General features: G+C 37.1%; 1 protein-coding gene across 1 annotated transcript; it reads left to right on the top strand.

Moving 5' to 3' along the window:
* The first annotated feature begins 77,919 nt into the window (after nt 1-77,919).
* AHR (aryl hydrocarbon receptor) lies at nt 77,920-128,815 on the top strand. The gene is made up of 12 exons (XM_082846538.1): nt 77,920-78,099; nt 88,972-89,159; nt 105,245-105,348; nt 112,409-112,498; nt 115,057-115,180; nt 115,879-116,009; nt 117,443-117,645; nt 118,364-118,473; nt 119,093-119,234; nt 120,623-121,871; nt 124,471-127,192; nt 127,223-128,815. Exons 1-11 carry the CDS (start codon nt 78,035-78,037, stop codon nt 124,603-124,605), a joined length of 2,541 nt encoding a protein of 846 aa, XP_082702664.1. The 5' UTR covers nt 77,920-78,034; the 3' UTR covers nt 124,606-127,192; nt 127,223-128,815.
* Nucleotides 128,816-144,179: the final 15,364 nt, after the last annotated feature.

The raw sequence follows: 144,179 nt of genomic DNA, 5'->3' as shown, positions 1-144,179 counted from the left end.
ACTCCCGTTTACCACTGCAACAAAAAGAATAAAATACCTAGGAATAAACCTACCTACCTAGGGAGACAAAAGACCTGTATGTAGAAAGCTATGACACTGATGAAAGAAATTAAAGATGATACCAACAGATGGAGAGATATACCATGTTCTTGGATTGGAAGAATCAATATTGTGAAAATGACTATACTACCCAAAGCAATCTATAGATTCAATGCAATCCCTATCAAATGACCAATGGCATTTTTTATGGAACTAGAACAAAAAATCTTAAAATTTGTATGGAGACACAAAAGACCCTGAATAGCCAAAGCAGTCTTGAGGGAAAAAAACGGAGAAGGAGGAATCAGACTCTCTGACTTCAGACTATACTACACAGGTACAGTAATCAAGACAATATGGTGCTGGCACAAAAACAGAAACATAGATCAATGGAACAAGATAGAAAGGCCAGAGATAAACCCAGGCACCTATGGTCAACTAATCTATGACAAAGGAGGCAAGGATATACAATGGAGAAAAGACAGTCTCTTCAGTAAGTGCTGCTGCAAAAACTGGACAGCTACATGTAAAACAATGAAATTAGAACATTCCCTAACAGCATACACAAAAATAAACTCAAAATGGATTAGAGACCTAAATGTAAGACAGGACACTATAAAACTCTTAGAGAAAAACATAGGAAGAACACTCTTTGACATAAATCACAGCAAGATCTTTTTGGATCCACCTCCTAGAGTAATGGAAATAAAAACAAAAATAAACAAAGGGACCTAATGAAACTTAAAAGCTTTTGCACAGCAAAGGAAACCATGAGCAAGACGAAAACACTACCCTCAGAATTGGAGAAAATATTTGCGAACGAATCAATGGACAAAGGATTAATCTCCAAAATATATAAACAGCTCATGCAGCTCAATATTAAAAAAACAAACAACCCAATCCAAAAATGGGCAGAATACCTAAACAGACATTTCTCCGAAGAAGACATACAGATGGCCAAGGAGCACATGAAAAGCTGTTCAACATCACTAATTATTAGAGAAATGCAAATCAAAACTACAATGAGGTATCACCTCACACCAGTTAGAATGGGCATCATCAGAAAATCTACAAGAAACAAATGCTGGAGAGGGTGTGGAGAAAAGGGAACCCTCTTGCACTGTTGGTGGGAATGTAAATTGATATAGCCACTATGGAGAACAGTGTGGAGGTTCCTTAAAGTACTAAAAGTAGAATTACCATATGACCCAGCAATCCCACTACTGGGCATATACCCAGAGAAAACCATAATTCAAAAAGACACATGCACCCCAATGTTCATTGTGGCACTATTTACAATAGCCAGGTCATGGAAGCAACCTTAATGCCCATCGACAGAGGAATAGATAAAGAAGATGTGGTACATATATACAATGGAATATTACTCAGCCATAAAAAGGAACGAAATTGAGTCATTTGTTGAGACGTGGTTGGATCTAGAGACTATCATACAGAGTGAAGTAAGTCAGAAAGAGAAAAGCAAATATTGTATATTAATGCGTATATGTGGAACCTAGAAAAATGGTACAGATGAACTGGTTTGCAGGGCAGAATTTGAGACACAGATGTAGAGAACAAATGTATGGACACCAAGGGGGGGAAGCAGCAGGGCGTGGGGCTGGTGGTGTGATGAATTGGGAGATTGGGATTGACATGTATACACTGATGTGTATAAAACAGATGACTAATAAGAACCTGCTGTGTAAAAAAATAAATAAAATAAAATTCAAAAAAAAAGAAAAATAGGAAAGTGAGGAATGCAATTGAAAATAACTTAATGCCTTCAGAAGTTTTAAAATTTTTAGTGGTTTTAATCATTATGTTAACAGAGATCTGTAACATATTTATTAATACAAAAGAAAAATCCTGTCCTATAACATCATTATCTTATTATTAATAAACTTTTGTTTGTTGGAAAAAAAATAAAAATTAAAAAAATAAGGGCAGTGCATTTAAATGGTATGATAGTCAAAACTATATTAAAAAAATGTACACTTAGATGCCTCTCCTGACCTTTCTCCCTCACTTCCCCCTTCCTGGTCTCTATAATTAACCATTTTTGTTAGCTTTTTGTTCATCCTTCCTATGTTGTCCTTTTTGCAATCTCTGTATTCCTCCATTTCTTATACAAAAGTATAATATATATATATATATATATATATATACTCTTCTGTACCCTGCTTTTTTCATTGAAGAATTTATCCCCCAATTCTCTCCATAACAGTACCTAAAGACATTTCTCTTTCTCTTTTATTACTGCATATTAGTCTATTGTATGGATGTACCATATTTAATTCAGGCAACTCCATGGTGTTAATATTTGATATATTTCTAATTTTTGCTATGCATATAATACCAAAACGAAAACCTTTCTTCATCTGTCATTTTGGACCTGTGTGGGTGGGGATTGCTGGTCCAAAGTATAAATGCATCTGTACTTTGGTTAGATTTGCCAAATTCTCCTCCATGGGGTTTGTACCATATTCTAATCCTGCCAACAATGTATGAGAGTACCTATTTCCCTAGTCTCACCAACAGAATTTGTTGTTGTAGTTGGGGTTTTGCCAGTCTGATAGTTGAGAAAGAATATCTCATTGCATTTCTTTTGTTATATTTGAAATTGAACATCTTTTCCTGTGCATAAGGACCATTTGTATAATTTTCTATGATCTATCTTGGAAACATTAGAGAAAAAAAAAGTGGCCTAGAAGTTGGGCACGTAGACACTATCATGACTTTCAGTTAACTAGTCTTGGTTCTCAAGCAAAGCATAAAACTGCTGAGCCTCAGTTTCTGTCTTCTACCCAAAGAATTTCCGAGGATGAAGTAAATATAGTATATGAACATCATTCTGGGGTCTGTAGCACATTGTGTATTCTTCCTCATCATTCAATAATCTATATCTCACATTAGATTCAATGTTCTTTTCTCTCCTCTCTCATCATTTAGAGTCTATGACCTACAGGTTATAGTCATTATAAAATCTGGAATGAAAACTTTCATTGATTTTTACATGTCCACCTTCTCAGACAACTAGTTTCTATTCATGATCACTTAAGTTCGAAGAGAGTCTTCTGCTTCAAAAAAAAAAAAAAAAAAAAGCAACCAGATGTTCCTTTTCCTTTCTAATGTGATGCCTTTTTAGTTATTTAGAGAAAAACTAAAGTTTGCCTTTCAAAGATTGGAGGATATTTATTAGTTTTCTAAAATCTGACTATTAGTATAACATTGCTAGAGGAAGATGATAAAGGAGAACCCTAATCTTGATTAGATGCTTAAATACACAAAGATCAGATAAAAGTATTGAACTGGCTCTTTCCAAAGTTTTCATGCGTTTGGGCAGTGGTTAGAGTGCATTGCAATTGCAGGACACTTCCTCAGAGTGCAAGTACCTTTTGATTGTTCTTTTAAAAGTCCTTCCTGGAAAGAAATAAGAGAAATAGCAAAAACTCAGTTCTCTCTTAGAAGATTAACCTTTTTGATACTGGTAAATGGCAAAATTTCTTGTTGAAGAAGAAATGACAGCTGTGTATATGAGCATATTCCTGCCTTTGGCAGGGTACAAAGAGTTTAATCTTTCCTAAACCCCACTGTAATGTCTGCTGTTTAAAATCTTCAGTTACCCTGGACAAGCTCTTCATCAGCAGCTTGCCATGCGCTCATAGCAATGTTACTTGATATAGTTAAGCTAGTTGGAAGTAAAATTCAATTAATAGCCAAAGAAATATGATATACTTGGAAATCCAAGTCTTTTTTTTTATTGAAGTGTAGTTGATTTACAATGTGTCAATCTCTGCTGTACAGCAAAGTGACTCAGTTATACACATATGTACATTCTTTTCTAAATATTCTTTTCCACTGCGGTTTGTCCCAGGAGATTGGATATAGTTCCCTGTGCTATACAATAGGACCTTGTTGTTTATCCATTCTAAGTGTAATAGTTTGCATCTACCAACTCCAAATTCCCAGTCCATTCCTCTCCCTCTTCCTCCCGCTCCCCCTTGGCAACCACAAGTCTGATCTCCATGCCTGTGAGTCTGTTTTGTTTTGTAGATAGGTTTATTTGTGCCATATTTTAGATTCCACATATAAGTGATATCATATGGTATTTGTCTTTCTCTTTCTGACTCACTTCACTTAGGATGATCATCTCTAGCTGCATCCATGTTGCTGCAAATGGCATTATTTTGTTCTTTTTTATGGCTGAGTATTATTACATTGTATATATGTACCACATCTTCTTTATCCATTCATCTGTCAATGGACATTTAGGTTGTCTCCATGTCTTGGCTATTGTGAATAGTGCTGCTATGAACATAGTGAATATAGAGGTTCATGTATCTTTTTTAATTATAGTTTTGTCCGGGTATATGCCCAGGAGTGGGATTGCTGGATCATGTGGTAATTCTATTTTTAATTTTCTGAGGAACCTCCCTACTGTTTTCCATAATGGGTGCACCAACTTACATTCCCACCAACAGTGTAGGAGGGTTCCCTTTCCTCCACACCCTCTCCAGAATTTACTGTTTGTAGACTTTTTAATGATGGCCATTCTTACTGGCCTGAGGTGGTACCTCATTGTAGTTTTGATTTGCATTTTTCTAATAATTAGTGATGTTGATCATCTTTTCATATGCCTACTGGCCATCTGTATGTCTTCTTTGGAGAAATGTCTATTAAGGTCTTCTGCCCATTTTTGGATTGGGTTGTTTGCTTTTTGTTGTTGAGTTGTGTGTGTATATATATATATATATATATATATATATATATACACACACACACACACAACTAAGCTGTTTGTATATATATAAAGTGTATATATATTTGTACATATATACAACTGTATATATATAAAATTGTACATATATATAGCTGTTTGCGTATATATACAACTGAGCTGTTTGTATATTTTGGAGATTAAGCCCTTGTTGGTTATATCATTTGCAAATATTTTCTCCCATTCCGTAGGTGTCTTTTCTCCAAGTCTTAAACAGAGTTTGCTAGCAAATATTTAAATCATTGACCTTATTTTTATATCCTGATGTAGGTCACATGTTTCATCATAATTTCCTCATTTGACCTCGGCAGATCTAGATTTTTTCAAAGCAAAATATAACTAACAAAAAGGAATTGACTAAATAAGTAGACTGATTGGGAATTTGGGTATTCATTCTAAACACGTGTGTTATTTTCCCGAACTATTTTTTTTTCACATACAGAATTTTACAGAACTGTCCTTTTATATACTTTCAGATTTTAAGAAATACTACAAAAAAAATGAAAGCCAGTGTTTCAAATTTGAGGTCATCTGGTTCAAGCAACAACAGAGAAGGCTTAATGTCTCAAACCTCTTTCCAAATTTTTTCATAATAATTTTGTTAAACATTTATGCAGAACTTTGTTTTCTTTATTCAGGAACATCTCCAGTAAAATTCAATGTTCTGAAAGATGCATATGATGTTTCTTGCAAGATTAATGAGATGTAGAAAAAGGACAGGAAAAAATCCAAGTATCTATTATACAATTTGCATTTTTAGAGACTTGCTTGCAAACCTTAACTAAAAAGATGAGTCTTAGATTAGATTAACTTATTATTCATTTAATGGAGGAAAACCAGAACTTTTTTTTTTTTTGAATGTTTCGTGTTTATAGGTCAGGAGGAAGTCTGCTTTCTCTTTTCTACTTCTCAAATTCTCTGATTCTGGCAACATGAATACAGTGTCTAGAAGAGATATGTTTTGGCAATGATCAAAGAGACACAGTGTTTTACAATTAGTTCCTTTTAACTTGGACTGTTGTCTGTAGATGGTTGTTTGTCTTAATATATTGAATAATTAGTAAAAGCACCCCATTGGCTATGTAATTAGTGGGCACACAAGAGAGGATAGAATAGGAAAGATGTAATAAATTGTGTACACTATCTAAAACAAGAATGTATATGAAAGCAGTTAACTCCATATCTTGAAAAGACCTTGGAGATTAAATTCTTTATAAAGGAATTCCCCACAATAACAAATGTTACCAACATAGTAATATATGTGAATATAATGGTTTAGAAATGACTCTTAATAGAATATTAATTTAAGTTGTTTTCCAAGCATTAGTTAATTGTTTTGCTATTTTCAAAACTATTAGTTGAGATAGATCAATGTGAGATGAAATTTATAACTTGTTTCTCTCTAATAACTCCTGGCTTATTTCCTTTACCCCTTTGATACCTTTAATTCTATTGATCAACCAAACAATGAAAGACGTATTTATTAAGTACCTACTACAGACTCAGTACTTTGCCAGATATTGAGGGTAAGGCATATATATATATATATATATAACATATGGTCCCTAAACTCAAGGAATTTACAATTAGATTATAAGTGTTAAAGGAAACAAAGTGAATAAAATGAACTTGAAAAGTTAGAGATGAAAAACAAGGTAGATAACAAGGATGCCAAGATAATTCAATGAGGAAAGAATAGTCTTTTCAAGAAATAGTGTTAGCACAGTTATGCACACGCAAAAGAATGTAGTTGGACCTCTACCTAATGCCCTATGCAAAAATTAATTCAAAATGGACCAAAGACCTAAATGGAAGATCTAAAACTTTAAAACTCTTAAAAGAAGGTAAAGGGGGAAAACTTTATGATCTTGGGTTAGGTAGTGATTACTATGATATGACAACAAAAGCATGAAAAATAAAAGAAAAATAGGCAAATTGGACATTATAAAGATTAAAAGATTTTGTCTTTCAAAGAACACTACCAAGTAAGTTAAAAGATAACCGACAGAACGGAGAAAATTTTTTGCAAATCATATCTGAGACCTGTCTCTGGGATATATACAAAAAGTGCTTGCAGTTCAATAATAAAAAGACAACTCAAAAAAATAGTCAAAGTATTTGAATAGACATTTCTCCAAAGAAGATATACAAATGGTAAATAAGCACATGAAAAGATGCTCAACATTAGCTATCAGGGAAATGTAAATCAAAACTACAATGAGGGGGCTTCCCTGGTGGCACAGTGGTTGAGAGTCCACCTGCCGATGCAAGGGACACGGGTTCGTGCCCCGGTCCGGGAAGATCCCACATGCTGCAGAGCGGCTGGGCCCGTGAGCCATGGCCGCTGAGCCTGCGCGTCCGGAGCCTGTGCTCCGCAACGGGAGAGGCCACAACAGTGAGAGGCCCGCGTACAGCAAAAAAAGAAAAAAAAAACTACAATGAGATGCCACTTTATACCGACTAAGATAGTTATAATCCAAAAGACATAATAACATGTGTTGGTGAGGATGTGGAAAAACTGGAACTCTCATGAACTGTTGGTGAGAATGTAAAATGGTGAAGCTGCTTTAGAAAACAGTCGATCAGTTCCTCAACATGTTGAACACATAGTCAATATATGACCCAGCATTTCTCCTACATATATACCTAAGGGAAATGAAAGGATATTTTCACATAAAAATAAACATGAATGCTCTTAGCAGCAGTACTTATAAAAGACAAAAAGTGTAATCAACCCAAGTATCCATCAACTAATTAATGGATAAACAAAATGTGGTGTATTCATACAATGAAATACTATTCAGCCATGAAAAGAAAAGAGTGTTATTATGGGCTACAACATGGATGAACCTTGAAAATATTATGAACTTGAAAAAATATATATAGTCAAAGAAGGCAGTCACAAAAGGCCATATATCATATGATTCCATTTATATGAAGTTTCCAAAATAGGTGAATACTTAGAGACAGTTAGTAGATAGTAGTTGCCTAGGGCTGGGTTTCAAATACGGGCTTGAAGGGAAATGGGGAATTACTGCTAATGGGTTTCTTGAAGTGATAAATATGTTCTAAATTGATTGTGGTGGTGGTTGCACAGCTCTGTGAATATATTAAAAGCCAGTGAATTGAATACTTTGTATGAATTTGATCTCAATAATGCCATTAATTTTTAAAAGTGGTATGCCTATAACTGGGAGGTTTAGATGACACTCTCAGCCCTTATGGATTCTGTGATCATAGGAATAATGCCTCTTTATTAAAAAGAAAAAGATAGGAATTACAGAGAATTTTAGACTTAAAGGGGAATTTGGGAAACATCTAGTCTAATTCTCTAAATATTCCCATTTTCCAGATGAGCAACTTAAACAATAGAGTGGCAGTTAAGCCCATGGATTCTGGAGGGAAACAGTGGGTCTCTGTCACTCAAGGGCTAAGTCATGCTAGGCAAGGCCTGTAGACTGTCAGCCGCAGTGTTACAACTACAAAAAGAGGGGGATACAGAATATGATCCACAGTGGAGTTACTATAGGATTACACACACACACACACACACACACATGAGCACTCTTTAGATTTCAGCATAAGGCCTGAAATATAAATAGTGCTCCATGAAAGTTAGCTCTCGTTCGGAAAGTGTCCCCGTTCTCCCAAGTCATATTGTATGTATAGTGGAGCTGGGGTATAAAGTATCAGGTTTTCTGCCTTCTCTTCCTGTGCTTTTTCCATGATATCAAAGATTGAAAAATACTGTATTATTCTACCAGGAAAAATCTGAGTATCTGTGAAGCCACACCGCTTGAGAACAATTGATTTCCTATGATTTTGAAAGTCTCTAGCCAGAATGAACCTGCGCTTAAGCTTTTAAAAAGGTCTTGTAATACATCCTTCACTTGTAGACCTATAGTTTTGCAAGACTGTACTTATATCTTGGCCTTGGGGATCATTTTTCTTTCCTCTGAATTCTCACTCTTGTTTCACTTTCAATCTATTGCATATGTTAATCTGATATGATGACTCATTACATCTGCATTTCTTATGTAATCAAACAGCTTTACAGAACAGCTAGCTTTCAATCTTGATCCAGAGTTTATCCTCAAAGAGAAATAGAGAATAATGGCTGCAGACCTTTCTTTGAGTTTTGGTAGCATTCTGTAAGGTTAATATGAATTGCTCCTCGCATACATGAGGTTACATGCTGAATTTGATTATTGACTTCGGCAGATATCAGATATCAAAATGCTATCGGAGTAGTATTTTGACCAGCAGCCAAAGACGTTCTTTCTACAAAGGTACTATAGGAAATTATCTAGATAATATTACAAGGCATAGGGCTTCCCTGGTGGCGCAGTGGTTAAGAATTCGCCTGCCAATGCAAGGGACATAGGTTCGAGCCCTGGTCCGGGAAGATCCCACGTGCCGCGGAGCAACTAAGCCAGTGCACCACGACTACTGAGCCTGTGCTCTAGAGCTCATGAGCCACAGTTACTGAAGCCCGCGTGCCTAGAGCCGGTCCTCCGCAATATGCAAAGCCCCCGCAATGAGAAGCCCGCGCACCAACAAAGAGTAGCCACCCCTCGCTGCAACTAGAGAAAGCCCGTGCACAGCAACGAAGACCCAACACTGCCAAAAATAAATAAATGAATGAAGCTTTAAAAGAGAGAAAATAATCAAAATCAAATAAAATTTAAAAAATAATACAAAGCATAGGTATTTATAAGGAACATTTTATAAGTGCACTCTTATGCACTGCTGATGATAGTATTTGTTGATATAAGCATTCTGGAGGATATTTTAGCAAAATATTTCAAAAGCCTTCAACCTTTGAGTGAACATTTACACTGCCAGGAATTTTACCAATAGGAATCATGAGACATATGCCCAAATATTTGTTTATTTTAAATTGACCAAAAAAGTATATATAACCATAAACTTTTAAAAACAACTTAAAAGTCTAATGATGATGGCTTGGATAAATAAAACTAAGCACATCCATGGTTTGTATTTTTTTAATTCATGATTTAAAAAATGACTATTCATAATACCTTATGTTAAAGTAATGAGTTTCAAAATAGTATGCATGATAGGATTACAATATTATTAAAATGATTCTTTATCTATGTATGTGTATGCATTAAGCCTTATCATTTTGACTTGATTTGCAAAGCATCATTTGTATATAATTAACCCCAATAATTTCTTCAGACTCATGAGCTTTGCAAATCTGCGGACGTCTCAGCTAAATGTCTTTTTTCGAAAACCCCTGTTCTCAGAATATAGACTGTGAAGGCAAATAAATGGGAATACTTTAGTGCAGTTATTTTATGGTCTATTAGCATTACTACTGAATAGTATTAAAATCCCTCTCAGTCTTTGGACTCTGAAAATGTAGGTCCCATGACAGTGTTCATGTAAAAGTCTTTATGAGAATTTTCAATGTGACCTATTATTATGTTCATTATTTTTCATTATATTTATTTTAATCCTTGTAAAATATAATGACTTTAAAACAAAGTAGACAAAGTGGTAAGCTGTGTCTGCCTGATGTGCTCCCAATGTGCTGTAGTGTATTTGAAAGAGATCGAGATATCATCAAGGCTCTTTTCCTAGTAGCTCTGCTTTTCTTTGGTACTACTCTAGACTTTGCGGTTTTGTGGCTTTGCCTTCTTTTTATGTCGTATAGAATTATAGGACATGTATCTGACAAAATATCTACTGGACATGACAGAAGAATGGTCGTATTCTAACTCTTGTATCTCTTTGGTGTTTCCGTTTCGGGTAAAGTCTTTTATACTACTGGGAATGCCTATTTCATACCAGTAAAGATAAGCAGAACAGTTCCCTCTTTAGCTCTAACCATTTTAGTCGGCTCTGTTGTTTCTCAAAGAGAATGTCTGAACTCATGTGTGAACATGTAATGCAGGAAATGTGGAAAGTGATTATATGTAGAAAAAGAGATGAAGTGATTAAAGCACAGTGTTTTTTTTTTTATCCTACTGGTGGGTCCCTTTAGTATGAGGGTGAGGTACTTTATGTTACCATGTTCTTGTACCATCCAAACAGTGGATGTGGTCAGAGATGCACATCCACTGAGTTGAAGGAAAGCCTTCCACCGTCAAGTAGCTATTCCTCTGAGTATTACCCTAACCCTGCCTGCTGTTTCTGCCACCTTGCTTGTTCACAGAAAGTGTTTCAACATGTGCTTAAAAAAGATAATGAGATTATATAGATTATACACATATATGGCACAGACACTGTGCCAACAAATTATCAAAATGAATGTTTCTTAATTTTTTAAAATCTTTCCCCTCTCCAAGAAGACAGTTGTATCCAGCAATAGAATGCGTATTTTCTTTTCCAAGAATTTTGAGTGATTATTGGAAATCTCTTTAAAATTCACATTGAATATCCTGAGAGTCAATAGGTATTTTATTTTAATAGAAAGATAAATGATCCTCTGATGTCAGACGTGGGGTATCATTCAAAACATTTCACAGCAATTTTCACGTAGAACTCTTTCATGGATTAGCACAGGCCCCTGGGATAAAATTACCCCAATGTGGATTTTGAGACTTCCCATTCCTGACAAGACAGCTAAACGACAGAGAATGTTAGCTTCCTCCCCCAACTCGATGCTGTAGATGCTGCCTGAGAGCGGAAGAGGAGTGGGTCTTATGAACTAACATGGAAACTATGAGAAACCCTGGATGGATAAAGGGCAGAAGTGGCATTGTGTGAAGGTGACAGGCAAAGTACAAAGTACTTTGGAGTACAAAGCGGTCAGGTACTACTGTGGGAAATAGGCTGGCAGAGGAGTCTTGAATTTTCTTTTCTGTGACAAAAATTAGCAGCATCCTCCAAAGCTACTTAATATCTAAGGGATAACTTCTGTAGAGTGCCCAGAGAGAGTACAGAGCTGATGGAAACAAGAAAGGCAGACAAAGGAACCCTAAACTAGTCCCACTTCTCCTCCTTTCCTCCCAGAGATTTCTCCAGAAACTACTAAGTTATAATCAAAAGAGGTTACCACCTCACAATATTATTTTTTAACTTTCAAAGAATTTGATGCCAATTCCTGAGGGATACATTTTCCTTAGAGCATGAAGTAGCATGAATGAGACATTAATAAAAATAAGCTACAAAGAAAGCTTTAATATGTTCCAGAAATTGCAAAATTACATTGTCTATATTTTCTGACTATAGTGCAGTAAAATTAGAAATGAATATCAAAAAGAAAGAGAAAAAACTTTGGTTTAAGAACTAATAATCTCTCCTCTGTCTGCATATTTATTTTAATTCAGTATGAGTTATTCACATCTATCCACACATTTTCATGTCTCTGTGGTATCTGGATAATATTATAAGAGAACATGAAAATAGTGGTTCAAGAAACCTTCTTTCAAATAACTTTCCATAAGTGGCTTTAACAATTTGGTAACAATAATGGCTACCATTTATTAAACAGTTATGATGTTCAGTGTGTTCTTTATGTATTTTGTGTCAAATTCCTTAGGGGAAAAAACCACAAACACCCAGATTCAGAGAGGCTAAGTAACTTGCTCAATGTAGCACAGCCAGTAGAGGCAGAACCAGGGTCTAAACAGAGTTCTGCAAGATCACAAGGCTCACTCTGTTTCCACTAAAGATAGTACTGATCACCCAAGAGGAAGACAATGTTGTCTTGAATCAGATTTGTAAAGAATTATGCAAGTATGATTAAAAATAATTTTAAGAACTTTAGTATTCTTGCATATTTAGGACTACACAACTTATTCATTTATTACTAAACCATTTTTAATTGAATGTTTACCATTTGTAAGACATTTACCAGGGGACTATTTACTGATAAAAATTAAAATTTGTAATATTTCAGATTTCAAATTTCACAAACAGCTGACTTCCAATATCAGAAATGAACCTCCTCAAATGTCATTTTGAAATTATGCTAAAATGTCGGTTTCCTTTGAAACTGGAAAATCCGCTAAATAAAATAACATTTGGTGATTGGTATTATTCAGCTACCAGTAGGCTGCATACTGGGGTAATGAAGATAGTAAAAGCATGAAAGACTAAAGGAGGGAAAAGGCTTATAAACAAAACCATGAAAGTAAATGGCTCTTCTACCCTTTACTGATGCCATGTGATGTACTAGGTAGAGTACAATTTGCACTCTTTCAAAGTCATCTCCAGATGAAAACCTCAAAGCCTTTATCTTTCCCAGTAAACACTTATGATCATAGACCAGGATAAGAGACAAAATTGTTCATTGAAGTCTCGCCCTTTTACGGAAAAGAACAAATAAGAGGTTTCCTCACGTTGAACTTAAAGTAGCTTAAATGTAAGGAATTCCAACTGAAATAAAAGCTTAAAGATCTTGATTAGGATCAAGAATTCAAATACAGTCTCTGGACGTTTTAAGCATATACTGTTTCATAGAAAAATAAGTGTCTTACTCAAAAATATTATGTGGAAAATAAAGCAAGTATTTTCTTATTCGTTTCAAATAGTAAGTCTTTGGGCTAAATAATATCATGAAACTGTACATTAACTCATCTAACTATTGTAGACATTAAATATTTTTAAACTAGTTGCTCTTGGAATAATGAAAAACAGTGTTTATAGCTGGAAATTTTATTTGCCTCATAATATGTGGGAAAAGAATTATTTGTATAGCTATTTGCCATATTATCTTTACTAAATTGGGAGATTTATTCATTTATCTTTAAATTTATGTTGCCATTTCAAAATTGTTAGAGCATAATCTAGTTTATTTATCCTTGGTTATATGGTCAATCATATTTCTCCCCGATTAAGGATTACTTAATTAGTTAATTATAATTATTACTTAATTACTATTACTATTAAGGATTACTTAATTACTTCATTATAATTATTACTTAATTATTATCTTTGGTCATATATCAAAATATTTCTGATAAGCGATGGAAAATGGAAATATAAGATTGTAATGAAGGGACATTTTATGACTGGACATAGAGATCCATGAATCAGAAAGTCATTCACATGAGAACTACTTTGATCTTTGAGAACTGTGCATCCCTTTTAATTCAAAGTTGAAACTTATACCAATAAATTAGTCTGATGGAAAATAGAAAGTTAGAGCACTTCACACTGAACTTCGTACAAAGAATTTACTCAAAAACATTGAACAACTGACTGAGATATAATTACATTTGACGTATTAACCTCTCTAGGAATTTTCATTATGATCTTTCCTTTGGACAAATTGGACCAGTCTGACCTTTGGCACATTCTAGTACGAATCTTATGTCATAACACATTATTTCAGAACAAACTGAAAATACAATAGAAACATCTCTTCCAGTGCCATGAAATGGCATACAATAGTTTTTCACAGATAAGCATTTCAGCTTTCCACCACCAAAGCTATGATTCAAAATCTTGCTTTGCGGGGCTTCCCCAGTGGCGCAGTGGTTGGGAGTCTGCCTGCCAAAAAGGGACGTGGGTTCGAGCTCTGGTCGGGGAAGATCCCACATGCCGCGGAGCAACTGTGCGCTCTGGAGCCCACGAGCCACAGCTGCTGAAGCCAGCTCGCCTGGAGCCCGTGCTCCGCAGCAAGGGGGACCGCCACGGTGAGAGGCCCCACGCACCGTGGCCGGGGGTGGCCCCCCACTTGCTGCAGCTAGAGAGGGCCTGCGCACAGCTGCGAAGACCCAACACCGCCAAAACTAAATTAATTTAAAAAAAAATCTTGTTTTGCATCATTTGTTGTGTCACCCTTTCGCTTGCCTTGCTGCTTTGACCCTTTAAGCCACACCATAAATCAACTTCAGGTAGAAGCCACGTTTAAGGCCATAGTTTGGGACCCTCACCCACCACTCCACTGGATCTCAAGCTGACTTAGCCTGCCCCCTAGTTGAGCTTTCTTGCCTTGACATTCCAGCATGCAGGTAGCAGTAGCTTCCTATTTTGCCTTGGGCGGTCACAACTACATCTGGCTGAAAATTTTTTATCCCAACGATCTTTCTGGGCAAGATGCCTTTGCCAGTGCTTGGAGAGCTTGCTAACATTCTTGAGTGTCTGCCTGTCACTTTTGACTGTTGGCTGTGTAGCAGATGTGAATTTTAAATGTTGTTAGAATAAAATTCACTTCACCTAATGCCAGCTGAATTAGGGGCTGAAGGCAGGTCCACTCAAGGTAGTGTTTCTGAACCAGATAGGCAATTTGTTTTTTCTTTCTTTTTTTTTTGTGTGGTACGCGGGCCTCTCACTGTTGTGGCCTCTCCCGTTGCGGAGCACAGGCTCCGGACGCGCAGGCTCAGCGGCCATGGCTCACGGGCCCAGCCGCTCCGCGGCATGTGGGATCTTCCCGGACCGGGACACAAACCTGTGTCCCCAGCATCGGCAGGCGGACTCTCAACCACTGCGCCACCAGGGAAGCCCCAGATAGGCAATTTTGTTCATCAGCTGTGCCTTCAGTTTCCATTCAGGGTAGGTAACCTAAGACCATCTATCTAGAAACTAGATGTAGGCTTTAAAGATAGTCAAAGCAGGACATTTTTACAAAAGGGTGGCCTGTTCCCTAGTATGGAACTAGGGAATTTTGACAATTTCAAATCAGATTAGCTTGGGTAGCCCCAGAACAGGGCATGAATAAATGTTATTTTTATTTCTTAGACTACTATAATCTGATCTTCCCTGAAGACTTTAACTTACTCAGGCAAATTGGGAAAATAGAGAGGGGTGAAATACTGATCATAGCTAAGGAAACGTAATAAACACTACATATCCTTGTTTGTCCCAGGGGCTATTCCAATCCAGAACTCTTAACACCATGTGTGATAATTATGATGGGTTGAAACACAACCAGAGTCATGGAAGTTGGCCTGGAAATGGTGCGATGCAAGCTTGCTCAGGTCTTTTCCATAACTTCCTTTTTTTATTTTTTTTTGACATTTATATCTTTTGACCACCTTCATCCAATTTCCCCTCCCACCCCTAACTGGTAACCACAAATCTGGTCTCTTTTTCTATGAGTTTGTTTCTTCTTTTTCCTATTTTTTAAAATTCCACGTATAAGTGAGATCATATGGTATTTGTCTTTCTCTGCCTGACTTATTTCACTTAGCATTAGCATAATGCTCTCAAAGTCCATTCATGTTGTGGCAGATGGTAGGATTTCTTTCCTTTTATGGCTGAATAATATTTCATTATATATACACACCACATCTTGTTTATCCATTCATCTTCCCCTAGACACTTAGATTATTTCCATGTCTTAGCTATTGTAAATGATGCTGCTATGAACATGGGAGTGCAGATAGCTCTTCCACATGTTGTTTTCCTTTTCTTGGGATAGATTTCCAGAAGTGGGATTGCTGGAACATACAGTAGTTGTGTTTTAATTTTTTGAAGAATCTCCATACTGTTTTCTACAGTGCCTATACCAACTTACAGTTCCACCAGCAGTGCACAAGGATTCCCTTTTCTCTACATCCTCACCAGCATTTGTTATCTTTTATCTTTTTGATAATAACCATTCTAACAGTTGTGAGGTGCAATCTGGTAGATTTGCATTTCCTTATGGTTACTGATGTTGAGCACCTTTTCATGTACGTGTTGGCCATTCATATATCTTCTTGGGAAAAATGTCTATTCAGGTCCTTTGCCCATATTTTACTTGGATTATTTGAGTTTTTCCTATTGAGTTTAGGAGTTCTTTATATATTTTGGATATTAATGCTTTATTGGATATATATTTTGCAAACATTTCTCCCATTCCACAGGTTGTCATAACTTCTATTTCTTTGCTAAAATTTTCTAGTTTTTGATTTGTTTCATGAGGATTTATAATTGATTTTTAAAGCACTTTATAACAGCTGTTTTAAAATCAGACATTCCAACATCAAATATATCTTGTTATTGGCATCAGCTGGTTCTTTTCTCATTCAGATTAGGGTTTTCCTGGTTCTTGGTCTGTTAAGTGTGTCCAGATATTTTGGTTATTATGTTAGGAGACCACTGATCCTATTCATATTTTCTGTGTTAGCAGGCCATTGCCCTGTGGAGGTTGAGCCTATAGGTAACTTTTGTTCATTCTGTTCCAATGACAGTTTGGGTTTCTGAGCCCTCGCAGTGTTATTCCGGTTGGCTTCATTCTTCTGATGCTTTTAGCGTTCTTGCTTGGGCCCTTCTGGTGTCATCTGTCAGCGTGGAAGGCACTTCCTTGGGCTATGTACAATTTCTGGGTGATCTTCTGGGGGAAGACGCTGGTGAGGAGCAGGGAAAAGTGAGTGTATACAATCTTGTTCCAGAATTGGAAGCCAGCCCAAGTCCTTAACCATCCTCCTACGAGTTCTTGAGAGTCTTGACTGCAAATGCACAAAGATGTTGTCCAGAAAATATCCAGGTAGAGTAATATCTAGATGACAACATCCAATTGAGAAATATACCCTGGTGGAAAACAAAAGTCCATTTATCAATGTTTGGGAGATGAGAAGCACTGCACAGGTCATTGGACATTTTCATGTCCTGAAATTTCCTGATGCGTTGCTTGAAATTTACCTTCTTTTTTCTCACACTCACCTTGGGATCTCTGTGAGACTCCAGCTTTGTGAAAACCCAGGCTCCATGGAGCTGGTCCAGGAGTCCTGCTACTAGGGAAGTGGGCAGTAATTTCTAATAGTAACGCCACTGAGGGTATAGAAACCCTGGCACAGATAAGTTCTCTGCTCTTTCTTCTTTGTGAAGAACATTTTGACCCCTGTAGGGGAAGTGGAAAGTATTTTCCCATTATTTACAAAGCACTTTACACCAAGATTACCTGTCCACACACAAGTAAAAGGCTATTGATGGCCCAGGTGCTTGTTCAAAGAGCCCTCTACTCCTCAGTTATATCTCAGTCTGGTTTCTCTTCATTTCCTAACCCTACTCTAGCATTTGGCTCAGTTATGCGGTTTCTCTCATAGCTTTCTCAGCATGTCAGGGCATCTCTCGTTTTAGTGGATGTGACTCCTGCTTTAGCTCCAGTAACCTCGACATGGTGCTATAACGGCTTTTGCCAGGCAAGGTCCAAGTGGCTGGTGAAAAGTCCCAGTACCCAGCATAGTTCTCATTTCCATCACAACAAGCCATGTGGTACCGATACATAGAATCTTACAGAAGAAGGACGGCGTGTTGAGTCAGGTTTCAAAATGAGACGCCTCTCCTACATCTACCCCTGTCAACTCAACTTCATTCCTCATTCCTAGAGAAGGGGGCTTCTGAAACACTTGATATCATGGCCTGTGAGTACGCTGACCACAAAATACAGTGGATTTGGTGGAATGAGCTATTCTCACACTTCTTGGTTGACAGGTCTGTTGCAAATCTTCCGTAGCTTTGATTCAGTTACTAAAGCAGATGTTTATGTTGGTCTCATTGAGAGCTCTTGGGACAATCAGAAAAATCACACTTTGATTTTTCTACCAGCTAGTCCCAACGTCAGAGATCAGGAAGACCTCGTTGTTGTGGTTCTTCTTTGTTGAATAAATTCCCCTTTCGTTTACATCCATCTGATTTATGATATATTGACCCTTCCCTTGTTTATCCAACAAGAAATTTTGGACACAGGACTCTTCTATTAGGCATTCTAAGGCACAGACTTACAAAGTTTATTTAATGTATCACTAACATATCTAGTGGTGCATTTCTTTTAAACAAATTTTCCTCTAACAATAATCATAAGGTTTGCAAAATGGAAAAAGATTTCAACAAAAAGTTACAAACAACTGAATGTATACTGGGCACTGTGCAAAGTCCTCGAAATACAAAAATAAAAAATAACATGGATCTGGCTCCCAAGAGTTATGCAGTGGAACAGAAGAAAAATTACACGCACACGTGAGCAATAGTTAACATATACTAAAAGTGCAATATTATAAACACTGACAAAGCCAGAAGTCCTATATCAGAATTGCTTTAGACAGGCAGATGAGTCAGGAAAGACTCAGCAGAGCAGGTAATAGTTTTGAATCAAGTGTTTAGAATAAATAGGAACCAATCACGTGGGAAGAGAGCAAAGACATTCCAGGCTTAGCGAGGCCCATGGGCCAAGTCACAGAGGCGTGGAGCAATAATATAGGCGTTGGGAGCTATAAGCAGCTCTGCGTTGCTCAAGTCCAAAGGGATGTGAGATGAGGCCGTAAGGGGTTTTGCAGTCCATGAAAAGCAGCTGGGATTTGGTTCTTTAAGAAATAGGAGGGGCTTCCCTGGTGGCGCAGTGGTTGAGAGTCCGCCTGCCATTGCCGGGGACACGGGTTCGTGCCCCGGTCCGGGAGGATCCCACGTGCCGCCGAGCGGCTGGGCCCGTGAGCCATGGCCGCTGAGCCTGCGCGTCCAGAGCCTGTGCTCCGCAACGGGAGAGGCCACAACAGTGAGAGGCCCGCGTACCACCAAATAAAGAAAGAAAGAAAGAAAATAAAATATAAGAAATGGAAGAAAACAGGGCTAGAATAAATGTTGAAAAAAAAAGAAAGAAATAGGAGACTTAAGATAGATTTTAAAGTGGGAAGCTTTGCATTTCAGAAAAAATCACTGTTGATTACAAGTAATACTAACACCCGTTTTAAAAATTTAAATTTATAACCTCGTGTTCGATCATGTTGCCCCTTCAAAGATCTGAAGGGTTCTTATATAAATGTAAGCATAAAGACATCTTAGGCATTGCATACGTCTTAGGTAGGACTCATGTAAGAATAGCTGGTAGCTTCTTTCTGGCCTTATGGAACCATAAAGAGAAAATGTGCCGTCTTTGAAGAGGAAACTTCCTGTCTTTACGAATTTTCTAGTAAGCATCAAAGCCAAATGGAAAAAAAAAAATTATTCCCGTAATGCTCTCAACAGTCTTGTCCTCCCAGGCCTTCCTAGTGGATGGGAGATCTTGCCCTTTGTACGCATAGAGTGTGCTCGTCTGTGCTGTTGACTAATGCTTTATATCTGTCTTCCAGACACCTATCCATAGAGGCAGCCTTCATTCCCTATTTCCAGATGAGAATTTAAGTCAAGGAACATATCAAGGAAAAAAATTTAGGTTATATACGCCACGGAAATTATCCATCCATGACTGGTTTTCTCTTATGAATATTTGTACTGATACTCTCATGTTGCTTAAGAAAGGTGATTGCCAGAGAAAGATCAACAGATCACACCTTCAACAGGTGCGCCCAGATCCTGTGCCCCTTCACACGGGCAGTAAAAGTGAAGGTGCCCAGGACCATTTGTGATCATCAACCTGTCTTCCTCTCTCTGTCTCATGTCCTCCTCTTGCCGTGATGACGCAGACAAGCAGGCAGGGCAGCAGCATAACTCTGGGTTTGAACCCTGGCTAACATTGACACAGATTTCACAAGCCGTGGCTATTAATGCAAAAGCACATCAGTTTGGATCTTATGGAAGAAAGGATGATTTTTGTTGGCATCTTAGGTTCTTTATAGGAAATGCCCTGCATGAGGAAAGCCGCGGAATGAAAGCAATTGATAGGTAAATAGAATAACATCGTGGCATCTCAGTGTCTCATGGATATCACTTTCACAGATAAAACTTAAGTCTCTCTGTGTAACTGACAGGTAGGCCATTAGCCATTTTTAATAAAAGAGTAGACAAGTTTCTCTCCTGTGGCTTTTGCTGGTACTTTTTATAGCCGAAGTGTGGTAGGAAGTAGGCCCCAAGTTCCCTTGGCAACAAGTAGAGTAGAAGCGATACACAGAAATCTGAATCATCGGTGAATCATCTGAGGATTTCTGTTTCCATTCCTTGGAAATAATTTACTGATTGTTTTTTTTTTAATCTGTGTGATGTTTGCTGACTCCAAGGGAAGAGCACAGAGACTGACTCTGGTCAGTCATTTAAGAATCATTCTGAATGCTCCAAGTGGACTTTAATATTGATATCCAGAAACCCACTGTTCTTTATTAAGACAACACTCACTGTTTAAAGGGAACAGATCCGCACATCAAGGCATCAGCAGTGGGGAAGTTCCCCTTCACCAAATAAACCTGATGTTCCCAGGAAGATGTTTCAGGACATTGCTGCAGTTAAATTCAATTTTTCTTAGCGTCAAGGAAAGGTGATCTCTATACAGCTCATTGTTAATCACAGAGAACACTTTCAGACACTGAAAGAGAGAACTGATATGGTCGCCCCTGAAACGTGTGTGCACACGTGCGTGCGCACGCACACACACACGCACACCCCCCATGTGAAACTTCTGGACATCAGTTACTCAGTTTTTTCCCACTAGTTTTTTGCACGAATACCTGTCTTGTATAATCCCTTTACCTCCATTCTTGTTGCTTCTCCCTTATTTCAAGGTTTATCACTTTGTCTTCCTGAGTCGGTGTCTTTATTCTATTCTTTGTGCATAGAGAAAAAGAACTTCCCCTAAAAATGCTTTTTCTCATGTCAGCATCCCAATAAAAACTCATGAATTGTTCAGTGACTTCTTGTGGACCATGACTTAATTATCATTGTATTCACAGCATGCATCATGGTGTGACCCACAGAATATGTTCATCAATAGATATTTATTGAATGATGCATTATAATTGTGGAATTTTTGATTATATACTTCCCATAAGAGATCTAAATCTATGTGTGAGCATAAATCTAATCTCATAAGTCTTTGCATCCCTAGGTGCTGGCATGGTCTCTGGTATAGTATCATGCTCAACCAACAGTTATTGAAACAGTGAATGGCATTCAAATTCTGGGCGCTTGTATGCATATTGTAATCTCCCCTATCTAGGTGGCCTCATTTCCTACCAGGCCCCTCCTTCCTGTGAAGTGACCCTTTGTACCAGTCAAGCCCCATGTAGTCACTCATACCATTTTCGTCAGATGAATTATCACCACCTTTCCCACCACCTACTTAAGTTCTATCCTTCGAGGCCCAGCCTAAGTTTCATTCTAGTCACAAATGGAGAGATTTTTTGATTCCTCCAGTCCTCACAGATCTTCATGTTCTTCTAACTCCTCGTGTGTATGGCCTTTATTCAAATTTTGTCCCTAATGCAATCTTCCACCGTTTGCTTCCTTTTTGATTCCTGGGTGATGTCACTTATTTCCTAATCCTCGGCGTCTCCCATATATTGATGACACTAAGCTCCGTCATCTCTAGCCCTGATGTCTCCTCAGATCGTGAAAACTCAGTGTTTTATAAGTTCTTCAGGCTCAAAAATGTTCAGAAGTTAGTCATATCGTTACATTTTGTAGGTATGTTAATTGTAGTATTTTTGTTGCGAGTCTTTTTGTTCTTAGGAATACGTATTAAAATATTTATGGATGAGGGCTTCTCTGGTGGCGCAGTGGTTGGGAGTCCGCCTGCCGATGCAGGGGATGGGGGTTCGTGCCCCGGTCCGGGAGGATCCCACATGCCGCGGAGCGGCTGGGCCCGTGAGCCATGGCCGATGGGCCTGCGCGTCCGGAGCCTGTGCTCCACAGCGAGAGAGGCCCCAGCAGTGAGAGGCCCGCGTACCGCAAAAAAAAAAAAAAAAAAAAAAAAAAAATTATGGATGAAATGATACGTTGTCTCAAATTTATTTAAAAATAATATGGGAGAGGATCAAAGGAAGAGTTATGCTATTCTATGCACTACGTGTTTGGAATTTTTCATAATACAAACTGCTTAGAATTTTATTCATCATTTTTCTCTATTAGTGCCTTCAGTCACTTCAAACCTGCTCCTCCTTTGCTTAAATGCATTTTTCCCCCCAACCCCTGTCCCAACCTCTGGGACATTCTCAAGCCGGGAGCAGAGATTGACATGTGAAACTGACCTAGTTAGCTGCTCATGAGATCAGTGCCCAAGTAGAATATCCTGGTGTCAATCAAGTAATTAGAAACAATTTTTGAAAGTGAAAGGAGAGACCAACTCTCTTCTGAAAGAAAACTAAGATAATTGAGAGTTACCCCTCCACCCCCCATATCCCCAACTTTGTGATTCTCTACACATACGACAAGAGAAACAACCAAAATCCATGGTCACGTTGTGTCCTTTGCTTGAACTATCTTTCCCTTCCCCTCTTACCTACTTAGAAACTATCTACTTAAGCTTCATTTAAGACTCTGGTCAACCATCCCTTTCTCTTTGTAGCACTCCCTGGACTCTCTCTGTCTCCTACAGGCAGAATTAAATGGTTCCTCATCAATATTCATATAGGACATTATACCTACTTTCTTTTTTTTTTTTTACTACATCTCTAAGGAATATAGTGACTAGTTGATCTGTGTTCTTCTGGCATTGTGCTAATGTGGCGAGAACTAACTTAGACAATTTCCCCCACGCTGTAAGCTCTGAGTTCAGGGACTCTCTTCCTCTCCTTGATTCCCTAGATAGCACAGTGCCTTGAAAAAGGTAGATGTTCAATGAAAGTCTGAAATTGAATCAGAGAGAATCTAATTTCTTTGTATATGTTGCTCCCTTTTTCTGCTAATATCCATATATTGAAAGTCTTCTTTCCTCATCTCCCCCACTCCAAAGCGTTCCATCTTCCTCTGAATTCACAGCACATATTATGATCTGCTTTGGTTTTGGTGTCCTATTTCATTTGCTGTTTAAGACTGGTGAGAACAATGACCATACCCTTTCATCCTCCTGTTTTCTATGGAGCCTGCTCAGGGTTTGATTCCCAAGCACAATTGAAAAATTTTTGAATTGAATGTTTGAGTGTAAAAGACCCAGGAAGGGCCTGTTTCCTCCTTGAGGTCAGCAGTACCAAATATTTGAGGTCCACTATTTGCTTAAATAATTTCATGAGCTCCATTATTTATAGAAGGAATAAAGAGGTCTGTAAATAGGCAGCCACAATTCAGAGAGTGAGTACTCACAAAGTTCCTTAAGGTTTCAAGAATTATGCAGCATATGTCACCCATTTAATCAGTTACTGCTCACAAAAACACAACGATAGAGGATTTGTATCTCCATCTTAGAGTTATGGAAACTGTGGCTACATTAGTAGCAGATTCAGGAACAGAGCTCAGATTTTTATCCCAAGACTTCTGAATCCAACTCCAATGTCCTTCCCACCCACACCACAGGTGCCTGTGTGTAAATCATACCAGGCTTAGTTCAGTTAATACAGTCAGGGACTTGATCATCTGCAGATTTGGTATTCACAGGGAGTCCTGGAACTAATCCCCCATGGACGCCAAGGGATGACTGTGCTTCTCATCTGTTACAGGTCTTTTAGAGAAGCGTTATAGCATAGGGAGTTAGGAGAAAACCTCTGATGCCAGACTGTGTTCAAATTCCGGCTTTGTCTAGCCTTGTGACCCTGGGCCAGCCAACAATCATGCTGGAGAGGGAAAAAAAATTGCTTTATTAATTGAGGCAGTGCCCTTCATGAAGGAAACTCAGGTGGCTGCCGTGGAGGCTTCTTGCTATCAAATGTGTTCACTCTGTGCCTCAGTTTCCACATCAGTAAATTAAAGATGATAATACTCCCTATCTCCTAGGGTTGGGCACAGGATTAGATAAGTAAATATACATAAAGCATTTAAAACAGTGCCTGGCACATATATATAATGGTTTGCGTCTGTCACTATATTAATCATTTATTTTAAAATAGAGCATATGCAATACATTTTGTATAGTAAGAAAAGCAGAAATATTCACTTAATTTTTGGGGTCAATATTTGAACCTCGTTCTAAGATATTTATGGAATTAGCATCTAAAATTTCTTTCATATACTCCACAAGCTTTCTAAACATACTTAGTTTACAAAATCAGATTGGACATTGTACAGGAATAGCTTTTCTCATAATATGTTAGTACTTTCAGTTACATTCCAGCTGGAGTCTGAAATGTTTTTGCATGCAGAAACTTAAAAGTATGTGAAAACAACATGATTCAAACTTTTTATTCATTTTCATTAATTGTGTTGTTCGTTCACATATGGAATAAAAACAAAGTTGATAGTTTTTTGCTATCACTGGATAGGAATCAATCACCCCCAAAACAGGGCAACATATTGGGAACTATTCTGATGTCTGCTTGTGAAGGAAAAACTAACAAAATAATACATCATTTATTTAATAATGTAATCTATACATATCGATCGAGTATTCTCGTATTCCAGGAATTATTCTAGAAAAAGGACACAGATGGTGTCCTCTACATGGAATTAATCTGCAGGTGTAAGGAGACATAAAATAAAGTAAACAAATAAAATAATTAAAAATGTTATGGTGGGAGTTATGGAAGAAATGTACAGGGTGATATGACCCACTAAATAAGTGGAAAGGTAGAAGGATGAATTTAGGTAAGGTAATTTGGGAAGATTGAGCAGAAACTTAAAAGACCAGAAGAAGGCACAGAATTTGGTGACGTAGTCTGAAAAACAGAGTAAAAAAAAAAATCAGCCATAGAGACTGGTAAATACCAACAGGATTTTGTTTTTGTTTTGTTTTCTGGGCTCATTTTACTTATATTTTTTGTCCCTATCAGTAAGTTTGCTTTGGTTCAAATGCAGTTAAAATAGCTTGGATGAAGATCAAACATTATCCGAGATTCATGTTTCTTTCTCTGTTTCCTTTTAGTATAAATGTAATGCTCATTATAAAAAATTCTGGAAATTAAAAATTTTAAATAAAGTAAAATTTACCCACAATCCAAAAACGTAAATGCAAGCGTTACTAACATGTTGGTCTGTTCCTAAGGCAGATTTTTTTTTAAGTTCAGTTTGTGGTTATCTAACCTTTGTGAAATGAAGTTAAATGAAGTAGGTGGCCAACTCGGCTTAGAAAAAAGAGAGGCAAAGCAAAGGTCATGCCGATATTGGGTTTACACGGTAATAAGCATGTTTGGGTTTAAAAAGTTACAGTTGACCAGAAAAACTTGTAGTGGTCAGAACAATATGGCCAGAGAAATGTTTTGATAGCAAATGTTGCCAAGTCTTATCTCCCTAACAGTTGCCCCACTTTGGAAGTAATAGCCTTGAGGGAGAGGGACCGTAGAGAAATCAGCCTTGTTCTGATGGAAAGAAGCTGGGATGGGTGATGCTTCTGGCCCTTATATGGTCCCAGCTGAGTCTCAGTGGATGACAAGACCACAGCAGCAAATATCTTGCTTATTCACATCATTTGAGATCTAATTTTTTCGTAACTGTCAACATTATATTTTCCTTCTCCTCCTGCTCATTCTCCCTCTCCAGTTCTCACACTGAAGAGCCTCTAGGTTCCAACTTGCTTTTTGAGGCAATACTGAACTCACAGATCACAGTACCACCTTCTTTTGGATAGCGTAAGGCTCATGCTTTAAGGGGCTCAGAGCACACACAACTTCTTTGCTTCAACCCTGAGAATAAACAAAGTAATGGAAAATAAAGGCCCAGCAGCAGCCAAGTCTGAACAAGAGGAGCCCATCCATAAACACTGAAAGAAAAGTATGCTGATTTAAAAAATCTTCCACTGGGAACCAGGGATGGGAAATTAGAGGGAGAGATGATTGGGATATTGCTAATTTCTCTATTATCTTTCACCTTACATAATAAAGAGACTTGTCTTTTGCAGTGCTGATGTCAAAGAACCAAATTAGGTTGACGCATTGATGTAAGATAAGCTAGGAAAAAGTAAAATATGTTATTATGACTCAGGAGTCATTTGGCAATTATTTTTTCCCTTTCAGGTATAGGTAGGTAGGTAGGTAGAGAGATACAGATACTTATACATATGTATGTGTGTGTGTGCATTCATTATTGTAAATACAATTCTATCCCTTGTCTTTCTCACTAAACATCTTCCCATGTCATAAATTCATCTTCAAAAACATCTTATTAAATGAATAATCTATTATCATACAGCTGTATCATAGTTAATTTAACCAAAAGTACCCTATTGCTGGACTTTTAGTTTGCCACAAATGTTATAGATGATGCTATAATGAACATCATAGGATATTAATCTTTTTCCAGTTGCTATTTTTTTAAGGATAAATCCCTAGACATAGATCTACTATAATCAATCATTTGAGTGTTTGTCAAGTCGTAGACCTGTATTGTTAAGTTGCTCTCCCAATAGCAATGTTTAAAGAAGACCTTCTCACTAAACCCAGCAGTATTAACTGTCTTTCACAAAAATCTTTACTGGCATGAATTTTAGTAAAATTTAAGGTCTGAGTCAGAGTCACTTGTTATTTTCCTTTCTATTTTTTCTTACTTCTATCTTTCTGGAGGGTGGGGATATCAAAATAGGATTCATGGTAGAGCTAAAACATGCACAAAATAATAAGCCACAGTTTCAAAAAAAGAGCATGTAGTTTTAAAAATGTGCACAAGATTGGTCAATGACTTTATTTTTGGAAAGATTATTTTCTTAGGGCCATTTCAGTGACCTTGGGTTAATACTGCTTTTGAATCCTGTATGGTGAACATTGGCTATTTTTGAGCACGGAAATTTCGAGATCTTATTTATACACTAATATACTTAACTGCTCGATTATGTGGGATTTTAGCTGAATGGGTAAAACAAATTCATTCTTCTCATAGTTGTCAAATCAGACAGCTGTTTTCTTTCTAGTAACATCCTTTTCATATTTGTCATTTCCTTTGTGGAATTGTGAAATAGATTGATCAACTTTTCCCCATAATGCTAATTTACTTCACTATCTACTTATAATTTTACCTATTTTTATATAATCTTTTTTTAAATTAAGTATAATTGATTTATAATATTACATTAGTTTCAGATGTACAGCAAAGTGATTCAGTTACACACATTTTTTTTCTGATTCTTTTCCATTATCCGTTCTTACCAGAAATTGAATATAGTTCCCTGTGCTATACAGTAAATTTTTGTTGTTTATCTATTTTATGTATAGTGGTGTGTATCTGTTAATCCCATACTCCTTATTTATCCCTCCCCCCAACGCTTTTTTCCCTTTGATAACCATAAGTTTGTTTTCTATGTGAGTCTGTTTTTGTTCTGTAAATAAGTTCATGTGTGTTATTTTTTAGATTCCACATTTAAGTGATATCATATTATATTTGTCTTTCTCTGACTTACTTCACTCAATGTGATAATCTCTAGGTCCATCCATGTTACTACAAATGTCAATATTTCATTCTTTTTCATGGCTGAGTAATATTCCATTGTGTGTGTGTGTGTGTGTGTGTGTGTGTAACATCTTCTTTATCCATTTATGTATAGATGGACACTTAAATGCATTCTTATATACAAGGCCAATGTACCTTTGACTAGAATAGTACTAAATTCTAGTCCCCCTCTACACAACCAACCATTGCCATCAGGTTAATGTGGATACTTTTTAGACTGTATTCTATGCATGTGTAAACATCAATAATCACAGAGAAAATGTATAGTGCTGTTTTGGTATTTCTCTTTTTTAGAAGCTGTGTCATAATATACCTACTATACCAAAAACCTGATCTTTTTCAGTGCCTCTTTCCTGTGAACTCTGGCCTTATATTCTCTACCACAGATTATGAGTCCCTCTGTATACAGATATTGAGTTCACTTCAAGTTTCTTGGTGTAGAAATTTTTTATTTAAGAACACCTTCTTGATCCCAATATCAAAGAGAAATCATACTACAATTTAGTGTAAGACTTTTACAGTACTATATTTAATACATTTATAGTATTATATTTATGCTTTGATTATAATGATCTAAAATTTCTTTTTATGAATATGAGATATGAACTAACTATATCTTTCTAAATAAGTAAATTTTTCTCCCAGAACATTTATTTTAAAATCTACCCTTTATCCATTTATTTAAAATGCCATTCTTATTGTATCTTAAATAAGCATATATGCTTGCATTTATTTTTAGACTCCTATTCCATGCATCTAGTTAATTTCTGTCCCACTACTATACTATTTTTATTACTATAATCCTATAACATGTTTGATACATAGTAGGCAAGCCCATTCCATCTTGGTTTTCTTTGATAGATTTATCTTGGTTATTCACTCTTCTTTATGGGTTTTAGAACAGGTTTTTGATATACAGCACTGTATAAATTTATGGTGTATAGCATAATGATTTGACTTAAATACATTGTGAAATGTTTACCGCAATAAGTTTAGTGACCATCCATCACCTCATACAGATACAAAATAAAAGAAAAAAACCATTTTTCCTTGTGATGAGAACTCTTAGGGTTTCCTCCTTAACAATTTTTATAGTAACACACAGCAATTGTATTTCCCATATTGTACCTGCATCCCTAGTACTTATTTATCTTATAACTGGAAATTCGTACCTTTTGGCCACCTTTGTCCAATTACCCCTCCCAACACTTTTATTTTATTTTTTAGTGTTGTACTAAATTCATAGATTATTTTAGAGAGAATAGACATCTTTAAAATACTGAACCTTCTCATTCATGAACAAAGAATTTTTCCCCATTTATTTAGGTTTTCTTTTATGCCCTCCAGTGGAGTCTTGTTAGGATTGTTCCTAAATATTTGATGTGATTGTTTCTGTTATAAATAGACCTCTTATTCTATTTTATTTTCTAACGGGCTTACTGCTGTGAATAAAAGCTACAGGATTTTATATGCTGAGTTTGTATTTGGCCATCCTGATGGAATTTACTTACTGGTTTTAAATTTGTCCCATTGGTGTCCTCAGGGCCAATTATCTGCAAATTGTGACAGTTTTGTAACTTCCTTTCCAATACTTGAGTTGTTTTCCTTATTTCATTACATTGTCTGGGACCTTGAGTTGAAGATTGATCAGTTGCCTAATTCTTGTCAATATGGGTCTGCTTTAAATATCTCATGATTATGGGGAGGGCTTGATGCAAGACTTTGGTAGATCCTTTTATAAAGTCAGGGAAATTATGTATTTTTTTATTTTACAGAAAGCTTTTTAAAAATTGTCATAAAGATGTTGAATTCCTTTAGGATTCTTTTTCAAAATCAAGTGAGATTATCAAATAGTTTTTATGCTTTAATGTATTAATATAGTGCATTCCACTGAAAGATTTCTAATGTTGAGCCACTTTCGCTTTCCCAAGATAAATCCCTATTTGGTCATTCTGTATTATTTTTTACAGCAAATTGCTGGATTCGATTTGTTACTATTTTATTGTTTTGTATCCATAGTCAGCCAGTCAAAAATGTCTTGTTTCAAGAAGATTTGTTAGTGCTTGCTCATAAAATGATCTGGGCCCTTGATGAGGGCTGGTAGGGGCAAGATATTATTCCATTACCATTTCCGTGTTTGTTACTGTTTTTTGTCTTTTTTAGATTTTCCAGGTCTTCTTTTGTCAATTTTAGTAATTTTTTAATCTTCTGTAGATATAGTCTTACATAATCTTACTTTTTAAGCTGTGCTTTATTTTTTCTTAATCATAACTTTAAAAAAATTGACCTTTCATATAACTTTTCAATGAATTAGTTTTTGTTTTTGAATCATGTCAATTATTTCTATTTGTTTTACTCATTCATTTTTATATTTATCTTAATTCCTCTCTTAAATTTATTTTTGTAATTGTTTTAGATTGTTGGATTGATTGCTTAGTTCTTTTATCTTAAATCTTTCTAACTTTCTAATAAATACATTTAAAATGACAAATTTTTCTCTGAGTATAGCTTTGGCCACAAATCACAGGTTTAATATGTAATCCTCTTAGTTTGAGTCAGTTCTAGACATACTTTCTTCAGTCTTTGCTAATATTATAAATTTCATTTTCTGCAGTTATTTTAGTGTACTATAGATTAGCTACCTTTTTCATTCCTTGGATACTCAGGAGAGATACAATATATATTCCTTGAAAGTAAAAAGCCTGGCATACTAGAGCACACAACATGAATAGAGATTGAATAGTGCATAATATTTCATTCCTAGGAATATGGATCCATAACATGTTACCTGGAGCAAATGTTATACATTTTAATGAACTCTATTGTTTCAAAAAGATTTAACACTTCTTTGGGAAAAGGAAGAACAAGAGTCAATTGAGACTGGAATTAAGTTCAAAGGGGTGACACTAAGCAGAATCACACTATTTATTTTATTTTTAGACTTATGAAAAAGGCTGTTTCTAGTTATGCTCAAAATCCAGTACCCAGGGTCATATGGTAGTCCTTAGGTTTTTTTGTTTCTTTGTTTGTTTTTTTACCGAGAGAACATTAAAATTAGTGAAATATATCAGGCAGAGAAAGGCAAATACTGTATAATATCATTTATATGTAGAAGCACACACAAAAAAAACAATACAAATGAACATATGTGCAAAACAGAAACAGACTCACAGATATAAAAGACAAACTTGTGGTTATCAAACAGGAGAGGGGCAAAGTAGGGGTATGGTATTAACAGATACAAATTACTATGTATAAAATAGATAAGCAACAAGGATATACTGTGCAGCACAGGGAACTATCCCCACTATGCAGCTCAATATCAGAAAAACAAACAACCCAATCCAAAAATGGGCAGAAGACCTAAATAGACATTTCTCCAAAGAAGATATACAGACTGCCAACAAACACATGAAAGAACGCTCAACATCACTAATCATTAGAGAAACGCAAATCAAAACTACAGTGAGGTATCATCTCACACCAGTCAGAATGGCCATCATCAAAAAATCCACAAACAATAAACGCTGGAGAGGGTGTGGAGAAAAGGGAACCTTCTTGCACTGTTGGTGGGAATGTCAATTGATACAGCCACTATGGAGAACAGTATGGAGGTTCCTTAAAAAACTAAAAATAGAACTACCATACGACCCAGCAATCACACTACTGGGCATATACCCTGAGAAAACCATAATTCAAAAAGAGTCATGTACCACAATGTCCATTGCAGCTCTATTTACAATAGCCAGGACATGGAAGCAACCTAAGCGTCCATCGACAGATAAATGGATAAAGAAGACGTGGCACATATATAGGATGGAATATTACTCAGCCATAGAAAGAAACAAAATTGAGTTATTTGTAGTGAGGTGGATGGACCTAGAGTCTATCATACAGAGTGAAGTAAGTCAGAAAGAGAAAAATAACTACTGTATGCTAACACATATGTGTGGAATCTTAAAAAAAAAAAAAAGGTTCTGAAGAACCTAGGGACAGGACAGGAATAAAGATGAAGACATAGAGAATGGACTTGAGGACACGGGGAGGGGGAAGGGTGAGCTGGAACAAAGTGAGGGAGTGGCATGGACTTATATACACTACCAAATGTAAAATAGATAGCTAGTGGGAAGCAGCCGCAGAGCGCAGGGAGATCAGCTCGGTGCTTTGTGACCACCTAGAGGCGTGGGATAGGGAGGGGTGGGAGGGAGACGCAAGAGGGAGGAGATATGGGGTATATGTATACGTATAGCTGATTCACTTTGTCATATAGCAGAAACTAACACAGCAATATAAAGCAATTATACTCCAATAAAGATGTTATAAATAAATAAAAATTTTTAAAAAAACACCAAAAACTAGAAGAAAAAATCCAGTACCATTCACTTCATTAATTTTGGGTTTTTTTTTTTTTTAGGATTCATGGTTTTCTCCCAATTGCCCTGGTCGGATACGAAGCCCTAAATTGGTAAGAAGTCTATTGGACTGATAGGAAATATTTCTTAGTGCCTGGAAAGAAAGAATCTGTTGGACAGTATGAAATGCAATCACGGGATTCCTGTTTCTGGTGGTTTATGCTGTTTCTAACAAAAACATCTGTGCACACTCATATCCTTTCTTCCACTACCTGAATGCAGAATTCTGCTAATGGAACTGACTAAGGTAAGTGTTTCACACAAAACCCAATTTTGCAGACATTTTATTTTTTGATGTTTTATCTTCACCTTTCAGCTCACAGGGTTTTAGAGAGCCGGAAACTTGATTTTCGCAGTGCACAGACTTTCTATTTCCCCTACTTTTCATACACATTTTTGAAGATGATTGGCTATGAATCTAATCTCGTTAGCACCATGACCTTTTCACCACCGAGTTTTAAGAACTACCTGTTAGACCACTGCCTAATAAGCATTAGGAAGTAAAATGCATGGGATATATGAAGTTATCAGGCAGAACTGTATTTATTCCCTATTGATACATAACTAACAAAACGTTACGTAAAATACTTTCTTCCTACTTTAAAAGATTTGGATTAATCCTCCTTTTCATTCTAGGATAAATAATATTTACACTACAATTAAAATTTAACTAAGTTTGGCAAGCTGCACAGAGTTCAAAAGTTTCTGGAAGTCTGGAAACCTTCATATTTTATTTGAACTGGACACTCATTTTTACCTTGGCTATTATGTGGGTCTGGTTATTTCCAGACTTAGAACTCACTAATCCTTGTAAATTTTAAAAGAATTGGTAAAGTAAATGTGACACAGAAGTTGTTCATGTGACATTGTCCCTAAATGAAGAAAGAGAATAGTTTGCAAATAACTCACCATGCCTATAAAGAATTTTTTGGATCCCAAGTGGTATAGCTAGATTGTGACTATATTTACTGCTTTTAACTGCACAGTTGCTCAGCTATCTACTTAACCTTTAACTATTCGGTTGTGTACTAACTTACAAGAATTAGGCACAAGTATCAGGCTTAATTGGTAACCTTTAATGGTTGTTAAAAACAAAACAAAAAACTTTCGTTCTAAGCATAATTTCTAGATGAGAAGTAATAGCCATTAGCTGGCAAGTAATAAAACCTGACAATGAAATACTAAGAATTCTCAGGAACGCAGTCTATATGAGTTTTTATTAAAAATTGTATACTTATATCTACTTTTACTTTTTTTTTTTTTTTTTTTTTTGTGGTATGCGGGCCTCTCACTGTCGTGGCCTCTCCCGTTGCAGAGCACAGGCTCCGGACGCGCAGGCTCAGCGGCCATGGCTCACGGGCCCAGCCGCTCCGCGGCATGTGGGATCCTCCCGGACCGGGGCACGAACCCGTGTCCCCTGCATCGGCAGGCGGACTCTCAACCACTGCGCCACCAGGGAAGCCCTACTTTTCCTTTTTAATGAGAAGTACAGAAACCCTGTCTTTGATTCTTAATTAGTAAATATTGTGGAATTTTACTGTTAAAAGGGTTTTTTATTTCCACTGATATAAAATATTTTGCTCATTTAAATTATAGTCAGGACAATGACTGAGGGTCAAAATCCAAATACAGCTTGTGCCATCACTTGGTCCAAGTCAGAGAATATAATCTTTATCTTCAGGTGGATGTTCAGTGTGAAAGCAGATTACCTTAGCCGCAATTACATCCCCTTGGCATGCTTACATTAACCTTGTTTTGAGGAGAAAGGTTCCCGTGGTATCTCAGGAAACTTCTAAGTGTGGATTAAGAAGTCATAACTTCCTTTATTTAAACACTTCCTCATATTTTTCTTTTGTCAACTTACTAATAGAAGTAGGCTTTTTCAACAAAGAAACATAATTAAAATGAAATTTCAGCCCGTTTTCCCCATTTGATAGCTTTATAGTATAGCAAAAGAGCCCACCGTAGAAAAGAATATGCGAAAAAGCCTATATTGGTTTCCCTGGCGAAATGAAATTGGGTTTACAGAGTGCGAACAGTTCAATTATTTTGGTTAAAAAAAAGTTAGCTCTCTCCATGAGGGTAGTGGTGTGTTGGTTGAGAAGGTGGCAACGTGGTTATTGATGGATATCGTTTATACATGCAGGTGTCACAGGAAAACCTAATGTGGTCTTAATAGTCCTTTTCATGTTCTTTATGCCGGTAGATTGTTCTTATTGTTGTGGTTGTTACTCAGAGCCTGTAGCTACGGGTAATCCGATTCTGTAAATGCTCAGTGGTCCCAGCCTCTGCTCTTTTCCTATGGCTGCCTGTCAGCTGGTGTGTAGGCTGCAGTGGTTTCTCAGCTCTCTACATTTCTTTTACAAGCTCACCCTCGAGCATCAGAAAAGTGTATTTATTTTCCTACCTCCATACTTAAGGCTATTCCTCTTTAGCTCACTGAACAACCATCTGGATATCCGTTGACATACATTTATTGCATATAGACACTCCATCAAAAGTGGTGAAGTATTTAGCGTCCTCTCAGAGATAAATTGTCATATTCACAGCAAATAAATCAAGATATAGATCATCAGTTAATGACAAGCCATTCACTTACTCTGGTAGCCTTAAAGTCATTCAGTTAACATTTATGTTCTGTGTTCTTATTGGATTTAAGGTACTACTATCTGTGGGAAATTCTCTGAGTTACCACACTCACTCAGAATGACTAGAGCCCAGGCAAATATATGTTATATTTTTCCCCTACTTTTTTTTCTATTTTTCTTATTTTAGTTTTTGAGTATATCGTAAATAATTTGATTGTGTTTCATTTACATGGTTTCATCTATATTTTTGGAAACACCTCACCACCATCATAAAAGAAGAGTTAATACTAATTGCATGTGCTAATTGCTTCACATGAACGATTTCATGGCAACTCTATGAAGAATGAATATTACTATTATGAGTCCTGCTTTGTAAGGAGGCATGGAAGGGTTAATTGAACAGCAAGGTTAATTGAACTACCCAAGGTCATATAGGTAGTAAATAGTGTAACCAGGCTTTGAACCCAAATTGTCTCACTTCAGAGCCTAGGCACTGGCTTTTTCTCCCCACACCCCCCTTTCCGTATATAATGAGCTTACTATGTTCCAGCAACTCTTCTAATGCTCTGTATGAATTAACTCATTTGATCTGCATAATAACTGTTAAAGTAAGCACAAATATTATGTGTTCTGTGTAGATAAGAAAACTGAGGCATAGAGAGGTTAACATGCTCATATTAACACAGTAGGTATATGAACTGGGAGCCCAAGCATTTTAATTTCAGAATCTGTGCTCTTAACCACTATGCTATATTCTCTTTGATCTTTGAAAAGTACTCACAACAAAAACATGTGGTTTCTAGTAAAGAAAATCTATCTAATGAAGATACTTGCAGAAATAGAATTTTTTTTCAAAAATGTGTTTTCCACCTCTATTGCCAATACGTTTTTAATTGGCAATTTCCCAGAGGTAGCAAAATCTATGAACATTTGTGTATTATACAAATTCCACATATGTTTCAGGTTCATCACAGTTATTCGTGATTCATGTTTTTCTAGTCCTCACATTTACATCTGGCTTATTTACTCTAAACAGGAATCAAATAAAAAGAGGAGAGATATCTGGGGACTGATAATGGAATTAAGGTGTATGGCAACTTCAATTTGGGGAAGGGTAAAGAAATCTCACTTAGAAACATATAGATGAGTTTAAACACCCTGGGTTATTCACACCAAATGTCACATTCACAGTATGTGAAAACTGATGTAAACATGCCGTCAATAGCAACAGAGTAATTCCAAACATAATGCTCATAATACTGTGATTAATAATACTTCAAAATGCTAAGGTCAGTAATGAAGTTATCATTCTAATGCAGTGGACAGAAACATCATGGTTTTAACCAGTGTGACTATTTGATTAATGCTTGTTATCTCTTCCATTCTCTAAGTTCCATATTATCAGGTACTGGGCCTGTTTTAAATCACTAGAGTATACCCAGTGTCACTATGTGCTCAATGTTGAGTACAGAAAATGAGCTCGAGAAGCATTGAAGGAGTGAATAAATAAATGCAGACATAATAGTGACTGAGTTTCAGCGTACATCAACCTAAATTCAATCCTTTTGTTCCAGATACAAAGCCTATGGCACCAAGTTTAAGTCCGGCTCACTAGATAATGGGCAAAGGCCATCGCTATAACCCCTACCTTGGAGGTATGGTTGAGTCAGAATTAGGAAGACAACAGTGGCCAGAGGTGGTAGAGTCCAGGGACATTTGTCTCTGTTTACTCCCTGATTCAAAATAAACTAATCATTCCCCATCAGCAGCTTTGACCCTAGTGGATCACTCCTTCCTTCTTGACACAATTTCGTCACTTGGCTTCCAGGACCCCATACGTTCCTGGGTTTTCCCGTAGCCTCCTTTAGCTGATTCCTCTTCTTCTTCCCAACTTCTTGAATTTTCATTTTTTTTTGAATAGTCTGTCTTTAGAAGAGCAGACTTTTAAAATTTTAATAAAGTCCAGTTTAGCAATTTTTTTTTCTTTTAGAAGTATGCTTTTGATGTCTCATCTAAGAAATCTGCACCTAATGCAAGAACACACATTTTCTTCAAAGTTGTCTTCAAGACGTTTTATAGTTTCAATTTTGCTTTTAGGTCTCTGATATATTTTGACTTAACATTCTCGTATGGTGGGGGGAGATATGAATCAAAGTTCATTTTTTGGATATGGATGTCCATTTATTCCAGGATTATTTGTGGAAAAGATTATCCCTTCTTCACTACATTGCCTTTGGATCTTTGTCAAAAATCAGTTTTCTAAGAGAATGAAAAGACAGGCTAGCAACTCAGAGAAGACATGTGGAAGTTACATATTTGACAAGGAGCTTGCACCAAAATAAAAAAGGAACTCACAAAATACTACAGTAAGAAAACAACCCAATTAAAGCATGTGAAAAAACTACTAGACACCATCAAACGGGATATTCAAAAGGCAGAGGAACATAGGAAAAGATATTCAACATCATTAGCCATTCAAGAAATGCAAATTAAAACCATCATGAGTTACCACTACACACATGTTAAAATGGCTAAAGTAAAAATTACAATATTAAATGCTGGTGAGCATGTGGGACAGCCCATAAATTGCTGGTGGGAATGTACTAAAGATAAGAATGTTGAGACAGTGAGAAAATTGTCCTGCCTTGATTTCTTCTTTTTTTTTTTTAATATATCTATCTATTTATTTATTTATTTATTGGCTGCATTGGGTCTTTGTTGCTGCACGTGGGCTTTCTCTAGTTGAGGTGAGTGAGGGCTGCTCTTGGTTGTGGTGTGCAGGCTTCTCATTGCGGTGGCTTCTCTTGTTGTAGAGCACGGGCTCTAGGTGCACGGGCTTCGGTAGTTGTGACACGAGGGCTCAGTAGTTGTGGCACACGGGCTTAGTTGCTCCTCCGCATGTGGGATCTTCCCGGACCAGGGCTCAAACCCGTGCGCCCTGCATTGGCAGGTGGATTCTTAACCACTGTGCCACCAGGGAAGCCCTGCCTTTACTTCTTATGACAACAAGTATATATCATTTTTCAAAACAACTTTAACTTTATATTATGTATCTGTCTTATTTGCAGTATTAGTTTAAAGAGATCATCTGTTTTAAATAGAAAGATATAGCATATATCAAGATCTATATAAAACACAAAGGCCGGGCTTCCCTGGTGGAGCAGTGGTTGAGAGTCTGCCTGCCGATGTAGGGGACATGGGTTTGTGCCCCGGTCCGGGAAGATCCCACATGCCGCGGAGCGGCTGGGCCCGTGAGCCATGGCCGCTGAGCCTGCACGTCCGAAGCCTGTGCTCTGCAACGGGAGAGGCCACAACAGTGAGAGCCCCACGTACCGCAAAAAAAAAAAAGAAAAAGAAACCCACAAAGGCCATATTTTGGATGTGATGTAAAATATAATAATAATGTGAGAGATATTTAGAAAAAATGAGATTGATGATTTTTTCCTTGGCCTTACTGGAATTATTTGAGGATAAATAGTTCTTTAGAACTAGCAGGACAAACAAGATGCTCCTCACTGCCAAGTCAGTGAACTTCTCAAGTTCAAAAGGAGTCTTCAGCTATTGCCTAGAGCCATTTCCTCATTTTTGATGACAGCAAATGAGTGCTTCATTTTCTCTTTTATAGTGTTATGCCCTTTAGCTAATTCTGAATAAAACTGCTGCGCTTGTTTGGTGAGAATTTTTTCAACATTCCTCTCTGAACATACCCACTGTTCATGACTAGACCACATAAGTTCAGAGCCTAAAGACAGCTTTCAAAACACAGACGCAAAATAAAATGAAAGTATAATGATGGGGGATCTCCATATTAATTTGCCATTGATCTGTCTTGAGTTGTTTTCACATCTGACCGTACCCTTCCAGTGCCAGCTCAGGCTGTGTAATGAGACACTTAAGACTAAGATTCTGAACAATTCACTCATACTTCACAGGCCAAAGGTTAACTCAAGGTTTAAAACTTTTACTTGAGACCTTACAGAATCACATCGTGCTTTCCACAGGTCAAGACACCTGCTGGTGTGCTGTTTACCTCCTGGTAAACACTGCCTAATGTATGGCTAAAAAGGCGTATAGAACAGAAAATAGTCATAACAAATGTTCAACACTGTTAACATAAATAGCCAACAATCACCCTTTTTCCTGACTACATGTATTTAGTGCGATTCTTGTTAAACAAAATATTTTTCAAACCTAAAGCTTTGCTACTTAAAATTCAGGCATAAAAATCTTTTCCCAGGACTGATTTATATCTAATATTTCTACCAATGTCTGTGTGTCAGCACCCAACCATGACTTCAGTTTATTGTCAACACACGGATAGACGAAGCTCGTGCATAGACCATATTTATTGAATTATTCCTATCCTAGTCTCATTGTAATGCAAAATGCTTAAGGCTTAGAAAAACATACAAATCAATTATCCTAATCTGGAGCTTGCAGGAAGAATCTCAAATGAAATTTTAAGGTTTTATTTCATCTGAATATGAAATTGATAGCTGAAAAATAGGAGTTTATCAAGGGCATTCTTAGTTTGTTAATCATACAAACAGTGGGTACTCCAACATTTGTGGGATGGATAGAAGTCCATGAACAGAACAGAAAAGAAAGAAATGCCATAAATGCAAGGCAGAAGGCTACTTTGGAAAGGAAAAAATGGGGTAAGAGACAGCTTGTAGGTATTCACTGGAGGCCTCTTTGCCAGTGTAGAACAGCATCCAGATGTGGTGGCCTTGGGAAGTCCAAGAATAAGCAGAAATTCCATAATGTAAAATTCATGGACTATAAACAGAGCTGCTGTTTTTTTCCTTAAGTTTAACAAATTGCATTTTTATTATCTTTTTAAATTTTTATTTTATACTGGAGCATAGTTGATTACCAATGTTTTGTTAGTTCCAGGTGTACAGCAAACTGATTCAGTTATACATAAACATGTATCTATTCTTTTTCAAATTCTTTCCCATTTAGGTTATTACAGAATGTTGAGCAGAATTCTATGTGCAATCCAGCAGGTCCTTGTTGGTTATCTATTTTAAATATAGCAGTGTGTACATGTCAGTCCCAAACTCCCATTGTATCCCTCTCCCCTCACCCTTCCCCCCTGTTCTCCCTAGTGGCTGCACCAATTTACATTCCCACCAACAGTGCAAGAGGGTTCCCTTTTCTCCACACCCTCTCCAGCATTTATCTGTAGATTTTTTGATGATCACCATTCTGACCGGTGTGAGGTGATATCTCATTGTAGTTTTGATTTGTGATTCTCTAATAATCAGCGATGTTGAGCATCTTTTCATGTGCCTCTTGGCCATCTGTATGTCTTCTTTGGAGAAATGTCTATTTAGGTCTTTTGCCCATTTTTTGATTGGGTTGGGCAAGAATATACAATGGAGAAAAGACAGTCTCTTCAATAAGTGGTGCTGGGAAAACTGGACAGCTACATTTAAAAGAATGAAATTAGAACACTCCCTAACACCATACACAAAAATCAACTCAAAATGGATTAAAGACCTAAATGTAAGGCCGGATACTATAAAAACTCTTGGGGGAAAACATAGGCAGAACACTCTTTGACATAAATCTCAGCAATATCTTTTTCTAGCCATTTCCTAGAGTAATGGAAATAAAAACAAAAATAAACAGGTGGGACCTAATTAACTCAAAAGCTTTTGCACAGCAAAGGAAACCATAAACACAATGAAAAGACAACCCACAGAATGGGAGAAAATATTTGCAAACGATGCAACCAACAAGGGATTAGTCGCCAAAATTTACAAACAGCTCATGCTTTCCGAATAAAAAAGAGCTGCTCTAGATATAAGGAATTCTTTATTCCCCAATTTTCACCACCAACAAAAACCAAAAAATACTTTTATCTATTCTTATATTTCTTTTTATTTTGAGGTAGTTTTCAATGGACTTATGCTCAAGATATCGTCTTTCCAGAAAGTTCTAAAAAGGCATTTAAAATTAACTTTAAAGTAGACACCCATTAAAAAATATTCTTAATCATTCATGACTCAGATAATTTGTGTACTTGTAATATGCCATACTAAATGATAATATTTGTTATAAACAAAAATCACTAAAAAATAATTTTTCCTTGGAAGAGTTTTAATGTAAACACAATGCTTAAAAGACTATAATTTTATAGCATTTTATCTTAGTCCTCAGTTTTTGAATTACTAATAGATGTCTTCTAAATCAGTTATTTCTACAGATGCCCAACTATGTTTTTAAATGCCCGAATCTATAGTATGGCTCCCTAGCGTAACTGTAGTCCAATAACTATAATCCAACAGAAATATAAAGTCAACAAGATAATATATGGAATGTGTCTGCCACATAAATATTTGTCTTAGCTTCTGTATTTTTTTTTTTTTTTTTTTTTTTCCGGTACGCGGGCCTCTCACTGTTGTGGCCTCTCCCGTTGCGGAGCACAGGCTCCGGACGCGCGGGCTCAGCGGCCATGGCTCACGGGCCCAGCCGCTCCGCGGCATGTGGGATCTTCCCGGACCGGGGCACGAACCCGTGTCCCCTGCATCGGCAGGCGGACTCTCAACCACTGTGCCACCAGGGAAGCCCTTAGCTTCTGTTTTTAAAAGGAGAAAGAGTTTTATTTCTTTCCCCAGGAGCAGTACACATTTGGAATAATTTTCTATAGTTAGAAGGCTGTGCAAGAAATGGTTTTTTTTTTTTTTCTTAAAAGACAATCATTCAGGTGTTTCCACACTGTCAAAGATGCAGTGAGTTAGGATGTGCTGATCTCTTTGCTCACGAGGGCAGTTTTAGAACATGAAGCTCCAATAAACGGAAGGCTTAGCTCTCTTAACAGAAGCTGGCTTTCCTCATGTGAGCTGACCCCCATCACAAAGATACTGTGTTCCTATTGGTTAGATCAATTTCATGGATTTTTCTGCCCTTGGAATGACCCATAGCTGTAAATATAACCACGAAGATGATATGTCTTCATGGTATGATATGATATGATAGCACAATAAAGACATTTACTCCAGTGTTTTCTCATAGCAATGGGAATGTTTACTCAGTGTATCTTAGTGGAACAACTTATCTCTGACTATCCAGATAAGATTTTTAAAATTTCTTAATTGTGGGAAATAGACATAACATAAAATTTGCCATTTTGACCATTTTTAAGTGCGCAGTTAAGTGGCATTAAATATATTCATATTATTGTACAACCATCGCCATCACGCATCTCCAGAAATTTTCCGCCTTCCCAAACTGAAACTGTACCCGTTAATCAGTAACTTCCTTTTCCCTTTCCTCCCAGTCCCTGGAAACCACAACTCAACTTTCTGTCGCTGTAATTTGACTACTCTACTTACCTCATGTAAGTGAAATAAGGCGGTATTTGTCCTTTTGTGACTGGCTTTTAAAATTTATTATAACATCCTCCAGGTTCATCCATCTTAGGGTCATATGTCAAAATTTCCTTCTTTTTAAGGCCGAATAATAGTCCATTATATGTATATGCCACAGATAAGAACTTTTAATGTGCATATGATAACACAAGCTGTGTGGACATATTATCTAAAAGCATTGAAAACTGAAAGTTGAATTGCGTGAAACAATTTGAAGGTGTCAAATCCTAAAAATATAGACTAAATTAGTGTTTCTAACAGATAAATACTTTCTCTGGCTCTATCATGAACCAGTTAGTGTTGGGAGAGACAGGATGATAATGAGTTTAAATTGTATAAATATATGATCATTCAGATAAGTTCAGTCATTCTTTTAAAATGCTATAATAGTTTTGAAACGAGAAAGAGAGCACATGTTTGCACAACATTGTGACTGCACTAACTATCACTAAATGGTACACTTTAAAATGGTTAATTATCTACGAATTTTACTTCAATGAAGAAAAATGCTATAATGATAGAAATTTTCTTTACATTTGTACTGGAAATTGTATTTTTACTACAAATATCACATGTGTTGGTAAACAATTTTGAAACATTTGTATTTCAGTTTAAAGGATTAATTTAATACTACAGTTAATTATTATTCATAAATGCAACGGAACAGGAAATAAGCTTTGTGGAAATGCCTTTGCACATATGGTTCTCTCTGCTCAGAATAGTTCCCAAGGTCTGCCCGTCCTCACAGCCCAGCTCATTGACCATCTTCTTATAGGAGCTATTCCCATTACCTAATAATAAAAGTTTCTCTTTTTTGCCCCTGTCAGAGCACTGAGGTTCTGCCTAGTTGTAATTGTCTGTTCCCCCTGGTAAACGGAAAGTTCCTTGAGGACAAGGTCGTACTTTCTTCCTCATCAGTCATATAGTACATTCTCTGTCAGTCCTGGTTATGTTGCAATTTACTGATTTGAATTCGTTAAAATTGATTTTCCTTGCTCACTGGACTTGGCAAACCATTGTTTCATTGTAATTTTTCCTCAAATGCTCCATCCATTTGGAGTTAAGAAAGTGGACACTGAAAATTAAAATTGAACCTGGCTACTACATGAGGTCATATAAAATTGAGTGGCTGGACAAATATTTCTTTATTTGTCCATTATCTTTCTTTAATAAGCATGCATTTCTTGTTGCTTTACTTTGAAATTAGTCACTGGCCATTTGTTTCTTATTTTAAAGCAAAAATATTTTCTTAACTTCTCTTGTATGTATCTTTAGTCTACCCATCATAACCAAAGCAGCTGAATTTTCTAGTAAATATCTATGGTATATACAGCATTGAGCAATATCCTGTTGATGAGAGTCACTGTTCTTGAGTTATGGTCAATATATGCTTAATATAGCTCAACCATACACACATGAACTCATTTAAGGAAAGTGACAAAATCTGTATCCAAGGCACAATTATAGACAATAGAATAAATTGATCATAACAAAATTATTTAAAAAATAGTTTCTTCCATGTAGTATATAAAATTATTTCCTGTGAAACAAAACATCAAACAGAATGAATCAGTATGTGATGCCAAAAACTGAGCCTTGAGAAGTGGCTAAGTTTAAAGATCTGCAGATCCTGCACAGACAGGGAGAGAAAGAGGACGCCAGTGCCATGAGAGCTAAGGAAAGAGATTGTTATTTGGAAAACGGGCAAAGGTAATAAGGGTCTCCAGGAAAGGATTATAAAGCTCTGAAGAAGTAAATAATGACAAAGTGCATGTAATGGAGTTGCAAATTTACTCACATCCTCATTTAAATTTGAAAAGAAAATAGAGCCTCTTCCTATCTCTGTAACAATCAGATCTTCCTCGTGATATGCATCTACAAGGTAAGAAGAAAAATCTAAAGTTTGGTCCATCCAAAACCTAAATCCACTATAATATTAATCTCTGGTAAAATGAGCAGTATCTTAGAGGCTGTCTTCTTTGCCCTTGTCCAAAATGGTTTTTACAGTTTGGAGTGTGTGGTTTATTTGACATTGTAGAGGCAATGGAAGGAGCAGCCTCTGTAATCTCTTTGGCCTCTGTTGTGAAGCGGCTGACTGGTCTGCTGGCTGAGCCAAGTGGCAGTGGAAGGGCTCCTTGAGCATCTGATCCGTGTCTAGGCATCTGCTGGGGAACTTATGGTCTGGACACCCTGGACTTGGTCAGGGCACAGTCATCTTCCTGCTGACTCAGTCCCACCATAAGCTTCACAGGTACTTGACTACACAGGTGCTGAGCCTTGACTTCTGAGCTCCCTGGAAGAGCCCCCCCCCCCCCCCCAGCCTCTCAGCTTCCACCTATCCCCCTCAGGGCACACAGGCCCTTGTGGGTCTGATCTGGGACACACAGGAAGCAATGTAGAAGGAAACCAAACTTGGGTCTTCTCTCTGCCTAATCACTCTCCACCACCAAGTTTATCTGCTGTTTGGGGTCCAGATTGATACGGAGCCTTTGAGGGCAACTTGTCCCGTGTCACACACCTTCTCCTTTAGAACTTTAGCCTGGAAACGGGAGATCTAGCTGTAAATATCTCTCTGGCTTCTACCTGCCCCTCCCTTTCTCTTCCTATCAACCCCTCGGGACCAAAAGGGTAAGATTTTCCCTCTTCCTCTTTCTTTTTGACTAGAAACTTTTTTCTTTTTTTTAGTGATCAACCTTGCTAGGCCAGCTTCTAGACACTTTTTAAAAAGGAGAAATGAAAGAATTTAGAACATTTTCTCAAAGTCTGGCTTTCAAGACTCTTGTCTGTCTGCATATTGCCTTTGGGCAATTTCTTTTTTTTTTTTTTTCTTCCTTTCTGCTGCAACTCTCCTAATCTCCGTTAAATTCCCAAGACTGTCTAAGGAAACAGCTTTCCACAAGGAAGTGAAAAAACATAAGCACATTACATCTCTCAAAATATTATATCCATTATGTCTCATCTCATATAATGCTATTCTTTGTCTAATAAGAAAATATCTAGATTATATTTCCATGCTCTAGGAAATTCTTTTAAAGAATGCTAAATTTTGTTTGACTTCTGACATTTTAACGCCTTTTTTGTTTAAAAAGACAATTTTTAGAGCAATTTTAGGTTTACAAAAAATTGAGAGGGAGGTACAGAGATTGCCCATGTCTCCGGCCCCTACACATGCACAGTCTCCCCCATTATCAGCATCACTTACCAGAGTGGTATTGTTTTTTTTTTTTTTTACCAAGGATGAACCTACATTGACACATCATAATCACCCAGAGTTCATAGTCTATATTAGGATTCACTCTTGGTGTCGTACATTCTATGGATTTGAACAAATGTGTAAATGACATATGTCATCATGATAATATCACAGTATTTTCACTGCTCTAGAATGCCCTTTTGCTTATTTTTTCCATATTTGTATTCTTTCTGGGTAACAAATGTTACATTCTCTAGTCTTCTAATCTTCTAAAAACACAGTGTTTACTTATTAAGTTGTTCATATTAATTTCCGCGTCTTAAAGGTAAAATCTAATTGTATTTGTAGAAGTTTTGAACCGAATGTGTTAGCATTTAAACGCCCCATTTGAGTTCCATTATGTTTGTTTATTTTCTTTATGGCACTTCAGTTCACAGTGGTGATTTTAATCCAAAATATTTGCCTTTCAAGATGCACGTTCTACCATTTACAATCCACACTGAACCTCTTCATAGAACACTGTTTGATGGTACCTACAAACTTAAGATGGCTTTTATTTTCGTTGGTGTTTGATTACATTTACCTATTGAGTTTTTGAGTGTGAGAGAACATCCCTGAAGGTTTATAGTGGTTCATTTTTTCTGAACTCGTTTTGGTAGAGTTGGTGGTTCTACTCTAGATGTTTTTAAACTCTTGGATTAAATTATAGATATATTTTTGGCAAAGGAAAAAATTTAAATTTGAGGTTATCCCCTGCAAGCTTCAGAGTAAGTGAACCAAAAATTTAACTGTGTGATTTAATCATTTTAAAAGTGGTAGACCCAGTTTTGACTATAAGTACAGTCATATCAGTGGGAAAGGACGTTTGAACTAGGAGGTATAGACAAAAACTCATTTTAATTTCTGGGTATCTTCCTTAACTGTTTTATCAGATTACCATGTAGAGCAACTTGCCATTCTGTGGTTACTCACTTCTAAGATTGTAAATGTCGAGAAATGCCAGACTATCACCTTGGACTCCAAAGTGAGATTGTTTTGTGTATATGTGGTTTCGTACCCAAGTGAGTCATTCTGCCAAGAACCTTGAGAATATGTCTCGTCTAGACATTTCAATCTTAATGACTGATACACCAACCCTGGCATAAGATTAGGTATCATTAGAAAGAGGATGTAGGTGTAAAATGGTTCTATGCAAATACAAATATTATATTCTTAAACCCACAAAATCTTGAGTAGTCATTTCCTCTGCTAAACCTTTCCATTCCCACCATTTTTATTATCATTTTTGTCAACAACTGCTCCTCAGTAAACCTCATATCTTTAAAATAATCTCTGCCTGTCCTATTTATATTTCTAGCATGTACTGTGATGCCTGCCTTAGTTGCTTCAGTAAAAATCTGTTGAATAAATACTGACCTCAAGGGACTTACAGGAAAGCCATAGTATTTGCACCTCTGATATTTTTATCTAACTCTTCTTTTCTTCAGTCTTTTCCTTAAGTATTTCTGATAGCTTCGAGGAATTGGTCACTGGTTTTCACAATGTTATCCTATTTTATCAAGCAGCAGATATTAGGAGAGCTATGAATAATCATATAAATGTTACTTTTATCAGATTTTTTTGTTTTATAAGAAAATCCGTGTATGTTAATGTAAGATATTCCTTAATTCTGAGGGAGTATTTTTGGGAATAGCAGTCAATTTAGCATGAATAAACCTGTTAGTGATGGTCATAGCGATTAAAATGGAAGTTTGGAAAACTGAATGTTAATTTTACCCAGTGCTACTCCTGTGGGCCCCCATCTTTAGAAAGTTTTAAGTTTGGAATCAAGTGGTAAAATACATTATGAATCCAAAAGACTTTTCGTGAAATATTTTGATGAGCATGATATAGAAGGATGTACACTAAAGGCATAGCCTGCGTATATTTTCTCTTTAGTGAGCAAAGGGCTAATTCTTCATAGGTTGAGAACACAAAATTCTTTTAGAATCACCAAGGGTAGCATCCTTTAGAAGGGTAGATCTGATGGGAAGCTGCTATTTGCCTGGGGGAGGAGAGGACCTTTTGGGTTTTGAGAATTGAAAAGAAAAATTGCCTAGTGTTGTGGCTGGACCAAAAGTAGGGCTGCTCTTCAGCTGATATGCCCATATCAGTTGTTAACTTATAAATATTTCAATACAGTTGGTACACTGCTGCCTGCCTGCTTTATTCTCCCTGTTCCTTTTCCTGGAAACAGTAGACCTTGCAATCAAGCCACTAACTGGCACGTGCCCAGGGATCTTCTCGATGCTTCTCCAGTGCTAGGGCTTCTTTCAGTTCTGATTTATCCCATATAGCATCCCCTCCTGGAAAGGTTTCATTTAGGCCTGCCAAGCATGATGTACAATCCCCTTTTTGGTAAACCTGAATGAGTGTCCAGGCCAGCGCCCAAGATGACGGGCAGAGCAGAGGACCCAGCCGCGGCCACGAGGCCAAGGTCCACACCGGAGGTACAGCTTCACTCTTCACAGCTCTAGTGCTCCACTGGAGGGATGCCACCGCTCCCCAGATACTCAGACATAACTCCGTCATGTTTTGGAGCTACCTGCCCCTAGAAAGCAGCACCTTGTGTCCATGGCAATGGACCACCACATGCAAATCCCCACCGCTTAAGTGCTACACTTTACACCCATGAACAGCAGGGCGTAGAAAGATCTTCAACCTAAATGGTTGAGGTAACTTTGGGAAACATTTCACCATGGGTAATGTTGGGGAGGGATCTGCCCCACCCAAGAGGAAGTAGTACCCATAACTTGGCCCACTATGTGCTAAGATCTATGTTTATTCTCCCACCAGAGCATCTCTTTAGCAGACAGGATATCAAGACAGAAACAAGCTAGTCTGGACTACCCCACGAAACAGACAAAAGCACCAGAAACTGGGGACAATTAAGGCACATTGTTTCTTCCTGAACTATACATAAATAAAATACTGAAAATTAAATAAATATTCTCTCACTTGGGAAAAACTTTTTTTCTCCTCTTTTCTTTAACATTTTATCAACTTCACAATGGTCTCAAGAACCTTAGCTCTCCTTGTCTTTAGCCAACCATAGCAGACAGAACGATGGCCTCCCAAAGATGCCCATGTCCTAATTACTAGAGTCTGTGAGTACATTATTATGTTACAGGGCAGAAGGGAGTTAAGGTTGCAGATGGAATTAAGGTTTCTTGTCAGCTGACTTTAAGATAGGAGGATTATTTTGGATTATTTGAGCGGGCCTATCTAATCATATAGTCCTTAGCAGACAACCTTTCCTGCCTGTGGTCAGAAAGAGAGATATGATGATAGAAGAAAGGGCAGAAAGATGCTACTTAAAAAGGATTTGCCCTGCCATTGCTGGCTTTAATGATGGAGGAAGGTGGGTGCAGGGCATGAACCAAAGAATGTGAGCACCTCTAGAATTTGGAAAAGGCAAGGAAATAGATCCTTGCCTAGAGCCTCTGGAAAGGAATGCAGCCCTGCTGACACCTTCAGCCCAGTGAAAAACCCATGCTGGACTTATACCCTATAGCAGGGGGCCCCAACCCCCGGGTCCTGGACCGCTACCAGTCCAATCCAATAGGAACTGGGCCGCACAGCAGGAGGTGAGCAGTGGGCGGGCGAGCAAGCCAAGCTTCATCTGCCGCTCCCCATTGCCCTCATTACTGTCTGAACCATCACCCGCATCGGTCGCATGACCCCCTGAACCATTGTCCCCCACCTTCCCCCATCCATGGAAAAATTGTCTTCCATGAAACCAGTCACTGGTGCCAAAAAGTTTGGGGACCACTGCCCTATAGAGCTATAAGATAATAAATTTGTATCATATAAGCCATTAAGGTCGTGGTAATTTGATACAACAGCCATAGAAAACTAGTACTCCATCCCTTCCTCTCCCCCAAAAGAAAACTCAATTAAAAAGTTTATGATAATGACACAATTCTGAAATCACATTCTCTGGAGCCAAGAAAGCAGAAAACTCCCCCTCAATTCCCTTGCAGTTCGACAGACGTTTGCTTAGTTGTTTGTCTCAGTCTGGGCTTTCTGACAACATTTTCTGAAGTTACTGAGAAAACTGTCAGGGTGAGGCATGCCTGACACACAACAGAAACATATTAGGCCCTTTGATGCTCTACAAGTCATACATACGTTGACAGCCAAACATCTTGGAAGAGAAATTCACATCCAGTTCCTAGTCTCAGCATCTATCAGTTTGGACTTGCTTCATCACTAGTGAAGCTCATCTGAGGCCTTCCTAGAAGCCAGGGGGAGCTGTATCTGTGGGAGAGTCTGGACTTGATGGATATCTGAGTGTGGCTATGGGTAGAAGAAACAATTGTAAATTACATATTTTTCTCTCCCATCATCTCTGATCCTTGTTGTTCAACATTATAGGCTAGTCTCAGGTGTAGAGAATCAGAAAAGGGCCTGGTCTAGCCATGTTGGCAGAAAGCCAAAATCTCATCCAAGACCACAGATGGTAGCTGTGATGGTCACTGGCTGAGAGCAGACACTGTGGGAGAAGGCAGGATGGGAGAAGGTAAAGGATCTGTTGATTAGTGCATATAAATGCATCCTTAGGCATCAGAGGGATACTTGGGAGTGGAGTATCAGGGTTGGGGGGCTAAATTCCTACATTCAACCAATGGAAGTTTAAGCAATTCTAATTCAAGTACTTAAGGGAAATCAAAATATATTTTGTGGTCCACAATCTAGTAAGGTGTAAATATTGGTTACAGTGTGGGATTATGTCTAGTGCAACATACATCCTTATTACAAACCCTAGAATGGAACTGACTTATATTTGGGATGTTATACTGGGATGGATAGAGGACATCATATGGGTGTGATATCACCGAAACAGGATTTCTGCTTTGAAGGAACCAGCAAACTGTGATGAGACGGAAATTCAAGAAATTAAACCAACAAGCTGATTTCATATCCTGAGCCGGTATAGAGAGAGATTAGGAAGAATGTCAGGAAAAAAAAAAAAAGAGAAGAAGAAATGCAGTCTTACTAAAGCTTGCTGAACAAGTTGATTACTTGAAATCATCAGGTAGATTCTAGTAACAGGAAGTGATCTTTAAGTCCCCTACCTCGTACAGTACGTTTTTTGAAAGAGTGAATACTTTTCTTCAGAGAAGGGTACTATGACATATGCCATGGATCTAGGCCTGGTAACATTCCTATAAATCCAAAACTGGATTAACAGGAACCTCCTGTAAGAGAAACCGCATCCCTTTGCTTCCTTTCCAATCCCACTCCCTCTGTGCTGGCGATGGCTCTCCTTGTCCCCTTCTTGGATCAAGTAGCAAGAGCTATACCCTGGCTTCCACTGTTTTGCTCATCTCACCAGCCTATGGCCATCAGGCTCTTTTCCTAAAAATCAGATCTGACCTTGTCTTTCCCCTGTTCAAAATCCTTCAATTAGCTCCTAATCTGTAAGTACTATCACCTAACCTCTTATGGTTGAGATTTAAACTCCCTTAATAAATACTTCTTGCCTTGCTTTCTAGCATTATCTCCTGCAATAATACCCCTCTCCCCATGTCACCCCCAATATGTCTATTTTAACTGCAAGTGTCTAAACATGTCTTGCATCCTGCTGCTTCCATATGGAGGAGAAAGAGCTTGATGTTTTCAATGGGAAGATTCAGGTTTTAGTCCATCATTTACTAACTTTGACTTGGAGCAACTCACTTTCTCTCTCTTTTTCTTGATTTCATCATCTGAAAAGTAGGAAACTAAGATGCACGCTTACCCTACAGGGCAGCTATGAGGGTCAAATGAGAACGATGGTGAAAGAATATTTTACACTGTAAATTATCTGAATGAAAGCTATTATAAATGTGGTCATTCTCCTCCCCTATTAGATACCTGACTCCTGTAGGTAACTACCCCGACTTGATTTTGCTCTCTCCAAAATCTCACATAACAGGCTTCCAACAAATGTGTGACAAATTGAATGGAAACATTCCATATTGTATGAAGCATTCCAATATTTACAATATGCATCATTAAAAGTTTGTACAACATAGGGTTACGGAGGACAGTAGAATTGTCACACTCTTCCAAGTAAATCTGAAAGTTGGAAGGCTACAAATGAGAAATCTATTTCAATACTGTACATTCTGTTTTCAAAACTTAATTAAGGCAAAGAAATTAACATTGTGATGGTAAGTTTTATTATGACTGCTTTTCTGATACTACAACTGATAATACTATTTATAAGAATCCTAGAAGCTACATAATAGGTAAAATATGTAAAAAGTCAATGCATTTGTTTTTAAACCAAAGAGGGCAAAATGGAGGAAAATGGAGAGAAGGAGGAAGAGAAAAAGAAGATAGATAGAAGCTTCCTCTGTTCATTCTTTGCATTTTGAGTTATGGAGACCCTTCCTTTCCTTACAGGTGACGTCTGAGAAAATAAAGGATCAGAGAACATAGATTTTGAAAGTTAAAAGTTTTCTTACAGTTCATCAACTCCAAACTTCTTACTTTACAGAAAGAAATTGAGATGTAAAAATGATACAGGAAAGCCGTAAATATGATTTTAAACTAGTGATTTAAAATCTGGTAATGACAGATGAACTTTTTGCTAGAGGAGTTGACAGTTATCTTCAAGTATATCTTCCTTCTAGAAAAGCAGACACTGCTGCTTCTGTTTCTTATAATGGTATCTTTATTTCCTAGGGAGTCTCTCCAATGTGACGGGAAGTGGTTTTCCTAAAGCCATGAATAATAGCCTCTATCCTTTGTCAGGCGCTGCAAGTAGAATGCATGGAACAATACCCCTGTGCCCTCGCAGAGTTAATGAGTCTCCCAGGGCTACTAATTTACCAGGAGGGGGTAGCTTAGAATTCGGGGAGATTCTTCCTTATTTTATCAGTGCCCTTTTATTTTGTTAACCTAATGCCCCTAACATTTCCCTCCATTATACTTCTTTCCTTCCTTTTATACCAAAGTCCTTACATGAAAAGTGTATGCTTACCACCTCCCTTACTTTACCTCTCACCCCTTAATTTGCTTTTTGGCTGCTTTCCATAAACCAATATTCTCTGTATCAGGAACTTCTCGACAAATTCAGATGTCTCTTCTTAATCTTCTCCTTCTTGAATGCTTTGTCATATTAAACAAGTTTGACTACTGCCCTTCCTGAAACTCTTTCATCACTTGAATTCTAGAATCCTAAACAAGAAACTTCCTGACCACCCCTCCAATTACACTTCATCCTCCTGTCTGTTTTCTGTGGCTATTGCTAGGCTCACAGGTTTTCTTACTCTTATCTCTCAACAGATTTACCTATGTTGATGGCCTCAGTGATCACATCCATGTTGGTGATCCCCAAACCTTGGTCTCTAGTCCGGATCTCAAATGAGCTTTCTAATCTTGTAATCCCAGCTGCTCTTCTTTAGATCTCTTACCATATCCCAACTTAACATCTCTTAAAACTAAACTCATCATCCCACTGACTAAATTGTGCCCCTTTCCAAAACACCTTTAAAATTATTTTAAAAAAATACAAATTTCTAATTTTTTACATTTCAAACATATATTTTTGTTCCTACTTTAAAAACATACTTGAAGAATGACTTTTTTTTGATTATTTATTCTGTGTTTTCATAGTGAATGCCTTCATTTCTATGCCTGCTGTCATCACCTGAATCCATCCATCTCTTCACCTACCATCATCCCCCATTTAATCATCTTCCAGACAGATTTACTTATAAATGGTCTGTACAAGAAACTTCCATGCCAGTTTTCAGTGGATTAAGTTGATTAAGTAGTCCTGAGTACATTAAGCGGTTCCACTCAGTAGAACTAATCCTCACCTGCCTTTAACCTGGCTTCTCTAAATCAATCACCATGTGCCCGCCTGTCTTCTCTGTTACAGGAGGGTAGGATCAGTCCAACAGCAACCAATCTATCTTTTGTTTGTTCTTATTTGGGTTGGGAGTAACTCCATGAGGAATTAAGAAGGTGGAGAAAAACATCCTCCCACAATGACGGTTTATCTAACAATGTCCTACGCCAAGGTCATCCTTACTCCTAAGAGCTATTGATTCATGATCTCTAGTTGTCATTTCTAGATTTTGCCAAAAAGTTACTGCCCTTCACGCAGCTCAGCTTCCAACAACAGAGCACTTGGCTGCTTTACTTAGAAAGGCTAGCTTCTGTGCCAAACATATGTGTCACTCTGTGGTCTTTATAGCTGCAATCTGTTTTAAAAGTCAAGTATGGGTAATCATGTCAGGGAATAGGCATCTATATTGTAACCCTTGAAGAACGTTAGTAATCAATTTTTCTCTATAATTTTTAAGTCGTGTTGTTTCATGGGTTTATTTATTCTTCAAGTTGTAGATTCATTCATTTGACAAATACTGTCGAGCTACTGATACTGGACAGCAAGTACTTTGGTTCTGAGAATAAAATGTTAAATATGATAGACACAGACTCTGCCTTCATAGAGTGGAGAAAACAAATACTAAACAAGCAATTACAAGGAAGCATGAGGAGTATCATGATAAGGGAAATACCGAGTTCTGTGGAAGCATATGGTATTAATATTACCATCTCAGTTCCACCACCTGTTGGCAATGAGGTCTCAATTAAGTTGCTTAACCTCTTGAAGGCTCATTTCCTCATATGTAAAATTGTGGCCAATAATAATACCTGCTTTGCAGATTAGTTATGAGGTTAAATTTTTAAGAAAACACTTACTACAGTGTTTGGCACTTAGTAAGCACCCAATAAATGTTAACTGCAATAGTAAGAGAACATTAATTTTATGTTATAACACCATTTTACTGTGTTCATTTATATTCTTAAATTTTAAATTTTTTTAAAGTCTTTTTTTCTTAATTCTCAGCATTCAAGTTTTTAATAAATTAACATATCAGTGTATTCCTCAACATGCCTACTTTTGTTCCCTGGCAAAACCATGTACGCTGTGGATTGTACTGTTAGACTGAAAGAGAATAGTGCATTTCTAATGCTAACATGAGGAACAATGCTAAAATAAATGCCTAACTTCTGGCATTCTTGCTTTTTTTTCTTACTTTTCCCATGAAAGGTCTACATATTATCTAAACGTCCTGCTCATCTTGTAAACCTTGAGCCTCTTAATATGGTGTCTGGCAAACGTTAGGTTCTCAACAAAAATAATTGTTGAACATGTGTTAAGGCTGAAGAGATTTACTTTTCAAGTTCTTTTTTTCCCCATCCTTCAAATAAGTACCTACTGCAAATTTACAGATCTATTTAAAGAGAATTGGAAGGTTCCAGAGTTCGTTGTCACATAGATGAATTTTCAGGTTGGCATTTATCTGATCTAACATTGAGTAGCGCCCTTTACAAACCTAGCTTTGGGACATGACATTGCCAGTTTCCCGAGCTCAGGCTTCGTAGACACAGTTATTGCCAATTGTTGTAATGTTGATATGAAAAAGGCAGCTACTGGAGTTAGCAGTTGTTCCAGTAAATCATTCTACAGCTGGCTGAGAGTCGCAATCCATAGTCTTAAATAGATATATCTGTCATTAGTTTTATTAGCTTCAGTTTTATGTGTGTCATCTGTTGGTTTGGGGTCTAGAAACTGGTGTGGGCAAATGTTTTTCTCAAAATGCATTTTTAAAAAAATGCACCGATTCATTTTTGCTCCACAAACTCAGAATTCACAAGCAATTTTGTATTTTACCTATATAATCTTTCACATTACTGAATGTTCATTTTAGATCCCAGAGTCCAGCTGAGGCTATCTGAGATGGATAGAGGTCTGTTTGTCCTGTGTCATTCCCTAGTTGCCTCTAACAACTAGGGAAAGCCTCTAACTGTTGGAGAAACTGTAACTGAGAGTCTATTTTCATCAAATTGAGAGAACAAACGATTGACTGATTAATGTATATACAATCAACCTAATGAATTTGAGGTTGTTTCCACTCTAAGCCCAGATATGCTAACTTGAAATAATTACAGAAAACAAAGAGGAAGACGAGAAATGCTACATTAAGAAATCCCGGACAGGAAAATGTATAAGACAAGACACAAACCTTAGTTCTGAGCTTCCTACTTCACAAGGGAAAAAGAGAAACAGGATTACTTCATTCTCATTGTTTGGAACAATGACCCTCAAACTGGTCCTCCCTAAGGAAGGTTAAAGACCAACAGCCAGGACCAGGGCCTCTTAACCCTGAGCCAGCAAGAACAGCTCCAGTCACCTGCTCTCCATTTTGGGAAAAGGCACAGGCTTTAGATAGACCACAGTCTACATGACTTTAGTTTCTTTTGTAACTTAAGAAATGACTCATCTAATTTGAGGAATCATATAGTTCAAGAGAAGAATTTTTTTTTCCTGGTACAGAGTTCTAGGAGTAATTTTCCAGCTATGGAATATTAAAAAATCTATACCAGTTTTTCATAAAAACACAGAGGCATATACAGTAACTTATGTTTATTTCTAAAAGTGTTTCTCAATAAAAAATCCATGGCATAACATTGAAGTGTGGTCCTGTAAAACAATTCCAAATAGCCTTTATTTTTGTATTATAATAACCTCCTAACTGGTCTTGTCTTTTCCTATTCATTTCCAAAATGCTACCAGTTATTTTTCCAAATATAATTTGTACAATATCATGGAATTAATTCATTAATAACTACTTAGTGAAAATCTATGGACTTGTGAACCTAAAACTGCTCGAAAAAAAAAATAGTCTTATTTTAAAAAATGAAACCCGTGGACCTCATAGACACAAAAAAAAGCTTTGCCATAGTTTGTAAGGCCCTTTATACTCTGCTCCCAGACTATTTTTCCAGTTTCATTTGACAATGATTTCCCCAGGATAAGTACAGTTGTTTTTGGTTTTTTATTTACATCTTTATTGGAGTATAATTGCTTTACAATGGTGTGTTAGCTTCTGCTCTACAACAAAGTGAAGCAGTGATACACATACATACGTTCCCATCAGTTGTTTTTTTTTTTTTTTTTTTGAAGCCAGACTGCCCCTTCTAGACCAAGAGCTCCAAACAAACATCACAAATTAATCACAGCAGACTTTCACATGAACAAGGTTATAGCTTCAGATTTTTCATTAATCAACTATTGCTTCCAGTACCTACCTACAAACTCACGGGAATTTGTTCGTAAGATGCAGAATATTTGGCAGCCCATTTATGCCCTCTCCCACTTTTTATATACCACAACATTGAACCTCTTGTAATTTGAGGAACACACCGTGCTCATTTATGCCACCCTGACTTTGAACATGCTGTTCCCCTTACCTGGAATTCTCTTCCCCTTTCATGTCTTTCATGTAAATTCATATTTCATCTTTCAGATGTTTTCTCAGGTGTCACTTTTTCTTTGTGACTTCCATGATACCATGCCATCCCCATAACCCCAAGGAAGCTAAACTTGTTCTCCTCTGTGAATTATAATTATCTGTATGTTGACTCCTCAACTAGATTAAGAGTGAGCTTTTGAAAACAGGAGATGTGCCATATTCATCTTTGTCTTCTTGACACTTAACATATTTCCTAGGACACAGGAGTTTCTTAATAAAGACTGGACAATTATTGAAATACACAAGAAAACACATATCTGTCTCTAGTGTATCCCTTCACCCTCACCACAGCTTCCTTGACTAATTCATTTTAGTTGTGTATAAAGGGCAGAACAAAAGTCAGGTCCAGGCTTAGTCTTTACTACCAGTTAAAGTAAGATGTAAAGTGTCCACAGTGGATTAAACTGGTTAATTACTAAAGCATTCTGGCCTAAAGAAATGAGGAGAATCCAATTAATCTATAAGAATATCCTCACTGCATCAATAGGAACTAGTTAGAAATACAGCTTTAAGGACCTTCTAACCTTTCTTTTCATTTCTTTTAAAAACAGATAAGGAGATGAGGCTGTAAAACATGGAAAACAGATTTAAATTAGGCAGAAAGCAAGAAACATGCCTTTACAAAAGATTTTTCTCTCACGAAGTGTACAGAAACCACTAGGTCTAAGTAGGATTTTCTCATAAACTTGAGAAGTAGAAAACATTCTCTGCACATGCTAAGGGCTTGCCATTCTAATGATGATGAGAAACATGCATTTGAAAAACAATATAGGAACAATATACTTTGCCTGATGTCTCCTCTTTGTATTTGACTAGCAGTGTAGTCGGAGGAGGTCCATGAAATGTTGACCATGAAGCTGTCAACACTGCAAGAGGATTTCCCTTGCCCAATTTAAGGTTGCCAGGTATTTGATTTGAACTTGGTTATATCGATAAATAAGGATCTCCATCCAAATGCTGAACAACTGTTCTGATTTCCTATTTCCACATCACCAGCAAAGATTCTAGGTTCTTAAATAGTCACCCCAGGTACAATCTAAATTAATATATATCCCAGTATGGACTTTTTTCCCTTACCTACTCTTTCAAAGTCTCATCTTTTTATTCTTCATTATTTCCTTACTTCTTAAACCAGGGGTCCTTGGGACAAGTTTCTGGTGTCCCTAAATCCTTAAAACTGCATACAAGACATTCTACAAATGTTTATATTCTCCTTGGAAAAGGGTGCAGAGTTTTCACAAATTTTTCAAAGGTTGTGTGCTCCTAAACCATGAAAAACTGCTCCATGGAAAGTTGCTTTCCTCTCAGTATTCCCTCCTGAGCAACCTTCACTTTTTTTTTTCTGCTCTCTCTGTTGAAGCTTTACTACTGTCAGAGCTTCATTTCATATTTCTATTTGGATGACATCCTGCTTCGTAGCCATTAGCTACCAGGCCCTAACTCACTCTCAAGCTTTAGATCTGTATTTCCAAATGCTACTGGACTGACCCCTTAAACTCATTTTGTCATTCTAAAATATTGATTGAAGTCCCACTCACTGCCTTTGGCACTAGAAAGACAGGACAGTCTTGAAAGACATTTTTATCTATATTTTCGTAACTGTCATTTCCTGAGCATGTAATATGTTCCAGGTTTCACCTGTATTATTTTATTTAATTCTCATCACAAATCTGTGAGGCTTACAGATGAAGAGACATAGTCTCAGAGAGAGTATATGACCTATTGAAAATTACCTATCTGTGTAGTTGGAAAAACTCACTCTGAACTGGCATACATGTCTCTAGGATCCAAGTTTCGGACTACTTTGTTACACAGTCTCTATTATAGTATAATCACAGTTTAGCGTTGGAAGCAGATCACTGCAATAACATGTAAAATATGATAAGCACAGGATCATTTACTACTTAAAAACACTCTACGATTTCCAGTGGCTAGAAGATTAAGTCCATACTCTAGCCCCGTGTACGCTGCCTCTCAGCCCTCGGTTGTCACCACATTCCCAACACATTCTGGCATCTAGTCACATCAAACTACTGACCCTTTTCTCAATACATCATGCTTTTCTCTTGTACTTCTCCACCTTGTATGCCATTCAGTTGGCTGGAAAATCATTTGCCTGTCCCTCTTGTCTTCTTAGAAGAGTTTTGTTTTATTTTCAAGATCTATTGCTGCACCCATCCCCCAGATGCTCTGAGTGTTGGCTGACCAGGCTTACTGCTTTCCCTTCTCCTTATCATTTCCCTCTGCTTTATGGAAGCCTCTATGTCCTGCATCCAGGAGGTTATCCATCCTTCCTTCCTTCCTCCCTGACACGAGCCAGGTGGTGGTAGGTGGGAGCCTGTAGGTGGGAGCCTGTAGGTGGGAGCGACTCTGTGACACAGTTCACATCCCAGGCTGGCTCTAGCTGCGACCACTCTCCTGCCTGGGTCCTCCCCCTTCCAATCCTACTTCTCACATCCTCTTCTCCTGAGAGCACTCCCTCTGTAAAAACTCTTAGGAATGTGCCCTAAAACAGAAGGAAAAGAATTTTTCCCTTGAGAACATTTTAGAAATAATAATTGTCAATGAAATATTATTTTAAAATATATTATTCCCAGTATGTGCTTTTGGTTTGAGGTAATTTTGTTAGATGTTAAGATACGAGCTAGAATCAAATGAAATCTGAATCAGAACTGAATCTAACAGCAGAAAAAGTAAGTCATTAAATAATTTTGCCTCTGTCTTTAAACCTTTCACGAACGTAGCAAGACTTTCCTTTCACTGTCTTCAGAACTTGCCCCAGGTTTTTTCTGACTTCCTCAAGCCCTGTTTGCTGGGTAATGCCTGGTCTTCAGCAGTTAGCTTATCACTTCAGAACCCCCGGGGTTAGACTGGGCATCCTTTTTACGTGCTTTCAGGGTACCTTGTGTTCACCATAATCCTCAAACTCATCACACTCCATTGTGATTTCCTGTTCACTCCCCTCACCCCAATACTCAGTATATTTTCTGAAAGCGAGGCAAGGACCATGTCTTATTCTTGATGCTATCCCCATTACTCAGTGCACTCAGGTACTTAAATATTTGTTGAATGAATGCATCCTTTATGCCTATCAAATAAATATACTGTACAATTTTTTTTTTTTTTTTTTTTTTTGCGTTACGCGGGCCTCTCACTGTTGTGGCCTCTCCCGTTGCGGAGCACAGACTCCGGACGCGCAGACTCAGCGGCCATGGCTCACGGGCCCAGCCGCTCCGCGGCATGTGGTATCTTCCCGGACTGGGGCACGAACCCGTGTCCCCTGCATCGGCAGGCAGACTGTCAACCACTGCGCCACCAGGGAAGCCCTATACTGTACAGTTAATGAAATGATCTGGCTTCAGCACATAAACCAAATTACCTAGATTATCTCGAATTACAAGCAATGTATCAAACTTGTTATTGACATCTGAAAAAAAGAAACATTGTAGCTGAGAAAACTTGACAGTTACCAAACCAATAATTAAACATAGCATGAAAGCAATTTTTAGGTTGTTTAAGTTCAACAATCAAATGTTCAGGCTATGTTGTGTTAAGTATATAAATTCAACTCAAACACATGTTGATTAAGCACTTAACATTTCACCAACATGGTTTTCAATTGCATGAGAATTACGGCTTATTAATGAAAAAAATTATAAATAATATGATAAAATTTAAAAGTTAAGGAACAAACACATGGCACAAGCAAGTACTTTATGAGATTGCTAGAATATTCTTCAAATCAGTTACATATTTCCTGACTTTGCTACATCACTCTGGTTTCAGCCTGGCTCCTGACTCATCTCCATTTCTATGTGTGTCTTCTTCTGTGCCCTTGAGACAGACAGACAGACACACACTCACACCTATTTATCTATCTATATATATATCGATGAAACTAGGAATGGTTTTGATCCCTTATGACTTAAATTCATTCACTTGGACCTCAATTATGATAAACACTCCAGTTCTCCCCTAAATGTGCATCAACAGATGAATAGATAAAGAAGATGTGGCACATGTAATATGGAATGGAATAAATAAATATGGATGGAATAAATAAATAAATAATATTTATATGGAATAAATAAATAAAATGGAATATTACTCAGCCATAAAAAGAAACGAAATTGAGTTATTTATAGTAAGGTGGATGGACCTAGAGTCTGTCATACAGAGTGAAGTAAGGCAGAAAGAGAAAAACAAATACGACATGCTAACGCATATATATGGAATCTAAAGAAAAAAATGGTACTGATGAATCTAGTGGCAGGGCAGGAATAAAGATGTAGACATAGAGAATGGACTTGAGGACACGGGGGCTGGGGAGAGGGGTAAGCTGGGGCGAAGTGAGAGTAGCATCGACATATATACACTACCAAATGTAAAATAGATAGCTAGTGGCAAGCAGCCACATAGCACAGGGAAATCAGCTCGGTGCTTTGTGACCACCTAGAGGGGTGGGATAGGGAGGGTGGGAGGGAGGCTCCAGAGGGAGGGGATATGGGGATATATGTATGCGTATGGCTGATTCAAGTTGTTGTACAACAGAAACTTGACACAGTACTGTGAAGCAATTATACTCCAATAAAGATGTATTAAAAAAAAAAGAATACTCGTGCCTTAATGGTGGTTTGGCATGTGGGCTGGTTTAAAGATAAAAGGTCTCTTGACTCCACAGATGCAACAAAAACTGTTTCTGGGGGGAAAAAGATGACAAAAAGATTATTTTATTACTTTAGAAAGTATGAGGTCAGAGAGCACAGAGCAAAATTTTTCCAAATCTGCTCAAAATCTTGACAGACATAGAGTTATGTCTGTCAGTCCGTTTCCACTTACAGAATCATCATAGTGCTTCTAATTATTATGATAAAAATGTAACAATAACAGGAAAATATAAAATTGAAGTGAAGATTTTTCGTTTCACTTATAAGAAAGGTATCATTCAAACTCGTGGGCATTCTTAGGACTAGAGACTGCGAATGTCTAGATACCTATAGAATGTGCAATTGCTGCTCCTGTGTTTTTCGCCCAACAGAACCAATATTTCACAAAATTTGTTTAGAACAATATTATCTGAGTAAAATTAATGACAAGAAAATACCATGAGACATTTTTAACAGCCGCTTGTCATGTCAATACCCATATATTTTTTTTTTAAAAAAGGAAACAATATTAAATACACTTAGATAGTACTGTTTGGTTTTCTCAATGACCCTATGAGGTATGAATGAAATTTGCATACGTGTGTATCAGGACAGGAAACAGAATAAGCTCCAGGTTCTTTAAGTAGATGGAAACTAAATACAGGGCATTAAAAGCTTACAAAATAATTGGAAAGGCTAGAGATGGAGGCTCTAGGCTGGGCATCCAGAAATGTTTCCAGAACATGGCAGAACTGACCTATTAGCGGCACCACTACTTCTGCTTCAGTCAGAAAGGTGAGGAATCCCGAAGTCGCTACAGAATTTGAGTTCAAACGCGCACCGCTGTAGCTACAAGTAAGGAATCAGGAAACCACCACTGCTGCCACTGCAACAACCTCTCAAAACCCATGAAACGCAGAACTTGGATGCTGGAACCTATCACACAAAAATCATGTCTTCACAATCTTTATTAGCAGAAAACGGTGCAAGCAGCAGGAAGATGACCTCCACTTGACTTCTGCCTTCTAAATCTTAACAAGGGCATCTAATTGGCTGAACCTAATTTGCATCTGCAACTTTAATTGGACAGGAATCTGGGAAGTGCAGTTTTTAGCCTTCAAGCTTCTGCAGTACAGAGACGCACACTGCAAAGCGGACAATGGTTTCAACCGGCCACATCCACCTTACGCGATTTGAAGATTTTAGAAATTTCTTACCCAAGATCACAGAACTAGCAAGTGCTAGAGCAACAAACTTGAATTCAAAGATTTTTGGCCACTTGCCCAGTGCTCTTTCCACTACATCAGTCTACAGCACTCATTACTCTGTGAAGACATTTGCCAAAGGAGACATATTTTCAAATCTTGTGCTAATTATATTTTCAATGAAGCATTAATTCAGGCATCTGCGATTATTGTTACCTTTTAGTCTTATGTCAAATCTAGTTGTTCTTCCAAACTAAGACTTAATCTTATTTTACAGTACTTACAGTTAAACCAACACAGCAAGGGTTTAATACCTTTGAGTATTTTTCTCAGCAGGCTTGCTGCTTAATCCATTTAATGTCAGAACAGCACAAACCTTCTTATTAAAATGGGGGAAAGGACATCGTTAGAATACATTAGTGGCTGTCTTTCTGCTGGGTGAGACAGCGAATATGGCAATATTTATACCTCATCTTTATTTTAATTTGCATTTTCTGCTAACGGTGCAAGGAAAACATTTAAAAAGAAAAGATATGGGGTGCTAAATCCTCTTGAATTTTAATCATGCATAAAAGAAAAATAGAAGACTGAAACTTCTCTTTGAGAAGTCTTCCTAAGTGTATACTTCAATAGTGAAATTAAAAATATGGAATATGCAAATAAAATACTTGGACATATGGAAAAATTTTAATGTATCTGTAATATCTCATTAATAAAAATTAAATCACAACTTTCATTCCAAATGCTTTTTACAGCAACTTTGGGAACATATTTTTATATGCACATTTAATGATATAAGTACAGAAATTTCTTACCTATACATTAAAAGAAAAATATAAATTACTAGATAACATGTATATTTAGACTTGATAATACTATGTGAAAATTAAAAGAAGGGGTTAAATTCATGTTACTACATAAAAAATCATTCAGTTCTTGCCCAGGTTAGCATTTAACTCTGAGCTGTTCAAGAATAAAAAGAGTTAAAGTTTGCATTTTTTATCTTTCATATGCTTTTCATCTACTGTCAAAACACCCTAGCAGGATTTAGATTGGTATTTTGATTAACACGGGTGTATGTTTGGGTGCTGGTGGTAGTGCTGCTTTGCTTCAAAGAATCATGCAAAAAGTTGACATAAATCTTAGATCACAAAATCTTAGTTTAAATAAGTAAATATGGAAAACTATAATGTTTAATAAATTAAATAATTGAAAATCCTATTTCCTGAAGAGTTTAGATAGGATTGTTTACATTATAAAATGATCCAGTTGGTATTCCATCAAATACCAATGTACTCCAAAACAATTATTGATTTCCATGCTTTTTTTCAGAAACACATTTGCTCTATGTGATTCTTTATTTATAGACCCAGATAACCAGGATGGATTCAACCTGAAGCAGGTACAAAAAGAATGTGCAAGGTTTATCCAAAAGCTGGGAATAAATTGAATCCTTCTATGCCATTCCCAGCAGGACTCCTTGCCACTCTAAAGGCAGATGGGAAGTCGATCGATGTTCAGGCAGGAAAGCAACTCAACTGAAGTTTACAGTTTTACAAGGGAAATTCTTTCACCCTGCCTTAGAAGGAAAGGGTGGAGAACCCACTGTTACACAGGACACTCCACCCTCAGCTACATCCCCTTGATTAATTATGTAATCAGATCTCCTTTATCATGATCTACTTACCAATCAGGTAATGGCAGATTTTTCTGATGCTTGCTATAGAGGTTGCTTTAGGGGGGGTCCTGAGAGCCTTATTATACTTGTTTGGCACAGCATTAATGTGAAAAGATTTAACTTAGGGTGCAAGTTAACATTTTCCCCAGAAGTTTTTTTTTTTTTTTTTTTTTTCTTGCGGTACGTGGGCCTCTCACTGTTGTGGCCTCTCCCTTTGCGGAGCACAGGCTCCGGACGCGCAGGCTCAGCGGCCATAGCTCACGGGCTCAGCCGCTCCGCGGCATGTGGGATCCTCCCGGACCGGGGCACAAACCCGTGTCCCCCGCATCGGCAGGCGGACTCTCAACCACTGCGCCACCAGGGAAGCCCACCCCCAAAAGATTTTTAAAGAGCTATTAATTTAGCACGTAAGCCTTACAGATGTAAATCCTGATTACTGAATCACTGTAAAGTCTTACGCAAGTCAGGGAGTATCAGCAAAAAAGTGGATAACAAAGACATTTCAAATTTATAGTAGAAGAACAAGTGAAAAATATTTGTGAGGTAATGGAAACTATTAACGTTTTAGTATATGTAAGTAACTGGTGGATACAGCAAAATGAATAATTTGTTGTTAACGTAAACCAGCTGAGTTCTTCAAATGCACAACTAACTACTGTACACATACATCCTTCAGTCCATAGATGGTGCAAAATGGGAATCTTGGCTTCTAAGTTTGTTCTCAAGCCAGAGAAGTGCAGAAATTTCATTTGTGTCTTCTTTCACTTATCTTCAATATGTTTCCTGGAATATAAAGGGCTAGAGAAAGTTCCAAAGCTTTAACTCATGTAAGAGCTGGGTGGGTAATATATCAGTCCTGGCCTCACTGAAATAGTTATCAGGTCTCAAAGAATTATTTTGTCTGGGAATTCTAAACTTGAGAGTAAATGGCTATTTGTTTTGCTCTTACTTTTTTCTCTTTTTATTGTGAACACTTTTAACATATGGAAAAATTGCAAGACTAACACAACAAATGCCTATATTCCCTTCACAATTGTGTATACATATAAATATACATATATATGTGCATATACATTTTTTTCTTAAATAAGTTGCAGACATCAGGATATTTCATACTTAAATGTTGCAGCATGCATTTCCTGAGATCTCATTCACAACCACAACACAATTATCACCTCTAAAAGTCCTGATATCCAGGCCACAACCTAAATCAACTAAATCAAAATCTCTTGAAAGGGCCCGAGGCATCAATATTTTTTAAAGCTCCCTGGAGATCACAATGTACAATAAAAGTTGAGGGTCATTGTCTACAGAATGATTAAATTCAAGTTAAATATTTTCAACAAAGGATACATCGTTTTTGTTTTTTAATATGCATAAGAATGTGGTAGTCTTTTAAAGTTTAGCAGATCTAAATTATAGATTTTAGGACAGAGCGTCATAATAATTTATATTTCCTTAAGTTTTTCTTATCATGTTAATATAATTTTCTTTTGAAATATTTATCTAATATAAATATATTTGAACTTCATTTCAGTATTTTCTATATCATGATTTTAAATGCATGAAATATGTATTCTTATGTAAATCTTAAATATATTTATATCAAAAGCTAAATAACTTTAAGCACAAGATATTTATACATATACATTACTTAATAAACTGTTTGTCAGATATGAATCTTAGCACATAAAATATAAAGCTTCTTAATAACTTTTTCATAATCAAATGTCATGTTATAAGAATAAAAGGTCCAGCAAGCAAAAGTTAAAATCTAAACCTAATACACGTTAATATTTTAAAAGATAACGTTTTTTTCATTTGTTAAAAATCTTGACTTTTTTATGACAAAGCATTCTTCCTAAGGAAATAGAAGTAATTTTGACCAACAACAAATTATTCCTACATTTTATTGTACTTTTCCTATCAGTGTTAAGATTAATATTAGCTTAAAAGGTATTAACAGACACTGCAGAAATACAAAAGATCATGAGAGATTACTACAAGCAACTCCATGCCAATAAAATGGACAACCTGGAAGAAATGGACAAGTTCTTAGAAAAGCACAATCTTCTGAGACTGAACCAGGAAGAAATAGAAAATATAAACAGACGAATCACAAGCACTGAAATTGAGACTGTGATTAAAAATCTTCCAACAAACAAAAGCGCAGGACCTCATGGCTTCACAGGCGAATTCTATCAACATTTAGAGAAGAGCTAACACCTATCCTTCTCAAATTCTTCCAAAATACAGCAGAGGGAGGAACACTCCCAAACTCATTCTACAAGGCCACCATAAGCCTGATACCAAAACCAGACAAAGAGGTCACAAAGAAAGAAAACTACAGGCCAATATTACTGATGAACATAGATGCAAAAATCCTCAACAAAATGCTAGCAAACAGAATCCAACAGCACATTAAAAGGATCATACACCATGATCAAGTGTGGTTTATCCTAGGAATGCAAGGATTCTTCAAAATACGCAAATCAATCAATGTGATACACCATATTAACAAACTGAAGGATAAAAACCATGTGGTAATCTCAGTAGATGCAGAAAAAGCTTTCGACAAAGTTCAACACCCATTTATGATAAAAACCCTCCAGAAAGTAAGCACAGAGGGAACTTACATCAATATAATAAAGGCCATATATGACAAATCCACAGCCAACATTATTCTCAATGGTGAAATACTGAAATCATTTCCACTAAGATCAGGAACAAGACAAAGCTGCCCACTCTCACCGCTCTTATTCAACATAGTTTTGGAAGTGTTAGCCACAGCAATCAGAGAAGAAAAGAAATAAAAGGAATCCCAATCGGAAAAGAAGAAGTAAAACTGTCACTGTTTGCAGATGACATGATACTATACATAGAGAATCCTAATGATACTACCAGAAAACTGCTAGAGCTAATCAATGAATTTGGTAAAGTAGCAGGATACAAAATTAAAGCACAGATATCTCTTGCATTCCTATACATTAATGCTGAAAAATCTGAAGGAGAAATTAAGGAACCACTCCCATTTACCACTGCAACAAAAAGAATAAAATACTTAGGAATAAACCTACCTAAGGAGACAAAAGACCTGTATGCAGAAAACTATAAGACACTGATGAAAGAAATTAAAGATGATGTAAACAGTTGGAGATATACCATGTTCTTGGATTGGAAGAATCAACATTGTGAAAATGACTATACTACGCAAAGCAATCTACAGATTCAATGCAATCCCTATCACACTACCAATGGCATTTTTCACGGAACTAGAACAAAAAATTTCACAATTTGTATGGAAACACAAAAGACCCCAAATAGCCAAAGCAATATTGAGAAAGAAAAACGGAGCTGGAGGAATCAGGCTCCCTGCCTTCAGACTATACTACAAAGCTACAGTAATCAAGACAGTATGGTACTGGCACAGAAAAAGAAATATAGATCAATGGAACAGGGTAGAAAGCTCAGAGATAAACCCACGTATATATGGTCACCTTATTTTTGATAAAGGAGGCAAGACTACAACATGGGGAAAAGAGAGTCTCTTCCATAAGTGGTGCTGTGAAAACTGGACAGCTACATGTAAAAGAATGAAATTTGAACACTCCCTAACACCATACACAAATATAAACTCACAATGGATTAAAGACCTAAATGTAAGGCCTGACACTCTAAAACTCTTAGACGAAAACATAGGCAGAACACTCTATGACATAAATCACAGCAAGATCCTTTTTGACCCACCTCCTAGAGAAAATGGAAATAAAAACAAAAATAAACAAATGGGACCTAATGAAACTTCAAAGCTTTTGCACAGCAAAGGAAACCATAAACAAGACGAAAAGACAACCCTCAGAATGGGAGAAAATATTTGCAAATGAAGCAACTGACAAAGGATTCATCTCCAAAATTGACAAGCAGCTCATGCAACTCCATATCAAAAAAACAACGCAATCCAAAAATGGGCAGAAGACGTAAATAGACATTTCTCCAAAGAAGATATACAGATTGCCAACAAACACATGAAAGAATGCTCAACATCACTAATCATTAGAGAAATGCAAATCAAAACTACAATGAGGTATCATCTCACACCAGTCAGAATGGCCATCATCAAAAAATCCACAAACAATAAATGCTGGAGAGGGTGTGGAGAAAAGGGAACCCTCTTGCACTGTTGATGGGAATGTAAATTGATACAGCCACTATGGAGAACAGTATGGAGGTTCCTTAAAAAACTAAAAATAGAACTACTATACAACCCAGCAATCCCACTACTGGGCATATACCCTGAGAAAACCATAATTCAAAAAGAGTCATGTACCACAATGTCCATTGCAGCTCTATTTACAATAGCCAGGACATGGAAGCAACCTAAGTGTCCATCGACAGATGAATGGATAAAGAAGACGTGGCATATATATATAGGATGGAATATTACTCAGCCATAAAAAGAAATGAAATTGAGCTATTTGTAATGAGGTGGATGGACCTAGAGTCTGTCACACAGAGTGAAGTAAGTCAGAAAGAGAAAAATAAATACTGTATGGTAACACATATAATATGGAATCTAAAAAAAAAAAAAGTTTAAAAAAAAAGTTTCTGAAGAACCTAGGGGCAGGACACGAATAAAGATGAAAACATAGAGAATGGACTTGAGGACACGGGGAGGGGGAAGCGTAAGCTGGGAAAAAGTGAGAGAGTGGCATGGACATATATACACTACCAAATGTAAAATAGATAGCTAGTGGGAAGCAGCTGCATAGCACAGGGAGACCAGCTCCGTGCTTTGTGACCACCTAGAGGCGTGGGATAGGGAGGGTGGGAGGAAGATGCAAGGGGGAGGAGATATGGGGATATATGTATACGTATAGCTGATTCACTTTGTTTTAAAGCAAAAACTAACACACCATTGTAAAGCAATTACACTCCAGTAAAGATGTTAAAAAAAGAAAAAAGGTAATACTTTTTTTTGGCTTCTGACTGTGACATTGTGTAGCATATCCAAACAAGGAAAGAGGGCATTATGCATTTAGAAATAGCCCTTAGTTACTTATGTCTGTTATTTTGTGTTAGAGCAAGCAACTCGTAAACTGATTATTTTTCAAGAAATGAATCAAACCAGTTCACAGTGAGATAAATTATATATTTTTGACTGGAATAGAAGTCACAAGACCTCAATTCTAGTCTCCGATTAGCAGGGTACTTTATCTCAGGTTTCTCATCTGTTAATGAAGGGTTTAGCTATCCCAAAGATTCCCAGACTTTCCCAGTTCATGGCTCTCTTATTATCTCAGAAGTGTTTTCATGGTCTGGAGGCTAAAAGAAATACCTAACAATTCCATTAATTAAGTAGCTAGGTCCAAACGTATCATGTATGTCTGTCCTAACAACTTCGTTGCTATTAAAAAAAATAATACACATACATTTCTAAAACTTTTTGTTACGTTCTTAATGGCGTGTGCATGTTTATTGGATACTTTACAAATTCTGAAACCTTGGAATTGGATGGGAAACCAGTGTCCTCATTTCCTGTTCCACAGGCATTTTCCCATGGTTCTTGTGTTTTATAACAGCAACTTGCAAAATGCTGCCTTAAAAGATGTCATCAGAAGGTTGGAGTACAGGGCTTCCCTGGTGGCGCAGTGGTTGAGAGTTCGCCTGCCAATGCAGGGGGCACGGGTTCGTGCTCTGGTCTGCAAAGATCCCACATGCTGCAGAGCGGCTAGGCCCGTGAGCCATGCCCGCGGATCCTGCGCGTCCGGAGCCTGTGCTCCGCAATGGGAAAGGCCACAACAGTGAGAGGCCCAAGTACCGCAAAAAAAAAAAAAAAAACAAAAAAAAAACGGACTGAGTACAATTTCATGTTGAAGGTCTAATCTAATTGGAGGTAGTGTTTTGCATGGTGTCCAACCGATGTCACTGTGTTGGCCTTGAAAATTTTAAATAGCCCATGAATGTAAGGTCTAAGAGGTGCCCCTTTGAGTTTGTTGGGGCGCCCTTGGGGTGCCCCAGTACACAGTTTGTGAAGGATGGGCTATGCTCTCTAAAATATTTAATGTAAATGTAATATGTGATGTAAAATGTAGAAGCAGAGGATAAGTGAAATAGATCATTCTGAAGGCCTGGGGTAAGAAGCTGCAGGATTGAAAAGAAGGTAAACATTGTAATAAATGTCTGTCTGCTTGGGGTGCACTTTCCCTCCCCGTGTCACCTACAAAATGCCTACCCGTGTCTCACAATTCGCCTCAGGGTAGCCTCCCTTAACCAAGGCAAATTCACCTATTACACATTCTCAGAGTATTCATCTCATAGCACTTATCATAGTGGCAATTATATATTTATTTGTATAACTACTTGTATAACTTCTCTCTCTCATTAGAATGTAAGCTCTAAGAGGCTAGGAATATGTCTGGTACCAGCACCACATCCCACGGTCTGGTATATTATAGAAGCTAAAACCTTGCTGGATGAAATGAATAAATGCACATACTCTGACAGAATAAGGTTAGCATTCATTTCAGTTCTTTTTTATTGTAAAACAGCTGCTATTTATAGTAGCATTCCTAAAACTTATTTCTTTTTCTCATAACATTTAGCAGGAAAAAAGAACCCACAGATATAAAGCTGCATCGTAAACCTCAGAAAGTAATCTCACCTAAACTAAATAAAAGGATAATGTTGCTTTGGAAAAGGCAGTCAAATATTCATAAACTCTTAGAGGCAAATTAATTTTATAAGAAAAAGTCACTTTTTGGAAGGCGTGATTTTATTTTTATCTTATTTTTAAATTAATTTTTATTGGAGTATATTTGATTTACAATGTTGTGTTAGTTTCTGCTGTACAGCAAAGTGAATCAGTTATACATATATCCACTCTTTTTTAGATTCTATTCCCATATATGTCATTACAGAGTATTGAGTGGAGTTCCCTGTGCTATACAGTAGGTTCTTATTAGTTGTAGTGTGTATATGTCAATCCCAATCTCCCAATTTGTCCCTCCCCCCCTTCCCCCACGGTAACCATAAGTGTTTTTCCTACATCTGTGACTCTATTTCTGTTTTGTAAATAGGTTCATTTGTACCATTTTTTTTTAGATTCCACATATAAGCGGTATCATATGATATTTGTCTTTCTCTGACTTACTTCACTCAGTATGACCATCTCTATCCATGTTGCTGCAAATGGCATTATTTCACTTTTTTATGGCTAATATTCCATTGTATATATGTACCACATCTTTTTTATCCATTCCTATGTCAGTGGACATTTAGGTTGCTTCCATGCCCTGGCTATTGTAAATAGTGCTGCAATGAACATTGAGGTACGTGTATCTGTTCGAATTATGGTTTTCTCCAGGTATATGTCCAGGAGTGGGAATGCTGGATCATATGGTAGCTTTATTTTCAGTCTTTTAAGGAACCATACTGTTCTCCATAGAGACTGTACCAAGTTACATTCCCACGAAGAGTGCAGGAGGGTTCCCTTTTCTCCACACCCTCTCCAGAATTTATTGTTTGTAGATTTTTTGATGATGGCCATTCTGACCGGTGTGACTTAGTATCTCATTGTAGTTTTGATTTGCATTTCTCTAATAATTAGGGATGCTGAGCATATTTTCATGGGCCTTTTGGTCATCTGTATGTCGTCTTTGGAGAAATGTCTATTTAGATCTTCCACCCATTTTTTGATTGGGTTGTTTGTTTTGGGTTTTTTGTTTTTTGTTTGTTTTTTGATATTGAGCTGCATGAGCTGTTTGTATATTTTGGCAATTGCTTGTCAGTCATTTCATCTGCAAATATTTTCTCGATTCTGTGGGTTGTTTTTTCATTTTTTTTTTAACATTCCTTTTCATGATTTTTAAAAAATTTTTACTTATTTATTTATTTCATTTATTTACTTTTGGCTGCATTGGGTCTTTGTTGCGGCACGCAGACTTTCTCTAGTTGCAGGGAGCAGGGGCTACTCTTCGTTGAGGTGCGCAGGCTTCTCATTGCGGTGGCTCCTCTTGTTGTGAGCCACAACAAGGCTCTAGGTGCGTGGGCTTCAGTAGTTGAGGCTCATGTGCTCTAGAGCCACGGGTTAAGTAGTTGTGGCACACAGGTTTAGTTGCTCTGCAGCATGTGTGGGATCTTCCCAGACCAGGGATCAAACCCACGTCCCCTGCATTGGCAGGAAGATTCTTAAGCACTGCGCCACCAGGGAAGTCAAGTCTTTTCATTTTGCTTATGGTTTCCTTTGCTGTGCAAAAGCTTTTACGTTTAATTAGGTCCCATTTATTTATTTTCGTTTATATTTTCTTTTTTAAAAATACATTTATTTATTTGTTTTTATTTTTGGCTGTGTTGGGTCTTTGTTGCTGCATTCAGGCTTTCTCTAGTTGCGGAGAGTGGGGGCTACTCTGTTGCGGTGCATGGGCTTCTCATTGTCGTGGCTTCTTGTTTCAGAGCACGGGCTCTAGGCGCGCAGGCTTCAGTAGTTGTGGCACGCAGGCTTAGTTGCTCCGCGGCATGTGGGATCTTCCCGGGCCAGGGCTAGAACCCGTGTCCCCTGTGTTGGCAGGTGGATTCTTAACCACTGTGCCACCAGGGAAGAACTCGTTTATGTTTTCATTACTCTAGCAGGTGGATCAGAAAAGATCTTGCTGTGCTTTATGTCAGAGAGTGTTCTGCCGATGTTTTCCTCTAAGAGTTTTATAGTATCAGATCTTGCATTTAGGTCTTTAATCCATTTTGAGTTTATTTCTGTATATAGTATTAGAGAATGTTCTAATTTCATTCCTTTACATGTAGCTGTCCAGTTTTCTTAGCACCACTTACTGAAGAGACTGTCTTTTCTCCGTTGTATATCCTTGCCTCCTTTGTAATAGATTATGTGCCCATAGGTGCGTGGCTTTGTCTCTGGACTTTCTATCCTGTTCCATTGATCGATATTTCTGTTTTTGTGCCAGTACCATACTGTTTTGATTACTGTAGCTTTGTAGCAGAAAAAGCCATGTTATTACATAAAAATTGCTCATAGAAAATTTTAAAATCTTAGCAAAGGCCACAAACCACACTTTGAGAACCATGTTCTACAGTGGTGATATTAGAAGTAGAAGGTGATAGTTTCTAGAAAGTGGCAACTCATTCTTTTTTTTTTTTTAATGGCATTCTACTACAAAGCCTGATTTTCTTGACATAGTAAGCACAAATTTTAAGGGAAGTGCATGATGTCAGTATTAAAATGAAATGAATTCTGAAAATCTTATTGATATTCTATTTTAATCCTGGTACAAAGATCAATTAGTAAAATAAAGTCAAACAGAATACTAAAGTCAAACAGGAAATAGGGATATGGAAGTAGGACAAAATAAGATAGCAAAGGATTGTATTAAATAACTAACAACCTTAAAAAGGGTGGACTTTTTTTAAAACAGTAGATTAAGATTGATTTATGGGATTTTGTACATTTAGTATATCCCTTTTCTGAAAAAGCACTTTAAGGTACAGAATCAATAAATTATGTTTTGTTATGCATTTTTCACCCTTAAAGTTCCTATGCAAGGAGGAAATTATTTGTTTACACTTTATACATTTTAGACAGAATGGCTCTGGATAATAATACAGAGATGGGGAAATAAAAGAGAAGGTAAGATAAAGATGGTTGATTCTGTGCCCTTGGAATTGCTAATCCATAAACAGCAAACTCCCCTGTATGCACTGTCTTCTTTGGGAACTCGTTCCACCTTTTGCCTTAAACTAAAATCTAGCTCTCCCCAAGGCTATCAGCTCCCAAATGGTGCCTAATTATTTTCTTTCATCACATATACAGGATATAGTGTTGATGTCCACCTAGTTCCCCATTGCCATATCCTGGATCACTTTTACCTTACAGTCTTGTAAAATTAAAATAAAACAAAAACCATCACCCACAAAACACACCTGTCCCTTTGTAGGTCATGCTACCTCCTCATCACACCTTCTTTATCTTTCTGATCCAAAATTATCAGCCTTCTCTATCTCACCCACCACTCTTCTGTCCCCCAGCTTATAGAGTAATGTTCCTCGAACTTTATGTACCTTTGAATCACCTGGGCGATCTTATTAAATTCAGATTCTGAGTCAGTAAGGACACCCAGAGATTCTGCATTTCTCATAATTCTCATGAGAAGCTGTGGACCACTTCGAAGAGTAAAGCACTAGAGGGGTGTTATTATCAAAACTACAGTTATCCTAACTCCCCCTTTCTGCTTTGGCACTCTTTCCCTCCTGCCTTTACTATTTTTTGTATCAGTTCTTCTTCTTAATGTTTTTTGTCATTTTTACGCAGTCAATTTCAATCTCTCTTTCACCTCTCTCTCATCTGCTTAAGTACCACCCGCTTAAAAAAAAAAAGAAAAAGAAAAAAATCCCAATTTAACCCTTTACTCCCCCTAACTGCCATCCTAGGTCTCTCACTTTCACAAACTTTTTTAAAAAAACAATTGTCTGTGTTTGCCAATGTCACCTCCTCATCTCCAATTCAATTCTGTTCCCACTTCCGTGTGATTTGTAGGTCCATTCGTCCACCAACGGTGTTCACTAAAGTTACAAATTACCCCATTTTGAGAAGCCAAAAAGGACATTTCCAGTTCTCATCTTATTTGAACCTCTCAACAGCATTCAATACTGTGAACCACTCTGACATTTTTCCTCTTTGTCCTCCATGACAAAATCTCCTTATTTTCTTGTTACCATTCTAGCAACTCTTTTTCAGTTTTACAGCACCATAATCTTCTATCCAGCAATTAGATATTACATACTGAAGTTTTTTGGTGCCCAGTCCTCCTTTTCTAGCATATATTTGCACCCCACAACCTTCATAATCTCTTCTTTGTCACTTAAATGCAGATGATTTCTGAGATATTCTCCAGCTCACACATCTTTGAGTTACAAACCTATATATCCTACGGCCTACTTGACACCTTTGATGTCTCAAAGGTACCTCAAACATAAAAGATCCAAGCTAAATTAATAATTTCCCACCAGCACATGCCATTATTACATAGCCTGATACACAGTCCAAAAAGCTATTATTGTGTTTTTGACACAACCTCTTCTGTCACTGTCATATATTCATCCTTTCCATCTTTCAAGACCTCCTCAAATTCTGTGGAACCTATTCACGTTTTTTCCATCTACACTATCACCTCCACCCTTGTATCAGTAATTGTCATCCCTTGGCTGGGCTACTGCTAATGGTTTCCTAAGGAGTATCATTTCCATTCCTTTCTGCTCCTCCCTCTTTTATCTGTTCTACACTCTGCAGATATGGTGATATTTTGAAACACAAATTTGATCATTTGTGCCCTTCTCCCCTGCTCATCCTGAACTTGTTTTAGTCCATCATACTACGTACCAGGCTCCTTCCCACTAAACGGATGTTGCTTGTACTATTTCATTGGCTTGGAATGCCCTTCCCCTCTTTTCTCCTAAGACTTTATCCTTCAGACCGCAACTCAACTGTCATGATTTTGCAAAAGCTTATCTTTGTCCCAATGACTAGGTCAAATTTCTCTACTAGAAGACCATACTGAATCGTGTACTTCTCCATTACAGTATTTCCTGAGAGTATGGTACTTTTCTGTTTTTGTTCACCATTGTCTCCTCAGTACTAGAACAATCATGGCACACAGGCATTACCCCAAAATATCTCTTAATTGAATTAATGTGTGGAGGGGGTAATTATCCACAATATTTGGATAGGAATCGCAAATGATATGGCATTTGAGTTGGGCACTCTCGGTGTTATTATTGAAGAATAAGGTGGAGGAAGATGAATTAGGGATGTTGCTAAGCACAAAACTTAATAGTATTTGCTGGAATATTTAGATGTAAGTGGTAGGGGAGTTGAAGATGTTTCATAGGTTCATTGGAGAATGGTTGAGCCAGAGACAGAACAGGGTTTCAGCTAAAGAAAATGATGTTCAATTTATCAATGTTCTGAATTTGAGGTAACAAACTCACCAGGTGGAAATGGTTTGATGACATTTTGAAATGTAGGAATGGATATGGTGTGAGATTTCATCTAGACATCTTAGTCTTGTTGCCCTTCTGCTCCTGACAAGCAAAACATACTCCTCTCGTCATCTATTTCCTTATCTATTCTTTCTTTTTCTTTCTCTATCCCACTGTCACTTCCCTGGACTTTTACCTGGACTACTTCAACAACTCCCTAACTACTCTCCCTGCATCCAGTCTTGCTCTCCTGTAATCTAGTTTGCACTTTCATTCCAGAGTGACTTTTCCAAGACACCAGAATGTCATTTTCCTGCTGTGGATCCTTAAAATGTTTCCATTGACTGCAGAATAAAATCTGGACTCTTGATCAAAGCTTTATGATTTGATCCTAGAATTCCTGAATTTCACTTCCAGCTCCTCTCTCCAGCCATACCAGACTACTTATCCTCAAATGCCTCCTGCTGCCTTTCTTCCTTCCTTTCTACCTTACTGAAATCTGACTATAGATTAACAAAGTTATTCTGGCTGGGGAAAAAATACTATACTGTCTAGTGTGGAGACAAAAACCAAACCCAAACAAAAAAGACAAGTAAACGCCTAGCCTTCAAGTTCAACTCAGATGTGGCCTCCTGAAGATTTCTTCTCGAGGAAAATTTATAGTTCCACTGGTTTTCTGCCAGCTCACTGTAATTCTTAGCCCCAAATTAGCTGCATCACTGTCTCTTACATAGGTGAATTTAAGCTCACTATTTGGCATTTCTATCCTTGAGACTGTCTAATTACAAAGCGTTTGGCTACACATAATTTGTTGTCACACGTCTTTCTGGACTGGAAATGTGTCCACAGATTCCTTCCCTTGACCTCAAGAACATGGATACCGGGGGTGGGGGAGGGGGTCATTACGCCTTGCGTCATCACGTGCCGAGAGGGTGGGGCCCTCAAGGGAACTGTAAGGAAGGGCGGAGTCAAGTAGAATGGGGCGGGGCTGCTAGGGGGCGGGGCCGTGAGAGGCGGGGCCACGAGGCGGGGCGGGGCCAGAGAGGAGTCGGGGGCGCTTCTGCCATTCAGCCGGTGCAAGCGGCGGCGGGAGGCAGCGCCTGTCGAGTCCCCTCGACGCTAGGTTCCGAGAGCGTTACTGGGACCACCGGCTCAGACCAGAGGCAGACGCGTGGTCGAGCGGAAGCTGGTGGCACCGAAAGCGGCGGCCGGAGTCCGAGCTCCAAAGGCGGGAAGTACCCGGGATCGGGGAAGCCCCGGGAGCAGCGCGGCGTCGCCTCCTTTACCCAAGGGGCCGCGGCGACGGTCACGGGGCGCGGCGCCAGAGCGGGCGACCCAGGCTGGGATTCCAAACAGGCGGCCCAGGCTCCTCCTCCATTCGGGCCGCCTCACCTGCGGGCAACGCTGCGCCGCCTCCGCCCGTATAGACGGCACCTGCGTCGCCCGGCTCACCGGTCTCCGCCCCTCGACCGCCGGCGCCAGGCCCGGGCGGCGCACTTGGACTCGGGGCTGCGGGAGCCAAGGCTCTTGGGGTGCGGCGTCTTTGCCACCGCCCGGGGAGGGTGCAGGTGGAGCGGGCGCGGCTGCGTGGAACCCGGCGCCGGCCGCCGCCGCCGCCGCCGCCGTCGTCCCGGTCGCCGCCGGGTCCCGGGGACCGGGCTGTCCGCGCCCGCGCCCGGCGAGAAGCCGCCGCCGCCAGCCGGGCACCATGAACAGCAGCAGCGCCAACATCACCTACGCCAGTCGCAAGCGGCGGAAGCCGGTGCAGAAAACGTGAGTGTCTGGTGCGCGTCCTCGGCGCGGGGGTGGGCGCTCAGGCGCGCAGGTGCCGGAGGCCGCCTCACCCGTGCCCACATCCCCGCGGCCTGGTGATTAGGTCCCTTCCCCACGCAGTCCGTGGAATCGCGATTTGGAGGCCGGTCGAGAAACCCAGGCCTTGCGTTTTTCCGTGTTTAAAGATTGCATATAAAAAATTGTGCCCCCCGTTCCCCACTCTCCAGGGCACGCGCACCCTCGCACCCCCACCCCCCACCCATTTGTAGCACTGTTCACTGTGCTATGGTCCTAATTTGTTGACAGCTCTGGTCTGCCCTGTGGGGCTGGCTGGTGGATTAGTTAACCTAAGCCCGTCTTGAAATCCCCTTTCACATTTAATATCCTCCTCGGTTAGGTTAGAGGACGGTCACCATTCTCATTCCTGATGGGGGGAGATGCTTTTAGGAGCTAAACACGTGCTGTCTGCAGGAAAGGGAATGAGTGTTTCTAAAGGTATTTTTTAGTCCGGTGCAACTGGCTTTCTGTTGCACTCTTTACTTATTTGGCAGTAATTTTGTAGCGCTCAGCGTGAACGCATCGGTACAATGTATAGAGATGGTAGCAGTTTTGAGTGAGTGTAGTAGCCAGAATACAGTAACGGATTTGTATTTTCAGTCACCTTTTGGGGGAGCTTTCTTATCACTTTGGGTCTGTAAATGATTTGGAGCTGGAATTATTGAAACAGACGTTTTCATTCTTAGCATCTTTCTCTAATTCCCTTCTCCCTCTACTTCCAAGTTTAGTCAGTTCTGATAGATTACAAACTTAGATTTTTTGTTTGTTTTGGTGGGATATTTGTGTGAGATGGCAAATCCTTTTTTTTCAGAAAAAAGAAAAATCCGTGCTTGAGACAGATTTACTTTTGTGAATTGGCAGTATTCATGTGTTTATTCCTAATTATTATCCCTGAGTTATTTTACTTCACATTTTTCAAACTTTCATAAACAACCTTCAGAACACATTAAACAGTTCCTCAGAACAAATCAGAAGTGTGCATTTGGCTTAAAACTTAATTTAGGTCACTAATCCAAACCAGAAAAATAACAGTTTAAGATTAATATTTAAAACCAGTTTAAAAGTTTAATTATTCTGGAGTTTTAATTTCCTTTTAGAATTTCAGTGATTATAGGTCTTCAGATCTAGACTTGGCATTAACAGAGGATATTCATCTATAAATAGACTGATTAAAATTTGGAAGACTTATCCTGCAGTGTGGCCGACATTAGGAATACTGCCGAATCAGCAGTTTTTGTCTTGGCAGTTCTGTTGACATTGGTTTTCAATACTTGCGTTTTATAGAGTGGTTTCTTATATAAAAATGTATTTGTCTAATTTGACTTTGTCCTTAGTGGTTATTTAAAATTGAGAGGCGTCACAAAGGCTTCTATGTATTTACTAATACACTGGTATACTTGGCATTATATATAATAGAGTTTTATCATAGGTGTTATGTATATGGTCACATAACCTGAAGATGCCCCTGATGGATTTTTAAGTTACTGCATTTCAGTCAGTGTGTTACAGAAAGACCTAGATGACTTTAATAGAATGCTTTAATTTTTATTCATCATAAAGTTTAACATTTTTGGCTTCTCGCTAATGTTTTATTAAAGATTTTTCCTTTAAACATAGTACTGTACATTTTATTTACGTAAGATGTACCTTTTATTATTTTATATTAGCATTTTAATATACTTTCTAAGATGTTAGTATATTTGTATTTAATAATCTCTAATACAGTACAACTAAAGCGTTTCTACATTCACCCTTATTTTATTTAGTTAGTATAAATGTTTATCAGATCTTTATTGAGCATCATGCGTTGCTTTTAATCATATAAATGCCTTAAAAGGTCACTGCTCCATAAGAAAAGCCTAGTGCTGGCATTTACAGAATCACATGAAATTGTTTATAAATTGTTTTTACCAGAATGAAAAAATGGTTAACTTAAAATGCAGTTAATCAAAGTCCATTTTAAGAAGGGGGCCATAAACCCAATATTAAGTTTAATGTTTTTTTTAGTTAAATTACTAGTTTGTGGCTCATAGGCTCTATAATATGTTGGCACATTGTCAGAAAAATTCATCTTGTTTGAGCTGAAAATGTTATTGAGATCTATTTAACTTTGACCCCTTAAGTCAGCCATTGTATCTTAAAGAGAAAATATGTTGTAGCATAATTATAGGACTGTTAAAAAGATGGCCATTTAAATATACAATTCCATAAAATTTTGGAACCAAGTGTGTGACATACTTTTAACCTGAAGCTCTTCCAATCTTCAATGGAATTTATTAAACGGGATCAACGCCCCCTAGTGGCAAAGTCCAACGTTGAAAATTATCTTAGTACGAAATATATTTTAAACGTGTTAAATTTAATCCCGCTAAAGTATCTTGTACATAGTAGACACTCAGTAAATGTTTCTTTTCTTTTCGGAGTAATGAAAGCTAGAAGATTAAAGGATATGAAGCAACCTTGCATCTGATCCATGTTCCTAAAGAAATTTTCAAAGATACCCTTAGGAATAGGTTCTACTGTTTCCTTACGTGTTCCTTAAAATAACCCTGCTCAAAAAAAAAAAAAAAGAAAGAAAAAACAATTTGTTTTTACTTAAATCCTCTTCTTGTTTTATTTTCTTTGGAGATGAAAGCCTTTTTGTACATTTCTTTAATTACTTTGCTGCATGAAGATAGGTGAAAAGCACACTATTGAATTAAATAGAGTCTGGGTTTCTTTTCCCCTAATGATAATAACTTTGGATGTATTTTTGCAGTTTTTAAGTTCTATTAATACATAAAAAGTTTTAGTGGTACTTCAATTTACCATATTTTTAGAAAATTAGTGCTGAATATTGGCAAATAATAGGTGTTGAGTAAATGAAATCTACACTTAAAAATGATATCAGTAGTGGTGGTGATCAAGCCAGCCATCATGAAGTGTCAGAGTTAGAAATAACTTCTCAGCCTTAGTTGACCCTTTTTACTTTGTTAACACACTAATAACATTAGTATAAAGGCAGTGTCTTCCTTGCTATGTTTGCTGAATTGCTATTCATTCTATTTAAACCTAATGAACCTCACTTATACAATACCTACTTAGTTGAATAAAATTATGTTTTACTGAAACTGTTTGATATAAACGTACTATGATAAAATTTCCTAAATAGCTTCTAAAATAAAAATATAGGTATTTCTAGTTACATAATTGTTTCTCCACTGTTGTTTTTCTTTCAAATAAGCTTTGTTCAGATAGTTTATACATAGTGACTATAAAGCCTCTCACATATTGGACCTATGAAATAAGTAAGTGAAAGTGATTAGTTATTGGTAACATTTATACAAATAAATGGTGTAAAGAGGAAACAGTGAGCACTAGTTGAAAAAGCGCTAGTTCTAAACTAAAATTGAAAAAGCACTAGCTCTAAACTAAAAGATGAGGTCTACTTTTCTCACTTGTATAGGTCTTGGCAAGTGATTGACCAATAAGGCAGGCAGTCAACACCTGCATTGCCACCCTCACAACTAAAATTAGCAGAAGAAGAGTATTTTATAAGCTGTAAAGACTTCTAACAGAAATATAGATTCTATTTTTAAATAATTTCAGCTTACATTATCACAGAGCAATCAATTCTCCTGTGAAACAGTAAGAGGCAGTATATGATTGCATTCTCAATTGTGGGTAATGAAATGTGCTACTCCACTGGTGAAAAAACTTACACAGTGCATGCTTATTGGTGCATATAATTTAGACACTTACTTAGAAATTAGTACCATGCAAATCTTTAACAACAGTACCTTTCTACTTCCACTCTTCTTTTAAAATTGATATTTTTGCATACTGGTTTTATATAACAAAAAACTACTGTTTGTTAGTACTTATTGTGACATAAGCATGCAGAGTGCTTTACAGACATCATTTTATTTCATTTTTATAATAGTAGTATGAAAAGGTATTATTATTTCAGCTTTCCAGATAGGGACCTGAGGTTCAGATTCAAAATTGTTAGGTAGTAAATGAAAGGATGAGTTTTAATATCAGATTCCAGGTCTTTTGGCTCCAAAGCTTACGTTCATTCCAACTTCGCAGTGCTGCCCAGGTAAGTTCAGTGATGCATATGGTACACCCACATACTAGGGATTTCCTTAACGCTCACTGTTTCTTCTCAGATAGTGTTATGAATAAATTATTTCTCTTTGCCCATACATGATTTGTGCTTGCTTGACTCCATACTTGCATTCATGCCCTTTCTTCTTAGAGTCTTTTCCTCCTGTTTTCATTGATGTGCTAGCTACCTCGCCTCCTTTAAAACATTGTTTTCAGTGGCTGCATGGTACTCCCTTCTGTTAAAGCTCTGTAATTTATTTTGAGGCGGAAATTCTGTTATTTCCAATCTTTAAATATTTCAACTAGTACTTCAGAGAATACCCTTGAGATATGTGAATTTCTATGTAAATTTTTAGTTCATTCCTTAGGAAAAATTCCTGTAAGTGGAAATTTGGGTACAAAGATATGATATACGTTTACGGTTGAGCCAAATATTATGCTCTGAAACATGCTGTCAAATTACTCTGCAAAAAATTTCCATTCCTATTGGTAGTCTGTAGGAGTGCCTATATCCTTGCATTATTAATTGTCAACTTCATAAGCCAAAAAAAAAATGGGGTAGATAATGGAACTTCTATGTTGGGATTGTATGTGTGGAATAATAGTGAGTACATCTGCAGATTTTTCTACTTGAGATGTCCTTTACATACTGATTTTCTTTGTCTTTTGTTTTTCAGTTGTTTTTCAGTTTGCTCTTTTACCTTATTTTTAATGAAATACTATTTTGAAAAGTATTCGTTTTAAATAACACATGCACATGAAAAAGTCAATAATGTGTATAATGTTATCTTAAGTTTAGCATAGTAGGCATTATCTGTTGATGTTTTATTGTGATAGTTATGGTTATTAGTGCTATTTAATCTCTCCTCACCTCCCAGTATAATTTTATCACAATTTTGGATTAAATTCACATGCAGTGTTTCCTTAACTGTAAGTATTGTTTATTGCCGAGTTAAGTAATATACTATGATAACATTTTCTTTTCTGTTCTCCGTTGTCATTGATTTCACTTTTTACCTAATTTTCATCTTCATATTATTTATATCTGGGTTTAGCTGTGTCTTAGGTTTATCCAAGACAGATTTTGTGTTTCTATCTCTGTTTTCCTTGTTTGGCATGATCTTCCAGAGAGAAGGGTAGTTGCAGAAAGCCATGTACTCTGCCATCATGAAACTGGAAGTGATTTACCTATCTTTAAGACCTGATGTAGAAACCACATTTCCATGAAACCTTCCCCCATTACTCTACCTGTATGTGAGCTCTTACCTTCCTGAACTCTCCAGCATCACTTTTATGGCGTCTACATTATTGAGCAATACATTATGTTTGATTTTTGGCTTGTTATAGAATGTATCTCCTCCTAGTAAGAAAGACAAGCTCTGTAAAGATAGGTCTACCTTTTATTTGTCTTTATAGCAACCAGAACTTCCTAGTACCATATACATAGTAGGTATTTGAGAATATTTACTAATTTAACAATTGGCCACCAGTTAAAATTTTTCATGTTTTAGTGATGTATTCTCTGTGGGTTCCAAGGGAAATACAAAGAAAAAAAGTGTATATTTTAAAAAGAAGAGGAAAAAGGGAACATTCTTAATGATTTTTTTCCAGGATTTTGGAAGTAACAGTGATTTCTAGGGCATATTTCATGTTCCAGTTTTCATTGTTAAAGTCTTGTGCTAAAGATTATATGCCGTTTGTACCTCATCACCACTCCTTAAGCATAGCAAAAGAGGGAAAGGGAAGAACCCATCACAATTGGTAGAGCGGCTGCAGGAGAGCGACTGAAGAATTCAGACTCCTTACAAGTAACTGCCAGCCAGAATTCGCCGAAGGTTTTGTAGACATTTTTTTGCTTCGCATAGGGGAGTAAAATATCCAGCTGTATTCCGAGTAACAGTGAAATTTGACTTCATTTGTGTCACAGATCCCCTCTCCAATGTCACGTTAAGTATACAATTTATGATGATAAACATTCAGCATTTATATTCAGAGATAAATAAGCATGCACTGAAGCCATGGGGAGGAAATGAAGAATGAATGGGTTTAAGAGTTGGGCTTAATGGGGTGTACGTGGCATGGTAGAGAGATCTATCGAGAAATACTTCAATTTCCTAGCTGTTGGAATGAGAGTCATACCATAATAGATGCAGAGAAGCGGTGCCCAACTTCTGAAAAATATGAATGTGAGGACCTTCAGGTACAGGGGCTGGAAATAAACAAGTTACTGGTAAGTAGACTGAAGCAGTGAGAGTAGCTTACATCACCCACAGGAAAAAGCCGAGAGGGCAAAAACTCAGTACTGTGATAGGTAATCTTCGTTAGAAAATGCCACCTTAATCTAAGGATTACTGAAACTTTGTCTTTGCGTGTCATTTTGAGGTTTTATGGTAAATGTCATAAAAATATAAACATTTACAATTACAGTAATTTATGATTAAACTGGATTGTTATGTTTTTCAACTTCGTTTCAAACCCTGAGCACAAGTGATGAGCCTAAGAGACATTTTAGCCTGGGATATTAAAAAGGTATTAAAGAGAGCATGCAGGCTGGCACTGGACATGCTATTGGGCTTGTTACTGCCAGTACTTATGGCATGCAGGGCTTCTAAAACAGGAACATGGCATGCAGTCAGCTAAAGTCTTGCTTTCACAACAATTTTGGTTTACAGGTTGGGACAAGATTTTTTTTTTTTTTTTTTTTAGATGTTGGGGGTAGGAGTTTATTAACTAATTTATTTATTTTTGCTGTGTTGCGTCTTCGTTTCTGTGCGAGGGCTTTCTCCAGTTGCGGCAAGCGGGGGCCACTCTTCATCGCGGTGCGCGGGCCTCTCACCATCGCGGCCTCTCTTGTTGTGGAGCACAGGCTCCAGACGCGCAGGCTCAGTAGTTGTGGCTCACGGGCCTAGTTGCTCCGCGGCATGTGGGATCCTCCCAGGCCAGGGCTCGAACCCGTGTCCCCTGCATTAGCAGGCAGATTCTCAACCACTGCTCCACCAGGGAAGCCGGGACAAGATTTTTGAGGTTAAGGTTTAAAAAAATAATAAATTGTTCCTTTCCCCGATCGACGTCTACAGTCTCCCTATTTCAGAAGGTGTCTGAATTCCAGATATCCCAAATCCAGTCTTGCAGGGACACTTATTTACATTTCAGATGTAGACTTTTGTTTAAATAGATGGCTGGCAGTATGTTTTGGCATAGGTTTAAAGACAATACGAAAGTAAAAGTCCCAGCGTAACTCAGGTGTAATTGATGTAGAATTACTCTCTATTTTTAATTACTTGGTGCATCTTTAATAGGTGTGGATAAGTATGAAGTATTTTCACAAAATAGTTCTGAATCTTTCTCATAAAATCGGTGAAAAGGTGTCTCAAATCTATGACTTCAGCTCTAACAACAGTGGGTTCGAAATGCCAAGTCCAGTGGGTACTTCTCAGCCCTGACTTTCCTTAACAACTTGGCGCATTTGACTTTGTTCTGTGACCTCCAAAATATTCTGCCTGGGTTCTTTTCCTATCTGCCTTATCATTCCTCCTCCGTACTCTTTGCCCGCGGCCCTTTCCTCAACGTTATACCTAAATGTTGGCATCATTGAGGTCTGTCCTCAAGTCTCTTCTTTCTTCGTTTGGCATACTTTCCATTAGGAAATATAGTTGTGATCCTAAGCTACGAATCCCAGTCATTTGCAACCTCTCCTCACTCACCGTTTTCCTCTCCCTTACTTCCTATACCTAGGAAGTCAGCACGTCAGTTTAGTTGACTGAACACTTGAGTCTGGCTAGGTACGGAGCTTTGTGGTAGGTACAAAGTGCTGTGTTTAAAAATCTCAAGCCAGGCCTTACTTGTTATCGTCCCACTATCACTCCCTGTGGTCAGGCTGCAATCATTTCCTTTCTGGACACTTCTGATCAGCAGCCATTAATTGAGAGTCCACTCCGTGTCAAGTACTATGCTAGGCACTGGAGATACAAAATGATTAAGTTGATATTGTAATAAGAGAACAAACAAGTATATGCAATATAGGTTGCATAACACTTGACTTAGGAAATTCAATCTCAAGCTAAATATTCCATAATGTGCATAATAATACATTAGAGCTGTGGACAGTTTTGCATTGTGTATAGAAATAGTCTCATCTAGTGCAGGGTTGACTACTGCAAAAAGCCAGCGCAAGACAGGCAGCAATATCGCATGGAGGAACACCTCTAAACCTCTTTATCCTACTGTTATTGTTATTTCTTTCTGTGTCCTAGCAGCTTGTCTTGCTTCAGTGTTTGTGTTACTGTCTTCTCCCCAGTGTTTTATAATCATTACTGGAAAGCTACCAAGAGTGCACGACTAGATTTTATTTTCAATTACGGGAAATGCTGTCTGCACAGAATATTCCTTAATGGAATGGTGCTTAAGGCATTTACATAAGATGCATAAAGTACAGTAGTCACCTGGGAGGAATCCAGTGGGAGTAGGTCAGGGAAGACTACAGTAAAGTGATCTAATTGAGCAGCGCTTTGAAGCTGGTTCCCCGCTCAGTGTTCTGTGCTTGGCACGTGTGGTGTGTGGTCACTATTTACTGAGGGAAGGCGGCCCTAACCAGCTTCCCCTTCTCTCTCTTTACCCTGTGCTTCACTGATAGGCCCTCTCACAGTTCACCTTTCCTCAGTTATGCCGCCTCCTGAAATCCTGTTCACCTTTCAAGATGTAGCTCAGATACCACCTTTTCTATAAAAATCTTTTTTCAAGCAGTTGCTCACTGAACTCAGCTCCCGTCACACTTTTTGAGTATACAGGAGAAGAATGTTTTCCTGGACCACCCAGGACATAGGTGCAAATAACTATTTGCTTTAACAGGTGATTAGTCAGTAGACAGTTATTCAATGAGGTAGACATGCATTATAGGTAAAAGTTGAGATTCAGTTGATTAATTGGAGAGATGCAGTAATTAGGTGTGACTTGAATTTGATTATACACGTGACCAGGGAAAATAGCTAGAGAAATAGTCACCGATTTCTGTTAAGTATGTAGTTACATGCATAGTCTAGAGGAAGTATCTACCGACTTATTTTGTATATATGCCACTTTATCAGTTTCTTACTCTTATTTTTTGTAGAAATAACGTGAACTGTAATAGAAAAAAATAGAAATAGACAAGTTCTAAAGAAATTACTGGGTAGGAACATTGAAAAAAGCCTGTTAAGTTTTCATATTACTTTCTATTATCTTTTTGCATAAAGTATTACTTCTTCATGTTCATATAACATTGAAAACATGTTGTCGAGAAATGTTTTGATTGAATCAAATTAACAGCATTATACTCAAGCCAATTTCCACTCTTTCAGATGAAATTAATTTGAATTATCAAAAATGTCTTTGTCTTCTCAGTAAAACTGGAGGAAAAAAGTCTTCATCATAAGAATGCTCTGGCTAATTCTTTATTTTTCTGGCAAATGGTGGGGTACAGAGACATGATCTAAAAATTACTTTGTTTGTTTGGTTTTTTTAATTAATTAATTAATTTATTTATGGCTGCGTTGGGTCTCCGTTTCTGTGCGAGGGCTTTCTCTAGTTGTGGCAAGCGGGGGCCACTCTTCATCGCGGTGCGCGGGCCTCTCACTATCGCGGCCTCGCTTGTTGCGGAGCACAGGCTCCAGACGCACAGGCTCAGTAATTGTGGTTCACGGGCCCAGTTGCTTCGCGGCATGTGGGATCCTCCCAGACCAGGGCTCGAACCCGTGTCCACTGCATTGGCAGGGAGACTCTCAACCACTGCGCCACCAGGGAAGCCCCTGTTTGGTTTTTTGCTATCTTCTCTTTTTATATTTCAACATTAGGTGTCTGATGATCTGTAAATCCACTTTAATGAATTTCTGTTATGAAATCCTGGCTAAGGCTTTTGTGTGAAGTTCAGTTTCTCATTTCTGAACTCAAGTTCTACTCCTAACCATAAGTATCATTTTTCTCAGATGAAAATCATGCTAAATGTTGGGATTTCATTGGATTTTCTAATTGAGACGCAAACTATGATGGCTAATAATTAAGAAGGATTACTGGCCAGTCATAAAAGCAAAATTTGCGGGCAATTGCTGGTAAACAGTTAACCTCTGATATTTGTCACAGTCGACAAATATCAATAACTAAAGTCAAAGTTTTTCTCGCCTTAATATCGGAGGACCCCATTAGATGGCTGGAGGACCCTGTGGAGATGCCACAGTGGCTTTGAGACGTTGTCACTGACAGGAAAGGGTTAAATATAGGAAGCTGAGGACGATGAAGAACAGCTTTTTATTTAGGGTCGCTCCTGTTTATTTGCAACATAAATGATGCTAAGATGATTTTTGTGGAAGATAGCAAAGGAGGCATAATTTTCACATAACTTACTGCAGATTTCTTTCTTCCCCCTAACAATAGATGTGTTTGAAGGGGAAAAACGCCTAATAGATTTGTTAATTGGGAATCATGTACCACAAATGTATGAGGTATATAAGAGGTACTCAGCATTTTCCTGTGATGGGTTCATACGTTTTTAATAAAACATTATGAAGGAGTTTACCCATTCCCTTGTTTTTCTTAATTAAGATATGAAGGGAGCATTTTGAAAGGATTTATGTAAACTTGAAGTAGATTTTAGATGTTTGTTTTGTTAGAAAAATAGTTGAGATGTTATAATGTGATCAGAATTTTTTCTTTATAGATTTTAATGTATTCTATGGAATTTTGTTTGTTTTTTAGTGTCAAGCCAGTCCCAGCTGAAGGAATCAAGTCGAATCCTTCAAAGCGGCATAGAGACCGACTTAATACGGAATTGGACCGTTTGGCCAGCCTGCTGCCTTTTCCACAAGATGTTGTTAATAAGCTGGACAAACTTTCAGTTCTTAGGCTCAGTGTCAGTTATCTAAGAGCCAAGAGCTTCTTTGATGGTAAGACAGAAGGGTTTAATTTTTCTACAGTCGCTTACAAAATACTTACGTTGAATACGGCCGTTTCTGCTTCTGTGTTGAAAAGTGCAAAAATTAGCCTTACGTGAAAGAGTTCTGTTTATTGCTGGATAGTAAAACTTAGGTAGCAAAGCCAAATTTTTAATATTTCTGAAATCAGTTTTCCAGATTGATTCATCAAACATATGCTGCCACTTAAATAATATGTGGTGTCATTCTTTGAAAATAGTAACACTCATATTAAGAAGGACACTTTCTGGTTCTTCTCCTTTCTACTCAATTTTTTAAGGTCTTTTTTTTTTTTTTTTTTTTACTGGAAAGAATAAAACACATATTAACTACTATGATATATTTTTGCTGGATTTCCTTCAATATGTTTCACAGATACATCATTTTGTTTATCCTTTCAAAGTTATACTTCTACTGCTTTACATTAACTATATGTTTGCTCCAGGAAAATGTAATTACAAATTTCTTTTCCATTGGAAAGAGCATTTTGTCACTGGAGTCAGTAGAGTTGGATTTCAGTCTCCATTGTGCCACTGACAACTATTTGACTTTAACATGTTAGCATCAGTTTACTGCTTTAAGCTAGGGATTTGAACTAGGTGATGTTTGTTACACTTTAATTGCACAGTATATCATAGTCATAAATTATTTTAAATGGAAGTTTTTGTTTGAAAATAATGCTTCAGTGTGTCTTCTCATGTAAAATAATTCCTCGATTTCTCTTTTGGTCTGTTTATATGTCAGAAATAGATTTTTTAGGAACTGTTCCGTCTTTTAAATATACCATGTCATTTTACCCATAGTAGTAAAGAATTAATGATAAAATCTCGGTGACATGTCAGTGCTCTCAAACTTTAACGTGCTCATAAATCACATAGGGACCCTGATAAGATGAAGGTTCTTATTCAGTAGGTTTTGGTGTCGCCAGAGATTTTGCTCTTCTTACTAACTGTCAGATGATGCTGATACTGCTGCCCTTGACATATTTACAGATACTTGAATTTGCGGTTTGTGTGTAGAATATTGCAGAATAGTTACTTCCCTGTAGGTCTATGTTTAGATGGTTTGCTGTGTTTAGTCTGAGCATCTTTTTTATTTATTGGTTTGTTTGCATGCTGTATGTTCTTCATTTTGGATTAAAAATTATATAGGTTTTTTTTAGGTGAGAAATTCTTTTATCATATTTAGAGTCAAAATATCCCTTAAAATATTTGCATTTTACAATAAAAAGGATAGCAAAACACAAGATCATGTACGAGTTTAAGTATTCAAGTTTTTGAAGAGCCAAAAAGGAAAAGGAGAATAATGGACTACCACAAAGCTGTAGTACAGTAATAAACGCCTTCAGTGAGTGCAGACTAAAGCAATAAATGTACTCCTTGGGTTTCTGATTCTTGGTCAAAAACTGCTCGACTAAATGATTAATATAATCCAATTACGAAGTTGCTTGGCTTTTTGTTGCTCCTACCCTGAGAAAACCATAATTCAAGAAGAGTCACGTACCACACTGTTCATTGCAGCTCTATTTACAATAGCCGGGACATGGAAGCAGCCTAAGTGTCCATCGACAGATGAATGGATAAAGAAGATGTGGCACATATATACAATGGAATATTAGACAGCCATAAAAAGAAACGAAATTGAGTTATTTGTAGTGAGGTGGATGGACCTAGAATCTGTCATACAGAGTGAAGTAAGTCAGAAAGAGAAAAACAAATACCGTTTGCTAACATATATATATGGAATCTAAAAAAAAAAAAGGTTCTGAAGAACCTAGGGGCAGGACAGGAATAAAGACACAGATGTAGAGAATGGACTTGAGGACACAGGGAGGGGAAGAGGAAGCTGGGACAAAGTGAGAGAGTGGCATGGACATATATACACTACCAAATGTCAAACAGATAGCTAGTGGGAAGCAGCCACATAGCACAGGGAGATCAGCTTGGTGCTTTGTGACCACCTACAGGCGTGGGATAGGGAGGGTGGGAGGCAGATGCAGGAGGGAGGGGATATGGGGATATATGTATATGTATAGCTGATTCAGTTTGTTATAAAGCAGAAACTAACACACCGTTTTAAAGCAATTATACTCCAATAAAGATGTTTAAAAAAAATTGTATAGTTTAACCATTGTGATCTGGGCAGTATACACTGATTTGAGGATAATAACTTCAGGGAAGATTATATATTTAAGTGTTCATAGTAGACGCTTATGTTTTCTCTGATCTATATAAAAAGCCTTTGAATTTTCAATCTTCATGTATACCAGACCCTTCATCTTCTAGGTGAGTCACGTGATGTTCAGTGATGTGTGTGTGTGTGTGTGTGTGTGTGTGTGTGTGTGTGTGTGTGTATGTGTGTATGTATCAGCTGTATATTTATTTTGTCATCGAGCTAGAACTAGGTTTCCACGTTCCCTCTGTTGTTTTTGTTGACCATATCTCAGTTACTTCTCTTTTCTGGGGACCATATATATATAGCAAAATCCTGAGAACTTTTCCCTAGATCTGTGATTCTCAAAGTATAGACCCTAGACAGTCAGCATTAATGTCACCTGGCCATTTGTTAGAAATGCCAAATCTTGGGCCCTACCCTAGACCAATGGAATCATACACTCTGGTGGTGTGGCAAGTTTGGGAGCCCCCGTTGTAGATTGTAACCCCAAGGTCAATCCCAGCTTCTTGGGATGCAGTCCTGATCTTCAGCATTTATTCACATGCTGTGCTGTTTGACCTTATGATGGAGGGTTCCGTGACATGTAAGATGTGGTCTCTGTCCTTAGAGGGTTTATAGTCGAGAAGCCAGGGAGGCACTATTCCTTGACTCTGGTCAAGATGTATTGACATGATCATTTTGCCTTTTCGTTTCCTGCTCCTCTATAATGGGAAATCAAATTATATGTTAAAAAGAGAAAAAAAAATGTATGGGTTTTTCCCTGTTTAGAAGCAGTGGAGTAGAATTGAAGCTGCTTGGAGAATAGCCAGTGTGCCATTTCAGTATTAACATACTTACTGCTTTCTAGGCTGTCTCTATGTGTGTGAGTATGTGTATATGCTTACACACATGCATACACATACATATACATTAATATATGTATATTTAATGTAAAAAGCAGTCTCCCTCTCTCTCTCTCTCTCTCTCTCTCTCTCTCTCTCTCTATATATATATATATATATATATATATATATATATATATATATATATATATATTTCATGAATAGATGTGTATCCTGTTCAATACCTCGAGTAAAAGCGATTCCCAAATCTACCTTATAAAGAATGTCATAGTGTAGCGGGGCTCATTGTGGAATTCTCACTTGTTAAAAAGTATTTTCTTGGCTTTTCATTAATAAGTTTATTTTTTATTCTGGCTCAGTGTATTCGACAGTAAGATCTTATTACCCTATTTGTGTCATTCCTTCATCAATTATCTTTTTTTTAACATGTTTATTGGATTATAATTGCTTTACAATGTTGTGTTAGTTACTGCTGTGTAACAAAGTGAATCAGCTATATGTATACATATATCCCCATATCCCCTCCCGCTTGTGTCTCTCTCCCACCCTCTCTATCCCACCCCTCTAGGGGGACACAAAGCACCGAGCTGATCTCCCTGTGCTATGCAGCTGCTTCCCACTAGCTATCTGTTTTACATTTGGTAGTGTATATATGTCCATGCCACTCTCTCACTTCGTCCCAGCTTACCCTTCCCCCTCCGCATGTCCTCAAGTCCATTCTCTACATTTGCGTCTTTATTCCTGTCCTGCCCCTAGGTTCTTCAGAACCATTTTTTTTTTTTTTTTTAGATTCCATATATATGTGTTAGCATACGGTATTTGTTTTTCTCTTTCTGACTTACTTCACTCTCTATGACTGACTCTGGGTCCATCCACCTCACTATAAATAACTCAATTTCGTTTCTTTTTATGGCTGAGTAATATTCCATTGTATATATGTGCCGCATCTTCTTTATCCATTCATCTGTTGATGGACACTTAGGTTGCTTCTATGTCCTGGCTATTGTAAATAGTGCTGCAGTGAACATTGTGGTACATGACTCTTTTTGAATTATGGTTTTCTCAGGGTATATGCCCAGTAGTGGGATTGCTGGGTGGTATTATCTTTAATTTTAGGTCCTTTGAATTACTGGTTTTTATACTTTAGTATGCATCAGCATAACCTCGAAAGCCTGTTGAAATGCACATTCTAGGACATGCTCTTTTTATGCTGATTCTTTGTAGGTTTATGTAGAACCCAGGAATCTGTATTTTTACAAGCATTCTAGATAAGTCTGAGGCAGTGATTTAACCTGGTTTTGATTATGTCCTGAATTATTAAAAAAAAATTTTTCTTTGCCTTTAGAAGGACAAATCCAAATGTACAAAGTTTTAGAAAGACTATAAGTGTGATTTCAGGGTAGTGTGTATTCTAAGCAGTTTTGTAGGGTTGTTCAGTACAGGAACAGAGTTTGATGGAAGATGACGGAAATAATGTGTGAAAAGTCCCAAAGTCTTCCCCAGACCACCAGTTATCTAGGAAGGCAATGCAATATTTTGAAAAAACACAGAGAATAAAATTTGCACGTAATTCTTAGGACCTGAACAAGTACTAAATGCAAATGAGGAGACTTGGAGCAGGCGGACAGTGATTAGGATTTTTGTGTGCGGTTAAAACCACTCTCCCACTATTAGGGAAAGAGTAGAGCGAAGTGAAGGGAAGCTCTAAGTGAATAACAGGATGCAAACAGGGGGTGTGTGAATTCCTGCGGAAAGAACAATATAAACGAGTAATCATACAATCTTGTTAGAAAGGAAACTCAAGTTTTACTGTAACAATAGATATTTTTCCAAGAAAATACATCTATTTATTGTGAGTTTAAATAATCCAGCTTGGATGGGATCTTCTTAAACTTTGGAGCCATGACTATACTTCTAAGACTGTCTGAAAAGCAGCACTTAAGTTTCAAGTACAACATTAATCTTTATCCATTTCTAATTAATCAAAACATTCTAAAATATAACTTTGAAGTACTTGAACAAGACTCAGTCATTATGGTAAAGTTAGAAGGTGTTTCTTTGACATAATTAAACTGAAATCATTTTTTAATACATTTTGTAATTCAAGATTGTGCTGTATTCTAAATAGTGTGCACTGTGCTGAATTCATGAAGAAGAAAAAGGGGAAAAAAGGCTTCTGCCCTCTAATAGCTCAAGGTCGAGTATCTCAGAAACTGTGACAAATATTGTATGTGAAATCCTTTAAAAATGTGCACATTAAATATTTATAATGCAACATTTAGGGAGCATTTACAAGGGAGGGAGAAGGATTAGAAGTTTCACTAGTTATTAGTTTTGGTTTCAACTGAGGAACAGTGGGAACCTTTGAACGTTTAATCCTTGAAAACTCTTGAACTATATGTATTCTAGACAGTAAAGCTCAGAGAATTGTTTTTCAGTTTGTACACTCTTTATTTTACAGATGATGAAGCAATGATTATAAAATTTTCATTTTCATAATAGGCTTCTTTTTTGGTGCACTTAAATATGCCATTTATTGCCTGTTTTTCTAACTAGAATGGAAGGTCCTTGAGAATATTATCAATATGTTTACTGTTACACCTTAAACACTTAGGACAATGCCTGCCCCAGAGTGAGCCCTCAGTAATTATTTATTAACTTAATTGTATTAACATATCTGAAAAACAATGTGGAAATTCTAAATTATATACTTAGAAATATGGCTCTAGGGCTTAGTTTTTGACGTTAATATTTTGCTATTTCCAAATAAGCTTTCTGTTAATAGCCAATTATAATTATTGGTTCTATCAATTATATTCTTCTCTATTTCTAAATGTACAAATGCAAGGAATGTTTGTTTTAAGGAATCAGAGCAGTAAGGAATTTTTTACATGGCTTTTAATTAACTGATTGGCTGGATCATACAGTGAAACGTGTAGAAGTGTTTAAGGATTCAGTCTTCTTTGAACTAACTGTATCACTGTGCCCTTTCTTGGTGCTTTCAGTACTGCCCCTTACGTTCTTGTGCCATCCGCTTTGCTCCTTTGCCTTCACTTTGTGTTCATTATCTTGTTCCTGGGCCTATGGTCGTTTTCTTCTTTGCTGCATGTTCCTGTTGTATTAATACTTCCCAGTCGTCTGGCAGTCTTGGTGTGTTTTTCAGTTTTGTCAGCGTAGATAGGATGGACAAATAGGTCTCTGGATTTAAAGGAAAAAAATCACTCTTTGTAAATTTGATAGATTAAAAATTCCAGAATAAGGTGATACTTTATTTTTAATTTCTGCACAATGGACACATTTAAACATGTTTAAGGATTAATAACAATGATATGTTAATAATAGATTAATTGAAATTATAGAAGGTGTTTAAGTTCTATTCAGTTTCCTCAGTAACATTGTTCTTCTGTGTTACCTTCTATTCTTCCCTGCTTATTTTAACTGTTTAAAGACTTTTCTAAATTATGTATCTTTGAAGTACTTCTGTAGTGTCTTTTGTATTTTTAGGAAACAAATTTTAACAATTCAAAATTGCTATTTTCTCATGTTGGTAATTAAACATAGTAAAGTACAAAGTTTGCATCTTGATAGATTAAATCAAAGTTGAGGGGAGCCTGAAGACAGAAAATGACGAAGTGGAGCTATGACCTGGCAAGTCAGTGTGGACTTAGGTCTTGGAAATATAGACTGAAAGCCTAAAATCTTTAACATCACGTTCACGCTTTTTCATCAAATTTCAAATTGTTAAAATTAAACTTTCCCCTTCTAATTTAAAAAGAAAAGTAGAGAATAAAAAGAAGACCCCAGTCATAAAATGAGTTTTAGACTCACATATCGTGTTACCTTTGAGATGGAAAATATTTAATAAGTTTAAATTACTAAATGACTATGAGCAATCATAGTTTATTAAGAGAGACTTAGATTTGGGTGGTTATACATAACTCAGTCTTTGAAATTGGTCGATGTGAAAGGAAAGGGTTGTTTCCTCCTATATTGTGTCTCTTAATGCCAGAGTCAAAACAGTGGACATTGTGCTTGTTAACTACTCTGAATCAGTATGGTAATTCCTAGCAAAAGTAATTTCAACATGTAAAAATTTTGAATTAGATTTCATTATCAGTTTTAAAAATATTCATCATCATGTAAGGATTGTTTAACTTATTCTACTTTTCGACAGCAATCCCCAAAATTGATGAGAATGACTAATCCACGTTCTTTGTTGAGACACAGATACCTAATGAGGTAAAAAGGGCAGAAAAGTTTTCTTTCTTTGAGGTAATAGTAAATGTCAAGGGCATGTAGTATTTGTTAATTCTGTAAAATACTCATGGTAGTTATTATACCATTAAAATAGAGTCATTAACTGTGAAATCTTTTGCATCCTTCATTAATCTCAGTCATGAGTTACTCTTCATGACATCTCTATAACTGAGATGTGCAAATTTAATTTGTGGAAAGGAAAACTTATAAACAAAAAAAAGGTGATTTTTGTGTGGGCTGCGTTAAGCCTGACAGAGGTGAGCTTGAGGATCTGAGTTTCTAATTCCAAAGTTCTGCATTTGCAACTGTCATAGGGAATAGTTTTCTGGTTATTTTTAAAACTAGGCAGTGTAGGGGCAATGAGTCATGAATCATTATAAAATGGTGATTATTTTAAGCATGTATTAAGTGTAAATATTTTACATATTGGAGTATTTTAAATTCACCAAGTCTAAAAATGCTGTGAGAGGAGAGGATGGTGAGAGTTTATGTGATGATCTAAAATTTATTCAACCTCATTGTTTACCATGGATCTTTTTTGACTTTATTTTACATTAAAAATTATATGTGCTCTTTTCTTGGTCTTCCTTTTGTAGATACTTTAACAGTTCATTTCCAGTTCATTAGGTTTTCAAAAAAGAGCTATTGTGTTTATTCATCTTCAGCTTGTGTGTTTCTCTGGATTTCAGAGCATTATCTTGAAAAACAAATATATATGCATGTATATATATGAAGAATGAGCTTGCACAAGCAGTAAAAATGAATTAAATAAAAAGCCTTTTTAAGGGTTGATGTTTTATAAAGTTTAAGGCGTTTGTATGTGCACTTTCTTTTTACATTCACAGGGTTTGGGTACTAATTTTATCTGCTTTTTTTTTTTTAATTACTGTGTGTCAAGTAATTTACAAAACTTGCAGTATGGCAGCAGTTGTGATTTCTGAATCCTAGAAATGTCCAAAGTAGGTTTGTTTGCCTAAAAGATCAGCACATTTGAAATCATCAAATAGTGTTGAGTGTCATTAACCCATGGTGTTATCCATTTTAGATGGTAATTTAGCTATGTGTTTTTTTCCAGAATTTACATTTGAAAACATGAAACTCTCCTAACATTCATGATACCTTCCATAACTAAAACTGTTAAGATTTAGAGATTCTTTTAAATTTTAATTTATGGACTTAATATAATCAAATCCATGCAGATTGAAACATGGATGGATGAAAAGAATGGTAGGACATTCTTATTGAGTCAGGGTATTGTGGTATTCAGATCCTGGCTTTTATAGTTAATAATATGGCCTCTTTGGATCAGGAATTTAATCTCTTTTCCTCAGATATCCTAACTTACAGCAGAAGAGTCAAATTCTATGAATAAGTAAAGTGAAAAAATAATTTTATGATATTTTACATAGGATACTTTTACCTCTGAGTGTTTTCCTTTGCTTTGACAAGTATTTTTTTAAAAACAGTGACAAATATATAACAGAGTTTCAAACTGAACCTACACTCATTATATCCTTTATTATATATTTTGCTTCTCTCTTGTCTCTTTTAAATTTACTGCTTTAATAGGTTTTCTCTTTGATCATTTCCTAGTGTTATATGACTCTAGGATCCTTGATCCTTAATTGCTTGGCCATGAACAGTTCCAGTTGGTCATAAATTTATGAGCTTAGCTTTCTTTTTTAAACAGAGATTACCATTGGGGGAATATTAAAGCCAGCCAACTTTCAGCAGTTTTCTCTTTTTTTTTTTTTTCCCCAGGACAGATTTTAAATGTCTGTAGTTAAATTGTTTGACTTTTTGTGAGTCTTTGCTGATCTGGTTAATGGAAATATACATTTGCCATGTTATAGTGTTTTAGAAACTATTTTCACATGTAATATAAAATTAATCACTTGAGGGTCTGTAATAAAACACATTTATATTACCACTAATCATTTTTATTTAGTAATTTATGTGTTATTTTTTAATCCTGCTCTTACAGCTTTTTGACTTTTTAATCAATCATTTTTAATCAGTAGCTCAAATTCATTTATTTGTTTGTAGCTGGAGATTCAGATTTTGGAGTCATCATAATGTCATTGGAATAGTATTTTAAACTATGAAAGTGAATAAAATATTCCTGGGGAAAGCATATAGAATAAGAGGGAAAATACCAAAGATGAAATGCCTTAAGGATGGGCAGAGATAGAGGAAAGCACATCTCTGTGTGTGGAATACGAAACTGTGCTATGGTGATAATGAGTTTGCTCAAAGATGACTTCATTTGTCAAGTTCTTAAAGGGGCAAAGAGAAAATTGCACATGAAAGTGTAAACTAAAGTGAAATTAAAGTCTACAGAAAAATAATAATACTAGAGGTGGTAATTTCTGATTCTTGGTTGTCCATAGAAGACATAACGCCATTGAGGTGTCAGCCGTGGGAGGTTGAGAGAAGAGACAGTCAAGCTGGATCAACTTAATGAACCTAGAATTGTCTGTATCGAATTCTTCTAGCCTTAAATTTGCCCACATGATGTGGGAGTGCCTTCATGGTCAGTTTTACAGAATATTCTGTTGCCTCCTACATTTTTGATAGTGTCTAGTTTCAAGTGTCTAGTCTCTGTGTTACAGAGGCAGCTTCCCTCTCTTTGTCCTGGCCCAGGAGAGGGAGACTTTGTCATGTAAGGGGCGCACCAGCAGGCAGGGGACATGGGGGTAGTTCGGTTACTAACCCTGTGGCTTTAGATTAGACCTTTGTCATCACTGTTCCACAGAGTCTTCATCTTCTCAGCATGGACAGTAAGAATGCTTGCCTGCCTGATGTTTCAAGTGTGTAGTGGGTTTATCCTAAAAAGTAAGATCTTTGTGAACCACAGTTATAAAATTTAAATTGTATACAGTTGACCCTTGAACAACACAAGGGTTAGTCGAAAATTGGCATATAACGTTACAGTTGGCTTTCCATATCCATGGTTCCTCCATCTCCAAAGTTCTGCATCCGTGGATTCAACCAATCACGATCATGTAGTGCTGTACTATTTGCTGGAAAGAATCCACATGTAAGTGGACCTGCCCAGTTCAAACCCCATGTTTTTCACAAGTCAACTGTACATACAGAATTTTTTGTTATTGCCCTGTGTTTCAGTAGTAAATTATGTGGTTCTACTTTCATCTTTATAAAATTGGGATTAGAATTACCTCCTGAAGACATATTAATAATGAACTCTTTAAGCAGAGGAAAGATAATTTTAGAAAGTATGAAGGAATGAGATCCAGAACATTTGTGAGTTATTTCCTAAATCCTGATTTTCTAAGTCACTAGTTCTCAAAATGTGATACCTGCCCCTCAGCATCACTTGGGAACTTGTTAGTAATGCAGACTGTGGGGCCCCATCCTAGACCTACTGAGTCAGAAATTCTAGAGGGTGGAGTCCAGCAATGTGTTTCAGTAGCCTTCCAGATGATTCTAATGTCTATGAAAGTTTGAGAATCACTGCTCTGGCTGATTAAATTTTCCTACTTAGAATGCAGTTTTAATTCCACTCTTGTTTATGTGGAAAGCTAAATGCAACTCATTCCCCACTGAAAAGGTAAATTAATTGCTCTAGTTGGTTTCATTAATTCAGAGACCTAACATATCATTACAGTAGAATTGCATGTAACTAAACGTAAAACTGGAAAAATGTTGAGTAACATCTTTGGAAGTTAGTTTCCACTTAATCGAGAGTGAGAATAGATCTAACTTTTAAGGATTTTTGCAGCTTTAGAATGATGTGTTTCTTTAGATTTGCTAAAAAGACAGTAACCGCCAGTTATGCAACCTACATTCATTCATAAAGATATAAACTAACATGTGCCTTTTTAAAACCTGAATTTACTTTTTTTCTGCCTTGGTGAGTAGAAACTTCTAGGCAGAAAAAAAATCTGTGAATATCATCAGAAAGCACTGAACTGTGTACACCTAATCTTTGTCTCCTGAAAACTTAGAATATAACATAGTTTTTTAAAAAAAATTTCAGTTTCTTCCTTCTTTCCCTCAAAAGGACAATGCTTCATTTACCAAACAAACAAACTTGATGTTACTGAAGTGAAATATCTATCTATTACCTCAAAGGATCTAGAAGGAACTCACTTTAGGTACACTTATATATGATTGGAAATTATTTGTAAATACTCATCCATACTAGACTGGGGATGTTTTCCGTATATTCAAGAAATACTACATTACTTAACCCTTTCTAATTTATAGATGTAGTTGGTTGAATTTCATAATAGGTGATAGCTTTGCTCTCTTTTATGCTTATACGAATGTGGGAATGGAATTTAACTTTTCCTACCAGAAGTAATAAAGGGGGATGATAAACATTATTGTAAAATAAATTGAATTTATGTCAACAATTAGAGATTAAAAAGGCTTATGCTTTTTCCTGGCAAGACATTTACCATGTCATCTTTCTGTTTAAATGCCAACTACAGTAACAAAATACAAAGTATAGTTTACCACATGCCAATATTTGTTCCCCGTGAATTTCTCTCTTGAGAAATTCAGGGCATGTTTTTTGAAGAGGAAATATTTGGCTTGTAGGGAGAAATGGAAATCTGAGCTTAGATGTATAAGGAAGGAAAGTGCCGTATTAGGAAACATGGATATGATTAAATGCATGTGGGAAAAAGACTTGAATCAGTTGGTAATAATTATATGGGTAATATTATAATCTGATAATGCTGTGATATATTTACACTCTAAATTCCATTATCAATTAAATTCTTGTTTAATTGCATCATTGATCTCTCAAAGAACAAATAGTTGAAATATTTTGATGGTTTATTATCTTAATATTCCGCTGAATGCTGAAAGTCAGAGCCTTACACTTTGGAAGGTGTAAGCCTTACACTTTGCACATGTGGGGAGGATTTTAACAAATGTCTCTTCAGTACGGCCAGTGTTTCTCGAGTAGCAGAACTGGCTTATGACTTATTTTCAGATATTTTATTTTGTTTCTATGAACTGCCATGTATTTAATTTCCGGGGGTGTAATGATTAAAGTGTCTTCTGTATCTGATGATGCATATAATTTTTATAACAATTTACATGTTTGAAGTACCTTCAGATTTATGTTGCACAGTCATCATAGCAGTCCTGTTAGACACTCTTTAATGCTCCCTGTTTAGAGATGAGGAAACACTCAATTATCCCTAGTTTGCAACTTTTAGTGTCAGCTTCCATAATGGTTTGAGGGTGTGTAAACTCAGCATATAGCCCATTTTCTCCATCCTTGACTGTCAGTTATAGATTCAGGCATTAACCCAGGTGCTCTACATGTTATTTGAGCTCTCACAAGAATTTGTCTCCAGAGGTATCACTGTCCTAATTTAAAGATGAGGAAACTAAAGGTCAAAGGTGGTTAGCATGGGAGAGAAGTCTGGTAGGTGATTAAAATAATAGCTCGTGCAATTAGGATTAGGCTACCTGGGTTCTTATCTAGGCTCTACCACTTAAAGCTAGAACCTTGGGAAAGTTTCCTAACCTCCTTAAGTCTCAGTTTCCTGATCTACTGAAAGGACAGTAAGGCCAGTTCCATAGAACTCTTATGAAGATTAAATAAATAAGACGTAATACATGGAGACTGCCTGGCATACAGTGTGGGCTCTAAGTATCACATATTATTATGAAGGAAATTATTTAAGGCCACTCAGATGGTAGGAAGTCATATCCCCACATCATCTTCTTACTCTTTTATTGCTTTCTGACCAGGGCAAGAAATGTATATGTGAAAGTGAGTAGTATTAATTAATACATCTTCCAGTAACTTTAAGAAGGGAGAGGCGGTAGGTATGAGATCAAGAAGTAGAGGACAAACTTCATGGAAAGGCAAAAATTACATAGTTTGGGTCAGGTGGCTAGGACATAAAATAAGTTTTCTATAAAGTCATATTAGTATTTTTTAGATGAGAATGGGAAGGAAGTGCACCCTTCCTCGACTCATCTTTGCACAATAGTTACTTGAATTCTTAACTGATTAATTATTAGCCTTAAACAAGAGAGCAACAGAAATACTTGTTTGCTTGTTTTTGGAAGAACCCTCCAGTGGTCCTTCCCCCAAATGCATTTACCACTTTTCCTACCTAAGCAGTAGTTATACATACGTATTAAACATTGTCCCTCTAACATTTAGAATTGTAAGCATTGTTGTTTAGAAAGAATTTATTCTTTTTCAAGTTCCTCTGATACTTTAATTAAATTCCATCCTGGTACTTAATGTTTTTGACATTCTTTACCAATATTTTTGACATTCTTTTCTAGTTCTTCATTTCCATAGCTTATATGCCCTACTTAAAGGCAGAGTCTGTCTAATGTCTAATTACATTGGCTAATATCCCCAATACAAGACCAGAAACAAATTGTAAGTTACTGAGATGAATGGCCTCTTTCATTTCTTATTCAGCTTCTCAGTGGTCCAATAACTCTAGTGGGAACTGACATCATTCCACTGATTAAAAGTTAACTTTAAAAGATTCCTAATAAGAAAATTTAGACATTGTAAATTTGACACAATTAATATCCATTTTTAGGATGACTTTGCTTCTTTCATAATGTCGGGGTTTGGGTTTTGTTGTTTTCTTTCTAATAGCAAATCTTATTGATATTTGGTATAACTCTTAAATTGTGCCTCGTACTGGAGCTTTTGGAAAAGTAGGAGAGTGTAGTTAACCCTTACATTGTGAGGTTTTAATGCGTTCAAGCAAATGTGGCCACTGGAAAGCAAGGAACAACAAATCTGTCCTTTACCTTTCAACGAGAAAAGATTAAGCCTTTCCTTTGGTCTTGGTTAACTGTTAGATCAGTTAATTTACCTCAAACTATATTTTGGCCTAAAGAAATCTGTTCTGTGGCCTTTTGGAATTGTTATATTCAGAGGCCAGGTTTTTGGCTTCTTCTTTCAAAGAGATATGCTTCAAGTTCTGCAAAGGCAAGGACTTGGCATAAGAGTCCAGTGTGACACATGCACTGCTGGTTTACCAGAAAATATGCTTCACACATGAAAATGTTTTATATGTGATGCTTTGCTCAGACTGAGAGAAAAATCTGGTTATTAATATATCTCCAGCTTATCACTGAGCCAGATTATCCTTAACGCTTAAAAATCCAATGAAATAAGAAATCTTAAAAGGAACGTCACAGTTGGTTTGGCTTAATGGTGTCTCTTATTTTAAATATCACAGGTTAAAAAAAGATCAGAAAAATAGAAAGGTGGTGTAATAGTGTGTCTAAAAGTTTCAACTTTATAACAGGGCAATCTATGAGCTTTGGGAAACACTGCTAATAATTAAAGCTACCAACTGATATTGAGCTGCTCTACGTCAGGAACTTCACATATATTCTAATTATTCTTCACAACGGCCCTGCAGGGTGTTTTTGTTTGTTTGTTTGCTTTTTCAACTACCACTTTACATATTAGGAGCCAGGCTCAGAAAGCTCACACACTTAGGAAAAGGCAGAGCTGAGATTTGAACTCAGCTCTGTCAGATACCAATGTCCATCCACATGTTTTAACTGAGAAAACATTTGAGAGTGCTTGGAAAAATGCTATATAAGTAAATGGTAGCAATTATTATTTCTGTTCAGCTGTGCTGCCTCCCAGACTATAAATGCACACACACACGATGTGGAGAGAGATGGGAAGGTGGGGAGATGCAGCATTACTGCGTGGTACCCTCTATAATAAGCATCCCACCATCCTGTCAGACTCCCGTTCACATATGCAATCCATAAGCAACTAGAAGATGATAATGAAAGAGAAGCCACATTACAAGGTGTAATACCTAGGAATAGACATAAAAATACTTTTTTGTGGAAAACTTCAAAACATTCTAGTGGGACAAAAAAATACAGACTTGAACAAATGGGAAAACATACATGTTCTCAGATTGATTCAACATCATAAAGACATTAATTCTCCATGAATTGACCTATAAATTTAATATGAACTTAATACTACTAACAGTTTTTTTACCTTAAAACTAGACAAGAGGATCCTAACCTCAATGGACATATATTTCTTAATAAGGCATTTGGTTGATTCTTCTCACCACCCAGTAGTTCACAGATGTTAAGATAAATATGTAGAGACATATTAAAAATATTTTTATAGGTTAGGTTGTGAGGAACCTTATTCTCCTAAATAGATAAGAACTGCAGGAGTGTTTATAGAAATGTCGTGGCAATTCTTTGAAACTCCTTAAGTAATATGCCAAAAATCATATAGTGAACTCATCAAAAATTATCTTTAAGAATCTGTCAGGGACTTCCCTGGTGGAGCAGTGGTTAAGAATCTGCCTGCCAACGCAGGGGACACGGGTTCCATCTCTGGTCCAGGAAGATCCCATATGCTGCGGAGCAACTAAGCCTGTGCGCCACAACTACTGAGCCTGTGCCCTAGAGCCTGCGAGCCACAACTGCTGAAGCCCGCGCTTAGATCCCATGCTTAGCAACAAGAGAAACCACCGCAATGAGAAGCCCGCACACCAACGAAGAGTAGCCCCCGCTCGCCGCAACGAGAGAAAGCCCTCGCAGCAAGGAAGACCCAATGCAGCCAAAAAAAACCCCACCAGAATCTGTCAGCTGACTGGAAACCACCCATTGGCAAAGGATTGTTCACTTAGTTACTGTAGTACCAGTAGATACCAATTTTTCAAATTATCTCTGTGTTTGGTGTATAGAGGTTTTTTATTATAGCTCTTTGAAACTGCTGATTTTAAAAACCACCTATACTATATCATTGTTTTTCCCTTCTTTTCATAGTTGCATTAAAGTCCACCCCAGCTGACAGAAATGGAGTCCAGGACAACTGTAGAACAAAATTCAGAGAAGGCCTGAACTTGCAGGAAGGAGAATTCTTACTGCAGGTAAATTGTAGTAAATATAGTTCGTTTTCATTAGGACAGTTATAAATGGAGAATTAACTAACAGCCTTCTAATTATCCCCAGTTTATTTAGGACTCACCCAGCGTTTCATACCACTTTCATCTGAGGCACAATAGCGGTATAACGTTAGTGTTGTACATGAAAAAATGGAATTTTATGAAGCATATTTATTAGAAGTCTAGTTATCACTTTCCATGTTGCATTTCTTTAAATAGCAAGAACTCCTAGATTATTTTAAAGGTTCTCATTTAAGACACTGGATTTATGTATATGTTTTGAGGAATATAGCTCCATTAAAATAATTTTATTTGTTAAATAGTTTGAAATTGTTCTTAACCTGAACTTTATTTTTTTCAATGTGTTCTTATAATTATATTTTCTTTTAGCAGCTGTGTGTGACTTATCAACTTGCTACAGATTTTTTTCAACAACCGTCAGCCCTATTGTCATGCGCTAGAACTTGGAGAGTTTCTAGTAGATTTGTCTATAAAAGTATTTTAAATCTTTTCCAATTTTTTCTTTCTTTTGGATCTGATACAATGCTCGATTCTCAGTTAAAATTCTCAGGTATTTATCTTATTAAAGAAAGATAGAATGAAGATGTGTGCTATAAAGAATATATATATATGTATAACTGCATCACTTTGCGGTACACCTGAAACTAACTCTCAACACTGTAAATTAACTATACTTCAATTAAAAAAATGGTATAAAAAAAAAAGAAACTAGTTAAATAAAATAAAACAAAACAGAAAAGATGTGTGCTATAATCTGCGCTATTACTATTACATAATAATTTTCAATTCTACCCAGTGAACTGAGTGGAGAACTTAATTTGCCATTGTGACAAAAAGTAGCCATAAGTTTCAGTAACTCCATTCATTCAGTAAATGCTTAAGTGTAACCTAACAATTTATAAGATTTTATTATAATTTTGTAATTGTGTTCAAATCCCTGATACTGAAAATTAACTTTTGCTTCCATTATGTTAGAAAAAATTAAATATATTCAACCGTGAGTCGTCCTCCTCCTGCCTCTAGCTGAGGATTTTTATGTATATTAGCTGAAACGTAAAGACCCCTTATTCAGGTCACAGGAAGCATTCTAATAATTGCTGCTGAATGTGATTAAACATGCATCTTAGTTTATGTAGTAAAGTAATAAGGAAGTTCTTTATCTCAAGTGAAAATAGACAAATGTGGCATGCCTAACACTTGTTAAACTGCTTTAAATTATGGGCCAGTGATTATTTTTTTAACATCTTTATTGGAGTATAATTGCTTTACAATGGTGTGTTAGTTCCCGCTGTATAACAACGTGAATCAGCTATACGTATACATATATCCCCATATCCCCTCCTCCGTGCGTCTCCCTCCCTATTCCACAACTCTAGATGGTCACAAAGCACCGAGCTGATCTCCCTGTGCTATGCAGCTGCTTCCCACTAGCTATCTATTTTACATTTGGTAGTGTATATATGTCCATGCCACTCTCACTTCATCCCAGCTTACCCTTTCCCCTCCCTGTGTCCTCAAGTCCATTCTCTACGTCTGTGTCTTTATTCCTGTCCTGCCCCTGTGTTCTTCAGAGCCATTTTTTTTTCTTTTTAGATTCCATATATATGTGTTAGCATATGATATTTGTTTTCCTCTTTCTGACTTACTTCACTCTGTATGACAGTCTCTAGGTCCATCCAGCTCACTGGAAATAACTCAATTTCGTTTCTTTTTATGGCTGAGTAATATTCCATTGTATATATATGCCACATGTTCTTTATCCATTCGTCTGTTGATGGACACTTCGTTTGCTTCCATCTCCTGGCTATTGAAAATAGTGCTGCAGTGAACATTGTGGTACATGACTCTTTTTGAATTATAGTTTTCTCAGGGTATATGCCCAGGAGTGGGACTGCTGGGTCGTATAGTAGTTCTATTTTTAGTTTTCTAAGGAACCTCCATACTGTTCTCCATAGTGGCTGTATCAATTTACATTCCCACCAACAGTGCAAGAGGGTTCCCTTTTCTCCACACCCTCTCCAGCATTTATTGTTTGTAGGTTTTTGATTATGGCCATTCTGACTGGTGTGAGGTGATACCTCATTGTAGTTTTGATTTGCATTTCTCTAATGATTAGAGACGTTGAGCATCCTTTCATATGTTTGTTGGCATTCTGTATATATTCTTCGGAGAAATGTCTATTTAGGTCTTCTGCCCATTTTTGGATTGGGTTGTTTGTTTTTTTTGATATTGAGCTGCATGAGCTGCTTGTTAATTTTGGAGATTAATCCTTTGTCAGTTGCTTCGTTTGCAAGTATTTTCTACCATTCTGAGGGGTGTCTTTTCGTCTTGTTTATGGTTTCCTTTGCTGTGCAAAAGCTTTAAGTTTCATTAGGTCCCATTTGTTTATTTTTGTTTTTTATTTCCATTTCTCTAGCAGGTGGGTCAAAAAGGATCTTGCTGTGATTTATGTCATAGAGTGTTCTATGTTTTCCTATAAGAGTTTTATAGTGTCTGGCCTTACAGTTAGGACTTTAATCCATTTTGAGTTTATTTTTGTGCATGGTGTTAGGGAGTGTACTAATTTCATTCTTTTACATGTAGCTGTCCAGTTTTCTCAGCACCACTTATTGAAGAGGCTGTCTTTGCTCTATTGTATATTCTTGCCGCCTTTATCAAAAATAAGGTGACCATATGTACGTGGGTTTATTTCTGGGCTTTCTATCCTGTTCCATTGATCTATATTTCTGTTTTTGTGCCAGTACCGTACTGTCTTGATGACTGTAGCTTTGTAGTATAGTCTGAAGTCTGGGAGCCTGATTCCTCCAGCTCCATTTTTCTTTCTCAATATTGCTTTGGCTATTTGGGGTCTTTTGTGTTTCAATACAAATTGTGAAATTTTTGTTCTAGTTCTGTGAAAAATGCTGTTGGTAGTTTGATAGGAATTGCATTGAATCTGTAGATTGCTTTGCATAGCATAGTCATTTTCACAATGTTGATTCTTCCAATCCAAGCACATGGTATATCTCTCCATCTGTTTGTATCATTTTTAATTTCTTTCATCAGTATCTTATAGTTTTCTGCATACAGGTCCTTTGTCTCCGTAGGTAGGTTTATTCCTAGGTATTTTATTCTTTTTGTTGCAGTGGTAAATGGGAGTGTTTCCTTAATTTCTCTTTCAGATTTTTCAGCATTAGTGTATAGGAATGCAAGAGATTTCTGTGCATTAATTTTGTATCCTGCTGTTTTACCAAATTCATTGATTAGCTCTAGCAGTTTTCTGGTGGCATCATTAGGATTCTCTATGTATAGTATCATGTCATCTGCAAACAGTGACAGTTTTACTTCTTCTTTTCCGATTGGGATTCCTTCTGTATTTCTTTTTCTTGTCTGATTTCTGTGGCTAAACCTTCCAAAACTATGTTGAATAAGAGTGGTGAGAGTGGGCAACTTTGTCTTGTTCCTGATATTAGTGGAAATGGTTTCAGCTTTTCAGCATTGAGAACGATGTTGGCTGTGGGTTTGTCATATATGGCCTTTATTATGTTGAGGTAAGTTCCTCCTGTGCCTACTTTCTGGAGGGTTTTTATCATAAATGGTGTTGAATTTTGTCGAAAGCTTTTTCTGCATCTATTGAGATGATCATATGGTTTTTTATCCTTCAGTTTGTTAATATGGTTTATCACATTCATTGATTTGCATATACTGAAGAATCCTTGCATTCCTGGGATAAATCCCACTTGATCATAGTATGTGACCCTTTTAATGTGCTGTTGGATTCTGTTTGCTAGTATTTTGTTGAGGATTTTTGCATCTATGTTCATCAGTGATATCTGGGCCCATGATTTTTATTTTTCCCCTAGAATGTTTAGACAAATTGTAAACATATCCTATGTCAAGGACCCAGAATAAAAATATACTGTTGCAAAACTAGTGTTACCTTTTTAATTTTCTCAAGATTGGAAATATTTAGGTATTTAAAATAAGTGGTCTTGTCATTAATTCTGTTGGATGCCATTTGTATAATATGTGATGCTTCCTCTCTAGCAGGAAGCATCAGACACTATACAATTTGCTTAGGGCCATACCTCTTATCACTTATGGAGCAGATGAACACATTGTAGATATGTGAAAATGGCATATTTCATTATACACAGTTGCCATAATGGTATCTTACTTTATATTTCCAACGTGCGGTTATCACCTAGTTATCACTTAGAGGCAGAGGATGTTTCCAGAGGTACAGTATACCATTTGGCTTGAAACTTTTGAAACGAAATCTTTTCCTTTGGTTTTAACAAAGGAGGCACATGAAGAAAATGTTACAAGATGTTTAATGAAAGTTTAAAATATTTATTTTCTTGATTAGCTTAAATTTGTTACTGTTTTGTGAGGAATAAAAATAAAACAATAAAATAACTTTTTGTATTGTTTCATTATCTGTTATTTGCTTTACTTGTTTATTTTCATATACTTAAATATGTTCTATCCATTGCTACTTAATACTGTGCTTATTAAAATCTGTAGCTTCATTTTTGAGATAACAGCAGTTGAAATTATAAATAACAGTACTAATTGCAGTTTATTTCTCTTATTAAATAGTAAGTGAAGCTCAACATGATTTTCAGATAGAGAGATAGTTGTGACTTAGACCAAAGAATAATAATCTCTTTTATTAGTATGTAATTACCAAATTAATTCCTTCTTTTAGTTTACTAAGATAAATAATTCAGTGCAAGTAATAACCTTGCTCCACATGGTATTTAAGATCATTTAATATCCATATAATTGGTATGTGTATATTCTTTTCAGATTGGTATGTATATATTCTTTTAAGAGGCTTTTTGTTTTATTTCTGACAATTAACGTTTGTCTAAAAGTGTTTATCTGTCATACCCTAAATTATCTTTGTGTCACCTGGCATGCACTAATGAGCTTATTGTACAGTACTAAATTCGTTCCACTGTTCGAGAAACATATTCTACAAAATAATATGCATATGATCAATGGATACTATTTTCTAGAAGGAAGACATCTGCAAGATAAAAAAATGCAGTAATGGATATATACTATTACTGCCAGCTAAAACTTAAGAATACTCGATTTTGGGGGTGTTAATCATTAAACATTTAAGTTCTTGGTGGTGCCTTCGCCATTTTTCATCCTGGGGAAATTGCCAGGTTTTATAAGGCATAATATCTGAAGTCAAGGATCTTAGATCCCAGTTGTGATTACATGAGTTATAGGCATGCAACAGTTGGTGATCAGTAACACATAAAAGCAGTAGATCGTGATATAACGTTAAGTGTGCAGGCTTCAGAGCTAGACAAAGTTTACCTTCTGGCTCAGCTTTTTCCTAGCTGTATGGCCGTGGGCAAGTTACTGTGCAGCTCTTTACCTCAGTTTCCTCGATTTAAAAACTGGAATATGACACCTACTTCAGTGGATTGCTGAGGGAATTAAAGTACTTGAATACGTTAAAAAAAAAAGCATTTAGAAGAGTGGCTGTTAAATAGTAGGCTGTTGAATAGTAGGTTTGTTGTCTGCATAATTAAGTTCTCAGAAGTATATTATAGACCAGGGATCTTGAAGGTGAAAGGACTTTGAGGGAAAAGGAAGACAGTCACCGTATTTCTTTTACCTCTTCTAACACTGAGGGTATCCACAAGACTGTGTGAGCATCATAAGCACAGGCGCAGTACCTTCTTCAGTTTTGAGTCTCAGTACTTAGCATGCATCCTCTTTGGTATGCAATATTTCATTAAGTGTTGAATGAACTACTTGCTGTCGTTTATGTATCTCTCTGTAGTTCACAAAGCATGATCATGTAAATCTTTATCTGCTCATTTCCACAACCTCATATTATAGTAATGGTGCCTTACGTGAATTGAGCGCCAGCTCTGTACCAGGCACTGCACAGTGCCTGTTTTTCAAACAATGACACTAAAGCTTAAAGGGGTAAATAACTTAATAAAACCACACAGTTAGTAAGAAACAGAAGAATCCAGTCCAAATTCTGACTCCAAACTGTGTGGTTCTTAAACTAAACCATTCCACGTCTCATTTTACATGAAGAAGAGTGTCTCAGGAGGGTTTAACGATGATCACATAGCATAGAGTAAAACAAGTAGTGAATTAAACTCAAGCAGGAAACAAGGAGGGCTTTAGAATTAAAATATGTGATCACGATTAATGTTTAAGTTGATCTAAACACTTTTATTACCTTAGACTATAGAGATATTAACATTGGACTTGAACCACCACTAAAAGAATAGAAAAAGAGAGGATAACTTCTAAACTAAAAGAAAGAAGAAGGAGTAATAAAAAATAATTGGCCCAAAGCAGGCAAAATGGAAAGAAAAAAGCAGCATAGTATAAGTGGAACAGATAAAAATAACACCTATAAAATGATAGCTTTAAACCTAAATATATTAGTAATTATATTAAATTTAAATGGACTATATTTGCTGTGTACTTGTCTTACATGTATTTGTTCTACATGTGTATTTTATGTAGAGTCCATTTGTGTATTCCTTTTCTAATAAAAAGTTTTTAAAAGTTTTATAATACTTTGAGAGCATCCACATTTCAAACTGTGTCAGTGCTTAAACTATCTTTGCACAGAGCTTTTCTTCTATCAAATTTTTTTACGGTTCTAATAAACATCTTTACACACTATCTTCCTTTAAAAGCAGTGTGACAGATTACAGTAAATGATGTGTATACAATTATATTTAAAAAACATGTACAGTATATTTAAAACAAAATCTAAAGCATGAGGAAGAAGAAGAAATAAATATTAAAGTTATTGTGATTGAGTATTAAATTACTTCTGAGCTTTTCTTTGGCAGAATCAAAAGGTGTGAATAGATTCTTCTCACTACTGGGGTATGTGGTGTTTCTGCATTTGTGGAGTATAATAATATTAACCATTTTAAAGATTTTTTCATCAATAAAAGTAACAGCCTTAACTGAAGTCAGTATTTATGGATGATAATATTTTTATTTAGTCACATTACTAATCTTGTAACTTTTTTCCTTGTAGGCACTGAATGGCTTTGTACTGGTTGTCACTACAGATGCTTTGGTCTTTTATGCTTCTTCTACTATACAAGATTACCTGGGGTTTCAGCAGGTAAATACATTTTTCTTAGGTCGTTAAAAAAATTTTTTTGGAAAATTAATTTTCTACGTTTAATTTATCTTATACTTAGGGACACAAGTGATAGTTTGTATATATAAAATTAATTAAAATACATATGCTATAGAATAAAAAAGTATATGTTTGCAGCTAATATATTTTTATACTTTTAAAAATCTACTGCATTATAATTTCCTTAAGGGTGTATGTGATTCATGGATTTTGTTTCTTCTTCCACTTATAAAGAACTCATATATATACGAAACTTTAGGGTAAGGGGCAGATAGGGTTTGGACAGGGGCAGACAAGAGAATATTTACCATCAAATTAGTTATGGATACTGGAAGGTATATGACAACTATGAAATGAATGAGGTGATATGTAAAGGTATGAGCAAAATACTACGGCTTCTCCCTTTAATTCCGACTTGTATGGATTACGGAAGCTTTCCTGAAGAAAATGGTATTTAAGCTAACCTAAAGAAAGTGTAGGTTCCGGATGGGTGGACCATTGTGGAGGGAACACAGAGAAGAAAAGCTAGACGTAATGTAGACAGTAGGTTGGAAGGCCTTGAAGGAGGTGAGCGTGTTTGGTTTAATGTTACTGAGTGTATAGTGAATAAATGGAGTAATAAGGCGTTCAGCATATTTGAGGGGCAAGAACATCCAATATGATTTGAGAAGTTTGTAAGTACACTTGAATGCTAACTACTCTTATGTATCAGTAGTTCTTAAATTCTAATGTGCATAAGAATCACCTGAAGAACTTCATAAGCTGTCATAACATTGATGGGCCTCCTTCCCATATAATCTGATTCAGTACGTCAGAGTGGGGCCCATGTATTTCATTTCTAACAAGCTCCCAGGTGATGCCAAGACTGATGGTTGAATGGCCCCGTCTACACTGTTATATAGACTGAAGCTTAAATTATGTCATACACACTATAGAAGCCACTAAATGTTTTTGTTAAAGGGAACGTGTATGCTCCAATCTGTACTTCAGAAGATAACTCTGGCATTGTGTAATGGATGGCATAGAGATGACTTCATGCTAGAAGATAAAGTTCGTAGGAAGATTTAAGTCCAGATAGCTAAAGTGGTGGAATCTGGCTACTGACACAAAGCCTAACTTAAGTATTTTTGGATTTTAAAGAAAATATACTAATGTCCATGGAAAAGCCTGTTTGCAACTTAATTACATAACTAGTTTAGTTATTATTTGATGTGATTCATAACGGTTAAGAAATCAGAAAGATTAGCTGTTTCCCAATCTGTTTTTCTTCATATATGCATATAACCTGGATATTCTTTAAGAAAACATTCATATCTGACATTGGTGGTGGTTTATGGCACCATTTTTAAAACTGCATCTTGTGACTCATTAGTGGGTTATGAAATTGATATAGTGGATCACCATCAATCATTCCTTTTAGTTGCTTAAAATGAAATAAAATAGAAAACACAATATTGTCACACACATGTGGAATCTAGAAAAATGGTAGAGATGACCTTATTTGCCACGCAGAAATAGAGACAGACATAGAGCACAAATGTATGGATACCAACGGGGAAAGGGGTGGGGTGGGAAGAATTGGGAGATTGGGATTGACACATATACACTATTGATACTATGTATAAAATAGACAGCTGATGGGAACATACTGTATAGCACAGGGAGCTCTACTTAATGCACTGTGGTGACCTAAATGGGAGGGAAATACAAAAGAGAGGGTGTATATATATATATATATATATATATGGCTGATTCATTTTGCTGTACAGTAGAAGCTAACAGGACATTATAAAGCAACTATACACCAATAAAAATAAATTTTAAAAATATTGTTACACATAAAAGAAGTGTTCTGTGAAACTTTTTTCCACGTGTGTATACACACACACACACACACACACACACACACACACACACACACACACACACACACACACGATGGATAGAAAATGTATTTCTTGCCATGAGTTGCAATAAAAAAAGTTAGAGCAATTCTGGTGGAAGGGCCATTTACTGTAGTAAATGCTGAGAAGCAAGAGGTGAAGGAGGGATTCTGACCTGGTCATGGCATAATCCCTTCCTCTTATGGAATCTACTAGAAGTAAAAATTTCATATAAGGAAAATTATTAGAGAGCAGTGAAGGAAATACATAATACTATCAAGCTTAGAGAAGTCAAATGCAGCTGGATGTTCAGACAAGGTTTTGTGGAAGAAGGAGGATTTTAAAAGATCAGTAAATAGATAAAAATCAGCAGAACTTAATGTGCTGCAATTAAGGAGTGGGAAGGTGACTTATTTGACTGAAAAGCATTCACACAGGGAAGTGATGGCAAATAACTTTTGACTTGTCAATTACAGTGCTAGTCTCTTTCTGGCTTTTCCTATATTGGATTCCTGAAGAGCTTTGCAAGCATTTCATTTGCGTTCATCACCACTAACAAGCACCCACTAATCTAGCAAGGTTTTGAAATTAGTAAGCCCCATTTTAAAAAAATCAGTACTTCTTGTTAATTTCCTTTTTTTTTTTTTTTTCCTTTAGTCTGATGTCATCCATCAGAGTGTGTATGAACTGATCCATACTGAAGACCGAGCTGAATTTCAGCGCCAGCTGCACTGGGCGTTAAACCCTTCACAGTGTCCAGACTCTGGACAAAAAATGGATGGTAAGAATGTTTACCAAAAGATAGTGTTGGGGATTTTTTGATATAATTCTGTGAAAGAAGGCAGAGAACCTTTAGGGGCATAGAACTCCCTGGTGAAGGTTGGGAAGAAGGGGAAAGACATGAATCTCTGGCTGCGGGCCAGAGCCAGGTCACAGGGAACCTGGTGACCTAAGGAGGATTTTGACAGATGACAGCCATTGATGAATTTCACGTGACAAAGTATACCCATATACTCACTAATATATTGTATAAAAAGAACTCTTACACTGTTGTGAAAAGGGGGAAGGAATGTACAAGGTTGATTCTGGAGTGTGTATGAATTGTTCTGTGTTTAAAATGCACCAAATATAAAAGCAGACTAGCATATATGCAAGGATAAAAAAACCTTCTTTCAATGCAAGCAGTGTTTTCACACATCTGTGAAAATGTTAAAAAGAAGAAAAGGATTAGAAAATATAGAAATTGTTGACAGGATAGCTCAGTAGAAGTAAAAACAGCCGAATAGGTAAAGTTCTATGTAGTGAAAATGTTATTCAATAAGTTTTCATTTCTTTTCACTAGCTCCCCTTCTGAAAGCGATTTTTCTTTTGTAATCCAAATACAGACTTCGATTTAGAAATTAACACAAATTTCAGCTATTCAAACACTTAATTTTACAGCAAAATGAAAGTAACTTTGTGTTGCTATTATTTCTACAGAAGCTAATGGCCTCTCACAGCCAGCAGTCTATTATAACCCAGACCAGGTTCCTCCAGAGAACTCTTCGTCTATGGAAAGGTGCTTCGTTTGCCGACTGAGGTGTCTGCTGGATAATTCATCTGGTTTTCTGGTAAGGTGCAAAATCTTTTACTGACATTTACTATGAAGTTTTAGAAAATTAAAAAGAAAAGTGAAACCAATTTAATTTGAATATTTGAGTTTGGGTTATAAAAATCTACTTTATTAAATAATTTTATAAAGGACAGTAACTTTTTAAAATCTTTCTAAAGTTATAGAAATATCTTCCGTAACTCAAAATCTCTATCCTTTAGGATGCGGTAACAAAGACTAGTGGAGTAACAGGGAACTCTCTATCTTTCCCCTTTTTTTGGACTTTTTAGGTATAAGATAGAGAATTATATAGCACTTCTTTGGCAGCAGACTGCTTACCCTCCTTGGATTTAATGCCTGCCAAATGGAAAAATTATCACGGCCTTTTCCGCATGGCTGGAATAACTACCGTGTAAAAAAGTGGTTGTGTCTTCATGATTGCAGGATCCTCCTCTAGTATGAAATGCTCTTGAATAGTGTGAACTCCTGAGTAGGATGGCCAGGGAGCAGCGTAGGCAGGACGCTAAGAGTAGAGACGGCCCGGCCTGTCAGGTGCCTGTGTCCTGAAGATTGTGCACTCCACCAGGTACAGAAGGAGATAAAGCATGTTGCATATTACTTTTGTGACTTATCAGGAATTGGAAACAGATGATCAAATCTATTAGCAAACAATGATTTTTGTTGGTGTGTTTATTCCTGAAGATAGTTTTGCTGACCCAGAATTAGAACTGTGCTTTGAGCTAGTTTGCTAGTATTGATGATCACTTAGTATATATGTCTAGGTGGAATTTCTTTGTGTAATTGGGCCTTTTCTCCCTTGTGCTGCTCTCATATTGATGTCAGAATCATCCCTTGGCCTGGTACTGTTTTAAGCAGCCAGATTGATCATGGTCATGATTAAATTGTCTCTGTTTCCTCTCTCTTCTAAAATTGTTCTTTAATAGAGTTCTGTGTTCTTTGTATGGTTTTATGATTCATTTTAGTGTTTTTAAACAGTTGTTTTATCTCTCTATAAAAGATTCCTATGAATTTTGAATATACTCTGAGCTGTGGACTAGTCCACAGACTATATCTGAAAATTAGTAAGTACTTGATGGCTTTATCACTATTCATTCGTTTAGGAAATAGCGTTTGAGTGTGCAGTGTGTACGGACCCGTGCTAGGCGTGGATGGTAGGGCAGCCGCAAGGTCAGAAAACCATTAGGTCTTCCTTTTGTGACCTATTAAAGCACTGAGTGGTTCACTTACGAATCCCTTGAGGATAGCCCTCATACTACCTTTTAGGATATTTTTAATGGGCTTTCTGGGGAGAAAGGAATTCAAGTCACATTTGATAGCCTCATGAACTTTTATGGAATTATCAAGAACACTGGAAATGGCCCTGACGGAGCCTTTTAAAAAGGAACCATTTTAAAACGTTAATCTTAATGAACTGTTTTTTGGTTTTTTAAGGCAATGAATTTCCAAGGGAGGTTGAAGTATCTTCACGGACAGAACAAGAAAGGGAAAGATGGATCAATACTTCCACCGCAGTTGGCTTTGTTTGCAATAGCTACTCCACTGCAGCCACCATCCATACTTGAAATCCGAACCAAAAATTTCATCTTTAGAACCAAACACAAGTTAGACTTTACACCTACTGGTTGTGATGCCAAGTAAGTGAAACCTTTTCAGGTTTATTTTACCAAATGTATATTTTGTTGCAGTAAGTGTGTCTTAGCATGTATATATTTTCCATATGGTGTTGATTATAGTATTGTTTATTATTATAGTAGCTATTATTATTTCATACTTTACAGCATAGCCTTTTAAAATAAAATTTCATCACGTTCACAAATCTTTTTATTATTTTACAATATTTGACACAATTTCTGTATTACACAGCTAATGTGTTTATATAAGATTCGGTATCCTGATGACATTTATTGTTGGCTTGTTTTACATTTTTAAATTATACAAATTTTGACTTTTAGCCCTAGAAGTTTAGTAACCAAAGCATGTTGCTACTTTTCTCCTTCCTAATAACGCGAATGCAGGCAGGTTGGAGAAACCCTGCCCCTCAAAATGTAGTATAGGTATTCTAGAATTTAATTAGAGATTTTGTGTTTCACCTATATAATCTACTCTGTTAGACTGATCTTTAGCAATAATTTTCATGGTCTTTATTCAGGAGAAGAAAACAGTCTAAAAGTGAAATTTGCAACCATAAGCAAAAGAGAGCAGTTACAGAACTGTGTGTGTTTCTACCTGCTAGTGTGAAATTCTGCATGTCAACATAGTACAGAAACTAGCATATAACTAATGAACTGATGTTGGCTACTTCATTTTTGTTAAACTTTAACTGCATTCTTATTTTGCCTTTCTTTTAAACAGAGGAAGAATTGTTTTAGGCTATACTGAAGCAGAGCTATGCATGAGAGGATCAGGATATCAGTTTATTCATGCTGCTGATATGCTTTACTGTGCTGAGTACCATATCCGGAGTAAGTTGTAGTTTCTCATGAGCTTGGCTGTGAAAGCAGCTTACGCTCTAGTACGTGTTTCAAATTATTACTAATGTAATGTGTTTAAGGAAACTATTTGGATAAACTTCTCCTTAGTATCCCGCAATTATGATTAGCCTGAGTTACACTCTCTAGTCATTAGCTGCCACACGGGAATTAAGTAGTTTAATTACTCTGAAAATGACCGTTTTGCCCACGTTTTTGCTCAGGAGTTTTTTTAATGGCATCATTTTTAATTCTAAAACTTACCTTACTAGAGATTATGCTTTAAAATTGTATAGTAAAATATTAGGCTGTAGGAAATGTTCCCTTTTTTTTTTAAAACGAAAACAATTTTCCCTCCAAACTCTATACTCTCTTTTCACGTGTTACGAGAACTGTCTGACTTAATCTTTCCTTGAACCATTTAAATAATAAATTTAGTATGAAACAGGAAAAAATAGCAATGCTGAAGAAGTATTATTTTCATACATTTTAATATACTGTGCTTAAAAGTCGTCAATATATTTATCATCTTTGGTGATATGTGAATTACATCTAGAAATATTACAGAGATTATTGTGTTGATTTTGGATTTGATAATTTTTTTTTGTTTCAGTGATTAAGACTGGAGAGAGTGGCATGATAGTGTTCAGGCTTCTTACAAAAGACAATCGATGGACTTGGGTGCAGTCGAATGCACGCTTAGTTTATAAGAATGGAAGACCAGATTATATCATTGCAACTCAGAGACCTCTAACGTAAGTACAAAGACCTAGAACATTTCATGTTTTGGTTTTTTATTTTAATAATAACACTTTGGTTTATAAATTCTCCTTCATGAAAACCTAAAAATAAATTTTAAGAGAATTTACACTGGAAATAAAAATTGAAAGGTAATATGTACAGAAAGAAGGCGGCATAGGGTAAGGACATTGAGAAAACAGAGTTAACAGACTTTCTTGAACAACTGTGTATGTAGAGCTACAGAGGGAGAATAATCAAAGAAAACTCCAAGGGTTTATCCTGGGTATATGAAGGAAAGATGAAAAGCCAGCGCCATCTGTCAGATAAAATAAAAACATAACAGTGCTTTGTTTAGCATGTTTGCTAATAAGCAGGCAGTGATTTTTTAAGTTTCTCGTACATTCTCGAAGTGAGTAGTTTGTCAGATATTTGTATGGCAAATGTTTTCTCCAGTCTGGCGAAATGATTTTTGTATGTGGTTTTGAGGGTAAGGATCAAGATTATTCTTTTCCCTTATATAGATAGCTAGCTGACTAGTAACATTTATCGGAAAGATGGTTTTTTGAAAAGACCATCTTTTCCCCACTGCACTGCATTTCAATCAGGGGGATTGTATCTGGGGTTCCATTGGTCTGGTTGTCTATTTTTAGACCAAAACACATTGTCTTAACTATTCTGTACCTTAATATGCCTTGATATCTTGATGTATGCCCGCCATCTCGTTTGTTCAGAATTTTTGTTCTCTTTCAAGATAATCTTGGCTCTTTACATTTCTATATAAATAGTTTAGAAATCAGTTGTCAATTCCCATGGGAAAATTTGTTTATAAGAATGGAAGAACGTTTTTATACATTTGATATTTTTGTTTGCTTGTTCTATTAGTTTTTATGAGATCCATCGGAGCTCTTTACCTAATATGGATATTAAATTTTACATATATACACTTTTACATATATACACTCTGTGTAGTACATATGAACCTACAACTATGACATTTTCTCCATGCCTTGATTTATGAATTCCTTCCCCATGCAAACATTTTTAATTTTCATATGTCAGTCTTCCTTTAGAGCTTCTGGGTTTTATATGTTATTTCAACGAGCCTCATTTTTACATTTGGATCTTTATTCCATTTGTAATTTTTCAGGTAAGGATGGAACCTGAGTGTGAAATTAATGACTGTATTATTAAGTTTTTGGACAAATTCTAAATTAAATTGGTCTGAAAAACAATTTTAAGTACTTATCATCAGAAAGATTTCTCTCAAAGTTCATGTTCCCTGCTATGAAACTCAACTACAGTGTATTTTGCTTGCTATTATTTTTTCTAAAGTTTCCTATTTTGAAATGTTTATGATGCGACTCTCCTTAACATACGCCAACTTTCTTGTGCACAATTTTAGAGATGAAGAAGGAACAGAGCATTTACGAAAACGAAATCTGAAGTTGCCTTTTATGTTTACCACTGGAGAAGCTGTTTTATATGAGGTAACCAACCCTTTTCCTCCCATAATGGATCCCTTACCAATAAGGACTAAAAATGGTGCTGGTGGAAAAGATTCTGCTACCAAGTCAACTCTAGGTAAGGATTCCCTCAATCCCAGTTCCCTCCTGAATGCCATGATGCAACAAGATGAATCTATTTATCTCTATCCTGCTTCAAGTAGTACACCTTTTGAAAGAAACTTTTTCAATGACTCTCAGAATGAGTGCAGTAATTGGCAAAACAGTGTCGCACCAATGGGAAGTGACAATATCCTGAAACACGAGCAGATTGGCCAGTCTCAGGAAATGAACCCAACCCTCTCTGGAGATCACGCAGGGCTCTTTCCAGATAATAGAAACAGTGACTTGTACAGCATTATGAAACACCTAGGCATCGATTTTGAAGATATCAAACACATGCAACAGAATGAGGAATTTTTCAGAACTGACTTTTCTGGTGAAGAAGACTTCAGAGATATTGACTTAACAGATGAAATTCTGACCTACGTCGAAGACTCTTTAAATAAGTCTGCCTTGGGGTGTTCAGGTTACCATCAGCAACAGTCCATGGCTCTGAACCCAAGCTGCATGGTACAGGAGCACCTCCAGTTAGAACAGCAAGAGCAGCTACAGCAGCATCAGAAGCACAGAGCAGTGGAGCAGCAGCAACAGCTGTGTCAGAAAATGCAGCATATGCAAGTTAATGGCATGTTCGCAAACTGGAACTCGAACCAATCCGTGCCTTTTAATTGTCCTCAGCAAGACTTACAGCAGTACAATGTCTTTTCAGACGTACCTGGGACCAGTCAAGAGTTGCCCTACAAATCTGAGATTGATACTATGCCTTACGCACAGAACTTTATTCCCTGTGGTCAGTCTGTGTTGCCGCCACATTCTAAGGGTACACAGTTAGACTTTCCCATTGGGGATTTTGAACCAGCCCCATACCCTACAACTTCTTCTAATTTAGAAGACTTCGTCACATGTTTACAAGTTCCTCAAAGCCAAAGGCACGGACTCAATCCACAGTCAGCCATAGTAACTCCTCAGACATGTTACGCCGGGGCTGTGTCAATGTACCAGTGCCAGCCGGAAGCTCAGCACAGCCATGTGGCTCAGATGCAGTACAACCCAACAATGCCAGGCCCGCAGGCATTTTTAAACAAGGTAAGAGTTTTATTAAACTGAATAAACCCTTTAGGTGATTCTTCGTACATTATAAATCGAACCAAGTTATAAATTTTCTACGTCAGTGACTGATTTTAATCTATTATCTGTAGCATTCATGTGAGAGAGCATTTTAAATTTTATCTATTTTTTTTATAAGCCAGTACTTTTTTAATATGTTAGTAATACAAGTATATCATAGTTACCTGAAAGGAGAAAGAAATCAAGGAAAAAAGCAACATGGCCTTAAGTGACAACCAGGTGAAATTAGTTAAAAGTATATTATTTAGAATAATCTTGATTTTTAAAAATACGGCCTTTTAAATTTTTAAAAATATTTTCTTCAAAGCTCAATTTTTTTGCTGACATATAATTGATTTACAATTACTTTCAGGTGTACAACATAGTGATTCAATATTTTTATCGATTATACTCTATTTCTGTTGAAATTGGGTTAAAAATCAATATAGTTGTGCTTCCTTCAAATGCTTTTGTCCTAGATGATCTCTGGAATTCAGTGCTTGGGTTCCTTGGTGTTCTCTGGCAGTCGCTCTATGTGACCTGCCAGATCCTCATTTTATCCTTTAAGGTAGAATAGTTTTTTTCCCTGGCATTCTTTTAAAAAAAAAAAAAAAAAAGGGTATCTCAGCTGGCTTTCTATCAGGGGACTCAAGCTGGATGCTTTGTCTTCGTTTAAATGTGTCATTCTAACCCTTCTAGCATCGTGGAAACTTAAAAAAAACCAAAAAGTGCTTGCTGATGATTGCTGCTGTCTTCGGCCACCCAGGAATACATCATGTTTGCATTTATGCTTTTCCATTAGAAAATATTTAGTTCATTTTACCGTATATTTAAGTTTAGTTTTGAAGCGAATCCTGGTTATAAGACTATGTATTATAATAGTTTAAGACTATGTATTATAATAGTTTATAAATGTTACTTGACTCTTTTTCACTAATTGTTTTTTTCTGGCCTTTTTATACACGTGGTTTTGTCTGATTATATATGAGGTTTGTCTGATTATATATGAGCTTATTCATAGAAAATGGCTGTGAAAGTTTTTCTTATCCTCATTCCTGACTTCCTTCAGTTATTTAACAATTGGTTACAGTCTATCTCACGACACTGCTGTGAAGTAAGCCTGGGTAGGTAACTTCTGTACAGTTTACTGTACAAGTTAATTATGTAAAATTACATTTTGAACAGGGCCTGCATTAGCATGAGTTCCTTACAGTATTTTCTTCCCCCACTGTTTTGTATTACTTCTTTATGAATGATAAGAATTCTAGACCTATATATTCCCCCTAGGAGTTATAAAAACTAAAGAAAATTAAAATTCCATCTGTGGCTCACATTATATTCTGGTGGACAGCACTGCTGTAGGCAGTATATTTAGAGAATTGCTGATGTGCATTGTATTATGACTGATGAGAGTAATTTATTCAAAACCTACCATTCTCTGGGCACTTACTATATTCCTTTTGAAAACTCGACGAAGTTTAGAAGCAGTCTGTTTTGATTACTGAAACCTAATATTACATAGGCTTCAGAAAGGTAGATGTCATTCAAAGCAATTAAGGGTATGATTATAATGTTACTTTCACTAACTATATTCTAAAATACAAAAGGCTCCCTAATCTGTAAAAATCCTACAGAACTAGGTATCTCTGTCATCTCTCCTTTTTTTTCAGTAGCAGTTATGGAAATCAGCCTAATTTCATCGTGACACGGCAAGAGCAAGTATTTTACTTTGCTAACTTATTTCCGTAATTAGGACAGTAATTTTAGTAGTAAAGCATGTTATGAATTAAAAAACTTGGTTCTAGCAATCATATACCCATGGTGTAATATGTTAAGAAACCTCTTGCAAATCAAAACTTACCTCCTTTGAGAAGGTTCTAGGTTATCTGTAGTTCAGTGTAGTGATCTTCAATGTAATTAATTCATCGGTACCTAGAACTTTTAGATAAAATCTGCTCAAAACAAACTTACTTATGACAGAGAGTACAGTTACTGTGATTCACGATTGGTACTCTCTGATCCATCAGTTCCTATCCAAACCAAAGGCAGTTCACTGATCAAGTACTCTCTCAGTGTATGGAATGCCAGGTCTGCAGTGAGACAATGATATTATTCATCCATACCATGTAATAGAGAAACCAAAAGGCTGTAAACGCAACTAATACAGAATATATGTTCAGTATGTCTTCACTGAATGATGTAAAATTTAACAGCAGGAAAGGAAGTTGAAGTTTAACAACGTGCAGGACAAAGTTTTTTTTTTTGTTTTTTTTGTTTTTTTTTTTGCGGTACTATGGGCTCTCACTGTTGTGGCCTCTCCCGCCGCGGAGCACGGGCTCCGGACGCACAGGCTCAGCGGCCATGGCTCACGGGCCCAGCCGCTCCGCTGCATGTGGGATCCTCCTGGACCGGGGCACGAACCCGCGTCCCCTGCATCGGCAGGCGGACTCCCAACCACTGCGCCACCATGGAAGCCTAGGACAAAGATTTTAAAAATACATTTTCATACATCTAACGGCTTAAGATATACGAAGGATCTGTTCTAATAAGTTGCATTGCAATTTTTGTTTGTTTTCAGTTTCAGAACGGAGGAGTCTTAAATGAAACCTATCCAGCTGAATTAAACAGCATAAATAACACTCAGCCTACCGCCCATCTTCAGCCGTCAGAAGCCAGACCTTTCTCTGACTTGACATCCAGTGGATTCCTGTAATTCCAAGCCCACTTTTCATCTTGGTTTTTTGAGTAAATTCGTTTGTGAAACATTATTAGGGAGTAATAAAACTGTCATTGTTGGATGTTAGCAAGTTCACGTGGAGGCATTGATATATGTAGTTCTCACTGTTTTTCCAAACCAAATTTTAATGATTTTATAAGAGGAGTTAATTACATATATTACCATCATTAAAATAGAAAGTATGCTGCCACAGAGGAGTGAAGTAATCTACACTTTATAGTATTCTGAGATACCACAGAATATACAAAACTTATTCAGGGGGACATTATGACACTTTTAAATAAGAACTTTTTCTCTGTTGGAATTATTTCTGTCAGAATAAAATGAAATACTTCGAGTTTTGAACTTCAACATTCTTATTAGTGTACCAAATATGAACTCTTTTCTTTTATTTGTAGCTTCTGCTTTTATCTCAGATGTTAAAATGAGTGGTTTGGTGCTTTTATAAAAAGATAATCTCAGTGCTCTCCTCCTTCCTTGGTAATGTAAGTGCCTCACAATTTTTTCTACCTATAACACTGTAGGAGTATGTTTTATATAAAATATACTTTCTCTTTTTAAAATTAATAACATTCTGCACACAAATATTATCAGTGTTTCTTAAATTCAGTCATTTTTATTAATCCGGGCATGTTTTAACTGCGCTACTCACCCCCTTTCTTCAGGTAAAGGGCAAAAAATGGTTGAAAAGTTAATTATTTAATCTCGTTGTTTCTAGACTTTAATGTTGCCGTGTGCCTTATGTTGAAAGATTTTGAAAGGGAAGATGTCTTTCCAAATTATTTTTTAATTATCAATCATATAAATAAGACAGCAGCACTAAAATTTCAACAGTTTTCAGAAGTAAGAGATATACCACCATTTAGCTTTACTAAAATCTCCACCTTAATAGTTGAATGTTGCAGTGTAAAGAATCTGCTGTTAAATGCTACAGCATTTAACTTAAAATGAAGAGACGCAGCTTTACTTTTAGCTCTTTAATAAGTAAAGCACCCATTTCAATATATATAAATTCTTTAAAAACTGTTGTAGATCTGTGATCCTTTAAGATGTTGGAATATGTTCACTATAAATTTCACTTCTTAGTATAGTGGAAACTGTTTTTCTCATATTTGAGGAGTGTTAAGATTGAATATAGCAATGTTTGGTGCAAAGTATTGGTATGAGTGAAAAGAATGGTGCATTGTATAGTTTATAATGAACAAAATTATTTGTAAAATATTTTCTTTCATTTAAAGATAGTGCATACCTTATATATGCACGTAAATCATTTGTTTGGGTCTTAACATATTTTATCAGTGTGTCTTTTTAAGATAGCAAATAATGAATCCAACTTCTTTCAAAAGTCGGTATTAAGAAAAAGACAATCATGCAGTTCTCTTAACTTCAAGTATTAGGTTGTTTCTATGATATGATGACCTCTATTATCAGTAAGGCAAATTAATCAGGCTATTAATTTAACCATCCTCAGGTGACTTAAAAGTGCCACCATCTGCCTTTCTTTTATTTAAATATGACATCTGGAAAGGCACAGACACGTTTTGCACGTATTATATAAAAACGTGATGGAATCCCACACTGAAATGTAGTATTAAAATACATGTTTTTGTTTTTATCTTTTTAGTAAATTAATGTATATAAAAGTGACTTCAGACAAAATATCTACATCAGTTTTATGCATTTTCAGACAAAATTTTGAACCTGTAGAATCAGTTTAAGAGTTGAAAATAATAAATCTGTCTAAAACATTTCATAATTTGTTTCCAGCATGAGGTATCACTAAAGATTTAGACCAGTGATCCAGATTAATATTCCATTTTCACATTTAAACCTTTCATTAAAAGTCTTCATATAAACCATTTTTGTTAGTCTCTTCCACATGTTACTGAATGGTTTAGTGGGGGAAAAAATAGGCTTTTTAAATTGTGAATATAATGACAATCAAGTATACACTTATAAAATTTAAAAAACTTAAAGCAATATTGTATATTTTTATCTATAAAAGTAACTAAAATTTATCCAAGAATAATAAAATCACATTAAACCAAATACACCTTTGTCTGTACTGCTAAGTGCCAAACAAAGGAAGAATGGTTTGTGTACTGCTGTATTGAGGGATTTATTTTTAGGTGATGTGCACTTCTGAGGATGTGATGTGCCTCATTTGATCTTTTTCCTATGCCAGGTTGTTCCTACAGTACCTGAAGATTTACCAGAGTGTTCCAATGTATTATATAGCTTTCAATCATTGCTATGCTCAAACTAGTGTTTTTCAGTATTACTAAATTTGAGGTAAATGTTTTCATGGGTATTCTCTCCTTCAAGATGTTAATGCTTACATATGCCATGAATACATTTTTGTTTAAAATATGATTTGTAATAAATATCCTTCATTATCAAAAAATTGTACACAATAATATATATGGTAATAAAATAATCACCAAGTATGAATAATATGTTTTAAGGCAAATTCTTCTTTCTGGTCCATATAAAGGAAGTGAGTACTTAAAGTATAGTGTTATAATTATATTAGATGAAAGCAGTCTTCAATATTTAAGGATAGGTTAAGTCAATAATTCATATTTAAGGATAGGTTAAGTCAATAATTCATAAACTTCTTATAAAGTTCTGCCCCTGGATATTTTGGCCTTGACAGGAATATAAAAAAAAAAACACACTTCAAGTAACTTCATAGGTTAAAATGCTTCTGAAATGGATGTTGTTTTAAACCTTGTATTATCAGTAGTGTAGTCTAGTGGTATTTGTTTTGTATCTCAGATTAAAATCCAACATTCCATTTTAATAGCCAATATTTTAAGAATATTTATGACAAAAATTTAAACAACCCATGTTCTATTCTATGCTTAGATTAGAAAAGGTATTGCCCAAACGTACACCTCTAACAAATATAAATGGCATGTTAAGCCTTTGGTGTTAAATTCATAACTATTAAACACTCACCAAGAATTCTGCAGTTAGAGTTGAAAAGAAGTTCCTGGGGAAAAGTTTTCATTCTAGTAACAATTTTTCACATTAATTTTACATTGATTCTTAATCATTAGGTATTTTTCTCAACAAGTCGATAGAAACATAGCCAATTAGCATCATACTTAATTCTGAATATTTGAGAAAGACTAACACTGTCTTTTGCCTACGTGCACAATATATTCAGTTTCAACTGTCTGATCTGAAAGAGTCAAGAAAAATCCAGATAATATTTCTGATCCCCACTTTCAGTCAAATGACTTCATCAGCATGAATGACTGCAACTTGCCCCCTTGTCACCAAGCCTGTCAAACACTGACCAGGGATGTTAGCTACTCACAAGACTAGGGAATGTCTCAAGTTTTATCCCAATGTCCGCAGAGGACCATGCTTCCAGTTGCACTAATACGACTGAAACCATCAAAACCCCACAGCACATCCTAAGTGTGTCTGTACTTTGACCTCCACAATACCACTGTCCTCAGCTCTTAGGCCAACCTCCAACATGGGAGAAGGAGAAGCTCCCCGGCCTCCAAGATGGACACTCTCCCTAACCACAACCTGCCCCTCCGTCCCTCCCCGCCCCTTCCCCTTGGCAACCACAAGTCTGTTCTCTACATCCAGAGGTTGGGGGTAGCAGATGTAAGCTAATGTATTTGGAATGGATAAACAACAAGGCCCTACTATACAGCACAGAGAACTGTATTCCGTATCCTATGATAAAGCATAATGAATAAGAATGTAAAAAAGAACGTGTGTATTTATATTTAACTGAATGACTTTGCTGTACAGCAGAAATTAACACAACACTGTAAATCAACTCTACTTCAATTAAAAAAAAACAAGCACCCTTCCTTTCCAGTTTTCATACACTCAGCTACTCCGTCTCCCTCTTCCAGAGTCTCTTCTCTCTCCTATGGGCACCCCTGTGTACAGGTCATCCTCTATCCCAGGAAAAAGAAAAATTACTTGATTCTGCATCCCTTTTCTTATGAACTTACTTCTTTGCCTCCTTTCTCTAAAATAATGTTGGTCTCCTGAAATCTTGTTTTCTTCCCATTACGCTGCTTTGATGATGTTCACTTAACTTCCATCTTACCATAGGCTGATTCTCTCTGGCCCTGCACCCTCAATGAACTTCTTTCCTCCCTTAGGTTCTATGACATTAGCTGTCCTGCGTCCTGTTTATTCCCTCATTTGCCTTTGTTAGCTACTCTCCTCTCCTCCCACCTGGCAACAGGCTTAGTTCTGACCACCATGTGTGTTTCTTTCTCTACATACTGACCCTTTGGAAGCTCATCCATTCTGCAACTACTACCTTTATGATGAATCCCCTCAAAATCTGTGATCTCACCTCTGAAAAAGGGTGAAATAAAGACACCTTATCTCTGCTTGACTTTCGTTGAGCATCCTTTCCCTCTAAGAGCAGCATAGCAAAGCTAAGCACACAGACTCTGAAGACACCTGGCCTCAACACACACATGATGTGAATCATTGGGAAGGTTTCTTACTCTCTGAGCCTGAGTTTCCGTTTCTACAAAATAAGGATAACAGTAATAGGCACCTCACAGGATTCAATAAATAATTTATGTAAAAACAGTTCCCAGTTGCCACAACGAACCATTTGAGCAAAAAAATAAATAGTATTGGATTACAACCCAAAGAATAAAATATCCATGAGTCCATCCTGATTTGAATAAATGATTGAAGAAATAAATAAATGGGGACGAGGGGGCAAACCTTCCTTACAGGAAAATCACAAATATAGGTAACTATGCCTTCCAATAGATGGAGCTTAATACCCCTCCCCTTTGAGTGTGGGCTAAACTCAGCCTCTTGCTGAATACAGTGGAGAAAGGGGAAAAAATGTTTATATTGTAGAAACCTGGCAAGCACCACTTTAACCAAGAGATCGAGTTTGACATCAATTATGTTGTGGTGTTCTCACAGATATGCTATATGATCAGCACACTTCTGCTCTGTGGTATTTTCTCAAACACACATAGCCCTAGTCTACTCATCAGAAAATGTCAGAGAAACCCCAATTGAGAGACATGCCACAAGATTCCTGGGAGTATTCTTTAAAGTGTTAAGGTCAAGAAAAACAGATGTTGAGACGTCACAGGTCGGAGGAGACTAAGGAGGCAAGACAACGAAATACAAAGTACAACAGGGTATGTGGGATTGCATTCTGCAATAGAAAAGAGGCATTAGTGGAACGACTGAAGAAAGCCGAATCACTTTCGGCTTTAGTTAATAGTACTTTTTGGTTTAGTTAATAGTACTGTACCACTGTCATTTCCTAGCTTTACCAATGTACCACGGTTATGTAAGAGGTTAAGTTTAGAGGAAGACGGATGAAGGGAAGAAAGTCTGTATCTTCACAACTTTTATGTAAATCTAAAATTATTCCTAAATAGTAAATTTAAAAATCATTTTTATATTAAAAACAGTTTCTTGTTTGTCACATAGCAAGTACTCAATAAATGTCTGCCATTACTAATATTTCCCTGCGATTTCCAATCAACCTCTCCTCAGTTGTAGGTGAATCTCTACATTGACCCTACTCCTCATTCTGTTTACTTCTGATCTCATGAATATCTAGGTTTTCAGTCTCTAGTTCAGTGTTGCTTTCCACTTTCAAGTCCTGATATCATCCTTATCAATGATCCTTCTAGCCTTGTTTCCATAACTACTACACATCAATATAATAACCTATTTTTCCATTCCAGCCAAGAATAATCACATCTCATACTTTGAGCATTTGTAACTGCCTTATTTTTGCCAACTTGAAATCTCCTCTTCTCATCACACCATCTTTCTTCCACTTTCCCATTCCTTTCTTCTTTATTCAACTAGCTCTCTGCGTTCCTTGTGATCTCTAGCCCCATGAGTACCCATTGTGCTTTTTCAGTCCATCTGCCTGGACCTCAGTATCCGGGTTTCAGCAGTATGTTTGCTTGTACTCTGGAACTGCTCACTTCCTTCTTGGAAACTGCCACTCCAGTCCATAGCCCCGGCCAAAACATTTCTTTTCCTGATAACCAGTTTTGCTAGAAAAAGTGACAAAACTGGAATAATGGCCTCATCACAAATGTTTCACCACGTCTATGACAGAAACTGACAGTTACCGAACACCATCATCTTCCCTTCCTTCTTTGTAAGAGAACCCTGACATTTCTCTGGTCACAATGAGGGAACAAAACTATATTTTCCAGCCTCCTTTGTGAATAGGTGTAGCTGATAAAAGTTCTGGCCAAATACATGAAAGCAAAACTTTTGTGATACTTCCCAAAAAGGCTGCTGAAAGAGACCTCATGCAGCTGCAAGGAGCCGTTTTTGCTTTATCTGCTTTTCCTTTCTAGCCAGCACACATGGGTGTGATCAATGGAGATCTAGCAGCTCTCCTGAACCATGAAGATAGAAGCCATAAACTAGGATGGTGAGTTGAAAACAAGATGAGCCAGGGTCCCTCATGACGTGGAGCCTCATGTTTGGAACCACCAAAGAAACCCTGTCTGTGTACCTTGTGACTTCTTTTATATAAGAGATAAATAGACTTCGGTTAACCCATCATTCTATTATCTATCCCACCCCCACTGCCAGCCACCCATGGTATCTTCATCTTCTCAGTCTCTCCAGTGACGTTATCTCCAACTTGACTCAAAAAAGTCTGATGTAATTTTCAGTTTCCTCCTTTTTTACTTTTATGTTGCTATCAATTATCCTCTCAGATTTTCCTTAACTCCTTTTTCTTGCATTTTCAGTCACTGAATGTGTTGGTTTCTCCAGCAAGCATCATCCATTTTCTTCCAAGGACAAATCAAACTGCTACTTGATTCTTTTTGCTTTTTCCATGCATCCATTCACTCATTCATTTTTATTGTTTTACATCTGAATAGAGCAGCTTGCTACGACTTGCTTTCTTCATCACTGACCTCTTATTGCTTAAACCTTCAGTGTGAATTTAACTACTACCGATTTGTATGTACAAATGTTCTATTAAGTCAAGAAATCTTTCCTTGATACTTTCTTACCTTGGCTTCTGTAACACTGTACTCTAATTAGTTTCCTGATTGGATTACTCGTGGTCCCTCTCCTTCTATATTGCTACAGATAGGCTTTTTTTTTTAAGGTTCGATCTGTGTCCTTTTTCCTACCCTCCCCCTATACCTCTCTCTCTTTATAATCTCACCTAATCGAATCACTGTGTATAACTCAATATGTAACCTAGACCTCTTTTCTGAGTTCCTGGCCCAGATTTCCAATGGTGTATTTTGTACAATATGTAATATAGTATAGTTTTCTTTTAAATATCCTACCAGCACCTTAAATTGTCTTTGAACAAAACTGAATGCCTCATTTTCCCTCCTGAGTCTAGAGATTCTCCTACCATTTTTGTCAACACCTCCACTTCCATCTTCTAGGAGCTCAAACCGAATCCTCACATCTGGCCCTCTCTATTACCACAGTAGTCAGTCCCACTGGACAATGGAATTCTTTGCTTCTGTACTTATAATCTGAGACACTTTAGATTCAAAATATAGTTAGGAACTCAGCAAGAATGATCTGCCAACTTGCAGTAAGAAAAGACAGAATGGGAAGAAAAAAAACTTCTACCGAAGATCTGACAGGAACGTGTAGGGAGAGACTGGTTGAAGGGATTGAGAGAAGTTTCAAAATTGAAAACAAAAGTGGTTTCAACAAACAAGGACTTGGGAGTGGTTAGAGAGGAGGAGCAGGGAGGAGCATTCATTCAACAAACATTTAGCCATCCAGGCCTACAGGGGGCCATTCTAGGCTGACCTTAAAGCATCCAGCTGAATAGTTCTCTATTTTACTCCATCATGGTGGGACCTATGGTGGGGTCCTCAGGATTTGGTGTCTCTGATGTCAAAAGAACCAGAAACAGTGTATTTTACTGAGTGTCCACGGGCCATCTGCATCTCTGTCTATGGAGAGAGCTATTGAAAATTAGATTTGTGGACACCCCATGCTCACTGAATCCAATTTGTAGGCCTGAGAATCTTATTTTTAACAAGCTACTCTGATGATATGATATGAAAACCACCAGGATAGTCTTACAATTTAAGTATTAGACTAGGGAGCCCTGCCCAGGCTACACTGTTCCTTGCGTGATCCCAGCTGCTCCTCTGGCTCCCAACTGACAAGTAAAATCACGTTTATTAGGTGAACTGCCCTTCTCTCGTGGTACGTGATCTTTAGGATATCACCATGTGCTTGGATAGAATTTAAGTCTGCCCCATCAGCTCTCCTGTGCTGATGAGCTTAGACTTTTAAAACTCCAGGAGGCAGAACCAGCCCTGCCTTCCTTTCCCCATCTCCAACCCCACTGCCACCATCTTGGACAGGATCCACAGCCCCTGGAGATCAGTTTCTGATACCAGTTCTTCCACCTCTAGCGAACTTTTTCAGGAAGAGCAATGGACAGAACTCTGTTTTGCTGTCTAAAGTACACAGGCCTGCGTGAAACAGCTTACAATTTAAGACCAACCAGAATTAGGAAGGAACGCAAACTCATATATAGAAGAATTTATAGGGATCAGGGATTAATAGATTAGAATAGAGTGATCTCTGATGTGATGACCTACTTCAAGTAACTGATATGCTAGCAAGGGGGAGGGGGAAGAGATTATTCTTGTCATTTATGGTCCAGAAGTTAATCCAGGATCAATGATAAAAGTTACAAGTTAACACATTTTACCTCAATATAAAGAAGACTCTATTATTGAAAGATGTCTGGAGATGAAATAGGCTGATCTGAAATGTAATGATCTTCCTCTCTCCAGAAACACCACTTAGAATTTATGCTGAGAAAATAATTCACTACTGTTTCCTTCTATTTCAGAGAGTCTATGATTCCACTAACTTCCATGTTAGATGTGAGCTTTGAGATGTATTTCATACCCCCTGTTTTATGCTTGAAGAAAAAACAAGGCCCAGATACTATCCCGTGCAAGTCTCACAATTACTTGATAAAATGATCTCACCTATCTTGAGCTCTGGTACAGTATTCTTTCCTCAGCACAAGAAGTTTGCTTTATTTCCCACTTAGGGAAATCAAAATATTCAAATAACTTTATTTTTTAATCTTTATGTATGAAATTTTTGTTTTCCTTCTATTCAGAGTTATAGTTTCACCCTCCTTTCCAACAGAGCTGGATATCCTAATGCTTGTGGAAAGTCTAAAAATGTATCTCAACTCCATTTCCCCATCAGGTTGTATCTTCAAAAAATTTTAAACCACATATTTGTTGACATTTTAGGGTACTGAAATCTAATTTGGGGACTTTGCCATAACATTTAGAACTCAGACGGAACTCTGTGTTTCAGAATTAGGTTGACATGAATTCTGACTAAATGAATATCTATTTCAAGGATGTTAATTTCCATTGTCTGGGAAGACACTTCCCTTCCTCCTTGTTCAACCAACTGACATGTAGAAAACCCAGACCAGCTACCTTTGAATATGGAGTGTTTCATTGCACTTAAAAGGGGATAGAAAAATTTACCTTATTGTCAAGGTAAACGGTGAATGGTCTGAGATTCTACCCTACATTCAAGCCAACAGGTTAACCAGCTGCAGAAAGACATGCGATTCCTGGGTCAGAGTCAAAGGGCACTTGATAACTTACAACGGTAGCAGCAACCAGCGTCAGCATTTGTGTTGGTTCCCCACAAGGCAAGACAAACATCCGCACATGCAGTTACAGGAAAGGAACCCTGACCTTAGGGAACCCAAATCTTTCATGACAGCAGTACACAAGCCTGACCCTTTACTCTGAAGGGAGACACTGTCACTATCTTCTAAGACTGTTCACTATACAAACATCCTTGAAAAGACGGTTCACAACAAAAGCAGCCAGTGCCTCTGCTTGCAACACATGCAGAAACACAAGAGACCCTCGGAGAATGGTCTCCAGCACTTACCCTGATGGGTTCTGCTTGCTCTTTCAAGTAAAATGTTCATCCTTCCTCTGTTGACTGCCTCCTGTTTTGACTACAGAGACGATTGTTATTTGAGAGGGAGAGCATGCCAAACCTGAAGCATTTTCTATCCTCAAGTTACATTATTCTGACTTTCCATGGAAATAGCTCTGAAACCCTTCCTTTACGTCTCTAAGTCCTTGTAAAGAGCAAAGACACCATGATGTTTAAGATTCAGGGCACGGGGCACTGGGTTTGAACTCTGACTCTGCTCCCTTGCCAGATGTGTAGTATAAATCGCTCATTTAACCTTCTGTGCCTTCATTCCTTCCTCTGTAAAAAGAAGATGTAATGACTTTACCTTATAGGCTCTTCATGAGACCCAAATGACATAATACATGCAAAGTGCTCAGCACAGACACTGGCACATGACAATGAGTGTTAAAGAGGACCAATCACAAGTACGGAAATTGAAACTGTGACTTTAAAACTCCCAACAAACAAAATTCCAGGACCAGATAGCTTCACAGGCGAATTCTATCAAACATTTAGAGAAGAGGTAACACCTATCCTTCTGAAACTCTTCCAAAAAAAATTGCAGAGGAAGGAATTCTCCCAAACTCACTCTATGAGGCCACCATTACCCTGATACCAAAAGCAGACAACGATACCACAAAAAAGAAAATTAGTGACCAGTATCACTGATGAATATAGATGCAAAAATCCTCAATAAAATACTAGTAATCTGAATCCAACAATACATTAAAATGATCATACACCATGATCAAGTGGGATTTATCCCAGGGATGCAAGGATTTTCCAATATCCACAAATCAATCAATGTGATACACCACACCAACAATTTGAAGAATAAAAACCATATGATCATCTCAATAGATGCAGAAAAAGCTTTTGACTTTGGCAAAATTTGACACCCATTTATGATAAAAACTCTCCAAAAAGTGGGCACAGAGGGAACATACCTCAACATAATAAAGGCCATATATGACAAACCCACAGCAAACATCATTCTCAATGGTGAAAAACTGAAAGCATTTCCTCTAAGATCAGGAACAAGACAAGGATGTCCACTCTTGCCACTTTTATTCATCATAGTTTTGGAAGTCCTAGCCATGTCAATCAGAGAAGAAAAAGAAAAAAAAGGAATCCAAATTGGACAAGAAGAAGTAAAACTATCACTGTTTGCAGATGACATGATACTATACACAGAAAATCCTAAAGATGCTACCAGAAAACTACTAGAGCTCAACAATGAATTCAGTAAAGTTGCAGGACACAAAATTAACACACAGAAATCCATTGCACTTCTATATACTAACAATTAAATGTCAGAAAGAGAAATTAAAGAAACAATCCCATTTACCATAGCATCAAAAAGAATAAAATATCTAGGAATAAACCTACCCAAGGAGACAAAAGACCTGTACTCCAAATACTATAAGATGCTGATGAAAGAAACTGAAGATGACACAAACAGTTGGCAAAATATACCATGTCCTTGGATAGGAAGAATCAAATTGTCAAAATGACTGTACTACCCAAGGCAATCTACAGATTCAGTGCAATCCCTATCAAATTACCAATGGCATTTTTCTCAGAACTAGAACAAAAAGTCTTAAAATGTGTATGGGAACACAAAAGTCCCTGAATAGCCAAAGCAAACTTGAGAAAGAAAACAGAGCCAGGAATCAGACTCCCTGTCTTCAGACTATACTAAAGTCACCAAAGCAGTATGGTACTGGCACAAAAACAGAAATATAGATCGATGGACCAGGAGAGAAAGCCCAGAAATAAACCCACGCACCTATTGTCAATTAATGTACAACAAAGGAGGCAAGACTATACAATGGAGGAAAGACAGTCTCTTCAATAAATGGTGCTGGAAAAAACTGGTGAGCTACATGTAAAAAATGAGATGAGAACATTTTTTAACATCATACATGAAAACAAACTAAAAATGGATTAAAGGCCTAAACGTATGACTGGATAATATAAAACTCTTAGAGGAAAACATAGGCAGAGCACTCTGACGTGAGTCGCAGCAGTATGTTTTCTGAGCCATCTCCTAAAGTAAAGGCAATAAAAACAAACAAATGGGACCCTAATTAAACTCAAAATCTTCTGCACAGCAAAGGAAACCACAGACAAAACGAAAAGACAACCCACAGAATGGGAGAAAATAATTGCAAATGATGCGACCAACAAGGGATTAGTTTCCAAAATTTACAAACAGCTCATGCAGCTCAATATCAAAAAACAAACAACCGGCTTCCCTGGTGGCTCAGTGGTTGAGAGTCTGCCTGCCGATGCAGGGGACATGGGTCCGTGCCCCGGTCCGGGAAGATCCCACATGCCGCGGAGCGGCTGGGCCCGTGAGCCACGGCCGCTGAGCCTGCGCGTCCGGAGCCTGTGCTCCGCAACGGGAGAGGCCACAACAGTGAGAGGCCCACGTACCGCAAAACAAACAAACAAACAACCCAATCAAAAAAGGGGCAGAAGACCTAAAAAGACATTTCTCCAAAGAAGGCATACAGATGGCCAAGAGGCACATGAAAATATGCTCAACACCACTAATTATTAGAGAAATGCAAATCAAAACTAAAATGAGATATCACCTCACACCAGTCAGAATGGCCATCATCAAAAAGTCTACAGACAATAAATGCTGGAGAGGGTGTGGAGAAATGGGAATCCTCCTACACTGTTTGTGGGAATGTATATTGGTACAGCCACTGTGGAGAACAGTGTGGAGGTTCCTTAAAGAACTAAAAGTAGAGCTATACCATATGATCCAGCAATTCCCACGCCTGGGCTTATATCCCTAGAAAAACATAGGTCAAAACGATACATGCACCCCAGTGTTCATTGCAGCGCTGTTTACAATAGCCAAGACATGGATGCAACCTAAATGTCCATCGACAAATGAATGGATAAAGAAGATGTGGTACATATATACAGTGGAATACTACTCAGCCATTAAAAAGAATGAAATGAAATGCCATTTGCAGCAACATGGATGGACCTGGAGGTGATCATACTAAGTGAAGTAAGTCAGGCAGTGAAAGACGAATATATGATATCGCTTATATCTGGCATCTAAAAAAAATGATCCACATGAACTTATTTACAAAACAGAAATAGAGTCACAGACTTAGAGAACAAACTTATGGTTACCGGGGGAGGAAGGGTGCGGGGGAGGGATGGATTGGGAGTTTGAGATTGACATGTACACACCGCTATATTTAAAATAGATAACCAACAAGGACCTACTATATAGCACAGGGAACTCTGCTCAATATTCCGTAATAACCCAAATGGGAAAATAATATGAAAAAGAATAGGTACGTGTATATGTATAACTGAATCGCTGTGCTGTACACCTGAAACTAACACAACATTGTTAATCAACTATGCGCCAATATAAAATAAAAAATTTTTTTTAGAAAACTCAAGAAAAGTGTTAAAGAATTGCTAGCTCTTATTGTTTTTGGAGTCTGTATTAGCTAAAGACCAACTTGCTATAATGAAGAGATCAAAGAATGAGTTGTTTCAAAAATAGACTTTTGTCTCATATGAGTGGGCTCTGCTCCAGAATGCCACCCAGGCTGGTGGGGCAGCTCTTCTATCCTCAGTAGGCTCCAGCCACTGCTTCTTCCTACCAGGAGAAAGGAAAGGAAGGACCTTGTCCAGGCCAATGTATCTTTGATACATTCCTTCTGCCCACATTCAGTACCCATGAACTGAGTCCTATGGTCACACCTGGCTGCCACCATCTGCCCAGCAACAATTCTATTTCTGTGGAAAAAGAAGAAACAGATTTTGGTGGGCAACTGAAAGGACCAAGAAAAAAATAAATATCACTTCTCTATTCTACTGGAATTTTGAAGCTATTGAGAAATAAGAAAAAAGTGTAAACAGGGAAAATGTCATCGTTACTAGAAACTATAACTTGGAAGAGTCAAATGGGGATTGACCACTCCATTCCCCAGTCTTGAATCCAGACCTTAAACCATTCTGGGATATTTTCAATGAGTAGAGCCAGCCTACTTTCCCATGTCACTGCCTCTTGCCATTCCAGAGAGAGAAAAAGGGAAGAAGAGACCAAATTCCTCATGCCCGGGCCACTGATAGGTGTGCTTCACATATGTGAGGAGAGTGGACAGTGGCTGTCACCCACCCAGGCTTTCTACCATGGGGAGAATTAAGGAGTAAGGCAAGAGGCTAGGAGTGCTCATCCTTCCTCATGGAAACTCGAGCAACAGGAAAAAGATTTCCCTGGCCAAACATGACCACCATCACCACCATTATTATTATTATAAGGCAAACTAATTTGGTAAAAACTTCTCTTAAGGGCCCTGTCCACTGTCCATTATTTTGTTCAGTGACACCAATGAGATGCAGAACTAAGTTAGAGTTTAGACTGAGAAAAAAGACTTGTCTCTTCTGTCAAAGTGCTGCATGATTTCTTTCATTTACCTGTTTGCTCTGCCAGGAAGCACAGAATTCAGTTTTGTACTTAGTGCAACAGTTTCCCTCTGCCTTTATGTCTGGCAAATTTTTTTATGCTTCTGCCTGACTACTCTTCCTGCTTCATCTGTTACTTCCCTCTAGACGTCACCACTTTTAAGTTTTCGTGTCAGCTGCCACAAATTCTTTTTAGGTAGGATATAAATTATCCTCATAAAGATGCAATCAGTAAATGCAGTGATGTAGAAAAAAATGTTGAAGAGAAACATGCTATCCGTGAGTGCTGTTGGAGAAAGTGTTGGCCAGTTAAACTTGGGAGCATTTACAGGAGACAGATTGGCTCAGTATAGAAGCAGCCTTAAGATGAAGGAATGATGACTATGAATAATGGTTTCCATCTTGTCTGCCTTTCTGGAGCTGTGACATTTTTTCATGATCCTTCTCTCTGACACTGCTAACTTGAAATTATTTGCACTGTCCATGAAATCCTTTACTTTTTGACCCCTCTAATATTCCCCATTGAGGTTGTCATATCTTCAACTATTTCCTATCGTACAGATTATCTGCTTTCTTTTCTGCACCTGAGTAAAAAGGGCCCAGAGTGGGAGCACTTGGGAGAACTGATGTGTGGATACATGCAAAACACCACCTTAACACTCCTACAAATAAGTAGGTGACACTGTAAGAAGCTTGTAAGTGCTTTCTTTTATAGGTGGAGTCCTATTGCAACTTGAGTCGTCATTCACAGGCTGATGAGAAAACTCAAGTGATGCACTTAAAGATGCAAAAACTGAGGCCAAAGAGGCGAAGTGGCCTGTTCAGGTGACACAGTCGGTAGTGGGTACAGAATCTAGACTTTGCACCTCTGAACTGAGAGCACTTACAAAAAGTAAATCTTCTAATGGCCACCATCCAAGCACTTTGCTGTGACGCTGAAGCCAACGTATCTCATGAACTCTACATCTCCAGGAGATGAATATAATTGCCCCAAATTTACACATGATGAAACTATTTTAAAAAGCAATCAAAACAACCAACATGGTGGCAGTAGATAAAATAGGGCCCCATCCCCCACCCCCACCCCCACCAAAGATGCGCATATTCTAATCCCCAGATTAGATGGCAAGAGGGTCTTCACAGATGTTACTAAGGGAAGGAGCTTGAGATGGAATGGTTATCCTCTATTACCTTGGTGGACCCATGTAATCACAAGAGGCCTTAGAAGAAGAAGACAGGAGGGTCAGAGTCAAAGGAGGAGATGTGATGACAGGAGAGATGAGAGAGAGAAAGCAAGAGAAAGAGAGAGAGAAGATTTGAATATACTCTGCTGCTGGCCTTGAAGATGGAGGGCCACAGGCCAAGGAATGCAGGCAGCCTCTAAAAGCTGGAAAAGGCAAGGAAACCAATTCTCCCCTAGTGCCTTCAGAAGGAAGGCAGCCCGGCCAACACCTTGATTTTAGGGTTTCTGACCTCCAGTACTGTAAAATAATTAATTTGCATTGTTTTAAGCCACTAAGTTTGTGGTGATTTAGGAATTACCATCAATAGGAAACTAATACGTTGGTTATCGATTTTAAGAAGGCAAGGGAGGCATTTAGGGAAAAAAAACAGTCCTCTGTTAAAATCATGTCTAGAGAAGAATAGAAGAGCCGTTCTCTGTACCTCTCCCTGACCATTCTGCAGGAGAGGACCAGGAAGGTCTGGCAGTGGTCCCCATCCCTCCACTCCACCCTTAGATACATCTGGGCCTGCAAAAGAACCTCCACTTTATAGATGAGAGTGGTGCCTTACGGGCGCCAGCCTTGCCTTGCCTTTGCAAAGGAATGTGGAAGAACACAGCCAATGCACAGTTTCATTACAACTTTGCCTTTTCCAGATGTTTAGCTCATGTCAGAAGCCAGGAAATACATTGCTTACAGCCCACATGTGTTTCTGAAGAAGGGTCCTGATAAATGTGTCTGGTCTTTGCAAAAAACCCCCAAAATTGGCCTGATTCCTAGGAGAAGAATGGTTTCACTACAGTAAGTTAGACATTACACAAGCAGTGTCAGTTATCCAGCTTGAAGTGTTTGTTCTTATTTTAAAATTAATAAAGCCTTTTTGAGCATGCTATTTGCAACTATGCATCTAAGGTTCTTGTATATGGGGAAGAACACATTTTTACCTAGACCTTGACAGTCTCACACTGGTGGGTCTAAGAAAAGACCATTAAAAGAGAATAAGTGACCCAGAAGTGTCAGAAAGCTTTTCTTTTCCGAACGCAGGGAAGCATATATCTGGTCAGTGCTTTATTTACCCAGAAATTTCACAACCATTATCAGAATCGATACCAACGACTATGCTACAATAAGGTGAGTTTTTATGGAAAAGGAAGACTCCAAGAAGATTATGCAACACCGTACAGCCAGTAACTGGGAGCATCAAAAACTGTGCTCAAGTCATCTGACCTCCAAGTTCAAAAACTTTTTTAAGGATATTTCAGGTTGGTCTTCAATAGGATACAACAGGAATTGCATCACTGGTTTAACTACATGCATCAAACAGTTAAAATTTCCCTTGAAGTTGAGATGCTACACTGTGGGTTCATCTTCAGATAGCAGGGCAGGAATACGTGTGTGGAATCTGTTGAGGAAAGACTGCTGAGGAATTCCTACAGTGGAGGAAATTGAAGCTAGAATATGAATGAGATAATCAATGTTGTTCTACCTAAAATGCCCCTTAGTGGTCTAGTAAATTAATATAACCAGATTTAAGAATCATCTGGTCATTTGATTGATCAATCTTTTAGGAGGTTTCTCTGCTTGATTCAAGTGAGATATGAAACTGTTTCCCACTGAACATTCATATCAACTAGGATATGCAAGATGGCTCTTTGCTCTTGACAGAACTTCAGTGTTCCCAGAAAATTAACATGTGCCTCTACACAAAGGCCATTGACAAAATACAGTCTTACATTTGTGTACGTATCAAAGAAAAGTCCTAAGCTGCAAATTGGACTTTTAAAAATTTATGAGAATACCTCACTTGAAAAACAAAGAAAACAGACTCCCATATTTTTCCTGAATTCACAACCTACGGCATTTGAAAATTCATTTAAAAATCAAGTTACCAAACAGATTTTATAGTATAGAAAAGAATTTTGACTTCTGATTACCTTCCATGTTATAAACATCCAATATATACATTTTCATTAGCCTTTTGAGGTTCTGGGGAAGCCATATGTCCATTTAATAGTTGTTTAAAGTAGATATACCAGAATCCTATTCTGGCTGTGGGTGTGCAAGAGTTTGAGTTAATGGCTACTGTTTTGTTTCCTAGGACATTCTTCACAGTGATGTTTTTTAAAGTGCTTTTAATCTTAATAACATTGAGTCAATGTCATCAGAAACTATGAGATATTTTTCAGCGTCTGGTTTATAGAATATTAGTCATACCAAATGTTAACATGGATTTGATGATCAAATAAGTTTGGGAAACACTAGGCAAAGAAAAGTTAATCAGATTCCTTTATTACAGGTCTCTAATGTATTACTGTGCTGTGTAGTATTGTGTAGTACTACCATGTAATACTACTACTAATTTTCCAAGAGATGGAACTGGTATGCAATATTTTCCAACCTTATTTGACACTGGAACCATTTTCAGACCTTATCACATGATGTTTGTATGCCAAGGAAAATACTTGGAGAAAATGTGACCTCTGGTAAAAGATCCCAGGTTCTTCTCTTGGATTGCTCCTATGGCTCAGAGTCCGTATTTTACAGATATGCTTTGGAATACCTATGACGTACCCATCCACATTGAAATCATCTGCCACTTCTCTGCCTAAGCACACAGATTCCTCCAATCCAGCTTCTCACTATGTGGAGGAGTTTCATGTTATTTTTATACCTCACGTACCCACTGTAGGGGCTCTTCTCTATATCACCTATAAAAATATTGTAAGCTTTTCTTCTGATCAAGCTTGACCATCAAAAAACTCTGTAGTTTCACCACATTATTTTGACCATATGCAGAAAGAGTTTCACCGAGTTTATTTTGGAAGGTTTTGATCTTAGTTTTCGTTGAGGGGTAGTAGGAAAAGCAGTCTTATGAGATATAGTACGGCAATTACTGTAGAGATTGTATTTAAGTCCCTTTGCGAAGATCCATATGCGTTTTTTAGTATTAGAACTAGGAAAACAGCATGTTTTCTCCTCATCAAACTATAATTGAGTCTCTTTTTATTCTGAACACCAGGAAGCTTAAAGCCAAGTGAGGGCACAGCTAGATCAAGGATTTATGCTCTTACAGACTGCACGTTTGTGTTATATTTTCACCTCTCTCTAACTAGTGTTAACCTCTCCCTCTAATTTATATTTTCTCTGCTGTTATCTTGCTTTTTCTTTTCCTGTTCCTGCTATACTATTTTATATGTTCTCATTTTAATCAGATTTATTTTTTCTTTTTGGAATGATTTGATAAAAGAACAAAACAAAGAATGTAAAAAAAGAAAAAAAGAACTCTGGTTCTAGTAATTCTTGATCACTAGAAGCAGTGATACCAGATATAACTGATACTGGGTGAGTACTTAACATTCATAGCTCAATTTGGAATACATGTCAACAAAGTTCATGGTAGCTAATTTTTTTCTGGTTTTATAATAGTGCTAGCGTACACATTAAAGGAACCAAATTCTTCAATCCTCCTTAATTGCTTCAGTTAAAAATCCATGAGTATCTAAAGGTGTGACCAAGATAATTATGAACAGAGAGGTCAACCAAGATGGCAATATAGGAGGCTCCTGAATTCCCCTCCTATGTACACACTGAATCTATGGCTACACAAAGAGCAATTACCTCTGAAAGAAATCTGAAACTAGGGAACAATTCCTACACATCAAGCAAATTAGAAAATTGCCCACATCAAAATGGGTAGAAAAGGCTGAGATATACACATGCCATAAACTCCACCCCCGCACAGCAGCATACTATTGGAAGGGAACTCCTCATTTCCAGATTCTCCTCGAGGAGCAAAGAGTTTGCTCCAACATCTAATACCCAAACTTTTAAAACTCTCAGTTGAGGTATAGGCCCCTAAAACATCTATTTCTTAAAGCCAATGAGGCTTGTATCTGTAAGACTATAGCA

This window comes from Leucopleurus acutus (genome assembly GCF_964270905.1).
Source record: "Leucopleurus acutus genome assembly, chromosome: 9".
NCBI classification, from domain to species: Eukaryota; Metazoa; Chordata; class Mammalia; order Artiodactyla; family Delphinidae; genus Leucopleurus; species Leucopleurus acutus.
The sequence above is the reverse complement of the archived record's forward strand: the minus strand, read 5'-3'. Positions and strand labels throughout refer to the sequence as shown.

What these genes read in the sequence shown, in the direction of transcription:
- AHR (XM_082846538.1), top strand. Translation starts at nt 78,035, where the DNA reads ATGAACAGCAGCAGCGCCAACATCACCTACGCCAGTCGCAAGCGGCGG. An exon ending in AAGGAGAATTCTTACTGCAG is followed by an intron (nt 105,349 to 112,408) that starts GTAAATTGTAGT and finishes TTTTCCTTGTAG; the next exon opens with GCACTGAATGGCTTTGTACT. An exon ending in CCTACTGGTTGTGATGCCAA is followed by an intron (nt 117,646 to 118,363) that starts GTAAGTGAAACC and finishes TCTTTTAAACAG; the next exon opens with AGGAAGAATTGTTTTAGGCT.